This window comes from Delphinapterus leucas, chromosome 7 (genome assembly GCF_059928025.1).
Source record: "Delphinapterus leucas isolate spDelLeu-1000000601 "Yukka" chromosome 7, BTC_Dleu_Yukka2, whole genome shotgun sequence".
In the NCBI taxonomy this organism is placed as follows: Eukaryota; Metazoa; Chordata; class Mammalia; order Artiodactyla; family Monodontidae; genus Delphinapterus; species Delphinapterus leucas.
In genome coordinates this window covers 15,403,411-15,544,845 of record NC_143135.1, presented here as the reverse complement: position 1 = coordinate 15,544,845, position 141,435 = coordinate 15,403,411, and the positions used below count along the sequence as shown (strand labels likewise).

General features: G+C 52.5%; 1 protein-coding gene, 1 long non-coding RNA gene and 1 other non-coding gene across 7 annotated transcripts; 1 reads left to right on the top strand and 2 right to left on the bottom strand.

Annotated features, from left to right (window-relative positions):
• Positions 1 to 64,117: 64,117 nt before the first annotated feature.
• Positions 64,118 to 75,860, bottom strand: LOC149748697 (uncharacterized). 2 transcript variants are annotated; one of them, XR_016393793.1, is made up of 2 exons: positions 75,285 to 75,860; positions 64,118 to 74,272 (listed from the first exon to the last, which is right to left on the bottom strand). It is a non-coding gene; the product is annotated as an uncharacterized LOC149748697 (long non-coding RNA). The 2 variants fall into 2 exon arrangements; XR_016393792.1 differs by having other exon boundaries at positions 64,118 to 66,566.
• Positions 75,861 to 76,061: 201 nt separating this feature from the next.
• CD82 (CD82 molecule) lies at positions 76,062 to 128,202 on the top strand. 4 transcript variants are annotated; one of them, XM_089914900.1, is made up of 10 exons: positions 76,062 to 76,480; positions 103,219 to 103,301; positions 108,384 to 108,456; positions 113,292 to 113,416; positions 113,572 to 113,646; positions 122,619 to 122,762; positions 122,999 to 123,100; positions 126,461 to 126,670; positions 126,896 to 126,979; positions 127,276 to 128,202. In XM_089914900.1, the coding sequence occupies exons 2-10, from the start codon at positions 103,239 to 103,241 to the stop codon at positions 127,351 to 127,353; spliced, it is 954 nt and encodes a 317-aa protein (XP_089771026.1). In that variant the 5' UTR covers positions 76,062 to 76,480; positions 103,219 to 103,238; the 3' UTR covers positions 127,354 to 128,202. The 4 variants fall into 4 exon arrangements, with proteins under 4 accessions (XP_089771026.1, XP_089771025.1, XP_089771028.1 ...); XM_089914899.1 differs by having other exon boundaries at positions 76,067 to 76,480; positions 103,171 to 103,301; XM_089914902.1 differs by lacking the exon at positions 103,219 to 103,301 and having other exon boundaries at positions 76,068 to 76,480.
• Positions 78,717 to 78,830, bottom strand: LOC115804172 (small nucleolar RNA SNORA61). Its single transcript, XR_004025030.1, has one exon. It is a non-coding gene; the product is annotated as a small nucleolar RNA SNORA61 (small nucleolar RNA).
• Positions 128,203 to 141,435: the final 13,233 nt, after the last annotated feature.

Here is a 141,435-nt window from a genome sequence, read left to right as displayed (position 1 = left end):
TGCATTCCTCAGATTCCTCTCTCTCATCTTCCCCCTTTGGTTCCTGAGCCTTGGCACCTCCCTGCTGAGGAAGCTGGGAAGGTCCCGGCAGGGGGCCTCCAGCCCCTCCCCTGCTGCGGAGGCCACTGCTCCATCCCACCCCCCACTGGCTCCTTGTGTTTCTCCCTCAGCTCCTGGGATGGCCCCAGAGGGTCGGGCAGCCCCCCTTGTTCAACCCCTCTTGGACTAACTCAAGGGTACCCGGATGCCCACAGCTCCCTGCTCCTTGGCCGGTATATGGAGCTATTTTTTCCACTGGACACAGAGTTTGCTCCCCTTCTCCATTGTTCTGGTAACAAGTGCCCTTCCCCCTAGCCTCAGAGGTGGGCACAGGCAGATTCTGACTGGACCAATCATCCCAGCATCCTCCTGGCCCTAGTGATTGGGTCAGGGGTGGCCATGTGACCCCCACAGGTAAAGTCACTAGGATCAGGACCTGGCTTCATTCCCACTGGAGCTGAGAGGTTGGGAAGCTGTAGATTTGGAGATTTTCTTTACCTGCAGGAGGCAAGAATGAGGCATACAGAGTCGGGGTGGGTGGGAGGGAGAAAACCATTATTAGCATTTTTGAACTCTGGATTCAGTCCTGTCCCCATCCCCACAGCCCCCAGTTATATTAGCCAATGATTCTATTCTATTCCATTCTGTTTTGCTTTCAGTACATTCAACTGGATTTCTGTCACTTGCAATCAAAAGAGACCTGATTGAATAGCTGCAGAGCTGGAGCTTGGGTGTCCTGGGAGGTGTTGATGGGCAAGTTGGTCGGACTGAGGAGGGTCCAGTGCCAGCGAGGATGGTAGCCACCTGCTGGCCGGGAGGGGCTTGGTGGGGGCAGTGTGCATGGTAGAAATTTGCTAAGGAGGAAGTAGGCACAAAGGAACTTGAAACCCCAGCACAGAAGCAAACGGACGGCTTAAGTCCAGCTGCAGCTCCTGCAAGAATGCTTGTCTGGGGGAGGGAGAAATACTCCACCCCCCAGGAAGAAAGGACATCTGATGGAAAGGGTCCTTCCAGGCAAAACTCAGACCGGAAGGAGTGTTTCTACTGCCCAGCCAGGAGTGGTCACTGGGACAGTGCAGCCGCTGTCAAGGACATCTCTGTACAGGGAAGGGAAGGGCTGAGAACACTCCAGAGAAGGTCAGAGCAGAGTGTAGCCCAGCGTCATAGCTGCCCAACCTGGAACCAAGCCGGAGCAAACCGGTATTAGCCCAAGTGTGGGAAACGCCACCGATGGAGGATGTGTCCTGGGCCCGAACCCCCTTCCCTTAAGTCTGGGTTCTGAGGAACTGCAGTCAGAGATCTCTTGGCAGGTGGGACTCCAGTTCTCAGAAACGATGAATGATGTGAGATACAGGACGGGGGCCAGCAGGGCCTGAGCAGGACCGCATGGGTTTCTGGCTGCCATGGCTAACTGTTCCCAAACCCCCAGTGAGGAGGGATTGGGATAACCTCGGCTCTGCAGTTCTTTACTCTCAAGGAGGCTGTTGAGAATCCTTCACGTCATTTGGCGGGGAAAATTCCATTCCCCAGACGGAGTGTGGTATGGGAGGAAGAATCAGAGTTTAGAGACAAACACAGATTTGAGTCTGAGCCCTGGATCTGCCACTTTCTAGCTCAGAGACCTTGAGCAAGTTACTTAAGCCCTCTGAACCTCAGTTTTTTAATTTATGAAATGGGAATAATAACATCTCCCCCATGAGGTTGTTGTGGGATTAAATGAGATCACAGATCTAATGTGAATTAAATGAAGCAAAGGTATGTCGATGTGCCTGGTGCGTTCCAGGCACTCCCCAAACACTCTCCTTTCCCCTTATTTGCTGTGGTTTAAGCAAAGCCCTTGAGTTATAAGAACCACCTCAGGTATCGTTAAGGCAAGGTACTGAACTAGAGAAACGCTTACATCACTCCTTGGTACTCAGCTTCGGCTGATGGAGCAAGGAGCTCCCCACCCCTTCCCACCACTTACCAAGAAGCGTTCAAGGCAGAATTCTTCTTGGGAAAGCCAGGCTTACCAAAAAGGCACAGGACATGGCACCTTAAATGAAGTAAGATGGTCTCACTGAGTTTTGAGCTATTCGATGTCAATTATTAGTAGCATCAGCAGGCTGTGGGGTGGTGAATGTTGTGGTGGCGAGAGCCTACCCTGCCTTGCTTCTCCCTGCTCCAGTTCCTCAAACACCTCAGCCCCAAGCATACCACACTCCTGTCCTGCAACCTTCAATGGCTCCCTCTTCCCTTGGAATTAAGTACAATTTCTTTGACCTGGCATTTGGTGATACCCACGGTCTGATCCCAACCTACCTTCTAGCCTTATCTCCTACTACCCTGCTTCTTCCTCCTTATCCTCTGGTCAAATCCAACTTCTCTTTTCCAATCGCACCCTGTGCTTTCCCGCCTCTATGCCTTTGCTCAGCCTGTGCCCACTGCCAGGTTTGCCCTTCTCCCCTCGGTCTGGGGAAATACGATTCCTTCTTCACAGCATCAGGCGAATCCCAGCTCCTTCCTGAAGTTCCTCTTTACCCTGAACTGGACGTGATTCTTTCCACCTCCGTTCCCCCCTGAATCTCATCTTGCGAACCTCAGCTTCAATACAAGCTCCTGTGAAAACATCCCTCCCCCAAGAAGGATTAATCTCTCCCACTCTGGGCCTGCAATATGCTGTCCTCAGTATGTGCCTGGGATGAGCTGTTTAAGTTTTCTCTGCCGGCCACAGAGACTGGGATGCCTGGCCCTTGCCCATACATCTCTGTGCCCTCCCTGGGCATTGCAACATGCTCGACCTGTGTTTTCCAGAATGATGGTTCATGGCCTCAGGACTCTGGCTACTTCTGTTCCCTGCCTGTATCTAACACGCCTGGGAATAGTGTCCCGGGAGTAGCTATAAGCATAAGATCAAGTCCACCCCTCTGCTCCAGGTAGCCAGGGGCCTTCATGTTCTCTTTCCCCTCCTTGCCGTCAAAACTCCTCTACCACCAAGTAGTTAGACCTTGGGTGAGTCACGACCCCCATCTGAGCACTGATTTCCTCCACAGGAAGATGGAGTTTGGCCAAAATCATCCTTAACATCTCCCTCAGCCTAACAATTCTCCCGCAGTCTCTCATGGAGGGAAACCAATGCATAATGACAGATATATAATTAATAATACTGTGTCATATACTTGCAAGTTGCTAAGACACTAGACTGTAAATGTCTCACTACAGAAAAGAAATGGCAATTGTGTGATAGGATGGAGGTGTCGGCTAAGGCTATAGGGGTCATCATTTTGCAATATGTGAGTGTATCAAATCAACACGATCTCCACCTTAAACTTATACAATGTTATATGTCAATCGTATCTCAAGAAAACTGGGAAAAATAATGGCGGATGAATGCTTCAGTGACGGAATTCTCAGGACCCCGACAGACACTTGAAGCGGACGAGGTTAACCAGGCTGATGAGGGTGTAGACGGCGTTCGCAAGACTTATTGGTATCATTTATCGGGCGTTGCTGTGTGCGACGCACTTTGTAGAAGCTATCTTGAGTTCTCCCAATAAACCTTTGAGAGAATATTAAAACCCACTTTATAGATGAGGAAACTGAGGTTCCGAGAGGTGATGTGACTTTCGTTATTCCACCAGCAAGCGGCCAAGGCAGAACTTGGAGCCGGGCCCACTGGGCTCCCTCCCATACTCCTCTGGTACATTCCAGGCAGGCCCAAGTGGCCGGAGCAGACCCCGCCTGCCTCCCCTCCTGCCCTCTGCGGCTGTTTCGCATCCTGCTGGATTCCTGAGGTGTCAGGCCTCATTAGAGCCCGCACCCCAGCGAGCGCCGAGAGGCAGTTGACAGGTATACAATCTGACCGCGACTCCCTTCACATTATCAAGCTGTCTTCAGGCAGGAACGTGCCGGGAAGCTGGACAGAGGCCCCTGGCTTGGCTGTATAATCCGAGGCACATTAAAAACATCTTTCAGACGCCTCCCCCTTGCTGCACACTCGTTCTCGCTCTCCCGGTTTCCCTTTTCCTCCATCCAACAAAAGCTGATGAAGTTAGCCAGCAATGTGGGCTCTCCAGCCCAAGCAGGGTCTTGTTGACCGAATGGCCACCCAGGAACGGCTGACATTCTTGGTGTTTGGCTGGCATCTGGGTGAGAGCGCCTGTGACATCGGGCCACATCCAAGCGAGTTTTGACAGGGACCAGCAGCTCTGCCTCCCTCTCCAGCTCCGGGGAATGGGTGCAGCTTTACCACAACCATCAGTAGAAAGCCTGGACTAATACTAGCCATGAGTGGCATCGGATAAGTGCTTGATTTGGGGGCTGAATCTCTTTTTGTGCTTGGGGAGTTCCCCATCGCATGAGCCATGTTGGGGGAGGACAGCCAGCCTTCCACCAAGAACCCAAGAAAACCAGATCCTTGCTTTCCCAGGGACCCTTGCAACCAGGAAGTGGGCATGTGGCCAGAGCCAGCCAATCTGACGCTCCTGCCTCTCGTTGGATTCAGCCCAGGGGCAGGAGAGAGTCTGACCCCATACCCGCCACTGTCCTGGGGTGGCGAGGCCACAGGCAGTAGGCGTCGGCTGCACAGAGCTGGGGGTGGTACACAGAAAGCTTCACTGGGCGTAGCCTGGTTTGGGCTGTGGTTCTGGCTGTGCCAGTTCTGGGATTTTCTGACCCTAGATTTGCAGCCCTCCCGATGACTTTTTTGCTTCAAGAAGCACAAAGGCAACTCCTGTTGTTTCTAATTAAGGTTCTCTGGCTAGAACTCACGTGGTGGCTTCTTTAATCCTTACAACAACCCTTGAGATAGATGCGCTGATTAACCTCATTTTACAGGTGAGGAAACTGAGGCACGGAGTGATTCACTAACACAAGGTGACACAGTAGGAAATGGCAGGACATGGATTCAAACCCAGGTCCGAGAGCCTGGGCTGTCAAACACTTCGAGAAAGAGCCTGTGGTAGGCTGAACAGTGGCCTACAAAGATGTTGGTTGTAATTAGGTTAAGGATCTTGAGATGAGGAGATCATCCTGGATTATCTGAGTGGGCCTATTGTAATTACAAGAGTCCTGTAAGGGAGAAAGATGTAAGGACAGAGCGGAAGTCAGAGAGGAGAGACGCCGCTACACTGCTGGTTTGAGGATGGAGGGAGGGGCCATGAGCTCGGGAATGTAGGCAGCCTCTGGAAACTGGCAAAGCCGAGGCAACAGATCCCTCCCCAGAAGGAAGCCGCCCTTCCAACACCTTGATTCTGGCCCGGTGAGACTGATTTGGGACTTCTGAACTCTAAAGCTGTAAGATAATACATTTATGTTGTTTTAAGACACTAAGTTTGTGGTCATTTGTTATGGTAGCAGTAGGAAACTCCCCGGAGCTATAAAAAGGTTTACACCATTTGTAATTTTTGTTGAAGATAGGCTATTGACAAGATGGAGCTCCGTGAGAAGCACCCCCATTGTACCCTCAGGGCCTATCACAGTGCCTGGCTCAGGGCGGCTGTTCAGTATATCTGTGTCACACAAAAGGACAAATGAACTCAGGCACCATGATCCCTGCCCTGGGGAGAGATGAGGCCAGTCATAGGAGATCGTAGCTGTGGCCTTGGCCCCAAGACCAAGGAGGAGGCCCCGGAAGCCCAAGTGGGTCACACACACGGAGGCTGGGGCAGACCTGGACCCAGAGCTGATTGAGCCAGCCCCGTTACCGTTTGCTGCCAAACCCATGCCCTCAGTGGCTTCCCACTCCCAGGGTGAGGAACAGCCTCATTCCAACAGCGCAGAAGCCAGAGGGCTCCGTCCTAGCCTGAAAGGCTGTGCTGTGCTTCCTGTTTGAGCTTGCCTGTAAAATCCCTCATTCAGGCCCTCCGTGCAGGAGACAGGCCTGAGGAGGCAGGCTTGGCCTGAATCCGTACTTACCTCTTCCTATATTCCTTCCATGAACTCATGGTTGAAGGGAGTGTGCCTGGGAATGGCTGACACGAGGAACATCTTTTGTGGTCTCACTTCCTCTATCTTATTTCCGGGAAAATAGCATGGTCTTCAGACATATGTTATAAAGTCCGGGTGGTCCTCCCATCTCTGTCACGCTCAGAAGCTCCAACGCCTAGAGCTGTGCCCTGGTGAACTCCTATTCATCCTTCAAAACTAAGCTGACTAAATGCCATATGGTATCCTGGATTGGATGCTGGATTGCAAAAACTGCTGAAATCCCAACAAAGACTGTAGTCTAGTTAATAGGATTGTACCAACATGCATCTCTTCATTTTGACAAATGTATCGTGGTTATAGAAGATGTTGACATTAGGGGAAGCTGTGGGAAGAATATATGGGAACTCTCTGTACGACCTTTGCAACTTTTCTACAAATCTAAAATTATCCCCAAATAAAAAGTTTGTTAAAAAAAAAAAAAGAAACAACTATCTTGGCCCAGGGATGGCCAGGAGTGGAAGCCCTCGTGGCCAGTTGGTATCCCTGCCATGTATGTCTGTGTGCCCTGTTCTTTTCCCTGTTGCGGCTTAGATCATCCCAAGATGTGGTGACCTTTCCCCTTCAACTAGAAGCTCACGAGGGCAGGGGCTGTGTCTTATTGCACCTTCTGCAATGGTCAGGGAGCACTTACCAGGTACACTGTACGTATTTTCCATGTATTAACTCGTTTAGTCCTTACAGGACTTGGAGGCAGGCACTGTCGTTATCCGCGTGTCACAGGTGAGCATATTGAGGCACAGAGAAGTCAGATAACGACAAAAGTCACAAAGCTAGCGAATGGCAAGACCAGCACCGGGATTTGAATAGCTCCAGCAGTCTGCTTTCGGAAGTCACGTCCTGCGCCCTCTGCCGCAGGAAGCCACGTGGCCTGGGGGCTGAGCAGACCTCGGGCGTCAGGTTAGCATCCCAGTTTGCCACTCACCAGCTGTGTGACCCTAGACAAGTGAATCAACCTCTCTGAGTTCAGTTTCCTCATCCGTGAAATGAAGAGAAGAATCAAAACCGTTTCACCAGGAGTAGATGAGACATGCAGGGTGCTTAGCCTGGTGCCAGACACATGGCAACCATGATGATGATGGTAGGTGGATAACTGTGGGGATGATGCTAAAGGTAGTAAGTGGTGAGCGTGATGATAGAATGAGTGCGTGATGGTAGAGAGGTGATGATAGCGAGGATGATTTCATGCTTGCTCACTGAGGCAACAGTGCAGGAGCGAAAGGGGACTAGTATCAGCTTCTGGAAGGGTCCAGTCACGATGAACTGGGTGTCGGAGGAAAAGCAACAGGCAATGACCATCAATCCAGAGGCCGGAGAGGAGAGAGTGAGGGAGGAGGCCAGCTGCAAGGGAGCACAGCCAGCAGAAAGTGGTGGTAGAGAGAATGGGCCCAGCCCCAGGCCAGATGCACAGTCCTCTGACTCTGCCAGAAGGTAAATGTTTCCACCACGGCCTCCTGTACTGCTCCGAGCCTGGGAAAAAGCAAGCAGATCAGGCCTGGGCCCCAGGCAGCCCTGCTGCTCTCCCTGCTGGAAAAGGCTTGGTCTCCTGATTGTTGCACAATTACAGACGGGCTCTTGTCCCTGCCTGGGCAGGAACCTTTCGTCTGGCAGGGGGAGGAAGAGACAAGGGGACACGGGAGAGGAGCTCCCGGATGCCACACGCTCTGCGCTCCTCCTACAGTGCCTGCCAGGGCCCAGGTGGGTGTGTGGGCTGAGGAAGCCCTTGCCACCCAGCGAGCGAGGCTCCAGAGGCCTGGCACCAGAAGGAGAGGTGGCAGATGTCAGCACCGAGAAGAGCATTCTGAGACACAAGAATAGGCCAACCACAAAACAGGGAGGCGCTGTCTCTGAAACATCGCCTCCCTCCCTGGAGCAGAAAAGACCACATGTTGGGAGGCCACGAGGTTTCCTGGAACTGCTAGGAGCAGAGGCTGATCCCCAGTGGACCAGTTTCCCTTGCGGAGTCCCAGAGCCCTGGGCATGGGGTGGGCACCCTCACGGAAAGGGTCCATATCTGTGCTTGTCCATGTTCTGAAAGATATCCTCCCAGCCGCTGATGTCCCTGATGAGAAAGTGACACTCCTGCAACCACCCAGCAGAAGATGGTCCACGCTTTTATTGTTTATGGGAGACCCTCCATGGAAAGTGTTGGCAGAGCCTGGATCCCGCTACGAACCACAGAAAACCTGTGCAGACTTCAGCTCTACCCCTGATCACAAACCCGTATGCGTTTAATTGCGTTAATTTTAAATAGCAGTTGAGTGCCTTTGTGCCAGGCCTTGTTCTAGGAACAGGGAGGTGGGGGACGGGCGGAATGGCAAACAAGACCAGCCCCAGAATTAACGTCTACAAGGGAGAAAAGGGACAGTGAACAAAAAATAAAGCCAGCTGATTCTTTTGGATAGCGATGAATGGTGCAAAGACCCTAAGTGCGGTTAGGAGAGGGAGATGTCCAGGCCTGGGGGCACCGAGCAGCTGCTTCAGTCTGGTGGTCAGGGAGGCTTCTCGGAGGAGGTGACATCCGAGTGGATCCCTCGGAGGTGAGAAGCAGCTAACTGTGCAAAGATCCGTGTGAGGAGGGTTTCGAGCAGAAAAAGGATCAAACTGCAGAAGCCCCATCCAAGGAAGGAGCAAGCAGGGAAGGGCAGAGTGGCTGGAATGGAATGTGAACAGGGGAAGTGGCACAGATGGACTTGGTGGAAGAGCAGTGACTGGGGTGTGTAGATGCGGAGCCTTATAAGTCAGAGGAGGGAAACTGGACTCAATTCTACGGGAAATGGGAAGTCAGTAGAGAGCTGTAAACAGAGGTGTGGCGTGATCTGGCTGTTGTCAAAGCCCGCTCTAGCAGTGGGAGGAAAGTGGATTGTAGAGGGGCAGTGGAAGGAAGCAGGGAGACCTAGCAGGTCTATTTCAGTTGTAGGCAGAGAGGATGATGGCCCGGACTAGTGAGGGAGAGCAGTGGACAGAATGAGGCTATACAGTATTTTGGAAGGTTGAGCTGATGGGAGCTGCTGATGGAATAGATATAAGCGGTGGTAGAAAGTAGAGGATTAAGATTTGGCACTAGAGCTGATGGCTGGGTGACAGTGCCCGTTTGCTGCTGTGGGAAAGAACAGGTTTTGGGGTAGGGGTAGGGATCAAGAGAGTGCCACCTTCCACAGGAAGCTGGACATCGAGGGGTTTGGGCTGGACTCAGGTTTTCATGAGGTGTTTGGGAAGGTGGCTCAGGTCTACGGAGCTGCTGCAGGGTGTAGGGAGATTGTGGGTGGAATCAAATCTCAGTTAAAACACAGTGACTCCCCTTTAAACTACTTTGTAGATAAAAATGTTTTTTTTACTGATTCAGGAAAAAAAAAAGACACCTTCATCACAACGTTGTTCACAATAGCCGAAAGGTGGAAACAACCCAAGTGCCCATTAAAAATAGATGAACGGATAAACAAAATGTGGCATGTAGACACAATGGAATATTTTTCAGCCATAAAAAGGAATGAAACTATGACACTTGTTACAACACAGGTGAACCATAGAAACATTACAATAAGTGAAATAAGCCAGATACAGAAGGACAAATATTGTATGATTCCACTTACATGAAGTATCAAGAATAGGCAAACTTACAGAGACAGAAAGTTGAATAGATGCTACCAGGGGCTGGCGAGAGGTGAGAAGCGGGATTTATTATTTAATGGGTCCAGAGTTTTGTTCAAGATGGTGAAGAAGATTTAGAAACAGATAGTGGTGATGGTTAACACCTGATCCTCTAGATACCTGGCTGCAGGTCCAGGCAGATCTGCATCCCCAAGAAGAGTGCCTCCAGGTGGAGCTTCACCCAAATTCACCTGTCTCCACCCACCCACAGGATGTCCCCAGTCTGGTGTCCCACGTGGTCTTGTCTCAGTCAGCTCAGGCTGCCATAACAGAGCACCACAGCCTGGGTGGCTTAAACAACAGACACATATTTCTCACAGTTCTGGAGGCTGAGAAGTCCAAGATCAAGGGGCTGGTCAGTTTGATTCCTGATGAGAGCTGTCTTTTTGGCTTGCAGACCTTTTCATTGTATCTTCACATGGGAGAGAGAGAGAGAGAGAGATAACTCTCTGGTATCTCCTCCTGTAAAGACACTAATCCTATCGGATCAGGGCTCCACCATTATGACCTCATTTAGCCTTAATTACTTCCTTACTACAAATACAGCCACACTGGAAGTTAAGTCTCCAACATATGAATTATTAGGGTGAGGGGGTCACAAGGTAGTCCATAGCAAGTTTCAACCTCAGTGTGGCCTAATCCAATCTGCCCTCCTGCCCCCACATCAGCGTCTCCTGCTCATTTCTCTGTTCCACTGGTGGCAGCTCTGTGCTCCAAGTCATTCAGTGGTCCATCCTCCCTCTAGCTGCCCATGTGCCTGCTGTCACGGAGGTCTTCCCAAAACACCAAAGGGACCATATCATCCCTTCTATATCTCCACCATGTATGTTCAGACACCTTCAGTGGCTCCCCATTGCCAACCAGATAACATTTAAACCTTTCACCCTGGTATTCAAGGCCATCCCACAGAATGGTCCAAACCTGTCTTCCCAGTTACTCCCCTGTTCTCTTATCAACTGTTACACTTTTCCACTCCTATGTCTTTGCTCACCCCATCCCCTTTGTCTGCAATGCTCTACCACCTCCTACCTAGAGGGTTTACATCCTCCCAAGTCAAGTTCAAGCTTATCATCCTGCAAGATACCTTCTCTGACTATTCTAGCTGGAAGAAACATCTCCCTCCTTGAGCTCCTTTGTTTCTTGCATTAGTCAATGACACCTTTGATAAAAAAGAAAAAAAAAAAAAAACACCCCAACAGAAACTCAGCTCTTACTAGCATCTTAAGGGGAAATTAATTGGCTCATGTATCTGGCAAGTCCAAGCTTGGAGAAAGTCCCAGAAATGAATATCAGGGCTCTTATGCCTTTCATCACTCAACCCTTCATTTCTCTAGGGCTGCCCTCACTCTTTCCTACTACAGATGTAGTACCTCCATGCAGTGGGGGGCAGAAAGAGAATATGGTCATGGGCAGTTGCAGGCTCCCACCATCCCAATTTAGTGGCTCTGTGTGAATGAGAGCATCCGCCTACAATCCTAAGGAATGATTCTGATTGGTCAGGTTTGGACCATGTGCCATCCCAGATCCGTCACTGAGACCAGGAGAATAAGGTGCAGTGATTGGCCTGGCAAAGGTCACATCACCACTTGGTGGGCCAGAAACATGGACTACTGTGATTGGCACCTTGCCAGTGATGGAGTAGGGGAAGGGCAGCTTCCCAAAGGGGTGTGTGGCAGATGAAAACAATGGTCCATCATACCACTTGTTTTTATTACGTAACTATTTGTAACCCCCTTTGCCTGTGTCTATGTGCATCTCACATGCCAGATTTAAACTCCTTGGGGACAAGGGGATGGGTCTTATTTTTGTCTAAAGCCCCACACCTGGCATAGGATCTGACCCATACATTTTCAATAAATGCTACTAGCTGTGCATGGAGTTGTCCTCTTCCCCCTACGCTGACCTTTCAAATGGTCCTCGGTGGGGGAGAAGAGGCAGAGCTGAGTGTATCCTTCAAATGGTGTCACGTGGCTCCCTAGGAGTTCTGAACACCTTTCCAGGGACCCCACTGGGAAGAACAGTGAATCATCATGCTTCTGTGTGGTCCCATCCCTGCTTTTATCTGTTTCATATAAATTTAGATTTCTTACAGAAAATAATTTGCAGAAATCATTTTTATAAAACTTTTTAAAAAGTTTGAAAACCACTGTGCCGGGGAAGGGCATAGATGGACTCTGGATTCTTTGAGCTGCTGCTCAGCAAAGGATCCTGTGGTCAAATGAGCCTGGGAAACTTGATTCACTATAGCCCCTTCTTGGTGAAAAATAATGCACATTAATATATTAAACTCTCTGAGAAGTCCTGCAGCAGAGAATATCTTCTTGGATTTGTTTAACTCACTGATTCCCAAGATGATTCAATCCTAAATTCTATTGTCTATGAGCACCAACTAACATCCTGAAGAACCAGTGTCCCATGGGACCCAAATTGGAAACTCCTGGGCTGGGGATCTCTAAGGCCCCTTCTGAGCCGGCTGTTCTTGGATCCCTGTGAGAAATGGCTGAAAGAGCTGGAGACAAGGAGACTAAATCTTATCTGAAAGATCTGTCCCTGGAAGAGGTAGCTGGTCATACGATGGGTCCCCCACAGGAAGCCTGCCTTAAAAACTGAGCTCTCCTTGGGCTTCCCTGGTGGCGCAGTGGTTGAGAGTCCGCCTGCCGATGCAGGGGACACGGGTTCGTGCCCCGGTCCGGGAAGATCCCACATGCCGCGGAGCGGCTGGGCCCGTGAGCCATAGCCGCTGAGCCTGCGCGTCCAGAGCCTGTGCTCCGCAACGGGAAAGGCCACAACAGTGAGTAGGCTCGCGTACCGCAAAAAAAAAAAAAAAAAAAAAAAAGTCTGGGAGGAAATGCAATACTAGGTCAAGAATGATTTTTCTCTAAATAGTGAGTTTGGAGTAATCACTCTTTTTCTTTTTGAAAACTCTGTATTTCAGCTTTGCTATCATGAAAGTGCATTTTTTGAGTAATAAAAAAGTGTCCGAGGTGAGGCTGGATGCGCGTTTCATAAGGAGGTTGTACAGGCTGTCTGGCACGGGGTGGGAAGCCGGGAACAGGTGGCCATGGCGCCTTTCAGTTCCCAGATGAGACCTGTGGCTGCCTTTGTAGGGGGAGACATTTGTGGGTCAGCAGCTTCCTGCAGGCAGAGCCGGGAAGAGGCAGGAGGGTTTGGTTCTCTTCTGAGTCTGGAGCGTCGTCCCTGGCCCTCATCGCTGCTGTCCCCACCACTCCATCCCCATCCCTGGGCACTGAACTCTCTGGCCATCCTTCCCCTTCCCCAGCCTCACCTGGGGGGATACAGAGCATCACTAGTGTCACCTGCACAGCGCAGTGCCATCGCAGGCCACCACTGAGCCACCAGACACCACATCAGGGCATCCTGAGTCCAGGCCCCTGCCAAGACCCCGGGCAACGTCTGTTGGCTCCTAGGCTCCTCCAGGGAGTTTTCCCGGGGACCTCCACCCTGCCAGCCCGCCAGCCAGAGGAGGAGGGAGGGAAGACAGGGGCAGCACAGTTGTGGTTAGCCTAGGGGGAGGGGTGGAAAAAGGCCTCCCCACTGCCATTCCTGCGGGGTGGGGGCAGCGCTGTCCCCCAGGACAGGAGCCTGGCTTTGTTGTTGTTGTTTCCTAAAGAGAAGAAACGGCAGAGATGAGTTTCCAGACGCCAAGAAGGGGGAAGAATGTGAACCCCTGCTGGGATGACAAGGCCTCCGCCTCTGTGGTACCCAGACCCAGTGGATGCGTGGGGGCCAGGGGACCGACTGTGCCAAACACAGCCGGCTTCCCAGAGCCGTCACTCATTCTGGACCCAGAGGGAGGGTGGGGTGACCTTGGGTGACTATAGATCTCTTGTGCATACCTAAGTTCGGGCAAATCATGGTTGTCAAAGCACAGATCTGAGGATTCAGACTGTTCCAGAGTTTACACCAACCCAATGAGACAGCTTTTAGTGTTATTCCTGTTTTACAAATGGGGAAACTGAGGCTCAGAGCAATAAAGTGACTTAATTGCCTAAAGCCACAGAATTGGGAAGTGGCAGAGCTTGGACTCAAGCCTGTGCCAAGCTTACTCTAAGACATATGCTCTCTCTGCCAGGACATTCTGTCTCCTAAGAAGGTAAAGAAGGTGTGGTCTAATTCTGGTTTGTACACACACTCCCTTCCGGAGAGCCTTGCCACATCAAAGGCTCCTAATGCACGGTATGTAGACTTTGCTTCTTCCTAGCCTCCATCCCTGTTGGAAGGTGCCAAGAAGCCAGTTGTTGTCGATGTGCAGTGGGCGAAGGGCTGGAGCTTGGATGGAACTGGAGCTCTGCACTGGGGACTCCAGGCTGGATCTTTGCTCCAGGGCTGGCCAAGTCCAGAAGTCCATGTGGGCTGGAGCCTGGGTGGGGCCATTGTTTCAACCCACATTGTCCGGGGCAGCTCCAAATCCCCAACCCTGTGCCGCAGCTCTAGTCAGGGGCACCTGCTATCCCAGGCTCTGGAGGGTTTGCCATGGGTCTGGGTCTCTCTGCCCAAACTTAGCCCTGCTAAGCCAACCTGGTCCTCCTTCAGAGGTGCTTCTGGATGATGTCAGAGACAAGGGCCAGGCGTGGGACTGGGAGCCAGATAAGGGTGAGATGCTGAGTTTGGCCATCCCAAATTTGGGAAAACAAGTGGAATTCTAGAATTCTGGCTGAGTTACTGGACTAACCAGGAATTCAGATCAAATCCTTGGAAAGACATCAGCAACAACAGTCAAGTGAAAGAAAAATCTTTTAAATGGGATTTATAGAGCTATCCCATCTTTGCAAGTACATGCATTTCAATGGGTGTATATGTATAAATCTACATCTATTTCCATAAGAGCCCAGAGATAGGTCAAACTTTACAGATTAAGAACATGGTCCTCCACAAGACTGCCCTCCCTTCAGACACAAGGGCTACCTGCACTTCAGACCAGCTGGCTACAGACTCTGAGATCCCCATGGACTCCCTCAGGTTCCATAATTCCTTAGAAAGACAGAACTCAAAAAAGCACTATAATTATGATTATTGTTTTATTATAGCAAAAAGGACACAAATTAGAAGATATGCATGGGGCTAAGTCTGGGAGGGTTCCGAACACAATGCTTCCATCACCCTCAGGACCGTGTTACCCTCCTGGCATCGATGTATGACAAAGAGTACTGCCAACCAGGAACCTCGCCAGAGCTTCAGAGTCAAGAGTTTTTAATGAGTCTTCATTGCACAGGTATGACTGGCTGATCTGCAGCCCTTTCCCTTCCCCAGATGTTGGGCTGATATCACGCAGCTCAAAGCCCTAACCCTCAAATCTAATCAGGCATGGTCAGCCCCTATCCTGAGCCACCCTGTTAGTATGAACTCTTAGGTGTGGTCCCAGGAGCCCACCAGGAATAATAATGCACTCTTATTACCCAGCAAATTCCAAGGGCTTAGAGGTTGCATCCCAGAACTGGAGACAAAAACCCAGCCAAATGCTTTATTACACAAAATGTTCATGACATACAAAAAAGAATGGAAGGAGGCCCCTCAAAACGTGAATAGTGGTTCTGTCAGGGTGCACAAGTTTGGGTTATGGCAGACACAGTGATATGTTCACCAGACCCAATTTCTCTTCTTCCTGACACACAGTTAGACTACATGTCCCAGCTTCCCTTGCAGTCAGATGCAGCCATGTGACTGAATTCTGGCCAATGAAATGTGAGCAGAAAATAACCAAGCCTAACCCATAAAACCTGCTGCACAGTCTTTACTCTCTTTTTTCCCACCTACTGGCTAGAGACATAGAGCTCAGGGCCCTAGAGGATGATGGAGCCATAAGATATGAGGGTTCCGGCTACCAGAATCATCAAGAGAAAGGCCATGGATCAAATACTGTCATTGGACTTTTGCATGAGCAAAAACAATCTATTATTTTAAGCAACTGAGATTTGGAAGTTGTTTATTAACATCAGATGGCCTACTGTAATTAGTGCATGGCAAATTTCTTCCCCCCACGCTTATGTTAATTTTCTTAACATGCTATAATAAAAACTTACCATGCTTGTAAGACCAAAAGCAAACACCAAGGTTATTTTTTAATGACAACATACAAAAAATTAAATTAGATGGTTAGATTTGAGTAGAGTGTGCCTGAATAATTTTTACATGTTTTTGAAGAAAAAATTAAATTTGTTGGCACAGGAAAAAATCTTTGTTCTTCTTGAATCCCTGAACCTGGAGGAGCTCCTCTCCTTTCTCAGTGACCCACTCAGCAGGCGTTGAAGTAGCTTTTTAACTTGAACACCCCCCGAGTTAAAATCATGGTTCCCCTACAGGACTTCTTCCCAGCCTGCTGCTTGGGTTGCATTCCAGGAGCTGCTTCTGCTCCTACCCAGTTCCCTTGGCCTGAGACTGAGGCCCAGGGATATGGAAGGGGACTCAGGCTAGGACCCCAGACTTCTCTCCGTTCACAGGGTTTCTCCCCAAGGTGGGTCCTTATAGAGAACAGTCTGGGCTCCATAAGGATATCTCATCAACCTCACTACCTTGACATTTTCACCAAGAAGGAGCTTTTTTTCCTTCTGCTGAATCTGCTGTGGCTTCACAGAGTAACCAGACCCAGGTCACTCAGGGCTTGCCCAGGGCCTGGGGCCCCAAGAGTCTACTTCCTGAGGATATACTTCCAGTTCAATTCCAAAGTAGCCCGCTGAGAACTTCCCTTGTCCCACTTCTCATCCATGAGGTGGCTGGTGCTGCATGGGCGTGCTTTTCATTATCAATAAATATAGGATTTAAATGAGTCAGGGTTCTCCAGAGAGACAGAACCAGTAGGATGTGTGTTTACATGTAATGTGTGTGTACACATATAATGTATAATGTGTATACATATAATGTGTATGTGTACATACGTGTATGTGTGTGTGTGTGTGCATACATATATATACACATATTTAGAGACATTTATTTTAAAGAATTGGCTCATGTGCTTACAGAGGCTGACCAATCCAAAATCTGTAGGGTTGCTCAGCAGGCTAGAGACCCAAAGACTAGTCCTTGTTGCAGTTCAGATCCAAAGGCCATCTTCTGGCAGAATTTTCTCTTGCTCGGGGGGTTCAGTCTTTTGTTCTATTCAGGACTTCAACTGTTTGGACAAGGCCCACCCACATTATGGAGGACAATCTGCTTTACTCAAAGTCCACTGATTTAAATGTTAATTTCATCTAAAAACACCCTCACAGAAACATCCAGAATAACATTTGACCAAATATCTGGTCACTATGGCCCACTGAAGTTGACACATACAATTAACCATCATGGGATCCTTGAAAACCCAGCCTTTAGGTCAGTTTTTCTTGAGAGCTAAGACTTCATACTCCAGGAGCATCTCAGCTCATGGTAATCTAATGACACAGCTACCTGCTGAGTGCTACTAGCCCCTCACATCCATCGTCATCGTCATCGTTATTATTCCCACTTGACCAAGCAGGTGCCCAAAATTCAGAGAGGCTCAGTGACTCATCCAGGATTACATAGATGGGAAAGAGAGGAAACTGGATTTGAACTGAGATATTGGAACCAAACTCATACACTTTCCATCTTGCCAGGCTGTCTCTTTTCAAGCAAACACAAAAAAACATTTACAACAAGGCCTGGCACCACTCTGGGCATTGATAGGTATTCACCCATCAAATGCCTACCATAGTCCTACGACGTCAGCACCTCTAATAGCCCCATTTAACAAATGAGGGGGAAAAATACAGGCACAGAGAGGCGGGCTAGCTGGCACCACAGCAGAGCTGAGATTTGATCCCGGAAGCCTGACCCCTGAGCCCATAGCTAACCACTGCCTCACACTGCCTCCCTCTCCACCCCACACCTACTTGTATTTTTAAAGGAGCTTCATAGGAAAGAAGAATCTAAAAATTATTAGGCTCCTGATCTTTGCGACCCTCTAAACTGAGCCTCTGAAACGTATGTGCCGTGTTGTAACCACGGCTGCCAGCCATCTGGGGCTCTGCCTTCTGCCCTGTCACCTCCCCATTTCCGCCATCCACAGAGCCCACATGCTGCCACTTCCGTGGACCAGTGTCTCCCACTCTGCTGATTTCCCCCAGCTCCTTGCCCAGATGGTTGGGGGTTACTAAGAGAGAGCATTACCATAGAGCCAACTCTGGGCCAAGCGTAGGGCTAGATTTATCCACATGGACTCCGGGGCACCCTGGCAACCCTGTGAGGCAGGTACTATATCATCCCCATTACACAGATGAGGCGACTGAGGCACAGAGCCGTTAGGTGACTTGGCTAAGGCTGTGCAGCTGCTAGGTGTGGCCCAATCCAGGTCTGACTGACGTGACAGCTAGAGCTGGCCCAGGGACTAGCCAGTCTTTTGGGAGACATGGACTGGGTCCCACGGCATACCTGACTTCAGCACGTGCTGGCAACCCAGATACGAGTGAGACGCAGGCCCTGCCCTTCTCTGGCTCACTGTCTAGCCAGGCGGCATAAAAATATCCTCCCTCTCTAACATGAAACCAGCTTTCCAGGACCCCACGTTGCAATCCCTGGCCAGCCTCCACCTTATAACTCTACAGCTAGGCCTCCCAGCCTCCAGCCTGCCGTCCAGTGCCAGGGTCTGGCCTCCACTGGAGGAGGTGGCATCTGATTCTGCTTTGCTTGGGAAAACAGCTCCATTTACATATATTTGGACTGTGCAGCTTGCCTCCCCACTCAGCCTCGGCTTGGGCCTCAAAATGAAGCCTTCCTGTAAGGCACCGGAGACAGGTCTACCGGCTGGGAAAGGGGGAGGTCTCTGTTGAAGTCATCATTTTCCCTAATGGAAACTGCACTCCCAACCCCCCGACAGGGCAGGGCTGCTGGTGGTCTGGAGCCCCTGGGTGGGCAGTATTTCCAGATAACTGGGCTGAGCTTGTGGGAGCTCACTGACTGCCTGTCACACTGAGACTCTGGACCCCTCCCCATAACACCACAACAAAAGGCCTTCAACTCCCCTTTCCCATAACATCCCTCCTAGGGTTCCCCCTCCTGCCCTCCTAGTTCTGGCAGCCATGTTGGCCCCCCCTGGAGCACTGTGGCCTGGAAAGCAGGTGACCTGGGAGCAAGGGTCTGGCCATATGGAGACCAGGATGGTTCTTCCACAGGGGAATGCCAGGTATTGCTGTGGCAGAGCTGCATCTCAGCCAGGAGTCTCCCCTGAGGACTCACAGGCAAAAGGCAAAGCCGTTCAAAGTTGCCAAGAGACACGATTCATTCACTTGCCAATTACTGAGTTCCCACTCGGTGTCAGCTCAAAGTTAAGACCTGGGGTTCCCCGGTGAACAAAAGCAGACACAGTCCCTTCATTCCTAGTGGGGAGGTGGTGAGAAATCACAGTGATGAATGAGAATTAAAACTAAGGGAAGGTGCTGAGGAGAAGAGGAGCTTGATTCTATGAGGCCTGACACAAAGAACCAGATGAGAGTCTGGGAAGACTTCCTGGAGGAAGTGAGGCTTGCCTTGTGTTCTGTCCTATCAGTAGGAGTTAACCAAGGGAGAGGGCAGAAGAATGAGGATCCCAGGTTTGGATGAGCAGGGAGTTTTTCAGGAAGTGAACGTAAGTCCCGGTCAGCAGGAGGACAGAAATGAGCAGAAAGTCATAGGGGATGGGCTGAAATTCATGGAGGAGAGATGGGAGAGGCAGACCAGGCAGGGCCTTGACACTATGTTAAGAATCTGTATCCCCACACTTGAGGGACAATCCATGTCTTCACCTGGGTTTGTGTGCCTGTGGGGCAACTTGCCCAACGACAAGAGTGTCTAACGTCCATCCCTCACTGGAGGATTTTGACATCCATATAGATATTATTACTTATTTCTTTTTAAAGAAAAGCCAAATAATTTATCCAAGTGATTAAAAGTTGTTCAAAACTTTAAAAATGTTTCCACAATAATTTAAAAAAATTCTATTATCGTATCCACAGGGGATTGGTTCCAGGAGCCCCCTCTTATACCAAAATCCATGGATGTTCAAGTCCCTTATACAAAATGGCCTAATACAATGAAAGGATGGTCCCTCCATATCCATGCATGTGAAACCCACAAATACGGAGGGCTGACTATACATTTATTGAAAAAAATCTGAGTATAAGTGGACCTGCGCAGTTCGAGCCCATGTTGTTCAAGGGTCAGCTGTGTTTATAAAAGTTTAATTTTAAAGTCACTATTGAGTCTGACACTTAGGAGTAGGCAGGCGTGTCCTTTATGAGCTGAGGGTCACTTCCCCTCTCCAAAACGCTTTTCTCATTTGGAAAATGGCAAAGTATCTAGTTCACAGAACTACTGATAAATTAAGGAATGAATGTAAGCCAACAGCAGGCACTTTGCGTTCAATTAACTATTCATGAGTTTTAAATATCCTCCCACCCAAAACCTGTTCCATCCTCTGTCTTTCTCACTTTGAAAAACAGCCTCACCCTGTATCCAGCAACGTTGAAGCCTCAAATCCAGGAGTCACCTTTATAACACACTTCCTTTACCCCCAAAGGCTGATCCACGGGCAGTAGGCGCCACATCCTGAATCTGCCCATGTTGGCCACGTCTTTGCATGTCCCCCCCCCCCTTTCTCTCCTTCCAACTCTCTATCATGGCCCCCTCGCTCACTCTACTGCTTCTCAAGTGGCCTCCCGTTTGCCCCTGCCCCCCACGGCCCATTCTCCACACAGTGGCCGGAGTGACCCTCGGTTCCCCACAGCTCTGAATCCTTCTTAACATTCGGGTACAAGTTAAGTTGCAGCTCCTCAGCGAAGCCTCTCCTGACTACCTGTCTTAAGTCATTCCTCCCCACCCCTCACTTTCTATCCCTTTATTTTATCAACTTATCTACAGCACTTCCACCTATTTGAGATTATCTTAGTTATTTGCTTACTTGTTAGTGCCTAGAATGTAACTTCCTGGAGGGCAAGGACCCCTCAGTCTGGTTTATCACTCTATCCCCAGCACATAATAAAAGCTTGGTAAGTATTTGTTACGTGTAGGGATTAATAGCAATACTGTTCATATAAAATTAATTTGGAAATGCCTCAAATGTCACCTCCTCTCTGAAGCCATCTCTGATTTCTGGAGCATTTTGTGCCTATGTCTACTGGCCAGCTGACCTGGGGTTGAGCTGCTTTAAGGTAAGGTGGTCCAGGGCTGATGAGGGTTGCTGTAGGGTTTTTCTGAGAGAATAGCTCAGCCTTGTCGCCCTGGAGGCCTGGAACCCCCACCAAGCAACAGGCTGGCACAGGCAAGGAGACTTCATCCCCATCGTGCAACTGATGGGCCAGAGAAGAAGAGGTCAGGACTAAAAACTAGAAACAATTTTCAAAAGAGGGAGAAAACTTCAACCATCGACCACAATGTAATGAAATGAGAGAGCCACCCAGGGGAAATTTGCATTTTAAAAACTGAGATCTTCCAGGGCCCAGCCATACCAAATCAGCATCTGGTTTTTGCCATATAATTCATCTCCTCACCCGACACTTGGAGCCTCCCCAAATGGCTCTGCTTGTCTGGTCTGATATCCTGGGACTGCCTGGAAAGCTGGGAGTCCCTGACCTCCCCGGGGTGGCTGAGTCGAAGAAGATGCAAAAAAGAGAAGGCAAGCTCTGTGGTCAACCTGGATTTGGGTTTCAGAGGTTATTCTGGAGCTCTGAATAAAGAGCAGATTTCTACTGGGTTAACTCATGTTACTGCAGTGACTATCGGGCTCCAGAGTCATTGGATTCAAATCTTGGCTCTACAAACTATAAACTAAATGACTGTGGGAAAGTCACTCAGTCTTTCTGGGCCTCAGTTTCTTCACCTGTAAAATGGGTACCCACCTCAAAGGGAGATTAAATGAGAGAATTTATATAAATTGCTTAGAAGAGTATTTCACACACAGCTAGTGCTGCTTTGGTGTTTGCTTTTATTATTATCCTTTATCTACACAGACTGGCTTCCTATAATATAATATTAGAGTAAATCATGACAAAATTACAGTTCAAAGATTGAAGATTCATTCTACCTCATCACCAATTCAATAGGTAGAACTTCTGGATTCTTGTCTACTAACCTTGAAGTTTTCAGTCTTAACATAGATTAGAAGAAAGAAATCATACTTAGCATGATGGGCCATTTAGGGCTAAGACCCCACTCTGAGCCTCCAGCTTCTACCACCCCAGTGTTTTCCTAGAGAATAATCATTCTGAAGCATAGACCTGGGAAGTAAGAAGATTATTTTCATCTCTCTGGAAAGGCCAAGATAATTAATGGAAAACAATGATAAACAGTAAAAGCTTGGTATAATGTATAGTTATAAAATAAATATACAAAAGTCAGTAACCTTGTTATATAGCAACAATAACCAGTATAGTGGAAATAAAGAATTCATTCACAAAAGCAACAATACTAACAACAACAGATAGAATATTAGGAATAGATTTGGTAAGAATTGGCAGGTTCATATGAAAAAACTATATATATGAAAGATATATATATAAACCCCAAAAGTATAGAAAGGAGGACTTGAGTAAATAGATATGTATCTTTTTCTTGTCTAGAAGGCCTCAAAATTATACAACCGTCAATTCTCCTAAAACATATTGAAAAATCCAACCCAATCTCAACCTAAATTCCAGTGCGGTTATCTTTGGAGCTTGAAAGCATGGAAGAATAAGTAGGAGAAAATAAATATCTGGGGCAAAAATGAGAAAAGATGGAAAAGTTGCACTAGCCGATATGAAAATACTTTATAAAAATAGAATACTATAGATGCTGTGATATGGGATCAAAGATAAGGACATCAATAGAGTAGATTAGAAAGTGCAACTTAATATGAGAACTTAGTGCACTAGAAGAGACACTTCTAATCAGAGGGGAGAAATATATTATTTAATAGATGAGGTAGGCAACTGGCTGGCCATTTGGAAAATAATAAAGACAGATGCATACTTCTCTCACCAGAATAAATTCCAGATGGAATAAAATTTAAATGTAAAAACCCAAACCATAAAAATATTAGAGAAAACGATGGAAGAATATTTTATAAGGAAAAGCCTTTATAAGTGGCAAATGAGACCCAGAGCCATAATGGAAAAAGATAGGCAGTTTGAGGTTTTACAGATTTTACAGTAAAACACATTGCAAATAAAGTTGAAAGACAAGCTTCGCTTGGGAAAAAAATATGACAGAGATATGTTTACTATCTGTAAGATAGAAAGAGTTTCTACAAATCAATGAGTAAAAAAAGCAAAGAGCCTGAACAACATTCAGAAAGATGACCAACCTCTCTAACGATAAAAGAAATGAAAAATTAGAACAATGAAATATATTCTCCACCCCCCACACCCCCCATTGACAGTTTTCAAAGATCAGATACTCAAAGTTGGCTAAGAGGTTCGGAAATAGGCATTTTCATACATTGCTGGTAGAAGTATAAATTGGTTCAAGCTTTCTGGAGAGAAATTTGGCCATATCAATCAACATTTTAAATGTGCAAAATACGGAGAATAAATCTCTGTCTTTCTGGTGGTTCTTACACATGTTTTCATGTGAGAAAAACTGTGGTGTAGTGGATGCTGTGGTATTTCGCCCAGATCCTCCTTCAGCTACTAAGAGGGTGGGCAGCTGACAGCTGAGAACCACCCTCACTCCAGCCACCCCAGGGATTGCTCTCCGCTGAAAAGAAACATCTTGCCCAAGGTCATAGCCTGAATCCAATGACTGGTTAATGGAGGTGTATAAAGACTTAACCTTCTCAGCCCAATGTGGGGTAACTCTAGCTCCAGAACTCCCTGTGGGATTGGCTGAGGCTTTTGTTGCGTCTGCGTTGCAACCTAACTCCTCCTTGTGCCCAAGAAATGCTTCCTTTGCTCCCTTGAAAATGTTCATGCTGAGAACATCTTCCAATAAACCTCCCACAAGCAAATCTCTGTCTCAGAGTCTGATTCCCAGGAAACCTGACCTGTGCTGTTTGGTGCCATGAGTGGCAAATTTTAAAATGGGATTTTTGAGCTGGATTATCTGCTGCCCGGCTGGCAATGAGGGCCTCATCGCTGTTGGCACGTGGAGCACTGATCATCACTAGAGCACTGTAGCAATGAAATTATTAGTCTTTGACTAGTAGTGGACTGGGGTGGTTTGAAGTAGAAAGGAACAGAAGGTTTGGACAATGTAACAGGAGTGACAGGTATGGGGGAAATAGTAATTCTAAGGACAGTAGAATTGAATGACTGTTGCTAAGGGCAATAGATGTTTTGGAGCTAGACAAGGAAAAGCTGAAGGAGTTTAGAATGGATTTGAGGACATGGGGTGGGGGGAGGGGGAAGCTGGGGTGAGGTGAGAGTAGCATCGACATATATACACTACTGAATGTAAACTAGTCAGCTAGTGAGAAGCAGCAGCATGGCACAGGGAGGTCAGCTCGGTGCTTTGTGACCACCTAGAGGGGTGGGATAGGGAGGGTGGGAGGGAGACGCAAGAGGGAGGGGATATGGGGACATATGTATGCATATGGCTGATTCACTTTGTTATACAACAGAAACTAACACAGTACTGTGAAGCAATTATACTCCAATAAAGATCTGTTAAAAGAAAAAAGCTAATTGTTTTTCCTTCTCTGATTGCCATAGCTAGGGCTTCCAAAACTATGTTGGATAAAATTGGTGAGAGTGGACATCCTTGTGTTTTTCCTGATCTTAGAGGAAATGCTTTCAGCTTTTCACCATTGAGTATGATGTTAGCTGTAGGTTTGTCGTATATGGTCTTTATTATGTTGAAGTATGTTCCCTCTATGCCCACTTTCTGCAGAGTTTTTATCATAAATGGGTCTTGAATTTTGTCAAAAGCTTTTTCTGCATCTATTGAGATGCTCATATGGTTTTTATTCTTCAATTTGCTGATGTGGTGCATCACGCTGACTAATTTGTGGATATTGAAAAATCCTTGCATCCCTGGGGTAAATCCCACTTGATCATGGTGTGTGATCCTTTTAATCTATTGTTGGATTCGGATTGTTCGTATTTTGTTGAGGATTTTTGCGTCTATGTTCATCAATGATATTGGCTTGTAATTTCCTTTTTTTGTGATATCTTTGTCTGGTTTTTGTATCAGGGTGATGGTGACCTCATAGAATGAGTTTAGGAGTTTTCCTTTCTCTGCATTATTTTGGAACAGTTTCAGAAGGATAGTTATTAGCTCTTCTCTAAATGTTTAATAGAATTCGCTTGCGAGGCCATCTGGTCATAGACTTTTGTTTGTTGGGAGTTTTTAAATCACAGCTTCAATTTCAGTACTTGTGATTGGTCTGTTCATATTTTCCATTTCTTCCTGGTTTAGTATTGGGAGATTGTACCTTTCTAAGAATTTGCTGATTTATTCCAGGTTGTCCATTTTATTGGCATACAGTTGCTTGTAGTATTCTCTTATGATCCTTTGTATTTCTGTGGTGTCTGTTGTAACTTCTTTTTCATTTCTAATTTTATTGATTTGAGTTCTTTCCATTTTTTTCTTGATGAGTCTGGTTAAAGCTGTATCAACTTTGTTATCTTTTCAGAGAACCAGCTTTCAGTTTCATTGATCTTTGTTATTGTTTTCTTCATCTGTTTCATTTATTTCTGCTCTGATCACTATGATTTCTTTCCTTCTACTAACTTTAGGTTTTATTTGTTCTTCTTCCTCTAGTTGCTTTAGGTATAAGGTTAGGTTGTTTATTTGAGATTTTTCTTTTTTCCTGAGGTAAGATTGTATTGCTATAAACTTCCCTCTTAGAACTGCTTTTGCTGCATCCCATAGGTTTTGGATCATTGTGCTTTCATTTTCATTTCCAGCAGTATTTATAATAGTGAAGACATGGAAGCAACCTGAATGTTCATCGACAGATGACTGGATAAAGATGTGCTACATATATACAATGGAATATTATTCAGCCATTAAAAAGAATGAAATAACGCCATTTGCAGCAACATGGATGGAACTAGAGACTGTCATACTGAGTGAAGTAAGTCAGAGAAAGACAAATATCATATGATATAGCTTATATGTGGAATCTAAAAAACAAAACATACAAGTGAACTTATTTACAAAACAGACTCACAGACAGAAAATGAATTTATGGTTACTAGGGGGAAGGGTGGCGGGGAGGGATGTTTAGGGAGTTTGGGATTGACTTCTACTCTTTAGGGTAGAAGAGCTTCAGGAAAGGAGTTTCTATGAAAGGTCAGACCTTTAGGAAGGAGTAGGACCCTGAGATAAGAGCTGGGGACATCTGGACTGATACACTTGAAAATCTTCTGTCTCCAGATAACCTTGAATCTTCTGACCATTTCTTTTTTTTTTTTTTTTTTTGCGGTATGCGGGCCTCTCACTGTTGTGGCCTCTCCCGTTGTGGAGCACAGGCTCCGGATGCGCAGACTCAGCGACCATGGCTCACAGGCCCAGCCGCTCCGTGTCATGGGGGATCTTCCCTGACCGGGCCACGAACCCGTGTCCCCTGCATCGGCAGGGAGACTCTCAACCACTGCGCCACCAGGGAAGCCCTCTTCTGACCATTTCTTGATGGCAATGCAGAGGCCTCTGACTTACAGGCAATATATGCCTCCCTTAGAATGTGCTCCTACCTCCCCTCCTGACCATCAGACGAATAATTAGGATTAATTCACAACATAACTCAGGCAGGGATATGCTGGACCTTCTAAGAGGGGAAAGGGACAGTATTCTGAAGGAATAGAGCCAACCGGAGTTGGTTAAGAGAAAATGGCATCCTCGGGTTGGACGGGCGACCAACGAGGGTTTTTCTTAATCTATGCAATTAAATTTAAGAATGAACAATTGGGAGTCTGAGAGCAGCCACCCAATAAAAAGCCATGATTCCTTGACCAGTTTCTGATCCTGAGGTCAGTTTTCAGACTTAAACCCACTGGCTGAAGAAGAGGCTGGGTCTCCAGGAGGAAGGAGCCTGCGACATCATGGCAAGTGTATATGATAAAGATTTCCCCAGCCCTTCCACCAAAGGGACCTATAGCCATTTACTTGGGTAACTGAACACTGGGGAAAGAGGTATTCCTAAACATTTTGAGGACTATTAGACACAGGGCATGAGCTGACTCTGATACTCAGGGACTCAAAGCATCATCGTGGGCCTTCTGTTGGAGTGAGTGCATATGGGATCCAGCCCCAGGCTACAGTGCGTCCACTGGGCCTATGGTCTTACTCAGCTCATTTGCCTTGTCCCCAAATTTATCACTGTAATGTCTACACTTAGAAGTTGGCAGAATACATTGGTTCCTTGGCATGTGAAGGAAGATCCAAGTGTCAGCTTTTGAAATTGGCCCCCTCATCCCAACCAAGATAGTAAATTAAAAAAAATATTGTAGGGCTTCCCTGGTGGCACAGTGGTTGGGAGTCCGCCTGCCGATGCAGGGGACACGGGTTCGTGCCCCGGTCCGGGAGGATCCCACATGCCAAGGAGCGGCTGGGCCCGTGAGCCATGGCCGCTGGGCCTGCGCTTCCGGAGGCTGTGCTCCGCAACGGGAGAGGCCGCAACAGTGAGAGGCCCGCGTACCGCAAAAAAAAATAATAATAGAAAAAATATTGTACCCAGAGTTGGCGGAGGGTGTAGGGGAAATAGCAGCAATTACAGGCACTCAAAAGTTCTAAAGGATGCATGGATGGCGGTCCCATCCTCTTTCCATTTAATTCAGCCTGGCCCCTATAAAAGTCAGACAGATCCTGAATGATGACCATAGACTACTGCAAACTTAACCAGTTAGTAGCCCCTATTGCAGCTACTGTGCCAGCTGTGGTTTCTCTGCTAGAACAGATCAATGTGGGCTCTAGGAAATGACCTGACCACTGATCTGGTGAATGTGTTATTTTCCATCTATTGGACAGGAGGGTCAGGAACAGTTTGCGTTCAGTTGGAAGGAGCAACAGTATATCTTTACCGTCTTGCCCCTGGGGCTATGTTAATTATTTCACCCTCTGTCATAATATAATCTGAAGGAACTGCACCATCTGGATAGCCTGCAGAGCATCACACTACTCTTCTAGGTTGATGACATCAAGTTAACAGGACTAGATGAACCAAAAGTAGCAAATACATTGGAAGCCTTGGTATAACTCCTCCAGGGAGTGGGAGGTAGTCCTAGAAGATTTAGGAGCCACTTTAGTGAAGTTAAGGGCCCAATCTGGTCCTGGTCTAGAGCATACCAGGACATTCCCTCTAAAGTAAAGGGCAATTTATTGCATCCTGGTAGACCTCTTCGGGTTCTAGACGCAGAACATTTTACATGTGTTCCACCTATACATCGAAATACATGAGAAGCAGCCAGCTTTCAGTGGAGACCAGAGCAGGGTCTGTCTACGACAGACCCAGACTGTAGTGTAAGAAGTGCAGCTGCTTGGGCCATATGACCCAACAAATTCTATGGTACTGGAGCTCTCCAAGGTGGGAAAAAGTGCTATGTAGATTTTATGGCGAGCCCCAGTAGGAGACTCTCAGTGTAGACCTCTGAAGCTCTGGAGCAAGTTCATGCCATCTGCAGTGGAAAAATAGACATCGTTCAAAAACAGCTCCTGGAATGATACTGATACTGATAGAGTACCCAACCGTGGGCAGCAAGCCTCCAGGTAGCCAGAGCTGTCCATCATTAGCTGAGTCCAGACAGCACTGCAAAACCATAAGTTTGGCCCAACAGGACCAGAGGGTACAAATAAGTTGACACGCAAATAACCCAAATCCCCACATCATTGGCCACTGTTCCACTCACCCCATGTCCATATGCAGGGTCCTTATAAATAACTGACAGAGGAGGGGAAAGTTCACAGATGACATTTAGAATGGATAAGTAACAAGGTCCTACTGCATAGCACAGGGAACTATATCCAATCTCCTGGGATAAACCATAATGCAAAAGGATATTTAAAAAAAAAGAGAATGTCTGCATGTGTGTAACTGAGTCACTTTGCTGTACAGCAGAGATTGGCACAGCACTGTAAACCAACTCTACTTCAATTTAAAAAAAACAGTTAAAAAAAATTCACAGATGGGTTAGTTTGACTTGTGGATGCAAGCAGTGCCTGAAAAACAGTGATGGCGGGAGATTCTAGCCCTGGGTGGAGTTTTGGGCAGTGACCTGGTCATCCACTTAGTGTAGAAAGAGAATTGGCCTGAGGTTAGAATATGGACAGATTCATAGGCAGAGGTGAATGGCTTGATTGGCTGTTCAGGAAACTGGAAAGAGAAAATTTGGAAGAAATGGGTGGATGGATTTAAGGGAACAGGCATAAAATGTGAAGATTTTTCCATTGCATGTTAATGTCTGCAAGGGAGCGTCCACCTCAGAAGAGCCATAAACCAACTAAACAGACAGAACAACTCAGCCAGATGATGTCAGCCAAAGAGATATCGGCCACCCCAGTGCCTGTACAACTGGCACTGAATGGAGTAGGCATGGTGGCTGGGATGGAGGCTACGCATGCGAGGGGTCCCAGTCCTCAAGGCTGATCTAGCTATTGCCACTGCTGGAACAGTTGGTGCCAGGAGTGGGACCAACGCTGAGCCCCCCACATGGCAGTTTCCCTTAAGGAGAACAAACAGCTTCTCAGTGGCAAGTGACTGTGTTGGATTCTGTCCACCCAGGAAGGAGCAGATTTATCTTGACTTAAAGTGACACATACTCAAGGTATGAGTTTGTCTTTTCTGTCCACAAGGCTTTAGCCCATACCTACCAGTATTCAAGGTCTAGCCAGGTGTTCGTCCACCCACCCAGTTAGTGCACAGTATTGCATTGGACCAAAGGATCCACGTTAGAGCAAAGAAGGCACAACCCCCTTCCTCCGTCTTCGAAACACATCATTTCAATCTCGGCTTCCATCGTCACTTCTCCTCCCTGATCCTCTTGACTTCCTCTTATATGATGCTTGTGATTATACTGAGCCCACCTTGATAACCCAGGATCATCCGCCCCTCTCAAAATCCTAAAGTTAACCGCATCTTCAAACTCCCCTTTGCTATGTAAAATGACATATTCACAGTTGCGGGGGATTAAGATGTGGACAACTTGGGCGGGTGTGCATCATACTGTCCACCACAAATGGTAATCCCAGCAGCCACACTGATAAGACAGCCAAGGACGAAATCCTACCTATAGTTCTTTCACACACTGCGCTTTGAAGTCTAGGGAGCTGGTCTACCTGATCTTAGCTAGGACAGAGAGCAGAGCAAGGCATGTTAATTTAGAGCCATAGAAAGGCTAATGGCTTGGTGAGAGCTGAGGGTTGGCAATGGCAGTGATGCTGAGCAGGGAGATTAGCCCAGGATACTCTGCACAGGTGGTGATGGAGAGTGTGCAACGCAGAGCCTGAGAGGACAGCAGTGCTGTGTTGGTAAGACAGTGCCAACAGTCAGCCTTCAAGCCAGAGTTCAGAAATGCGAACCCAGCCACCTTGCCAGCACAATTAGAAAACAAGAGAAACCGCTGTTTCTGAGAGACAGTGCTGCCGCAAGGGGTCATCCCTCAGGCCCTCATTCCTCGGCTGGAAGATGAAGGTGATACTAAGGGTCCTCCCCTATGGAGCTGCCATGAGCCTCCATGAATGATGGGTGTAAAGGGTATCACGTGGGACCAGGCACATAACCAGGGAGTGCTAGCCAGGCACAGAGCCAGCGGTGGTTGTCTATCCACCAAGAATTATGCTCTCCTCCCAGAGTACAGAGTCATTACTGGCAAACAGCCGTCCAGCCGAGGACGACAGTTGCCAGCCCCCTCATCCGTGTGTGGTCACATGACTGGTTCTGCTTGATGGACCGTGGATAGCGTGATGAGTTCCTTCAGGCTGGGCCCACAGAATCTCTCCTGGTGGCCTCCACATCCTGCCTCTCATGTCTCTGGCTGAATGTTGATGCCCAGTATGACCTTTGAACCTAGGAGATGAAGATGGCATAGCCTCCATCAACCTGGGTCCCTGAGAACACGGGGCTAACACCTCCCTGGTATCCCACGGCCATTTAGACTTTACATGGATGAGAAATAAGCTTCTATTATGTTAAACCACTAAGATCTTGGGATTTACTCTATTTTTAGTATCAACTAACAACTGATCCAGTTGTCAATGATTACTTAGCCATTTGGTCATCCTGAATATCTAACCCAAGATTATAAAATTGACATGAGGCTCAGAGAAAAGCCTCAACAAATCTGGAAATAGCAGGATGGAGCAGTGCATCAGTTATAGCCCTTAGGTCCCATGACTGACCCTGTTGTGACAGTTTGAGACACACAGGCTCAATGTTGTACCTGGACTAAATGAATATATCCATCATGACAGATCTAAATCATGAAGCACTTCCTATGTGCTGACCCTTCCCTTGCTTTATCCCCCTGAATCCCATTAAACCAAGTTTATATCCATTTTACAGAGAAGGAGCCTCTGTAAAAACTGCACAGAGAAGTTCTGTGATTTGCTGAAGGCTGCACAGCTGGAAAGTAGGGGAGCTGGGATTCAAGGCCAGGGCTCCTGAAGCCAAGCCAGACTCACAGGTTCTGTGCTGGCCTTCCTTCCTGGGCTGGTGGGAGCTAGATGGATTGCCAGACTCATAAGGAGAGTTTTCGTTACAACAGTGAACGATTGCCCAGGAGGTGGCTAAAGCCATCACATTAAGATGCTTAGAATCAGATTTGTATAATTAACAGGGAAGGTCCTGAAGAGAGGGCTCTAATTTATGATGCTGGAGCCAAGGTGGCTACAAGGTTTGGGTTAGAAGACGTAGAAAGAGAGAGTGACGTGGCCTGTTTTCTCCTCTCACTTCGTCTGTCTGGCCAACATCATTAATGTTTCTGCTATTGGCTCTTTACCTCAAACAGAACAAAGCAAAACAAAATAACGAAGCTTTTTGAAAATTCTATTTCAGATTTGGAGATTTATGGGTTCACAGTTAAATAGTCTTATGGGAATTAGGGCGGGGGTGAACGCTCATTACAAATGTCAAGATCTTTGGGTTCTAAATGCCTGAAGAGCCATCTAAAGGAGTCTCGATTTCGTAAGCAAGCATCACTAATATGGCATATTAAGATCTGTGTCTATTATCTGTTGCCACAGTAGTGTTGATTCACAACCACGAAGACTTGGATGCCTACAACAGTAAACATGTATTTGGCTCAAGAGTCTGTAGGGTTCCACTGATGGGGGTGGGCTTGGCTGACTTCAGCTGGACTTGCTCATGCTTCTGCTGCCAGCTGCGGGTTGTCTGGGCAGCTTTAACTCGGCTGAGTCTGTGCACATGCCTGGAGTTGGTTGGCTTCTGGCTGATCTAGGTTGGCCTCGTCTGAGATGACTGGGCTGACCCAGCTCTGCTGCATGTGTCACATCCTCTGGCAGGAATGCCCAGACCTATATGAAGGTGCTTCTTGAAGTACAGTTGACCCTTGAACAGCACGGGTTTGAACTGCGCAGGGTCCGCTCATACACTAGTTTTTTCAATAACAAATACTATAGAACTAAAGATCCGTGGTTTGTGGAATCTGTGGATGTGGAACCATGGATATGGAGGATCCACAGGTAGAAGGGACCTGTCTATACAAAGGGACAACCCTAAGTTATACTTGGATTTTCGACTGCAGAGAGGGTTGGTGCCTCTAAACCCCATGTTGTTCAAGGGTCAACTGTATAAGCTAACATTCCATTGTTTAAAGCCGGTCACATGTCCAAGCCACAGTCAGAGAGGCATGACACTAAAAATGTACATAACAGAGAGTGAGGACCTGTGATGGGGTAAAGAATTAGGCAGAGGGTGGGGAGGAGGGGAGGGGGCAGAGGTATTAACACCATCTACCACAAAACTCATCATTTACTGTGTATTTACCATGAGCCATTTCCTGGGCCAGATCCTTTATATATGATCTTTAATACTCACAAGTATTATCATTCTGTCCCTGATTTAGAGCCTCAGTAACTTGCCCAGGGTCACACAGTTCGCAAACAGCGAGCTGAGATTAGAATTCCAGGCCTGCTTCTACAGTAGGTGATCTTTCCACATCAGCACATGGCTTGGATATAAATATTTTTATTACTAATTTTGAGGCTCTATCATACTATAAGTGCTTAAATTTCTACCTTAAGTAGAAGATCTATCTAGAATGTTTGAGCCTTTGTTGGTTTGTAAGGGTGAACATTTGAAGTATACAATTTTGATATAAAATGATTACTCCCAAACAGCAAGAATAATGGCGATAGTAATAATAACAGGAACTTACCATGCGACAAGCACTTAGGTTTCATAATTACCTTATGATGTAGGTATCCTTTCTCCCTCTGCTTTACAGATGCTGATAAGAGGCAGATCTAGGCTCTAAAACAGGCACGATGATGCCAGAGCATGATGGCTCCCTTCCTTGGTTATTAAGTAGAATTTCACGCATTTTGGGAACCACTTTGGGGACAGTCAGATATGTCCCATGAGCCTCTCCCTCTCTGCCTTCACAGCTCCCTTTTATCTCATGTGATTGATCTTGGGCAGGGATGAACCAATCCTGGGTGGGGGTGGGAGGGTGTTGGGTGGAGGGGAAGTTTCCAAAGCCGCAGCCAGGAGATTGTGCTGGAAAGGGGGAGAGGGTCCTCCTCACGGAGAGAACGGGCGCTGGCCACGGGGACCTGGCTTCTTGGCGGTGTAGCCTCCAAGATGGATGGTCATGGCCTTCAGGGCTGGACAACCTCTTCTCAGGCCTTTGATGCTGAAAGAAGAACAAATGTGAGCCGCCTGGCCACAGCTGCCTCTCATTAGGGCCGGCTTCTTCCAGCCCAGGACAAGGTGGACCCGAGAGGTAAGCCAGGGCAAACGCCAGATGTGTCCGCCACAGCTGGCTGCAAAACCTTGCTCCTGACTTCTCGCCCCCAGACCTACTTCCCAGCCCCCACCCGACATCCCCCTGGCTCCTCAAGCCAGAATCTGAAGTCCAAGTGGGTCCTCCCGCCCACCACCACCACTTCCCCCACATACCTAATCCATCAGCAGATCCCATCAGCACTGCTCTCAAAACATGTCTTCTGTCTGACCGCTCTCTCCGCCTCCACTGACATCACCTGGTCCAGGCCACGTGTTCTATCTCTCCTGGACTTATTGCACTAGCCTCCTGGTATGGATTGAAAAATTCAAAAAATTTGAATTCATATGTTGAAGTCCTAGACCCCCAAACCTCAGAATATGACCTTAGTGGGGAATAGGGTCCTTATAGATGTAATTTGTTATGATAAGGTCATACTGGAGTAGGATGCGCCGCTAATCCAACATGACTGGCGTCCTCATATAAAGGGGAAATTGGGACACAGATGTGCACACAGGGAGAATGCCACGTGAAGATGGAGGCCGAGATGAGGGTGATGCTTCTATAAGCTAAGGAATGCCAAAGATCGTCGGCAAGCCATCAGAAGCTAGGGGAGGGGCACAAATAGATTCTCCCTTCCAGCCCTCAGAAGGAACCAACCCTGCCAACACATTGATCTCAGACTTCCAGCCTCCAGAATTGTGAGGCGAGACATTTCTGTAGTTTAAGCTGCCCAGCCAGTGGTTTTCTCTTGCGGCAGCCCTAGCAAATGAATACACCTCTGAACTGGAGTCTCTGCTTTCTCTCTTGCTTCTTTCGCCAACCCACATGCACATTATACTCCACAGAAAGTGGATATTTTAGAATTCTAACTGGGACCATGTAATTCTCTTGCACTCGCCATGGCCTGCAAGGCCCTGGGAGACCTGGTCATGCCGAGTTCTCCAATGTCCCCTCTTCCTTTTTCTCCCAGGGCCACTACACACCATTCACACCAGCCTCCGTATCAGTCTTTTTTTGTTTTTTGCTTTTTTGGCCGTGCCGCACAGCTTGCGGGATCTTAGTTCCCCGACCAGGGATCAAACCTTGGGCCCTGGCAGCGAGAGCGCCAAGTCCTAACCACTGGACTACCAGGGAATTCCCCCTCCATGTCAGTCTTGAACATGCCAAGCTCCTTCCAGCTAAGGGTCTTTGCACTTGCTGTACCCTCTCCTCTCTTCCAAGTCTTTGCATGGTCACATTGTCTAGAGAGCCAGGGAAATATGAACACCAGTGACATCCCTGGTCTGGGGAGCAGGATGCCACTGGAGAAAGGGGAGGGGAGGGAAGGATGCTGATGGAAGGGTGAGGGGCCTGTGCCTAGCTCAGAGCCTCTGAGAGGAGAGGTTTGTTTGCCAGGGATTTTCACGTTTTGAGGTGAAGACCCAGATTCTTACCCCCAATTCTTCTCTAGGGACTTGTGTAGCCTCAGATGAGTCTCTGGGATAGTGATGCGGGCCTCAGTTTACCCATCTGGAAAATGGATCTGTACATGACCTCATTCAGTTCTCTGGACAACAGTATAAGGTAGGTGTCATCTCAACAATAGGTGCTATAGTGTCTTTATTTGTTAGAGGGGGAAACTTAGGCTGGGGTTGATGAAGTCACTTGCCCAGATCACCCAGCATGAGGAATGGCAGAGCAGGGGTTTAAGCCCAGGTCTCTCTGGCTCCAGAATTCACATCCTTGGCCACTGAGCTATAGTGCCTCCAAGAAGCTGGGCCCAGGACTGTCCACATCTGCAAAATGGGCAGGTGTCTGTGGAGGTGGGGTTACAAGGCACTGGGTGAATTCATCCAGTATGATTCCACGGAGCCTTTCTGAAATGAGAAGTCCATCTAGATATAAAGCCAGATGAAAAGCTCCCCACAAGCACACATGCAATAGATACTGTACACACCCTGTGTGCCCTCTGCTCTGTGGCTTAAGCAGGAGAGAAATCCCCATACCCACAGGCCACACTCTGTGGACTCTCCCCGCATAGTCAGCGGTCGCTGCTCTTGGGGAGAGGGAGAAAGAGTTGGGGTAACCTCTTAGACTTTGTCAAGATGGAGATGTTTGCAATGGATATGGGGCCCCATGTTTTCAACTTTATACCAGCTCTGAGTTTAAAAACAAGCAATATAGGGGCTTCCCTGGTAGCACAGTGGTTGAGAGTCCGCCTGCCAATGCAGGGGACACGGGTTCGTGCCCCGGTCCAGGAGGATCCCACATGCCGCGGAGCGGCTGGGCCTGTGAGCCATGGCCGCTGAGCTTGCGTGTCCGGAGCCTGTGCTCCGCAGCGGGAGAGGCCACAACAGTGAGAGGCCCGTGTACCGCTAAAAAAAAAAAAAAACAAACAAGCGATATATGCAAGATTACAAAATCAATATTCTTGGAGCAAAGTTTGAAGCTACTGTAAACAAACGACTTTTAAGCATTCCTAATGCAGATTGCATATTATCCATGGGAAGTCGCCCGATACAGCTTACCTGCCACCTGAAAAGAGCAGCTACTGCCCGATATCCTGCCTGTGGAGGGTGCCAGCCTCTGGGTTAAGACCCTCACATACAGTCCCATGTAGCCCTCAAACAATCTTCCGATGTGGATAGCAGCCTCCCTGTACCCATTTTACAGAAAAGGGAACTGGACTTCAGCGATGGTGGACCATCATGCTGGGATCACGGCAGGCTGATAAGCGACGCATAATTCATATGCTTTTCTACAACTTTCTTAACCCTTTGACACTCCCCACCTCTCACCTCTGTGTACTGTACCTTTTAGCTTTAACTAGCCTTTAGATGTGGTCCCCAGGGAGATGTCACAAGCAACTGAGAAAGGCCAAAGTTTCCAACATTCTATAATTTAGATAAAAAGCTAAGCAATTTGGGAAGAGGGTTTGTTTCAGGAACGGCAGCGTTTGGGGAAGGTAGCAGGAAGCTTTGCATTGGAATGGGGACTCTACCAGTGTTGGGGCACAATCCGGAGAAGGTGGGAAGAACAGCCCCTGTTACGCTGGGAGATGGGCAGGCACAAGGAGGTGGTGCCTTGCGGCCCAGGGGGTTGTCCAGGCAAGCCTGGAGCACAGCCCTTCATCCCGCAAGAAGTGACAATGACCGCACGAGGGGACTGTGCCAGTGTCCCCCAAGCAAGCAGGGCTTGGAGAGAGAGTGGCTCCACAGTGTGGCAAGCGCCTCTGGGTGGGTGTCCAGGGACACCTCCCCACGGCTTCTGTGGGACTCAAGTTGGCTAAATGACAGAAAGGCAGGGGCCAAAAGCGGAGGAGAACCCCGAGCCCTGGGGAGCTGGCAAGGAGAGGCCCAACGGAGCCTGAGCTGCCTCCACGGGCACCAGCCTGAGGGGCCAGCAGCTGAGAACTGCCTCCAAAGGATGAAGGATGGGGCAGTGGCCCCCCACTGAGTAATGCCTGCCTCCCATGCTGGCCTAGCGAAAGCCTGAGAAACTCACTGCTGTCGGTGCATCCGCCTGGATGTGACCAAATTTCATTGCATCAGCACAATGAGGGCTCCGGAGAGAAATGAAGGTTTGTCACAGGAAAAGAAGTCACGTTTATTTGCACACCTGCCTGTAAAACGTGTACCTGCCTTATTGTTCTACCTCACACTATGAGTTTGTTCCTGCTAGAAGGTTCAGTTCTCTTACACACACACACACACACACACACACACACACACACACTCAGGAGGGTCTCTCTCTGAACCTGTGTGATTGGCAGAAAATGTCACCCCCCAAATATGTCCTAATTCCCAGAACCTGTGATAAGTTACATGATGGGAGAATTAAGGTTTGCCTCAGTTGAGGCTGCTGGAAATGGGAAGCTCCTGAATTCCGGGTCCTGTGGGACAGGAACAAGCCGTCACTTTCCTGGGCCTCTTTAGTCTTTTCCAAGGGGGGGCCACCCCGTCCCGCACACCACCCTTCCCCCGCCTCCCCCGCCAAGGCCAAGGGTGGGAGTGCAGACCGGGGGCTCCTGCCTGTAAAGGCTCTAATGTGGGCTGGGAGCAGGAAAGGGGGCGGGTAGGGCCTGCTGAAGTTACTGGAGAGCATCACACCTCGTAAAGCAATGCGAGCTGGCGCGCAGAGAGGGATAGCTCTCCCGACTTTCATCTCCTGTCAATAAAGCGTTATCGGCACTGAGCTGGGTTTTTGGCTCTTAATTCCAGATGTGGCCCAAGGCCCATCCCCAGCAGGCTTCTTTCCCCCCTGCCCTCTTCCCATGCAGGCCCCTCAGGGCGATGCTGCACTAGAGGAGAGGGACAAAAGGCCTTTAGGGACTGTGTCTTGGGGTCGCAGGAGCCAGGCCAGCCCAGCCAGGCTGGTGGAAGGTCATGGATGCAGAAATCCCTGCCCCTGAGACAGAGAGGGGATGGTGGTGCCTCCACCAAGGGTCTGCCTGTCCCTGCTGAGGTGTGGGAGGGGCACACCCTGGACCAGGACTGTCCTTGACCTGAACGGTGACCTTGGACAAGTTAATTTCCTTTTCTGACCTCAACAGTCTTGGTAAAATGAGGCGCTCGCTCTAGTTTCTTTTGTTAATTAGTCAATAGCTATGTACTAAGCCCGTAGTCCTTGCTGGTTTCTGCTTAGTCTTGGGAGATGCCGGGTAGACAAAGAGCAGAGTTCCTGTCCTTATAAAGCGCCCATTCTCATGGGAAGAAGCAGTGAGTCCCAAGAAAACACACACAGAAGCCAAATACCCAGACTGTGAAAAAATGCTGTGCAAGAAAGGAAGTAGGATGCCAGCTAGAGGAAAGCTCAGGGGAAGGAACCTCGTTAGGAAGGCGGTCGGGGACGCCCTCTCTGAAGAGGGAATGTTTGAGCAGAGCCAGATGGGAAGATGAAGAAGAAAAGCATTCCAGAAAGATAGAACAGAGAGTATAAAGTCTCCAGGTGGGAATAAGCTTGGAGCATTATAGGAACAGGAAAGCCACTGTAGCTGGCATGGAGTGAGTAAGAGGCAGAGGGGTAGGAAGTGAGGACCATCTGATAGCCAGGGGTCACATTTCCTCGTGTTAACCAGGACCAGGTCAGGCGCATGGCAAAGAAGTCCAGAAGTATGTAGTTTGCGGCCGGTGTGACACTGTGCAGTGTCACATCCCCAGCTCCTTCCGTGTTGCTCTTCCACATTCTCAGCATGTGACTTACTCCTCGTGATCCAAGATGGATGCTTGAGCTCCAGATATCAAGTCCACTTTCCAGTTATCCAGAAGGAGGAAGAACGGCTTCCCTGGTGGCGCAGTGTTTGAGAGTCCGCCTGCCGATGCAGGGGACACAGGTTCGTGCCCCGGTCCAGGAATATCCCACATGCCGCGGAGCGGCTGGGCCCGTGAGCCATGGCCGCTGAGCCTGCGCGTCTGGAGCCTGTGCTCCGCAACGGGAGAGGCCACAACAGTGAGAGGTCCGCGTACCGCAAAAAAAACAAAAACAAAAACAAAACAAAACAGAAGGAGGAAGAAGAAACAAAGGAAGGTGGCCTACTGGGGCACTGTTCAGTAGTTGAACACAGCATTTCTGCTTGCATCTTGATAGTAGGAATGCTGGGAAGTGGCTCTTTATTCCAGGTGGCTACATGCCCAGCTAAGAATCAGGGGTTATATTATATACTAAAGAGGAAAGGGAGAATATGTAGAGGTAGACACCTGACAGCTCTACCACTGCCTATAAGGTAGGGAGTTCTCAATCAGAGCCTACCTCCTGGCTCCACCACTCAAATCCACATCCAGTGCTAAACTGATCACTTACCCCATAAACCTAGCCTTCTCCATCTCAGGAATTGGCACCACTGTCCTCCAGTCAGTTGCCCAAGACAGAAATCTGACAACTCTTCTCCCACCTCCAGCAAAGACCCACATCAAACATATCACCAAGGCCTGCCCATTAGACGCCCCAAATATTCCCGAATCTATCATTTTCTCTCCATTTCCCCTGTCACCATCTTAATTAAAGGCCCATCTCTTCCCTGGTCCACTGCAGTGGCCTCCAAATTGGTCTTCCTGCTTCCCTACTGTCAGTTCACCACAAAGCAGCCATCATCATCGCTCTAAGGTCCTTCAGTGGCTTTCTGGATAAAAATAATAAAGTCCCAGATCTATGATGTGGTCTTGTGATGACCAGGCTCTTATCTTCCCTTGTTTCATCTCCTCTCTCTCCCTCCCTCCCTCCTTCCCTCTGTCCATCTGACTGTCTTTCTCTCTCCTCCTGTCACATCAGCCTTCTTTCAAGCCATCAAACATTCCAAACTCCTTCCTGTCACAGGGCCTTTGCACATGCAGATCCTGCTGTCAGGAGTGCTTCCCCCATCTCCTTTCTCACCTGATTAAATCCTATCATAGAGGGCCTTCCTACCACCTATCCTAGATGATGTTATTTGCTCCCACATTGCCCTGTGTATCTCACACATGGCACTTAACACAATTGCAATTAATTAATTGTTTTATGTCTGCTCTCCCGCCAGAACATCCGCTCCTGGGTGCGGGCAATGTATCATGTTCAAAAGGAGGGTGTATAGTAAACGGTCCAGTGCATACAGTGAACTACCCTGTCAATCCCTGTAGCCAGCCTTGCACCAGGTGATGCCTCTCGATCCTGAAGAGGGACACACAGACATCTGGGAGTGGAGAGACTGTTCATGTTAATGGTGGGGCTCGTCTTGTACAGGCTGCTCATTACATGGTAAAGCCTGTGGCTTCTCGAAGGGAACTTAATAGCTTCACGAAGGGCTGGATTCTCAGCCACACACATGTGGTGGAGCCCATCTCTGGGCGTCAGCGACGAGCTTAAATCTCACTTGAGATGTCCAGCAGGCGGAATTCCAGAAGGTGAGAGACGGAGGGGCAGTGAGGGGCCGGGGAAGGGGAAAGAGGGGTCTTTGAAGGGTTGAAGGAAGCCAGGGTGGTTTACAGTGAGCTGCCCAGAGGCAAGCAGCATCTGGGACACCAGTAGCCTGCCCCACAGACAAAATGTCTTTTTAGGCTTCTTTGGAGGAGCCAGTCTTTTGAACTTTTAGAGTATATTTCATTGAAACTTTGATCAGAGTGGCCATGATGGGCTGCGGGCCAGGAGACCCCAGATGGGGACTCACCCAGGCCACCCTGGTGCCTCACCGGTGCTGTTGCTCCTCCTCTCTGGGCCTGCCTCAGTTTCTCCATCTGTGAAAAGGGGGTGGTTGAACCAGAAGACTGAGAGTCCTTAAAATGAACTCTCGTGTTGATAAAACTACGAGATCTTGCCTATCTCTGAAACATGCAGGAGACTTGCTTAGATGTGAATCCAGCTACTAGTTAGGACAGACCAGGCTGTGCTATGGTAACTGATAGACCCACACAGCTCAGCGGCTTGGGGACATTACCATTGTATTTCTCGCTCTCATCAACTCTGCTGTGTGTTAGCAGCAGACTCTGGAACAGGTGGCCGCCTAGGTCCCGAGGCAGAGGAGAGAAAGACGAGGAAGGGACGCCAGCTCTAACTGCCTATGCCTGGCAGGGGCACCCAGAGTCTCCATTCGGAGGCTACTATCCCAGGGAGTCCTGGGGCCCCGGTCCCTGCTGCAAGGGATTCTGGGAGATGAAAGGAGCACTTGGAATGTTTGGTGGATTCCAACCATCTCTGACATACTCCATGACGTGATGTTGGGGTGAGACAAACCTCTACACTCGTGAGCCTGTGTCGCAACACACAAGCATCGAGGACTTCCCTGGTGTGTGTCCCAGAGCTGGGCTTCCTGCCGCGCCCTCTCCTGACACGCAGAGACCCCGATCTCTCCTCTACGACACCACCTGTCGGTTGAGCAGCCAGTTCCTCAGAATCATCCGGAATCCCTCTTTCCCAGTGGGAGACATGGAGCTGGCCCCAGATGGTGTCTCGCCAATTCTGGGGCATCCGTGGTATGACTAAGGGGACATCTGTTCTCCCTTTGTCTCGAGTATGGTTAAAGAGAAGGAAAAAGGAGAGTGGTCTTTCAACTGAAGAAAATACTTGAAATATTGAACTGGTTACGTTTGTCCTTCCTTCTTCTGCTACACAACCCACCCACCTATGCATTCAGTTATTCAAGAGTCATTTCACACCAGGCACGGGATGACACTTCAGAGTGTAGAGCCCCTAAAATGTGCAGACTATTGTTGAGGGCACCAGAGTACTGTGTAGGGGCCTTGCCTCGGGAGCCAGTCTAACTGGCTTGCTGAGATGAATAATAAAAAAGTCACCACAGTGATGACTTTCTGACTTCTCTTTCATAAGCAGAAGAGTTGCCACTGCCTCCCTCCCGGACCCAACTCTGACAATAATCCCATTGGTTAGAGCTGAATGGTGGCCACTTCTTACAAACAGGGCAAATGTTCTCCTTTTTCCTATAGCTTCTACCTAGCTCACTTCTCCCATTTACGCAAAATCTGTCCTGGCCTCCCATAAGCACTGACATTTTCGGTCCCTGATTTATTTAAAGCCTTATTTTACAGGTGGACATGCATGCCCTGCTAGGGGGTTGTCCAAGGTTGCATTTAGTGACAAAGTTTGGCCCAAGGCCGGGGCTAAAGTCCCTGGGTCCTCACCCCACGCCTCCATCTGCCCCGGGTTCTCCACGCATCCTTCCCATACAGTGAAATCAGCCTGCGTGCACCCCACACGTGCTTGGAATCTCCGTTTTGGATTTGCCTTAAGCTCCTTTCGCTACAAGGTTCGGATGTTTTAGAGCCTCCTAAGTCTCCATCAGCTCCTCCCATTACCACCCCCAACGAGATCCTCGGTGCCCCGAGCGCGGCGTCCAGAGCCACATCCATCACGGACACTGGGCTGTCAGCAGGGCCACGTGCCCCTCTCAAAGGCCCGAATCCAGAATGGATTTATCCCAGGGGGAACCTTGTTATGCTTCCATGTCTTCAATTCATTAGATTTTCTGTCAGCAGCATAAATCAGCGCCGGACCCTCTTCTCACACACTCGGGAATGGGGAGGACACGCAGAGAACAGATAGAAAACTCATGGAGGGCTGGACGTGGTGGAAAGTGATTTTACCACCCCTATATTTATTCCTGTTTTTATATAAAAAAGGCACAGGGAGAGAGGATGGATGGGGAGACTGAGGCCCCATAATTTTATCAGATTGCCCCTAATTTCCCCCAATTCCATAGTCAAAAAATCTCCCCTTTTATTCTGTCATAGCATACCCAGGGGAGTTATCTTTACAAAATATAAACCAAATCACGTTAGATTCTTCAGTATCTCCCTATTTCAGTTAGTACAAACTCCAAACTTCCTGCCAGGGTCTCCTAGTCTCTTGTGGTCCATCTCCTTCCTTCTCTCCCATCTCCTTCTGCTTGACAAGTTGCAAAGAAGCTTTCTATTCATTTGCTTATTAATTCAGTCATTTGACAAATGTTTCATAAGCACCTGCTGGGGGCCAGATAATTTTATAAGCCCTCAGAATGCAGTAAGGAACAGACACACATTCCTGTTCTCCTAGAGCTTACATTTTAGTGGGAGAGAGGCAATATTACAAATCAACAAACATATATAATATGTCAGATTGTGCTAAGTGCTATTAAAAAAAGAAGAAGAAGGAATGGGGTGGCCCCAGAAGACCTCTTTGAAGCAATGTCATTTGGGTAGAGACCAGAGTGAAGTGTGAGGGAGTGAGACACTGGGATAAAAGGAGAGAGAGTGATCCAGGGAGAGGTAGCAGCGAGTGCAAAGGCCCTGGGGTGGGAGTGTTCAGTGTGTTCAAGCATGTGCAAGAAGGCCCATGTGGCAGCCGAAGGTGGGATAGGAGTGAATGTGGAAGAGGTGACCAGAAGCCAGCTCACGCAGTCCATGCCTCCGGGCTACGGTAGGGACTGAGATGTGTTCTGAGTGTGGCAGAAGCTCTGAGGGTTTAAGCCTGTGAGTGGCATGCTTATCCGCTTTAACAGGATCCCTCTGCATCCTGTCCTCCCGTGGGATAGACCTCGGGAAGGCCCGAGTGGGTGCTGGGAGCAGTGCAGGTGGGGGCCTGCTCTGGGGCAAGGAGAGACTGGAGAGGGAGAGTGGGTAGGGGAGTCTTGGCATCAGGACAGCAGAGAATGAAGCTTTACGTCCTAGGTGTTGGCCTGGATCGCACACTGTGACATTACATCCACACTACATCTTTATATTATGACCACCTCCATTGAGCCATCCCGCTGTCCAGAAGCCTCCCTGGGCTTGGAATCTCAGATCATCCTCCGATTCTACCTCCCACTTTGTTTTGCGCATCTAAATGAGTACTAGGTTCACGTCAGCACAAAGCGTGCCTAGAGGGAAGAAATACTTTCCTAAGGATGGCTAATGGAAAGGTGGGAATTTTATTCCTCTTGGCCCCAAACTCATCCCCATGTCAGGGCTTCTGAAACAGGCACTGCTTCTAGAAGGTGGGTCCCCTTCCCCCAGCACCTTCACCCTTCATCCAGGACCTCACCTGTCCATTCTTTAGGGCAGAGGTATGCCCCCCAGACTCATAATGTTGAAGCCCTAACCTCCAACGTGATTACATTTGGAGATAAGTCTTGTAGCAGGGAATTAAGGTTCAGTAAGGTCATAGGATGGGAGCCTAGTCCGATAGGCTAGGTGGCCTTATAAGAAGAGGAAGAAAGAGGAGCCTCTCTCTCCACCCACGTGCACACAAGCTGTGTGAGGACGCAGGGAAAAGGTAGTCAGCTGCAAGCCAGGAAGAGAGCTCTCACCAGGAAACAAATTGGCCAACACCTTGATCTTGGACTTCCCAGCCTCTAGAAACATGAGAAATAAATTTCTGTTGTTTAAACCATGCAGTGTATGGTATTTCGTGAGGGCAGCCTGAGCTAAGACGAGGGGTCTCCCAACTCTTGATCACACGCCTCTCCCCAGCAGTAAAAACACGGAGCACACCCCACTGCACGTAGAGCTATTTGTGAACTTCATGTATGTACCACATAGTCTATCATCGGTCTGTATATATAATCAGAGAAAATGTTAGTTTCTTATTTTAAAATTGAGAAATAAAAATAAATAGAATTTCTACTCTTTTCTTCATGTATTCCACTGGACTCTCCATTTGGGAGACATTATTTTAAAACTCAACTTCTGTCCTTCAGGAAAGCCTTTTCTGATCTACAGCTCACTCATTCATTCATTCATTCATTCACTGGACAAATATTCATAAAGGACCTCCTAGGGACCCAGTATACATGGAGGCATCAAATAGACACAGTTCTGCTCTTGAAGGTGACAATCCAGTCTTGGTTGGCCTTCCTGTAAGGCCATCTCCTCTGTAATTAACTGTAATTAATTAAGGGTTTAATTACCTGCTTATAAGACATCTATCTTTCCTACCAGAGGACCGAGGAGGACAGAGGTGAGGCTGTCCTCCTTTACTGTTGCATCTTCAGTGCCTGGCATACACTATGCATTCAATAAAAAGTGAATGGATGAGAGATGAGTGATGAATGAATGAATGAATGAATGAACAAATGAACGAAAAGTGAATGACAGCGTTCACTCCCCCTTTTCTCCCTTTTCCTCAGGTCAATCTTGCCATGAAAAAGTGTTGAAGTAGCTCACGGGCAGGCGAGCTGGCCGCAGGGTGGAGGCAAGAGGGAGAGATTTGTGAGCAGGGCCAGGTTAGCGGTGGTTTTATTACATCCCATTAACCATCTGGTCATGATTATAATAAGCGCATGAGTTATGGCGAATGACATGTGTTTCTTGAAAAAAAAAAAAGGAGAGAGGAAGAGGAGGAAAAGAAACACAGCAAAGCCCCCAGAGGTGGCCTGGCTGGCCGGCCGGGGATCGGGCTGTGAGTGGGCCTGTCCTGCCCTGTGCTTTTTAACCCCCTCACATCCTGGGCATGGCGTGTGGGGAGAGAGGGACTCCTGGGGGCCCGTCAGGGTCAGGAGGCTCCCAGGAGGATCTTTCTTGCCCACTTGTCTAAGAGCTATCAGAGGACAGGGATGTGGTCGGCTTAGCTTGGAGGCCCCACTATCTGGGACAAAGCCTGGCCCAGAACAGACATTTGGAGTGTGGAGGAGGGAAGGAGGAGGGAGGAGGGAAAGAAAGGAGAAGAGAAAGGCAAGAATGAAGGGAGGGAGGAGGAAGAGAGGGAGGGAGGGAGGGAGGAGGTTGGGGCTTCTCACTGAACTTTCATTCATTCATTCATTCATTCATTCAACAACCAGGATCTTTCTATTGTACACAGCGTGGTGTAGCAGGTGAGGCCTGGGCTGAGGTCAGAACACCTGGTTGCTCCCTGGGCTTTGCCACGTACATCCTGTGTGGCTTTGGGTGAGTTCCTTTCCTTCTCTGTGCTCATTTGCAAAAGGAGGTGGTCACTCAAGTCTCTCCCAGCTCTGACTTCATGGGGGCTGCAGATCTCTGGGGGCAAGGGGCACAGAGATGCTGCCTCCTGCCCCAGCACTGGGGAGGTCCACACCCAGCCCTCAGCTGGAAGTGTCCTAAGAGATCATCTAATCTCATTCCTGCTCACCCATTTCACAGGGGTGGAAACGGAGGCCTGGGTGTCTATGTTGCCTAATGAGGAACTCTCCAGTTCTCTTCCACCCCCTTTCTCTCCACCTCATCCTAAGGTCAAAGGGGGTTACAACCACTCAAAGACACGATCTTCTGTGACCAAGGAGGTCTCCACATCTGAGTGGCAGCAGAAGACAAGAGCCCCTGTTTTGGGAAGTTCCACCTCACCCTGGCAGCCAGGCCATGGCTCTTGGCTCCAGGAACAGACCTCGGGGGCTGCAGATGGAGGGTGTGGGAACTGGGGACCTTGGCCACCAGACCTGTGGGTGTCAGGAAGTGTGAGGCCTCATCTCTGAAAATGTGCCCACGAGTCAGATCACCTAGAGAATTAGTCCTTAACTCCCTCAAGTGGTTTCACACCCTCTTTCCAGATGAGGAAATGAGGTTTGCTCACAATCTCACAGCAGTGGGTGGCAGACCCGGGCTGGGATCCAGGCCTGCCTAACTCCAAAGCCCGTGCTGTGTCTTCCTCCCTAAGGCCTCTACCTCTGCAGCGTGGAGGCCTGACCTGGCCTCCGCCAGTGTGACAATGGGCAAGTCAGGTCACCTCCCTAAATCTCAGTGTCCTCACCTGGAGAATGGGACCACCCTCAGGGGGCCGACAGGAGGGGTCATCAAAGCAGCATCAAGCCCAGAGCTGGGGTAGGGGGGCAGGGATGGTGCTGGACCAAATTAGAGCTTCCCGGTCTTTTTTCCAAGCTTTCATTATCCTGTGTTTTGAAAGATCTTATCTCTTGAACAAACTTTGTTTTAAAGTAATAATTTATTCCTCCCTCCTTCTATCCCTCCAACATGCCTGTGGTCATCCTCTGAGATGACTGCTGTGTCCACGCTGGGCTGTTGGAATTCTAATCACCCCTAAGAGAGAACATTCTCTGTCCAGGCAGGATTCTCCAAGCTGGGGGTGTAAGGGCCTTGGAATTGCCAGAATAATGGGATGATACCTATTCTGTTACCTCTCTGAAGACCCCAGGTCAAGAGCCCCTGGGAGGGTGATGGTGATAAGAAATGCAGTCGTGGGCCTTCATTGAGCTCACCTCCTATGACCTGCATGGTTCCAAGAAGTTTCCACGTGTTACCTCACAGGTTCTATTACTTGTCCTCAGTCTGCACGGGAGGAACAAAGACTCGGAGAACTTACCAGCTCCCAAGGTCACGAGCTGGGATGTGGAGAGTCAGGGCTCCAGCCCTGTCTGATTCCAGAACCCCACTTCTGAATCCCAGCACTAAGTTTCCTTCCCGTGCCTGAGTCTAGAATCCTGTGATTGGGGTGGGAGATCTGGGGCAGCGTGGGCCTTGCCTGGAGGACTTCCCAGTCTAGCAGAGGACACTGGACACGAATTGGTCTGCCCAGACCTGCAGGACGTCAAGGCAAAGGCCCCACAAGGCCTTGCGCGATTTGGCCAAAGATTGGCCACTGGTGCCCGCAGCAGAGCCAGGCAACCAGGAGACCCCTGAGCCGAGCAGCTCCCCACTCTGTGCCTCCGTCTCCCCCGGTAAAGTGCACAGACACTAATGCTTCAAAGGCCTGCCAAGAGATAGCAGAGGCCCAAACGCCCAGTTATAAGGGCCTGTGACTAAGACGAATCGCCCTCGGGCCGCAAGCCTTCTCTGTGCATTGCCAGGTGGGGAGCTGGAAAGTAAGCCGGAGGAGGAGGACCGGATTCTGGAGGCCTGTCCCGAGCACTGCGGCTGCCCCGCAGAGTGACGGCCGCTGGGGGATGAACCTGAAGATAAATAAGAACAGTCCGCGTGAGCCCAGGCTCACCTTAACACTGAGCAGAGAGGCCTGGGGCTGGACTTGAAAGCGTCCGGCTGAGATGGATGGGCTGCCGCCAAGGTGGGGGCAGCTGGGCGTGCGGGATGAGTGATGGGGTGTCGGGGAGCTCAGTCACCGCCAGCCAGAGATGCCGGCCTCTGTCCAGCCGCCGGGACATGTGCGGGGGCCTGCCCCTCCCACCGCCCTGCCCGGGGATTTATGGCTTCGCTGAGGCCTGGAGAGGGGCTGAGGCCAGGCCTGTGGTGGGAGGGTTTGATGTCAGCCTGGCTGCCCCTGCTGGATTTCCGCCCTGCGCAATCCAGGGAAAAGTAGGCCGGGCCCTGAGGGGCAGCGGTGACTCAGGGTCACGCACAGAGGGGTGTGGGGTTTGGCCCCCTTCCTTATGTTGACTGGCCCTGGGGAGCTCTGGTAGGGAGCCTCCGGGTGCCCTGTCCTCAGCCAATTTACGCCTCTGTGCTTTTCCAGCCCCTTGCCTTTACCCACGCAGTTCCCTCTGCCTGGAGTGCCGGGTGCCCTGGAGAAGTGCCACCTGCCCTCGCAGCCTTGGCGTCTGTGCCACCTGCTGTTGGCAGGCTTGCTTTGACACCCCTGCTCCATCCAGGACCCTCCTGGCCCTTACTAACCTCTCCCACAGTCATTAGGTATCTGTCCCCAAGTGACCGTGAGCTTGAGGGCAGGGAGCCCACCTTTCTTCATCTTGAGCCCCTGACATTTACTCCGTGATATAAACTGCTGTTTATATCTTCCCATGCGCCAGAAGCTGTGCTGTGTTTTTCTATTTTACTATTTACCGTGTTCATCCATTTTACAGGCACGGAAACTGAGGCTCAGAGAATCATTAGACAGGATTCAAAGTCTGATTCCAAAACACAAGTGCTGGCCTGTTGAGCTAAGCGCCAGCTTGCGGGGGAAAATCAGCAAACATGGAACAAGTTTTCTTCTTCCTCTGAGTCCATCACCCAGTGCCTACGCTTTGCATTTGCGCAATAATGTGGCTTCACCTATTGATCCCCATAGCAGTCCTGTGAGGTCGGTGTTGTTGTGATCATCCCATTTTACAGAGTGAGAAGACTGAGGTCCAGAGAGGGGACACGCCTGCCAGGGCCACAGCCAGCTGGTGGCTGGGCCAGCGCTTTTGAGGTGGACGTCCCGCCCTCTCCCCACAGCCCCTCAGCTATTCCCACACCTCCTCCCTCTCAGGCCAATCTCAGCTCAGGAGGGCCCACCTGAGGGACACTGAGACTCTGCAGGTGGACTCTTGGCCCTTGCACTGGGGAGCAGAAGAGCCTTCCCGAAGCCCAGGCCCTCGCTAACCCCACCCTGGAAGGGATCTTTCCCTTTGGTAGAATAAAGCCCCTAGCCGCCAGCCAGCCTTGACTCTCCTGAGCCTGGGATGCTCCCAGATGGCCCTGACCTCCTGCCCACTTACAGCCCCCCTGTGCTGGGGGTGGAGGTGCCCTCCCCATCCCCCTTCCTGTCCAGCCCTGCAGCTCCAGAGTCGACACAGCTGTGAGGAAGCAGCCTTCTCCCACCACCTTGGCCTCCCTGGCGGGGGCCCTGCTTCTAACAGGGGTGTGGATGACGGCGCACCGGGGCTGTCTGGAGAACAGCAAGAGCACTGTGAGCTGGTCCCGTCTCCAGCCCTCCCTCTTCTCACTCCACGTCCCCGTAGCCCCGCTACGTGCTGGCTTTCCTTAATCACCTGTTTTGGGCCCAGATGTTTGAGTCGGGATTCTCAACACCTGTCCCAAAGGATCAGTCTAGTGAGCACAAAAAGTTGACATTGCCACATGTGACTAGTGTCTGCCAAACTGGACAATGCAGAGACATCTTGGAGAAGGTAGCAGTTGAGACCAGCCGTAAAGGACCAGCCTTCCAACTGCAGGTTGCAATTGGTGGGTTAAGAAATCGATATGGTAGCTCACGATTGGTATTTTGTAATGAATGAAGACAGTAGCATAGGACACAGCAGAATGAAACTGAATAGAATAGAATGCAATAAGAATAAAGTATCAGAAGGCAGGGTATTATTCTGAGAGATGTTTATTTCAGTTATATGGGTATGTGTATGTGTATGCACCCTGGATCAAAAGTAAAATGTACTTTTCATCTCTAAAAAAAAAGGATCAGTCAAGCTCCCTGTTCACTCGCTTTTTGGGAGGGAAGGGAGGTTTGAGGAGGAAACTGACAAGTCTGCATCCTCTTTGGGGCAGGAGCGCAGTTAGAGCTTGAGCCTGCAAAGATTTTCTGCCTCATTCATTCATTCATTCACCCATTCACCTACAGTGTGCAAGGCACTGTTCGTTGAGCACCTACTATGTGTGAGGCACTGTTCTAAGCATTGAGATGCCATATGGACAAGACAGGCAAGTGTTTTGTTTTCATGGAGCGACAGTCTGGTGGGAAAGACAGACATTAGATAGACTTTCAGGGAATAATCCATGACCCCTGACCCCTGTTTCTAAAATACCACCCTGCCAATCTTCATCCCCTTTCTTGATTATTAGCAGTATGAGTATTTGGTATTATGTTATATATTTCTTTATTTTCCATCTTTCCCGCTAGAATGTAAACACCATGACACTGGAGATGGTGATGATTTTGTGCTCAATCTCCAGCACCTGGCATGTAGTAGATACTCAATAAGTTCCTGTAGGATGAGGAACGAATGAATGGATGAATGAATGAAAGCAAAGGAACCACAGTGTGTGCAGAGCCCAGGATGCCTGAGATAGCTGATAAGGCCCCTGCTGAAGTTCCCATAGAGGACAGTCATGGGCTGCTGCCGTGAGGGCACACAGTGGGGAGGAGGGCATTTTCCTGCAAGTCTTTGGTGGCACCGCAGGGGCTCTGGATCCTTGGATTAAATCCTGGATCCCCCACTGCCTATTTGAGTGATCTCGGGCAAGTATTAACCTTCCTTATCCTCAGTTTCTTCATCCGTAAAATGGGGATGAGTATAGCATCCACCTAGTTGGGTTACTGTGAAGACACATGGAATGACAGTTGTGAGTTTATTTCGACAGATTCTGACTCATAGTGAGAGTTTAATAAATGCTGGCTGGACTTCCCTAGCGGTCCAGTGGTTAAGACTCTGCACTTCCACTGCAGGGGGCACGGGTTCGATCCCTGGTCGGGGAACTAAAATCCCACATGCCACGCGGTGCAGCCCCAAAATAAAATAAAATAAAATAAAATACAATGATGAAGTCTAATAAATGCTGGCTATTGTAGCCCAGTGCTACCTCCGGTCTCCCACAGAAACTTAGGCTAAGGTGGCTGGGATTTTAAAGCAGTGGCTCCTGGCTGGCATGGATATAGGAATGATGGGGTGGGAAGTCGGAAGTACTGAAAGTTAGGTCATTTCCAGCCTCTTCCTTGAACGTATCATCCACCTCTCAGTCTCAGTGTCCCCATCTGCTCGAGGAGGCATCAGCCAGCTTCTCTCTGTGGCTGGTTCCCTCCCCCAGCCCTTTCCCAGCCAAGCTCCCTGTTCCCCGAGGCCTTAACTTCCCGTCAGAGACCTCAGGGCCATGCAGAGCCAGGCCTTTACCTCCTGCATGAATAATTTTCACCTTCCCCCAGCCCAGATGTCCTGGAGTCTTGCCTCTCCCGCTGTCCCTGGGCCAGCTCTCTGTCCCCACCGGCTCCCAGGCAGAAAGCCCTGGGTCCCTCCCTGTGACCCCAGAGCCTGTGGCAGGGGCTGCTCTGCCCTGAAAAGCCCCCAGGACCCCCACCTCCCCACATTCCCCCACTCTCACCTATCTACGCCCCTGCAGCAGGAGGTCGTGCCCACACCTAGGCATGACTTTTAGGGGGGTTGACTCACAGCGAAGGCTGGTTGGAAGGGTCCCCCACCTCCTACCACAGGGGAGATGTGCCCTAGGTAAGCGTGAGTGCACGCGTGCGTGCACACAGACTCACTCGCATACACATGGCCTCAAGAGGGCTGCAGAAGCTTTCTTTCCCCTGAGACAGAGAGCAAGTTTCAGGAACTCAGGACAGTGGGAAAGGGGTCGCCGAAGGGGCAGGCTCTGGCGCTGGGCCCAGAACCGTGGGCCTCAGCCTTGGGGTTGGAGGGAAGCTGGGGGAGGGGGGAAGGGGAGGAAGCACTGAGTCTGCAGCTGAGCCGTGACTGAAGAAGTTCACAGGGCAGAGGTGGCCCTGGGATCTGTTATGGAACGAGGTGACCCAGCTTCTCCTGGTTTGGGGACCCTGGGGAAGTCACTGTCCTTCTCCAGGCCTATTCTTTCCTCTGCAAAATTTCAGTTCCAGACAGTAGGCAGCATGGAGCCAGGCAAAGGTTAGGCAGGTCCCCGGTCCCCATCACAGCCCGGGCCCCCCAGGATTGTGTGGCTGTAGTAGAAGGTTGTATCTTGCTGGACCTTCCCCTCTTTATCCATGAAATGCGGATAATAACCCTTACCTTGTAGTATTGCCATGAGGTCAACTGGTGTATGGAAAGCATCTCATGCAGTGCCTGGAAAACAGGTCCATTCCTCGGGGAAACCTGACCTCAAGGTGAGATCCAGGTCCCATTGATAGGACCTTTCTTTATAGACTCTGTCCTTGACGGCCCTGATTGCTGTCTGTAATTATATATGTATTTATGTGATGATTGGATGAACACCCTTCTTCCCTACTGGATTATAAACTTCTTGAAGGCAGACACCTGAGCGTGGCACATAGTTGGGGATTTTATTAGATCTGGTCAGGAAACCAGAACTGCAGTTATTTCAACAGAAGGAATTTAATATAGGGCACTCATTTTGAAGGGGTTAGAAGAGCTGAAAGGCTTTATGGGAGGAGAGGGCAACTCAGGGGCAAGTAGCAGCAGGAAGCTGCAACATCCCCGGGACAAGAGGGACACGAGAGACCAGGAGCCAGGATCGGGGAGGGACACTGGAACCACAGTTAGGTGGGGGCTGACCACAGAAGCTGGGACACAGAGGGAGGGCCTGTCCCCAGGGCCTGGTACCACAGGGGTGGCTCAGACACTGCCCAGGATGACAGCAGAAGATCAGGGTGGGGAGGGGGAGAAGAACCCTGGCTCCCACCCTCTAATCTCTAAGCAGCTCTTCCCATTGGCCAAGGATAACAGGAAGCCGGTTGGCAAGAGAGCCTGGGAGAAGTCGTTTGGCCAGAGTCAACCCTAAGACACAGAGAAGGATAAAGAAAGAGCAGGGGACAGATCTGAGTTGAACAGGCAAATGGCAGACTTTATTCATTTAGGAATGCATATATATGATTATATATATATGCATATGCATATATGCATATATACGCACTGGGCACTATTCTAAGATTTTTACAAAGATGAACTCATTTAATAAGCATATGTAAAGAATAAACAGTAGGCACTCGGTAAATGCTGCCTGCCCATGTTCACGGGGCTGCTGTTGGCAAACGCGCTTGAAAGGGCTCAGTCTTGCAGTGATTCTGGGATTTTTCTGTCTCAGACTCCAAGACCTCCACCCTCACCCTGGCCTTTTTGGGCCCAGGGAGCCGGAACCCAGGCCCCCAGGCTCTCCCCGGCAGAGAGCAGGGAGGAAGGGCAGAGGAAGAGGGCCCTGGAGCCCCAGCCCCCTCGGAGCCGCTCCATCTCTGCCCCGGGCTCCACGGGGAGCCTGGGCTCCCTTTCCGCGCCTGTCAGTCAAAGCCGGCTGCTTGGAAGTTCAACCGTGGCCAAAAGGAAGCAGATTTCAAAACACACCTCTGCTTGCCCCGCTTCCCTTCCCCACCCCCTCATAGCTGTTGCTCCAGGCTCCCCGGGGGCTCCCTTGCCCCTGGCCTGTCCCAGGCAGAGCTGAAACCAGAAGGGTCTGGGGCAGAGGCCGGGGGTGGGCTGTGGGGAGGGAGTGGGAGGCACCAGCCTTGGTCTCACGCCCGTCTTGGGGCTGCTCCCGGTGGGTGGAGAAGAAATCTAAGGCAGATCGGGGCCAAAGCTGCCCCTTCTTCAGTGAGGAGGGGGTGGCAGGAGAAAGGGGCCTGACCCTGAAAATCAGTGAGTCTGGGGTTTGCTGTTTTTATTTATTACTCCATCCCTGCACTAGCACAAGCCTTGGCTTCTAGAAGATTCTCCATAAGTATCCGTTGAATAAATGAATGAATGAGTGAATTCCCACTAAGGAGAAGTTGGCTCAACTTTGACACTGAAGGTAAAGTAGGGTGTCAGGCTGGAGGGCCTCCATCCCCACTGCCCTCCAAGAACCAAAGTCTTCCTCTCAGCAGGGGTGTCTGGGTCAGAGCGCTTGGGCACCACCCTGACTGTCGCCTTCTAGCTGTGTGACATTGAACAAGCCTCAGCTTTCCTCACCTCTAAAGTGGGGAGAGACAGTCTCCGCTCCAGAGCGCGCTGGGAGGCCGGAACTGAAAGAGTCCCTGAAAATAAATCCTATCACAGGCTTCTGTGTGCAATAAGAGACTTCACAGACACCCGTGACCACTGGAAATTAGAGAATGAGCTTGAATGTCTTCCTGGGAGGGTGTCAATAGCGTTAATATCATGGCCAGGGGCACTAAAACATAGCTTCTGCTTCTTGTAATTTCTCTGCTACAGCAGATGCAAGTGAAGTGAAGCAATGCCCAGTCACAGAGGCCAATTCTGGAACGAACGCCTTGATGCGATGGTGGGAGTTTGCCTTTCCTGGTTGGTTTGTTAGGGTTTTTATTCGTTTTCTCCCCTCACACACCCTCCCCTGCTTAAAGCCCAACCATAAACGCAGTGACAGCCGGGACCACACTGTTCCCTTTATTGCAGTGTTGTTTTCCATTTGGAAAATCTCTCTCCAGAATGTGCTTGAAATTTTGAAGTGAGTTAATATATCGATGATGTCTTTATTGTCAGGACACTTCCTGAATTAGAAATAAAAGGGTCTGCTGAATTCAATAAAACGACATGGGGGAAAAATGTTCCTTTCCCAGGATGACAGCCCTCCTTTTGTGGCTAGCTTGGGGGTAGGGGCCAGGGGTGGGGACAAACGTTCTGAAGCCCGGAGCTTCCCCTGAAAGCAAAGGAGAAATCCCTGCCGTCCCAGGAACAAAGAGCAGGACCAGTGGGTGCCCAAGGTCTGAGCCCATCTCTGGCCCTCTCCTGGCCTTCTCAGTCCCCCAACAGCCCCAGCCTGACCCTCCCCTGGGCCCCCCAGTCCTGTGAGTCACCCAACAGCATGGGGCAGGCCCTCCCCTCTGCAAAACTGTGAAGAGACAAACGCTGCCCTCGAGCCCTCTTCTCTTTTCCAGACCCCACCAGGCTGTGCCCTCATCCCCATGGCCCGAATGTCGTCCCCCCACACACACCTTATTGATCTTTTGAGTCTGAAGCCTGTCTATGATTCATTAGAAGAGGCAGACAGAAAGGCGGACTGGAAAGGCAAAGCCTTGGGCTCCCACAGATCTGGACTTTTGTCTCCTTGGTCTCTCAGTTGCTGTGTGACTTTGAGCAAGTGACCTCACCTCTCTGTGCTTCAGTTCCCCAGCAGTGATGGAAACACCCAGCACAGGACCTGGTAGCTAAGGCTGCTATTTATTCACTTCCCTACAGTCCTGTTCTCACTAAGGAAGAAGTAAGTTGGAGGAGAAGGAGCCTATGGGGTATTGGCAATAGGAGGGGTGGGGCAACAGAAGTTTCCTCTCAAGGGGAAACAAAAGAAGAGGGATGGCCATTTTAATGTACACCTACTATGGGTCAGGCAGACAGCAACCCTTATTCTATGAGGCTCAGAGAAGTTAAGTTACTTGCCCAAGGTCACACAGCTAACAAAAGAGACTCAGATTCATACCTGGGTCCATCAGACCCCCAGCTCATGCTTAGCTTATTCCACCCTTGAGAATACCTCCCCAGAAGCCATGTACAACTTCCAAGGGGATCCATGAGTGGGTGGAGAAGAGGAAGGCCCTCAGGTCAGAACCCTGCTGTGAAGGAGGGAGGGGCAGGGGGAGGGGCGGAGCAGAGGCCCTGCAGCCGTCACCGTCCCTCTGGCAGCCCTTGTTGTACGTGACGGGAACGTCTGCTTTCGCTTGTACTGGTTATGTTCTGGGCAGTGCCACTTTTCCCTGAGAAAAACCCCAGCTGTCCCGGGAACATCTTGTTGACTCAGACACCTGAGTAGACTCTGCTTCCCAGGGCCCCGGCACTTCCGATTTCATTTCGCATTTCCTATTGATGGATTTGCCCGTACATCCTGTTGCCTGCCACTTTGAGTCTCTGATGTCCTGCTTCCCCGCTGCCATCTTGGGCCAAGTGCCTGGGGGTCCAGGACCTAGAAACAGGAAGCCGGGGAGAGTGACCCATCTCCTCTGCACTGGGTAGGACTCCCATAGTTTGGTACTCCTGCTGGGGAGGAGGCCATTGGCTGGATGGGGTGGGAGCCCCAGGCACCCCTGACCTGCCTTATCCTCAGGACCAGCCATGGGTCAGACTGAGGTGCCTGGGCTGGGGGCAGGGAGGGGATGCTTGGGCCCCTCAGCCAAGGACAAGGGAAGGTTCTGGTCTCAGAACTCAGCACCGCTTTCTTTCACCCCAGGCACCCTGAGAAGGAACCCAAGACATCAAATCCATTTGCTATGAGTCCACCCAAATGCTGTGTTCCTTGAAGGAATGACTGGCCCTCTCTGTGCCTTGTCTCCCCTATGGGAAAAGGTGGGAGGGATGACACCCTTCCCCATACCCACTTTGGGACTGTGGGACCCTCCAGCTTCACGCTCCTCATATTTCACCTAATATACAGCTACATCCTGACTCCACTGCCCTCCAGCAACCCAGCTTTGTTGTCCAGGAAACTTCCAGCTAATCTAAGGAAGCCATCCTATGTTCACTGAGGCCCCTTCCTCCCCGAAGCCTCCCTCCCCAGCCCTGGGACAAACCCAGCTCTACTGCCTCCAGCTGGGCACCTCGGGCAGTGTGTCTCCTGTTCCTCATGTGTGTGACAGCAGTGACCACCCCTCATGCCCTGGGTTGTTTGGGATATGATCTGAGCTGCTACGGGCTGAGTCACCCCTCTTCCTGCCCAGTCATGACCAAGAGTCAAGAGACCTGCCTTTGGTTTCAAACCTGGTCACCAAGTTGCTGTGTGACCTGGGGGACATAACCCCACATCTCTGTGCCTTGATTTCCCCATCTGAGCAGTGAATATGTCCCTTCTCTCCATCCCCCCCCCCCACCTCTCCCATTGTCCAGCTGCTCAGGGACCTAACACCCAGAGGCCTTCAGTGGCTGCGGCCTTGGGGGGAACAGCTCAGCTGGTCTGGCCTGGAAGCCCATGGAGGGCCAGGAGGTGGGGTGAGGCCACGATGCTGCAGCCCCCCCCAGCCCGCCCCCGTCCCGAGCGCTCCCACAGGCACATCTGCAGCCCCATCTGGAGCAGCCAGGCCACCAACACGCCCCCCACCCCACCCGGCCGCCTCTCCTGCCACCTCCGGATTTGTACCCATAATCTGCATAGTTAACAGTTCGCCACATTGCAGGCCAAACCATAAATCCTTCTCAGGCAGGGCCCTGGGAAAGAGTCCCCACGCCTCCGTAGAGCCCCAAGGCCTGGCTTCTGAGACCCCGTTCCCCAAGTCTTCAGGCCCGGAGGGGGTGTGAGCTCTGTCCTCAGGTGTCCCTGGGCCTCCAGAGGCTGAGCCAGGCAGCTAAGAAATCAGAATCATCAAAATAATTGGAGGAGGAATCAAAGGGAAATAAGAACAATTTCATTCAACTTTCAGGTTGCTGAGTGAGACAGACTAGTCAGTACCTTTCTCCCCATTCTGCAGAGGGATAAACTGAGGCTCAGGTTCTGTCCTGAGTCATTCAGGGCCAACTCAGCTACAATGCCAGGATGACCTGTCATATCTCACTTGGCCAACGCAAGTGAATTTCCAACTCTTGAGTCTGGAAGCTGCTAGGAGCTAGGGGCAGAACATAGAGTATGGGACCCACGCACTTGGCCTCCAATCCCCACTCAGTTGTGTGGTCATGGCAATGGCCTTGAGCCCCCTGAGACTCTTTCCACCACCCTGTTACTCCTGAGCTCTCTCCAGCCTCCCGATTCAGCCTCCCAGCCTCTCACTTCTCCAGCCCCAACCCCAAAGGGGCAGGACCTTTTAGCGTCACTGATTCTCCTCAAATAAATAGGAATGGACAGCCTTAGAAAGTTGTTACCAAGAAATGTGCATAGCAGGCATCCTGGTGCTCTTAACCCATCAATGAACCTGACCCCTGCCCTAAAGTATCAGGCATTAGCATTTTCTGAGCTCCATCTATGGACCCGATGCTACAGTGAGCATTCTAGGAGGACTTTCTCATGTAGTCCTGATGTCAGCCCTCTGGAGAAGGAGGAAGGAGATGAAGTTGATAAAGAAGATGGTGCTGGTGAGTGGCAGGGGCCAGGCTCCAAGCTAGAGCTGTCCCACGTAGGGCTTGAGCCGTCGTCTCCACACTAGAGCCCACGGCTGTGGGCGTCCTTGGGAAGAAGGAATCACCCACATTCTGCTCTTTGCTGCTCCCTGCAACCCAGGCTGCCCCGCGCAGCACACATCTCTCTCCAGATCCCAAAGGGTGCACTCCCCTCCCTATTTTCAGCACCAGCATCCCCACTGCTCCTCTGTACTGGGGCATCTACCTGCAGAGATTTACGTCAACAGGTGATCTCCACAGGCCTGCCTCTGCTGCCCTGGGCCTGGTACCTCTCCCCAGCAACACCGGGTGCTCATCAGGGAAGGATTTGGGGTTCAAGGTCTTCTAGTCTCTTTTCTATTCATGCATCTAACATGTGCCTCCTGCCAGGCACTGTTCTGGTGATGGAGATAAAGTCATTTAAAAAATGTCCTCAGTCCTATTATCTTCACCACAATCTTCCCCCAGCCCCACCTCCCCTTAAGTGTCCACTGACAGATGAAACAGAGAATTTAGAAGGAAAAGGCACACCTGGAAGCAGAAGACCAGGGTATAAGTGCTCACCTTGCCATTAACTCATTCTGTGACCTTGAATGAGTAACTCAGGCTCTGGGCCTCAGCTTCCCCATCTGTCAAATGGGAGGCCTGGACTCCAGCAATCACACAGCCTCGGTCGCTCCTGTCTCTCCTTCCCAGCTTTTGCCGCGTCCGCCTACCACCCGTAACTCTATTAACTGAATATTATTCTTGAAATAAACGTACTTTTTTAATTAAGTGGATTTATTTTAGAAGGGAAATTTAAATCACTTCTGCAAATGGAAAAACTCAGTATCGTTTGCCGTAAGAAAAAAAAGGTAACCAGAAAAATAAATTCAATGAAGGGAAAATAGTGTTATTAGCCTCACTGGAAACTGTTCCCTGCCGAGGGCTGTGGTCCCAACGCCCTGCTCTCTCCCCTACCCATTCAGCTGATGACTGTTCCAGAAGCTCCTTCCATGCGCCAGGCAATGTTCTGGTGCTGGCATAAAGCAATTAAAAAGAAATAGATAAAGTCCCTGCTTGCATGGAGCTCATGTCCTAGTGGAGGGAAACAGGAAATAAGTAAAAAATGCAGTATGGTAGAGGCACGTGCTGTGGAAGAAAAGAAAGCAGATGAAGGACAGGTCACTACCTCACTGAGGGTTGGGGAGGGTCTCAATGTGAATTTGAGCAAAGCTCTGAAGGGAGCGAAGACAGAGCCACGTGGGTCTTTAAGAAAAGAGCATACAGGGCTTCCCTCGTGGCGCAGTGGTTGATAATCCACCTGCCAGTGCAGGGGACACGGGTTCGATCCCTGATCCGGGAAGATCCTGCATGCTGCAGAGCAGCTAAGCCCGTGCGCCACAACTCCTGAGCCCATGAGCCACAACTACTGAGCCCACGTGCCACAAAGACTGAAGCCCGCACGCTTAGAGCCCGTGCTCTACAACAAGAGAAGCCACCACGGTGAGAAGCCTGGAAACTGCAGTGAAGAGTAGCCCCCACTCGCCGCAACTGGAGAAAAGCCCACGTGCAGCAACGAAGACCAAACACAGCCAGAAACAATAAATAAATAAAACAAATAAATTTAGTTTTTAAAAAAAGAGCATCCAGGTTAGAGAGAACGGCAAGTGCAAAGGCCCTGAGGCAGGAGTGTTCCCCTGTATCTGAGGAACCTTGTAGCCGAGTGAGCTGGGGGAAGGGTCAGAAAGGTAGCAGGGAGGCTGCTGTTAGCTGGGGAAGTTGGGAATATCGAAGGGGTGTTAAAGATGGAGAAGCAGCAAACTGAGACCTCCTCATGGGTTTCCTCAGAAGGAGGAAAAGAAGTAAAGAGAACAAACAGCTCTCTGGTTCTGCGACTCAATGCTATGTACTGTTGGGTATTTGTAGCCTTTTAAAGTTATCCTCCGGAACTCCAGGGATGGCCCACCAGGGCACACATCCCAACTGCCCAGGGAGCTCACCTCAGGGCAATCTGGGTTCTTTCCTGCTCACACGGTCCATTATTCTTCATGTTTCCAGGCTGGACACCAAGCTCAGGAGGTGGTCTACAGATGCCCAGCAGGCTTCCCTTCCAACTCGTATTTTTATGTCTGCACTTTGTATCTCCTACGTTCCTGGACAGCCTGCTCCCAGACTTCCTCATTCCAAGCAAGGCATCTGGAGATGCTCTCTGTCCCAGAGACATGTGGCCAGGCCACCAAGCCGAGCACTCAGATGATAACATGGATAGCCCTGGACCAGGGAGGCCCTTCCTTGGCTAATCCTAGCCGCAAACCCAGAAGGACATATGTTACTTTCCCTGACTGCAGAGGCTCCTGGGTGAGAAGAGAGGCTCAAGGGTATGAGGCGCGGGGTTTCTGAGGGTGAGCCGAACCCGCAGTTATGGCTGGGCACCGGGCCCTTGCTCAGTGGGGCTGCCAGGGCTGGAAAAGTCAAAGAAATCAAAGTCCAGAGCCAGGAAAAGGAGGCAGACACAGTTCTGCATCACGGGCGTACACGCTGATGGGGCGGTGAGAGGCAAGAGACAGGGCGCAATGATTTTAGACGGTAAGAGCTGTGAGGAAAAGACATGGCGGCATGAGCTTTGGGGAGTGGCAGGGCCACCTTTGTGTCTGTAAATATGACTCTCTGAGAAGGGACATTTGAGCTGGCACCTGGATGATGTGACTCTCTGGAGGAAGGGTACTCCAGGCAGTGGGAAGAGCCAGTGCAAGGGTCCTGGGGCAGGTGCAAATCTCCCACTAGAGTGAAGGCCAGTGCAGCTGGAACATGGCGAGCTATGTGGGGAAGAACCAGTTGACAAGGGGGTGAGGAGAGCAGGGCCAGGGCGTGCTGGGTGAGTCTGGGTAAGGAGTTCGGCAGGTTGTAGCAGGATGGGATCTTCCTCTTCAACAGATGGCTCCAGATGCTGGCTGAGAACGGACTGGACGGCACACTACAGGAAGCAGGGTGGCAACTGCAGTTGTCCGGGTCAGACGTCTGGTGTCTGGGCTGAAGGCAGGGCAGATGGGATGCAGGGTCCGATCAGGCATCCATTTGCTGGGAGGGTGGATAGAAGTTTTGAATGGACCTGCCTGTGCTTTGTGGACAGATGTCCTGGGGAGCAACTCGAGGGCGGGGCCCGGTCTTACAGGGCTTTGTGCCCCTTCGGAGGCCAGGCCCCGTGGGTGTGGTAAGCAAATAACCTGCAGAGCGTGGGTAACTCCTAAAATGTCCTCAAGATGGCACAATGTGGCGAGAGATGGGCCAGGAGGAGCAGTGAGGGCGGGGGTGGGGCTGGGCCGTGACCTCAGCAGGCCCTGGAAGCTGGGCTCACCCCAGCTCTGGGGAGTCAGGAGCGTCCAGGGCGCTGCGGCGGGCCAGGCCCGGCCTGGACTTGATTAGCCGCCGAGAGGGGAGGGCGAGGATGTTGACCTTCGGAGGCAGGCTGGCGTCCCAGTGGCCCCGACACCAGGCCTGGCACCCACAGACATACGGCCCCTCTCAAGCAGACCTGGAAGAAGCTCTAGGGTGAGGGGCAGAGGTGGGGTGCAGGTTGGTGGGGAGGATCCGGCTCAGACCTGGGAGTCCGGGGACCTGGCTTCCAGCCCCAGCTCTGTCCCCAGGCCCTGGTGACCTTGGACTAGTCCCTACTCACTTCTCGATCACTTCCCCCATCTACAAAAAGTGGTGGATGAAGCTGGTGGCCCCCTTCCAGGGGCTCCCTTCCAAACCTCCCACTCCCTAGGCCTGAGACTGTGGGGAAAGTTCAGGGGGGATGAGAAGTCTCAGGGGTGGGGGAGGCCTGGCTGTGGGAGGACAGCGAGGTGTCTGGGAGAGGAGGACCTGCAGAGTCATCAAGCTGCACTTGGAGGGGACCTTAGGGGATGCTCAGGGTGACTGCAGGGGAGGGGTCAGAGGGCTCACAGCTCCTCTCCTGGCCCCTCCAGACCCTGACGGTGTTGCTTTATCTTCTTCCACAGGGGATGTGGCTTGAAGCAGCTTCTACTGCTAAAGATCAGCTTGCAAACTCCTGACCTAAGCCCATCCCATTTCACAGATAGAACGGCCCAGAGAGGGAAAGGGACTGGCTTGAGTCACACAGCAAAGAAGGCTGAAGGGACAGAGAGGAGCATCCATGCCACCTCCCTTATCCCCTTAACACTAGCATGGTTACCTCTCAAGAAAGATCTTTAGTCTACCCAGGTGGGCTCATGAAGGCACAGAAGAGTCACCCAGAGGTGTACCCAGGCCATTGGCTCTTCTGACATCTTTGGGCAACCCAATCTCATTTATTCTTCGTTATTTGTCCCTTCCTCCTCAGAACTCCAGGCTGGTAAATTTTTCACTTCATTCCACTCAGAGAGGTGGGATAAGGTGGGAAGGTCTGCAAATGCCCCCGGCTTCCCTGGCAAATGCAGGGGAAACCTAAAAACAAGCAAGGAAACAAGGAAGCAAATCAAATCCTTATCGACTATGCAGTAGGGCCCGGATAGGATACCTATGTCCAGACGTAGCACTATTGCCCCCACTTGGCAGATGAGGAAACTGAGGCTTAGAGGGGTGAAGGGACTGTCCTGGTGTTCCCAGGTGGGACCAGAACCCAGGCCTCGGGACTCTACAGTGCATGAGGCTTGCTATGGTGAGGCTTTTCACGCCTCTCCCAGTGTCTTCCCTTGGGTGCTGAACAACTCCCCTCCTGCCCATCCACTGGGCTAGCAACATCTTCGGGTGTCACTTGCCCTTGCATGAACCTGGACCACAGTGGCAAGGCCCAGAAGACCCCATTTCAGAGACAAGGGCGACTCTTTGTGGCAGTTCATGAGTATGACATGCTGCTAAATGCTTTGGGAGTAGCCTGGGAAGACGCCAGGGAACTTTAACTCTCTCCTTTCCTCAGACCCTCAGTGTGCCTGTATAGAAGGCCTGCGCTGTGCCAGGCATAGTCCAAGGTGTTAGGGACACAAAGCCAAATGTGATCTTTTCCTTCAATAAACCTCCAGCATGCGAGAAGTTTTCCTCAAGAAACTTCAAGCATATAATATTGTTATATAATAATAATTGCAATGCAAAGCATGAAAACCAAATTTTCACATATTTTTTCCTCTTAATCAGGGCAAATTAAATCCTATACGGAAGTGTAATTTTACAGTAATATCCAACACTACTGGACATTTACTACAGCCCAGGAACTGTCCTAAGTGCTTTACCTGGACAAACTCATTTAATCCTCTCAACAAGCTTAGGAGGCAGGCGCTGCCATCAGCTCCATTTTCAGATAGTAAGTATATTACCAGCAACATGTGATATCAGGTACATGGTAAGAATATTAACTCCATTTGCAAACGAGTGATCAGAGAAGCTGAGTAACCTGGCCAGGGTCACACAGCTTGTGAGATGCAGAGTCAGGGTTTGAACTCAGGCAGGATGGCTCTAGAAGCCTTGCCCTTCATCTCAATGTCACACTGCCTCTGTGTACAGGTTATACAAGTGAGGCTTCTCTGGCTGAAAGGAAGGGGGGTGGCTGAGGAGTCATGCTTGTTCAGCCCATCCCTCACCTCCTCTGGACACCCAAGGGGTCATCAACAGCTGTTGACCTCAGTGTGGAAATCAGTGCACACCTGACATGGAGATGTTGACAGATTTTAAGCACAGAAGAGGAACAATTAGATTTGCATGTTGCAATGATTACTCCAAGGTGGGCTGTGGACAAAAAATACTGCCTGCCATTCCGGTAAACAACGAATGTTGCCTGCCATCAAGCCACCAGCCACTGCAGCCTCCCCCAGTGGTGTGCCCTGAGGGGAATTCAAGATGAAGAAAAACAGGATACTGGCCCTAGATGGTTCAGATGCATATCTAAGGAATAATTTCATTGAACTCAGACTCTTGCATCTTCCCATACATAGAAAAGCACTAAAATCATTAACTTTAGATGTCTGTTTTTTTATGATTAGCAGTAATCTTTTAGTATTTGACTACATTTTTTTTTTTTTCAGCAAAAACTCCTATATATCCTGGCTTCTCCCTTACCTTTTGGGAACAGTTCCTCAGAGCTAGTCGAGAGGCTCTTTCCCAGGCTATAGTCCTCAGTAAGGTCTCCGAATACAACCTAACTTGCAACTTTTAGGTTGTGCATTTTTCTTCAGTTGACAGGACCAAGGGGCTCAGGACTGGAGACTGTGATCAGAGTTAAGGGGCTGAACTGGGCCAGCAGCCACGGAAGCAGAGGGCAGGAGGGGACAGGTGAAAAAGTGATTGGTCTTCACCATGGAGAACGTATGGCCACAAGCCTAGTTTTTTGTTTGTTTGTTTGTTTGTTTTTTGCGGTACGTGGGCCTCTCACTGTTGTGGCCTCTCCCGTTGCAGAGCACAGGCTCCGGACACGCAGGCCCAGCGGCCATGGCGCACGGGCCCAGCCACTCCGTGGCATGCGGGATCCTCCCGGACCGGGGAACGAACCCGCATCCCCTGCATCGGCAGGTGGACTCTCAACCACTGCGCCACCAGGGAAGCCCTAGTTTTTAATTTACTTGGAGGTTGGGGGTGGGATATGTTTCTAGTTTGCCTCAGGAGCCAATCAATTCGTTCAAAAGTATTTATAGAATCACTGCTATGTGTCAGCCATTGTTCTAGACGCTGAGGATAGAGTGGGAAACCAGAATGCATTGTTGGCTTTGATTTGCTAATATTTCGTTGATAATTTTTGCATCTATGCTCGTGAGAGATGTTGGTCTGTAGTCTTCCTTTCTTGTAACGTCTTTGTTTTTGGTGTTAAGGTAATGCTGGCTTCATAGAGTGAGTTGGGGATTAGTCCCTTTACTTCTATTAATATCTTCTTTTATTTATGATGAAACTTAGAACGTAAGTGTATATGAAAATGTGCCTACTACAAGGACAATGTTAAAATCAAATGTTTGTCTACCCAAGCCAGGAAGTGTGACCTTGGGATGGTTCCTCTGTTTCTCTCTTCTCTTTCCTCATTTGTAAACTAGCATTGATCATAATAAACATATCTTACTGATAGGCCTGTTTTAAGTGTCAAATAATTTACAGCATGTTAAAGGCTTAAGCACAGCCCCAGGACATGGGGAAGACTCATTAATATTAGATATCCTTATGACCAGGTCTTTAATTTTACATATAGAAGTGTGCCTCAGTATAAAAATCTCATCCATGCCTGAAGTATCAGATTGTAAATTTTGCATGAGGGACTACATTCTTCTTTTTCTCAGTGCAAAAAATAAGAATGCAAATAATGCACTCTTAACCCATTCAAAATACCCAACTGATTCCCCAAATATCACATAAACATATATAATAATCGACTAAGGATTTCTGCATAAAATGAAACAGCTAAAACACCAACTGCCTAAATACTCAACCTCTGTTGGACTCACGAGCAAGTCTGTTTGTCCTCAGGGTGCACGCTGTGTGGATACGAAGCTCGGGCTCCTTGGTGGATGAAGGTTGCAGGCCGCCACGCAACCATGTCTCTAGGTTTTTCAAAAGCACCCCATCACGCTTCAGGAAATGCGGTAATGCATTCCAGAACCAATAACGTCTTTATAATTATCTTTACTTTCTTACACATGAAAAAAAAAAATGCTACTGCTGGAGGCACACGTATGTGCAAATGCACCGTCTCATACCCTCATTTCCTCCGTTGCCAAGCTTTTCTAGTAAGTAGATTAGATATTCCAGGTCTCCGGACTCACCTTCTTTCTTCTCAGGCTTTTTCCCTTTCATAGGAAACATTTACACTTCATAACGTGGGGAAGACGACAGTGTCGGCTCATGGCCCGTTACACAGTGTAGACACTGGACGTGGATCTCCGGGAAGAACCGCTGAGATGCTGCCGCCGCTCACACAGTCTTTGTACCGGATCCCCCCGCGGTGTAAATGTCTTTACGCCGTGTTCCCGCAGAATCATTAGACCAGGGTTTCGTTCTTTACTCAGAGAGTGAATTTGGGGTAAATATTTTTTTCAGGTCCTTTTGAGAGTGTGTGTGTGTGTGTGTGTGTGTGTCACCCTTTCTTCAGAAGAAGTCTTATTGCGATATATACAAAACAGTTGAGCGCAGAGCTGCCTGAGGAACGGGGTAGTGGAGCCCGAAGCCCCGCCCCTGGAACCACCCTGGTGGACTCCACGCACGTCCACAAAGATATGAAGATATACATCACCGCAAAGCTTGAAGAGCACTGAACCAGATTATTTTCATATTTACAGCACTGCAGTGGCTCGATTTTGTGCTCACTTGTTAGAGCTTTTCTCGACTGGGCTTTTTATAGATGTAATTTCTCTTTTCCTTTATATCATGACCTCCATCATTTTTGCGTTTGTTGATAATGTCTGCTCTCTGATTGCCGGTTGCTCCTGGGGATATAAGTAAATCGATAAATGTACTTCTGAATGCTTGCTGGGCCCCCTTGGTCCAGGTCAACATCTCCTGCCTGGACTATTGCAGTAGCCTCCTCCTTGGTCTCCCCTCTTCTAGCCTTGCCTCCCTAAGGTCTGTTTACAACCCAGCAGCCTAAGGGATCCTATTAAAACATGAGCCAGATGATGCCATTTCCCAGCTCAAATGCTTCCCTCTGAGTAAAAGCCCAAGCTGGCAAGGCCCCCCATCATCTGGCCCTGACACCTCTCCGGCCTCACTTCCTATTACTTGCCCCTCACACACCCTATTCCAGTATAGCTTCAACCTCAGGGCCTTTGCACGTGTACCTGCTCTGCCTGGGATGCTCTTCCTCTAGGTAGTCTCACTCCCTCACTTCATTCAGGTCTCCGCTCACATGTTACCTCCTCAGATGGGCTTCTTTGATCTGTTATATGAAACAACTTCCCTCTTCCAGAAACTCCCTACCCTCTGCCCTGCTTCAATATCTCCAATCCACTTGTTGCCACCTGCCATATTATATATAATTTTCTGTCCTTCACTGGGAGGTAAGAAGCTCCAAGAGGCAGGGCCTTGACTGTTCTGTTTGTTGCTGTCCTCTCAGTGCTAGAATATTGCCCAGCACACACTAGACACTCAACAAACATTTATGGGATGAAGGAATGAAGGATCATTAAATGTGAGTTAGTGTTAAGCACGATTTTTTGCATTCGGTTGCTTTGCAACTAGTTCATATGGTAACTCGGCTACCTAGAATGCAGCTAGGGGTGCTAGAAGAGCTGGTGGTAGAGTGCACTTTGGTTCCCAATTAACCACTCCCCATCCCTAGAAGAGGATTAGACAGCCCCGCACATTGTCACACGACTAGAGGCCCCTCCCTGAGGGAGGATAGGTCTCTGCCCACTGACGTGGAGCTTTAACCGACGGAATGTGGGCAGAAGGGACAGATGCCACGTCCGAGCAGATGCTTTGAGAGCCATCATGTGGCTTGGCCATTGCTCTTTTTCCTTCTCCCATGAGAGCAGCATATCCCAAAGAGGGGCCAAATTTTCCTCCTGAATGTAGGAGTGGCAAAGACACAAGGAGCAGAGCCTCACCTGACACATGGCAATCTTCAGCAATCACTTAACATCAATGAGAACTAAAACTTGGTTGTTATTAAGTTGACAAGATTTTCAGGGCTCTTTGTTACTGCAGCATAACCTCACAAAAGCTGACTGATACAGGGCTAAGGAGTAGCACTAGAGAAGTAGTTAGGTTAAGCGACCTCTGAATTCCCTTCTAGGTCCTCATTCTAGACTCCCTGGCTCGTTCTCAGTAAATGGGACATGAGTCACTTTAGGAAAAAAGAGACACTTTAGGAAAACAATATAGCATATCTTTTAGGGTCTAGAGTCAGGCAGTCCTGACTTGCTCCTGGCTTTGCCACTCACCAGCCACGAGATCTTATTCAAATTGTTTAAACTCACCAAGCCTTAGTTGCCTTCTCCACAAAATGGGGATGGTAATTTTTCTGCCTCTGAGGGTCAGTATGAGGATTAGATGAGATAATGCCCAGTGCTTGTCATGTGGTACACCCTCCATCAGCAGGAGTTGCGGTGGACATCTGTCATAGTCATAGCTGCCCTGCGTCTTTGGAATAGTCTCTATGTTTGAGGAAATTCCCACATTACAAGTTCAACCTCCCAGAGCAGGAGTCAGAACTCTAACTCCCAGCCTCGCTGGCAGCCAGCCTGCAGGCCAGTGGCCTCAGTGCCTGAGGTCTGACACTTGGCTGCAAGGCTTGGATTCAGAGGCAGTAGGCTTTGTGAGGAGCTTCCGTGTTTTGCTGTCGTGATGGACGTTACCTCCTGGTGGTAGGATCCCAGGGGTCTGCAAAGTTGACTTCCTGGGGTAGAGGGGCATCGGATGGAGGATGTGACAGTGATAGTTGTCTTATTAGGCTGGTGCTTCAGCGTAGTCTGAGGTCTTATTTCTGGAAACTGAGCTCGAGCCTGACTCTCCAGCCAACCCCAGTCCCCCACTCAACAATTCAGGGGGCTTTGCAAGTACCTTGTAGTAAATTTTTCTGCATGAACAACTAGACTGTATTTCGTATGCTTACAATGCTTACCAGAATTAATATTATTTCATTACCATTATTGAACAAGAGTCATCGGTCTTCGAGGCCTCCAGATACCCAGGGGGACTGCAGGCCAACTAGCATTGGCTGGTAAATCCCACACCAAGTTCCCTGTCTGGGCTGGGTGGGGAATCTGCAGTTGGAACCTGTTAAGGAGACCTAGTTCCATGTCTGCCCTCGCCTGGCTCTCAAGCGGGGCCTACACTCTGCTCCTGGGAGCCTGAATTGACCTGAGGCCCAGAGTGGGAGGTGGGGACCCTCCCCTGTCCCTCCCGTCCCTCCAGGCTTTCTTCTCCTGGTCTCACTCCAGGTTTCTCTTGATTGGCTGCACTGGGTGGTATGGACACCAGAGGGCGCTAAATGCTCATTTTGGAGGGAAGCGTGTGGAATTTTTTTTTTTTTTTTTTTTTTTTTTTTGGTGTGCGTATGTTTTAATCTCTACATTTCTGTTAGGGAAAGAAATGACTTGGAGACAACTAACCAGTCTGTCTTATAACCCTAATGTAGCAAATGTTGTATGTGCATTGCCTGCAACTTACAGGTGAGGAAACGGACCCAGACAGGTGAAGATGCAAGCTTAAGGTCACATGGCTAGAAAGTTATCAGGGCAGGAACTTGAACATAAACCATCTCTCAGAGAGGAGGACTGTGCCAACACCGTAGTTTTCTTAGGGAGGGTCATGGAGAGAAGGGAAGGAAAGACTGTGGTGTTTTCCTACAGAGGTCTCTGTGGCAGCGCTGACACTCAGAGAGCTTTCAGTACAAATGCCAATTCAGCCAGCATCTGTTGAGCCCCGGACTGCAAACTCAGTTGCCCATGGGGACTAGGCAGGTCACAAAAATGAGGAAAGCAGGTCGGGTGGGCAATGGCGAGTGGTGGGGACTGTGGCCAGCTGGCGTGTGTATGTTACAAATGAAGGGGACACCACACTCAGGTCCACCAGCTCTTGCCCTGTCAGGATGCACGTCAGGGTGTTTGGGTTTTTCTGTTTTTTATCAGAAGCTGTATGTCTAAATGTTATGAAATCCCCCAGTGTTGAAATACCTGTGACAAATGCAAAACTTTTTCAACTCAACTCTCTGAGCCTTGGCGTTCTCAACCTTACAATGAGGAGGCTGTCTACACCATTGGCTCCTTGGGCCAAGGAGTGTCCTTTTTAGCCTTGTGTCTGTTTCAGGGAAGGATCTCACGCCGGTTTTGCGCAGCTCCACCCAATGGCAGGAGTGAGAGCTGCCATTTCTAGTCCCCTTTTGGTAGCAGCTCCCCATCCATCTCAGGGACTTAGGGGTATCTGGAGACACCAAAACAGGGTTGTCCAGAGAAGTCTTTTCTGTTTTCTGCTTTTCTGCTCCAACAACTCTTCCCTGTGGGCACAGAGGTCACAGAGGTCACAAGAAATGGTCTCTAACAGGATCTACTGGGGTTCAAGGAGAAAATGATTAAGATTGCTTTATATTTGTTGATTTTTAGTTTTGTACATCTTGAATATTTTAAATAACTTTTTATCTTGTCTTTTCAAATTTTGTTTTGTGTATGGCTCGGAATATGCCAAATGGTAGCAAATTAGTGCATACATCTCGATTATAAATAAATAAACTAACATACATTGGCATGGGGGCTCATGACTGCTTGGGGTACCCAACTCCTGCCGTGGGGGTGACCTGATGCCTGAAAGGGGAAAACAACAGGGAATTGTGGATGCAGAGACATCACTCAATAGTTTCAAAGTTACCCAAGTGCCACAGTTGTTAAAAAAAAAAAAAAAAGCTTCATAGTATGTAAAACACTACACAAATGCTTGTTATCAAATTAGTTAAATATACCCAAAGTCATTTTTAAATTGTCTGGAGCATGGTAAGAGTTTGCTTTAAAAATGGAGGCTCTGTTATTATTTTTGCCGTTGCTTTTGGTATTGTAACACCATGGGGCACCACTGCACTGGTTTCTGGGTCAGCTTGCCCACTGTGCTGAAAGCCCCATTGAGGCCAGGGCTGCGTGAGATTAACCCCTGGAACTTCAGATGTAGCAGGGGGCAGGGTGGGATTTGAGCAGGGGTCTAAATGATCTTTGTTAAACGGCTGAGATGGAAAAAAATCAACGGCTCAGCCTCTTTGGTGGGAACTTGGATCCTGTCCCAGCTACAGCCCAGCTATAAGGGGCTCAGAGTTTAGATCCTCATCCAGCTCTTTGGAGAAGAAAGGCCCTGGCCCTGTTGAACCCATTCAAATGCAGGAGTTACTGTGCTTAGCAATAGACTCAGGCTTGATAAATTGCTATTAACCATTTCCTGGCCCAAGACCCGGCGAGAGGACAGAGTATGGAGCAGATTTATGTCAAGCGCCCGGGACCAGCATTCTTTCTGCTTCTCAGGCAGGAAGCAGGGTCCTTTCAAGGCCCTGGGGGGTGCTCTTTGATGCAGTGTGTGCCTTTAGGAGTAGACCACATGGCTTAGTGTTGGTGGTCAGAATCTGGGTACCTAGGTCCTATGCAACTTGGGCTTTTCCTGTTATGGTCAATTTCTGCAACCGAAAACTAAGTTGGCTATAAACTATCACTTCTCTTTCCTCTGTCACTTACTAGTTGTATGACCTTGAGCTGGTTACTTACCTTCTCAATGCCTCCATTCCCACATCTTGGAAATGGGCATCGTAATAGTATGTACCTCCTAGGGTCGTTGTTATGAGGATCCAGGGGTGCTATTTAAGTTTATAATTTTAAGGAAACCATGCAGGTCGAAGGGAGGGAGGTGCTAAATCTGTTCTGAGTACTCTCTGAAGAAGGATGATCCTAAGTAACCTAAACACTCAGGACTAAGTGCCTGCTGCCAGACTTCTGATTCATTTGTGCACAAATGGTTGTGTAAGAAAAGATTGGGCACCTTTTGCTTTAAATCAGCTGAATTCAGACTCTCAGTTCCCACCAGAGGAATATCTACTCCAGTCATTCTGAGGTCCCACTTGGGACAGACTGTGTTTTCCAGATTGAGTTTCCCACCAACTAGAATATCTGCAACTATATCTTCTGCCCTGCAAGCGCTTCTAGAACTTTCCCACCCCTCGAGAGAGAAGGAGACTATGTCCCCTCCCCTTGAACCAGGTGGGTTTTTGTAATTGCCTCCGCTCATAGAATACAAAGGAAGTGATACTACATGATTTCTGAGGCTAGGTCATAAAACGCCATAAAACGCCATATGCTTCTATCTTGTTCTCTGTTAGCTCTTGAAACCCAGCCATCTTGCTGTGAAGAGGCCCCAGCAGCCTGCCGAGAGGCCTCATCGAGAGGAACTGAGGCCTTGGGCGCCAGCTCTAGCTGAGCTCCCAGCTGACAGCCAGCACCAACTTGCTAGCCAGCTGAGTGAGTGCACCATCTTGAAAATGGATCCTCGGGCTTCCCTGGTGGCGCAGTGGTTGAGAGTCCGCCTGCCGATGCAGGGGATGGGGGTTCATGCCCCAGTCCGGGAAGATCCCACATGCCGCAGAGCGGCTGGGCCCGTGAGCCATGGCCGCTGAGCCTGCGTGTCCGGAGCCTGTGCTCTGCAACGGGAGGGGCCACAACAGTGAGAGGCCCGCGTATCGCAAAATAAAAAAAAAAAAAAGAAAATGGATCCTCAACCTCCAGCTGAATCAGCTGGTATTGTCTAGAGCAGAGATAGGCCTTCCCCGCTGAACGTACCCCAAATGACAGATCTATGGGCTAAATAAATGACTGGGTGGTTTGTTACATAACGATAGGAAACAGATGCACCACTCTCCCCCATCCCTCTCCTCCTCTTTCCTCCCAGAGCTGTACAAGAACCTTGGGGCTTTTCCTAGGCCCAGGCACCAATGAGACCCTGACACCCATGTTCTTGTCCACAAGGACCTTCAGATCTCCTGCTTTGCCACCTTTGGGGTGGAGAATCTTTGGGAGGCTGGGAACTCCATGGCCATACCCTTTTGAGGTCTTATAACCACCATCTCCCCTACCTCCAAGTTGGCCATTTGATATTTTTTGGCCATGCCATGTGGCTTGAGGGATGTCAGTTCCCCGACCAGCGATTGAACCCAGGCCACAACAGTGAAAGCCTGTAACCCTAACCACTAGGCCACCAGGGAACTCCCTAGAGTGGTTCTTCTTGCCCCTTTTCCTGCCTCCAAAACTCCTGGTTTCACCTCTGGAATGGACTGGAGAATTTCTCAAAAGATGGAAGTAATCTCTCACTAGAGGTGGCTGTGCTCTCTGCCTAGAAAAATGACCGAGGTAAGTCATGGTGAAGCCTGACTCCCGCTGGAAGAGAGGAAATGCTGAAAAACCAACCCAATTTGACATTTCAGTAAATAACTGAGACACACATCTACTCATTGACTGTCCGTTAAGCTCCCAATGTGTGCCCAGCATTACTCTGGGTGCTGGGAAGACAAAGCTGAATGGCAGTGCCACCCACAGACCTGGACAGGAAATCCACCTGTGTCCACCCAAAGCCTGCACCCCACCCTCCTCCTCCATCATGCTTCAGGTATCTAAAAGCCTAGAAATCTCTGCCTAAATGGCCCAAGCCCAGTTTTAGGGCTTACACAAGCGACTTTTCCAGGTCCATCCATCTGGGGGTACAACATGGCCCCGTGTGCACCCCTAGAGGGGTGACTTGAGTGGTAGCTATAGGCAAGGTGTGTGGACAGAGTTTGGGCATGTGAGCTGAGGTGTTCACAGGCCTGAGTCCTAGCCTACTTGTGACACAGGACACAGATGGTGCTAGGAAGAGAATTAGGGCGGGTGTGCTGAAGGCTAGTGTCAGGGCTGACTCACCCCTACACCCACCATATCCCTGCATAGAATTACAAAGAGTACAAGGATTCTAAATTTCAACATGGCTTCCTTGGTCATTATAAAGAATATTTCTCAAGGCAGGAGAATAGACATATTTTATTTTACAGTCTGTTAAATGTTTAGATATATATGTGGGGCTCGGTTTTCGCTATCAACATGTCAGAGTAGCTCTGTGGTACAGGACCAGTGCCCCAGGCTGTAACTCCTATAGGAGACCCTCTTCTATAGGCTGCAAAGGATGGTGGGAGAGTCTGGCAGAGATTCCAGAAGCTGCCTGCAGACTGCCCTCCATGTTGCCCCAGCTGCCTCTATCTCTAATCTGGAGTGACAGAGACAGGAAGGGGTGGCAGAAGGGACTCATGTGATCTAATGCCTGCCTGGGGGAAGGGGGGCATTGCTGATGGAATCCAGCTGTTTTGCCACCTGCCAATCACCATCACTAACACCCCCAGCTTGAGGGGAGGGTATCCGGAGCAAGGTAGGAGAGGAAGGTATTTCATGCCCATTTTGCACGGATTGGCTAGGGTGGGAGATGGAGTCCAGGCCAAGACAGAATAGCACTGTGGTTCCCGAAGTATGGTCTCTGGACCCGTAGCATCGACATCATCTAGAGCTTTTTAGGCTCTTGGCCCCTTGCAGGAAAGATGGTGTCCTTCTGTGGGAAGGGCAACAGTATGGGACACTTCTGGGCTTAAAGAACTCCCCAGCCCCACTCCTCCGGCTTGGTGTGGAGATTCTATGAAAGGGACTTTTTACTGGAAAGAAAACATTTATTTATTGAGCATGCACAGCGTCCAAGAGTGGAGAAACACTTCACGAGCACTTCCACATTTAAGCCTCAACAGCCACCCTCGAGATTGCTATTATTTTTATTATCATGATATCCTTTTTTTTTTTTTTTTTTTTTTGTGGTACGCGGGCCTCTCACCGCCGCGGCCTCTCCTGTTGCGGAGCACAGGCTCCAGACGTGCAGGCTCAGCGGCCATGGCTCACGGGCCCAGCCGCTCCGTGGCATGTGGGACCTTCCCGGACCGGGGCACGAACCCGTGTCTCCTGCATCGGCAGGCGGACTCTCAACCACTGCGCCACCAGGGAAGCCCCATGATATCCCTTTTAAGGGCTCAGTCTAGAGGGGTTAAGTACCTTCCTTGGGTCACAAGGCTCCCAGGAGGCTACTTGGTCTGTGTGATTCTCAGAGCACCCTGACTTCTTCACCTTTATGCTAAACAGTGGTTCTCAAACTGAAGTGTGATTCAGAATCACCTTGAAGCCTTGACAAAGCGAACTGCTAGGCTCATCCCCCAGAGTTTCTTACTCAGTAGATCTGGGATGGGGCCCCCAACACACATTCCTAACAAGTTTCCAGATGCTGCTGCTGCTGCGGTTCCAAGGACCTGCTTCGGGAACCACCGTGCTGGGCGGGGATCCAGCTCCCCGCCCTACTCCACCCATGCAAAACTGGCACAATCATACCTTCCCCACAATGACGTCCTTGTGAAATGCCAGTGAGATAATGGGAGTGAAAGAGCTTTGTCAGCTGCACAGATCAATGGTTCTGGTCATAACCCAGGGACCTGACGTTGGTCCCTGGGGTCTGGGTGTGTGGAGGGCTGGGATGCAGGTGGGGGTACCACAGCCATCCGGAGATCTTTTGCAGCCCATCTTAATTCTGAGCCACTTCCTCTCAAGGGAGAAAGCCAGCTTCTCAGGGATGGAACAGCAGCCCCTGCTGCCCCCCAGCTCATCAACCCATGCCTTCTCCTTTACCTCTGGCAGCCTGCTAGCACTGCCTCGGCAGACGGCTGGTCCGGGCTACTCCTCCAGGGGCCAGTCCAGGCAAGCTGGTGCAGCATCAAGCCTTGTGATTCACGGCCTGGGACTGGGTCCTGCTCACCAGCCTTGTGAGACTCAGAGGCCGTGACTTCCCTTCTCTAAGCCTCAGGTTGCTCGTTGGTAACATGGGTGCAACATCTGCACAGAGCTGTGCAGACTCAACGGCCAGGACTTTTAAAGTACGTTTCTAAGCCACAGCTTGGCGCACAGCCTGGCCCCTGGCACAAGTCCAATCAGTGGTAGCTGTTAGTATTTTCAAAAAGTGCCTGGGCCCAAGCCACCTCCTGGTAGAGGCCCGGACTTGGAACGCAAACCGCTCCCACGCCGTTCCCCGGTTGCACCCGGATACACCCGCCCCGGAATGCCAGCGTGGGGATCCGGAGGCCTGCCTGCCTCGGGTAGGGTTGTCAGTGTAGGGCAGGGCAAGATTAGGGAGGCGGTGAAGCGAGGAAGGGGCGTTCCTGGGGAGAGGCCTCCTGCTAGGAGGGCCGGGGGCGGGGATAAGCCCGGAGGAGAGGGAGTCGGAGGCGGGGGTGGTGGGAGGGCCTAGGGAAGTGGCCAGCGGCCTGGGAGGAGCGTGGGAAGGCTGAGGAAGGCCGAGGAGGGGCGGGACCGTTAGGAAGCGCTGGGAGTGAGGTTTCCCACCCGGCAGGGCTGAGGCTCATGCCCACCCAGACAAGGCTTTATCCGGGCAGGGCCCGGGGCCTGGAGGGGCGCAGAAGACCCGGCCGAGGAGGCAGGCCCAGGGAGGGCCCCATCCACAGGGTGAAGTTGGGCCGTAGCGGGGCGGGGCTAGGGGCGTAGCTCCATCCCCCGCAGGACCCGGGCCGGGGCTGGCCGGTTAGAGCAGGGAGGCCGTAGCGGACAGAGCCCGATCCGGCTGGAAGCCAGTCAACATTCCTGCAGGGTCTGGGGGCGGGGCTGGCGGGCCCAAGTCAGGAGGCCGAGGGGGTGTGTCTGGGGCGTGGCCTCCGGAGGGCGGGGCCTGGCCGAAGCCTCTGCGTTCCCAGACGACTGCCGGGAGGGCGACGATCGAGCTACTGAACCCAGGGCTGCGCAGTCGGACGCTGACTGGGACGCGAGCGGGTGACGCCAGGCTTGCAGCGCGGAGCAAAAAACAGAGCCAGCAGGTGAGAAGGGGGTGGGGGGAGGCCTGCCGGCAACCACGAGCAAAGTTAGTTTTCGTCTCCACTTCCAGAGGCCGCTCGGGCAGTTTTCTCGCAACAAGTGACAGGTCGGGCCAAGAAGGCAGCTGGTGGGTGAGAAGGAGCTTAATTAAGTTCCCAAGTCCTGACCCCCAGTTCTCCGGCTCCTCCGTGCTCCAGCTGTGTGACCCCGGGCGCGTCCCCCCACCTTACCCTGGACCTCTCGGGTTCCAGTAAAAGGAGGAGGTTGGACTAGGTGGACTCCGTGTTCTTACTGCCCTTTCTCACTGAAACCCCGGAAGGTGAGGCTGGCAGGTGAGAGCGGACTCAACAGGTATTCGGATTGCGTCGCCCAGACTACAGTTTGTCTCCCTGCAGAGTGACACTGAGCAAAGTGAACTCTGCGAGCGTGAAGCGAATTGCTTTAAAGGTCACACTAGTTCCTCGCGTGGGACTTGAACCCACAGGCCTGGGAACCGGGGGCAGAGCCGGGGGGGTGGGTGTGGGGTGGGTGTCCAAGTCAGGGAGGTTTCAGCCTCCCCTTCCCCCCAGCTCTGAGAGCCTAGTAAGACTTGGGGTGGGAAACTCAGCAGGGCATTTGTCCCCCTCCCAGGGCTTTTCCAAGTGAGCTGGCTTGGGAGGCCCCTGGCGGAAACTAGGGGACAAGTTCTTATCCGGGTGAGTGGGGAAGACAAGGGCCGCAAACATTGGGCCCAGAGTCAAGCCCAGAGCCGGGGTTCTTGCTGCATGCCCAGGGTCCCTTCCTTGGGCTGGAGGTTTCTGTCCCTGGTGGCGGTAGGTGCTCTGTGCCAGGGCCATAGTAGTTGGGCAGCCTAGTTCAGTGGTCAAGGACTTGGGACCAAATTTGGATTCCACTCCCCCTTCAAGCTTCAGCTTCCTCGTCTGTTAAATGGGGGTGGAGATGGTACTCAACGGTAGCAGTGAGGACTTAATAGGATAATGTGTATATAGTGCTTAGCAAGGCGCCAGGCACCCAGTGAGGCCTCATTGTATGACAGCTGCTCTGATGTGGATGGGCAGGTGATAGACTGGCTTCCTGCCTGGGAATGAGACTGTTTTTGGAGGGCTGGCTGCAGCTCCTCTTGACCTTGTGAGAGCCAAAACTTGCCACCTGCCACCAGCATCACTTTGTCCATTTTGGGGTTGGGGAATGTGTCATCTGGACCAAAGAGTAGCTGAGTTTTCAGTAATATTGCTTGCAGTTGTTAGGTGACCCGTTAAATAAACCCCCAAATGTTTACTTAGCACCTACTATATATTAGATGGAGCTAGGTGATACAGAGGTGAACTAGCCTCTGGGTTCTGCCCTCATTTTGAGTTGCTGACAGTGAAGTCCCCATCCCCACCATGCCTCTGCTGGAGAGGATAACTCACACCCAGAGCTCAAGGCCAGATGAGGTCTCATGGGTTTGTACTGCTCTGGTGGCCAGAATCCAGCTCTTCCATTGCATGCTTGGCTCAGGGTGGAGGTGAGGGCCAGTGTGGGCACCTTTTATCTGTTTGATCAGGGTTGGGCACTGAAGGTGGCTGGCTCCCTGCATCTCCTGGGGAGATGAGCCCTACACTGTGGAACCAGCTGGAAAACACTGTGGGACAGAGTTTGACTGAGGGCTGTGCTATGTGGAGGAAACAGCGTGTGTATGTATGGGAGGGTGGTGCTCAGGGCAGGTGAGACACGGGAGAAAGGGAGGTGGTGAGACTTGAACAGGACTTTCTGCCTGGGATCCCAAGTCCTGGTTGGGCTTGGATCAACTTGGGGCCCCAGACTCCCCTCTCCAAGCATTTGAGTGGCTTAAGGTTAGAGTTTGGTCTGGTGGGGAGGGAGAGGGGTCAGTAGGTGTTGCCTGTGAGGGGGGCAGGGAGGAGATGTTCATTTCCAACAGTGCTTAGTAAACATCTACTGGAAAGTCCTCCTAGCACCCCTCCACCCCACGTGATGAATGACGGACGATGACACACTGACCCCATCCTTAGTTGCTTACCATCTGGTGAGGAACTTAGACAAGGGGACTCTGATAGGAGATAGATGAAGGGTCAGAGGGATCTTTAGGAAAGCTTCATGGAGGAAGTGGAGTTTTGGGTGGGCCCTAAAGATTGCAAAGGTTTCAGTAGCCACAGCAAATATAGTGTTTTGGGAAGAGGAGGATGCCGAGGGGAAGGCAAGGAGGTCAGTGTGTTCAGGGGATTTTTTTTTTTTCAACCTTGTTTGAAAGTAGCCCACATACTATATAGCAGACACTATGAGCACAGCTTCGGTACTTTTACAACCACCAAGACCAGGGTTCAGATCCGATGGGAAAGGGAACCAGAGGGTTCAGGGGATTTTTAGGAAACTGCTAGATTGATCAGTCTGGCTGAAGAGCTGGGACTGTGCAGGGATGCGAAGGGGGAATGGTCGGTTGGATCAACTTGTAGAGGACCTTGAATGCCACGGTGAGATGTTTGGATTTGATTTGTAGAAAGTGAGGGCCGCTGAAGGTTTCCGAGCAGGGGAATGACATAGTCAGGGTGGCACTTTTGGAAAGATAGTCTTGCCAGATGTGCTGGGGTGCAGGACCCAGTGGTCAAGGGATAACGAACCGATGGCTGTGATGATGGGGAAGCAGGGGCCTGGGGGACTTTGGGGATGTCTGCAGCTGGGGGATAGGAAAGGCGCTGTTGGAGGGGAGGGGGAGCAAGTGTCCCAGTGGGTGCCCTTTGTTTCTTTCGATCCCCCATGGAGCCTAGACCCTGGTGCATAGCAGGTGCTCAGGAAGGTGGCTGGATTGGGTGGGTAAAGGCACTGGGGAGGGTGACAAGTGCTACAGAGTGATAGAGAGGGAGCCGCCCAAGAAGGCTGTGTGTTTGCCCATGAAGGGGAGGCCTCTGGGCCGAGTGGAGGGAACTTGAGCCAGTCAGCAGGGCCTGGGGGGGCGGGAGAGCAGGGCAGCTGGAAAGAAGTGCCTGCAGCTCTTCCCTCTCAGTCCCAGCCCAGGGAAGGCCAGGGTGAGAGGTTAGCCAGCGGGGGCACAAAGTTCCCACATGCGGCAGGGGGGTGGATTTGGGGTTCCTCCAGGGCTCCTCTGAAGTTCCTGCAATGTGGGGCAGTCCCCTCTCTCTATGGCCTCAGACTTTTGAACCACTTCCTGGAAGCGCCTCACCCCCTTCTCTTACCCTCCAACCCTGGGGATGCAGCCCCTGTTCACCCTGAGGACCAGACAGCCCCTCCTGGCCCAGGGCAGAGCAGCCCCAAGCCCCGAGCATTCCTTTCGATTTGGAACATCTGGGGCCAGCTGACACCCCCTGGTTTTGGCTCAGCTTTGACCCCCCGCTCCAAATCTTTAAACCCACTTCCTCCACCCCACGGGAAACTCAGGGGGCGGTTATGATTGCACGGAAGAATCAAACAGTCAGGAGCTGGCTGTGTGAGAGGCGGGCGGGAGGGAAGAGCCTGGGCCCCTGTGTGCGACAGGCCGGGGCCAGGGTTGGGGGTCCGGTTTAATCTCAGCAGGAACTGCCCTGCCCACCGGCTTCCCCTCCTCTAAGCCTGGATCTGAGGGGCCAGGAGGGAAGCCTGGAGGTAAACATTGGCCAAGCTTCATGCTACACTTGCTTCCCTCTTCCCTTCGGCCCCTGATGCTGCCTGTGAGGAGGCCAGCCACAGGCCCAGGGCCTCTGTGACGGCCCCGCTGGTGTCTGGGGGCTGTCTGGCTCCTGACTCAGCCCTGGGGCTCCCCCTACACCGTGGTTTTCCTGTCAGCAGCTGATTCACTCTGTACTCACACGGAGACGCAGCTGAGGTGAGGGAAGAGGCCTGTCTTCTGGTTCTTAGGGTTAGTGCCAGCTCTTCCGTTTACAGGCTGTGTGACCTTTCATGAGTTCCTTCTCCTCTCTGGGCTTTCCTTCCCTCCTCTGCTAATGGCCTATTCTTTACGTGGCTCTCAGGGGATTCTGTAACCTGGACTCTGTCGTTTGTAAAGTAGGGCACATGTGAGTGCACACACACACACACCACACACACACACACACACACACACACACACACAACACAGGGTCTCAATACAGAGTGGAACTGGACAATTCCACCTCCTAACCTTGCCTGCCCCCCACCTGAAGCACCCTTGTCTACCTTCTGTCTGTCCACAGCTTAGGGAGATGGTACAGCATGGTGGTGAAGAGTTGGGGACTTGGAGCAAAATCTTGGCCCTGACCATTCCTAGCTATTTGACCCTTTCTGAGCCTCAGTTTCTGAATCTCTAAATTGGGGATAATAATGGTAACTACTTCATAGGGTGACGTGAGGATAAAACAAAGAAGTGCATGTGTTGGGGCTTCCCTGGTGGCGCAGTGGTTGAGAGTCCGCCTGCCGATGCAGGGGACACGGGTTCGTGCCCCGGTCCGGGAGGATCCCAGATGCCGCGGAGCGGCTGGGCCCATGAGCCATGGCCGCTGAGCCTGCATGTCCGGAGCCTGTGCTCCGCAACGGGAGAGGCCACAACAGTGAGAGGCCTGCGTACCGCAAAAAAAAAAAAAAGTGCATGTGAAACGCTTAGCAATTTTCTACCTACACATGGTGTATCCTCCATGAATGAGAGCTGCTGCTGCCCTTATTTTCTGCACCTGGCCAGTCTTCAAGGCTTATACTAGGCTGCTTCTCAGGCTCCCAGAGACATTCTCCAGAGCGCCAGCCTTCCGTATGGGCCCTCTGTGCCTCTCCAGCGTGTGTGTACGTGCTCCAAGACACCAGTCATTTCCACCTGCGTGGTGCTCTTCCTGGGGGTGGCTGGGTCTCCCCACCGTGACTCTGAGCTTCCTGAGGGGAAGTAGGTCTGAACGTCAGTGGCAGACTTTCTCCAAAACCCCTCCTTTCCCTTCCCCTCTTTCCTCTGCGCTTGCCTACACTGAGTACTTGCCTCTTTGCTGCTGTTTGGTGGCATATGGAGTATCTCTGTGAACCCTCCCAGCCAGGGACTGCCCCATCCATCTCTGTGTCCCGACTCCTGGTACAAGGCCTGGCCCACAGTGGGCACTTAGGAAATGTTGGTTGAATGAATAAGTGATTCTCCTCAGGGTGGCCCAGTAGGACCCAGTTCAGAGCCAGATCCTCGGTGGCTCCTTTTGGCAAAGGCGGAGCTGGGAAGCAGGGTCTGGATGCCCCTGCCTTGCCCTTCAGGCCTGCCCGTCCCGCGCCTGCAACCGGGGTCCAGGGAGGTGGGAATGGTGTGGCTGGCCTGGGATTTCTTCAGCCCGGGCTCCGGCTTCCCTCATGAGGCCCAGCCTTTCCCCTCCTGAGAGGGGAAGAGCCCAACTTCCTCCAGCCCCAGCCTGTGGGAGCCACTCTGGCCCTTAGTGAAGCCCGACTCAGCCAGAAAAGGCACGTTCAGGTCGGCAGTTATTTGTGGAAGGTGTTCCTGCCCCGTAAGGCGTGGGCACGGGGCTGGGGGATGGGAGGATGCCCTCCAGGAGGCCCACCCCTGACATTATCCCTGGAGACCACCAGGTGGGCAGCTCTGGGGGGCCCCGCCACTCTCTCCTCTGGCTTCTTTCCTGGAAGTGGGAGCTTCTGCCTTTCTTTGGGCCCCACCCCTGACTTTCCCTTCTGTGTCAAGAGGTGATCTGGGGTGGGAGTTCCTGAAGATTCTGGATCTAGGCTCATAGGACCCATGCAGGAAAGTGGACGAAGTGCCAGAAGCTGGGCATTAGGAAGCCTGGGTTCGGCTCCTGGCTCTGCTGTGACGTTGCAGAGTGAGCTGCTCCAGGGGAGTGACCTCCTAGGACAGTTTGCTTACTCCTCAGGCAGAAATGCTCCAGAAGCCTGCCTGGGGTCCAGCTGGCCCTGGCCCAGGAGAGTGGAGGACGAACCATAGGCGATGTCGTGGACTCTGGAATCAAACTGCCCAGGGATGCTCATTTCTGCCTCTGCTCTTTACCTGCTGGGTGAGACCTTAGGCAAGTGTCTTAACCCCTCTGTACATCAGTTTCAGCATCTAACATGGAGTTGGTTATAACACTTACTTCATAGGGTTGTTTGAAAATGATACGAATCAATGTACGTGAAGCGTTTGTGAGACGTGCCTGGCACATAGTGAGTGCTTTATATGGACCAGATGTTTTGGATAGCATTGCTATTATTAATAGGAAGCAGGATTTAAGTCTTTGGGGGCAGTCTTTGGTGAATGGCTTGAGTCTGGGAATTTGGAGACCTGGGTTCTGATCCCAGCTCATCCTTTACTTGCCATGTGACCTTGGGCAAGTTGCATCCCCTTTTGGGCTGCAAAACTCTATTATCCTGCATTTGCTGCACTTGGCTATTGTAAGACAGGCACATGTGATATCACAGTGCGGAGCTGCAGGGTTTTATTCAGGGAAAGGACTTCTGGGTGCCCAGCCTGTTCTCCTGCCCTGAGACAGCCACAGTTAGGTGGGCAGGTTCCCACACTGTCACAGAGGTACTGCAGACACAGAACGACAGGGCAGCCCCCCCGCAATGGCACTCAACAAGGCTAAAAAGTAGGTGAAACATTTAAATATACACATAATGGTATTATCTAGATCACATTACAGACTTTTTTTTTTTACTTTTCCCCATTTTCTGAATCTTCAGCAGTAAGCCCATATTATTTTTATGCTCAAGAAAGAAAGAAAGAACACACTTACACAATAAAGCTATCAAAAAACGTACTATATATATTTAAACAAAAATGCATTATATGAACGTGGGATCATATTGAAGTTCTTGTTGTTGTTAATAAATCATATTTATTTCAAAAGGGGGTCGGGTGTTGCTTTGAAGTGAATGTCAATTTGTCAAGCCTCAGAAGACTGAGTGTCTTTGGAGGGAGACAAGAGTCAGATTCTGAATGGGATCATAATCCAGCTTCCATTGTGGTGGACACACCCCAAGTGCCGCCTGGTGTTTAGAAAGCTTTTCAACAATCCTTGACGCCGACGGGCTTACTTTCTTCACGTGTAAAATGGGGATAATAATAAGACATAATTCAGAGCGGTGCCGTGAAGGTTAAAGGACTTGTTTAAGTTGCGAGGGAAGCCCTCTTCTTCTGAATTTGGAACCAAGTGAAAAGAACAGTTGACAAAGATGGAGCTCCAAAGGAAGCCCCGAGAACGTGGCTTTAGATCCAGTCCCCAGAGGGCTGGCTAACCGTCTGCCCTGGAACTGGCAGAGTTACGGTCTGGTCACAGGCAACTCTGAACAGGGGCCAGCCTCCCTGCAGGGCCTGGTATTATGCAGAGGAGCAGCCCGGAATGAACACTGCCTGCGGGCAGCCGCCGAGCGTGCCCAGTACGTCTCCCAGATGAACCAATCAGATAACCCACTGCTGGGGTCCTGGCCTGAAGTGAAGAAGTGGGTGGAGCGAGGCCAGAGGTGTTCTCCCTGTAGAGGTCCCTCCTCAGGGAAACAAGTGGAGAGAGAAATATGTGTTCCTCCTCATAAGTACAGGGCGCTTCCGGTGATGCCTGGTAGGCCAACACTCAATGTTAATTTGACGTTGCTAACAACAATGATAGCAATGAGGAATTCTACTACTGAAGTTGGAAAATTACTCTCCCACCCACTGTCTTAGGATATGGAACATTAGAATGTTGTAGCAACGGGACATGATGAGACGTCCTCATTAATAAAGGAAATAGAAACTCGGTGGGGCTGGGCTATGACTGATTTGTCTGAGATCCCACCGCAAATGAGTGGGTGGCTAGCTAGGCCCTGGGTCACTGACGGTCACGTAGGCAAGTCCCCTCCCTGACCCTTTGACCTCTCTGAACTCACAGCAGAGGAGTAACTGCGGCAGGAGGCTGTGTCATTCAGGGGCTCTCAAATGCCCCTCTGATCCCCTCTCTCACCAGTTTCGGTGAGGATTCAATGAGATAATGGCTATGGGTAAAATGCTTAGCGGTGGGCCCAGCACGTAAAACTCCTTCCATGCAAGCCAGAGGTTGACGGGGTGATAGTGATGAATGAAGCTGCGCCTTCCACCCCTGTGAGGAAATGACAGAGTCCTCCTCCCCAAAGACCGAGGTCCCCGGTCTGGAGTGAAGGAGCTTTCCAGGGCTGTTTGGAGATCTGGGGGTCAGGAGGGCCTTAGGCCCCTATGGGCCTGGTCCTCTATAAGACAGTCTGAGCCCAGCCTCAACCTGGGTGCTTTTGGCTTAGCATGAGGGCAAAGATGGAGGCTCGTGACTAGATTCACAAGATCGTAGTCTTGTGAGCAGCATTATAGTTCATTGAGTCAACCTACCTACTCAGTCCGATCCCATGGACAACATTCAGCCTTTGCTCGCACACCTCAAGGCTTGGAGAGCTCACTACCTTTCATGTCTGGACATATCTGACTCTTAAAAAATATGGTGTAGAATTTGAACAAACCCACTCTCCCTTGACTTGTTGGTCCTGATCATGCTTTGGGGATCACTTGGGGACCATGTGGAGTATGAAGGCTCTCTGGGTGTGGGGGAGGGTAACCAGACCTCCCTCGTAGCGCCCCGCCCCACCCTCAGGCCAGAAAGAGACATTTCTGTCAACGTTTTGTTGTTGTTTATTTTGCTAATTTTTATTGGAGCATAGTTGATTTACAGTGTTGTGTTAGTGAATCAGTTATACATATACCCACTCTTTTTTAGATTCTTTCCCCATTTTGGTCATTACAGAGTGTTGAGCACTGTTCCCTGTGCAATACAGTAGGTTCCTGTGAGTTATCTATTTTATACATTGTAGTGTGTGTATGTCAATCCCAATCCATTTCTGTCAACTTTTTTAAAAAGCCTTCGTCTCTACCTGAACCAATGGACCCTTTAAAAAAAGGCCCATTGAAGACATAGTTTTGTGGGAAAAGTTGGAGGGTGAAGAACAGATGCAAAGGAGGAAATAACCGCTCAGAGATGTCCTGTGAACAGTTTGGTGTTCACACACACACACACACACTCACACACACACACACACACGATTGGGATCATACCCTATGAACCACTTCCTGTGCTGCCGTTTTTAGGTTAACATTGTAGCGGGAGGATTTTTCCACGTTATTCAATATTCTTCCACAGCGTGTTTCCCGGCTCCCTAGTATCATACCACGTGGATCTGCCGTGACCCAGTTAAGCATTCCCCTGCTGTTGCACACTTAGGCTGTTTAGAATTTTTCATTAGTACCCACATTGCTATAGTGACCAGCTGGTCCATACGTCTGTTTTGTTCTCAACTTTAATGATCTTCACAGACTGCATTCTTCGAAGTGGCTGTCTCGTCAGATGGTTTTTAAACTCAAGGTCCAAGGACCAGATTCCTGCGGGAAAGCCCTTTCCCTGATACGCACCAGCGCGTACCCGCACATGTGGCTCCAGCTCTCCTGGGGCGAGAGGCACTGTCTGTCCCTCTGTGCTGATGAGCAAGCTCACGGAGGGAAGGGGCCAGGCTCGTGGGGCGTGTGTGGGTGCACAGGAGTCAGACAGAAAGAGAAGACAGATATGGAGGAGCTTTTCCTCCTCCACTGTAGTCTGACTTTGGACCCTCCTCCTCTCCGGGAGCCTGCGGTGTCATTAACTAATTATGGGATCTTTACTCTTTAATGACCTCTCTCCATAGTGACTCCTTCCTCCCCAACAGCCTTCTGGGAGCCAGGGAAAGTGAGATGAGTCGGTAGGAGGAGGTTTCTCTGGAGTAGGGCTGGGGGGGTCATGGGCTGGCGCAGTGGTTCTCAAACCCTGATATACCTCAGAGTCTCCTGGAGGGTTTGTTAAAGCACAGATCATACCCCCAGAGTTTCTGGTTCCATTGGTCTGGGGCGCAGCCTAGGAATGTGTGTTGCTAACATGTTCCCAGGAGATGCTGCTGCTCTGGGTGTGGGACCACACTTTGAGAACCAATGGAGTAGTGGATTGGGGCAGGGGAGGCTGTGTAGTGAATTTCAGCTCCTGGGGCTGCTGCCCGTAGGAACCTTGCCTTGTTTAATAAAGGCTTGTGTGAGATCTGAACTCACCTTCCCCCTACCCCCACTTCATCACCCCTTCTCCAGTATGCACTCTCCAGTAGCCATGTGCAAGAGGATAAGATGATTACCCCCATCCCCATTTTACAGAAAGGAAAACTGAGGCTCTGACAGGCGATCTGATAGATCCAGGGATGCTCTGAAAGCCGGCAGGAGCGCTAATACAGGACCCCTGGCCTTGTCACCTCTCCCTGCTCCTCCTGAATCTCATTCCCCACCTCCTGACCCCCCCCCCCCACAACCAACACACGCACACACTCTCTGGGCTTACCTCATGCAGGTGTGATGTAGGAGCAGAGGTGCCTTCCCTGAACCCTGTGCCTGCCCTGGGGGACTCCAAGTGAAGGGGCTGGGAAGGAAGGTTCCCCATCATCTCTGAGCCAGGGTCTTGCTCTACTTTTTACCCCCACTAACCATTCAGCAACGTGATCTTCTTCTGAGATCCAGTGTTCTCCAGCCAGTTCATGTTCCCAGTTATTGTTCTGGGTCACTTTTCCGGGAGGCTAGAAACTTTCTCTGGTTGAGCCTGGGCACTGTGTGGCGGGCACAGCAGAGGGAGGGGAGAGAACCCTCACCTGTTGAGCATCTGATGTGTGCCAGGCCCGGCCCTGGGCACTTTGCAGCCGTGATGTCAGGTCATCCTCCCAGCAGCACCCTCCCCCCAGCAGAGGTTATCATCAGCCCCCATTTACAGATGAGGGAACTGAGGCTCCCAGGGCTGAAATGACTTGCCCAACGTCACAGCTGAAGGAGGCAGAGCTGGGCTTTCAGTTCCAAACTCCAAGGCTGGGCCCCCTGGTCTCGAGTGGCAGCGGATCCTGGACAGAAGGAGCTGGGATGTGGGGGACTCAGCCTGTGCTCCACCACCATCCATGCAAAGAGGGTCAGCCCGAGGGGCAGGGCTCCCCTGGGACTCAGGGTCTTGCAGTGGGAGGACCCTGGCCCAGCCACCAGGAGACCCGTTCAAATCATGCTTCATTCACCTCAGAATGATACCTTATGCTTTATAGCTTTTAGCAGTGGACATTTTCTCACGTACTTACTCCTGCAAGCCTCCCAGCACCTTATGAAATAGGCAGGGAGGGTATTATTACTGAGCCCATTTTACAGATCACGACAGAGGCTGTGAGTGAGATGCCCAGGATCCTACAGCTAAGGAGGGGATAGAGCCAGGACTTGAACCTGTGTTGTCTTTGCTCCCCGTCCTGAGGCTGGTCCCTCACCCCAAGCTGCATCCTTAGTAAAGAGGGAGAACTCTGAGCTCCTCTATTCTCAGCTCAGGACTGTGGATCCCAGGGCTCTTAGTTGGGGTGGTGGCTCTTGGGTGCCAGGGGCCCAGGACCCCGGGAAACGCTGGCCGGAGATCCTCACTCTGGGCCAGAAACCGTGGGGAAGGAAGATAGGGTGGTCCAGGCTGCCCCTGTTACCGGTTCCTGCCCAGACCCGGACATTTGAGGTCCCTGGTGGGAAGGGGGGTCTGGCCATGGTCCCCCTCCCACCTCAGCTCCTGGTTGCTCTGAGGACTGTGCCTGCCCTCCAGATACACGATACAGTATTTTCCAGCCTCTCAGGCCTCAGTGCCCCTGCCCTGTGGTTCAGCCTGAATGCCCTCAGCTCATCCCTTATCTCCTGATCTGCATCTTCCTTGTCCCTCCAGACCCAGTTCTAGCCGCCTTCTTCCCTGTGGCCAAGCCAACTCAACTGTCTTGTGTTCTGTCCAATGAGTAAACTGGCTAACAGGGTTAGATAACTCACCAGGGTGGCCATGAGAGCAGGGACTGTGGTTCCATTGGGCCCAAGCCCTGGGGGGTCTGCCAGGCTGGCAGGGCTCAGGGCGCTGGGTCTGCATGGGCTGGGGACAGCTGAGTCCCTCAGGGTCAGCCTCAGACCTGTGACTCATACTTTGGCCCCCCTCCCCCCCGCCCCACCCGAGCAAGCCACTTCTCTAACCACTGGCTTCTTTATAAAAATAAGAAAGCTATCTTCCTCACCAACCACTGTGAGGCTGGCGTGAGATGCAATATGCAAAACACCTGCCGCTGATGTCTCTTGGGTTCCAGGTGCTCGGGAAGTGCAGATCCCTCCCCCTGCCTGCAATCAGCTTGGGTTTCATTCCTCCTCCACCCACCCGATCCCCTGGGATGGGTGTCTGGTTGGGCATTGGTGTCAGGCCTGAACTCTATCTTCTCTAGCTGGGAGATATTCTAGGCAGATAACAGGGGAAGGATTGGGCAGAGGGACAGAATTAGCTCCAAACAGGCTCTGCCAGCCTCACGTTGTGAGCCTGGGCACAGTACCTCCTGAGCCTCAGTTTCCAGGTCTGTGGAGGGGGCATACGCCTGTGACCTGTGTTCTCAGGGTCACACAGGGCTTCCTGGGAGAGCTGGAGGAGTGGGGGTGGGAATCCAGGTGACCTGAAGTGCTGCGTGCTCCCTCGCAGGAGCCTGGAGTCCGGCCAGTCCCAGTTCATTTCCATGTCAGCTTTCCTGCTGCGACACAGACAGCCCCCTTTCCCTCTGGCCACCTGGAGGCTCACCAGGCTGCTGTGCTCTTGGCTCTGGGCATGGCGTACGGGGTCACCATCCGTCTGGACTTGTTTCTTCCTGTGCAGCTCAGGGAGCCCGCCCAGGCCTGAAGCCCTGCCTGACTCAAGGTCCCTGCGCTGAGAACTCTCAGAACCCCACCCCTGGCCCCTGGGGCTCACTGGGGGCACAGACCCCTTCCAGTAGGACCAAGCCCCTTTCCTTTCCGTTTCTGTCTGTCTGCACACACCCCTCCTACCTCTCTATGGCCTGGAACCTTCTCACGGTGATAATAATCACCATGCTTCCCTTTGTTGTGCTAGAGCATTCTGATTCCTCAAGCCTGTCTCCTCCCTGTAAGGTAGGAGTGAATTGCTGTCATCCCAGAGAGGGGAAAGGACTTTTCAAAGCCCGCAGTGGGGACTCACGACCTCTCTGCCCAGCCCCGTACCCCAGCCCTCAGTGGGTGCTCATATTCTTGGCTGAATTTTGCTGTAGGCACGCCCCTGGAGTTGGGAGTGGGAAGTGGGTTGAGAGAAGGCGAGGGTGGCGGAGTCCTAGGTCTCCAGGATTGCAGGGGCAGTATCCCTGCTTCTGGGGCTGGCGTAGGGACTGTCCCCATTGCTGAGGGGGGGAAGCTGAGGTTTCAGGGAGAGGAATGAGATAGTGAGGACCTGGCTGGGCTTTGCTCTTTCCTCCCCAGGGCTTGATTGGGGGGATTCCATGGGGCTGTGTGGGACCTGGGTACTCATTGTGCCTTAGGCGCTGCGGGCTGAGGTCAAGTCCCTCACCCTGCCTCAGCTCCCGTAGGGCCTGGGAGTGGCTCCAGCACCTTTCTGGTGATAAAGACCCAGCCTGCTCACAAGTCTCCGGAGGGGTGCGTGCGTGCGTGCGTGCGTGCGTGCGTGGGTGCGTGCGTGTGTGTGTGTGTGTGTGTGTGTGTGTGTGTGTGTGACGGGGTGGGTGTGTTTGTCCAAGCACCGCTTGGCACTCCCAGAATCTGGGGGAGGCCAAGGCTAAGAAGAATGGTCTGGGGAAGGGATGGGCCATTGTTGAAGACTGGGGGCGGGAAGGTGGTGAACACCCCGGGTGGGCTGCAGGGCAGAGCTGGGCTGGGTCCCAGGGTGGGGTCCTGCCTGGGCCAGCAAGGCCTGCACGCCAGGTGAGTTTTTGCTTCAGGCCCCCCCTGGGGGCTTCCCGTGGAGATCAGAGAGGCCCTGAGGTCTGTGGGCTGGAGCCCTGGCTGCACAGGAGGCTCTCTTCACCTGGGATCTGTCTGTCCTTCTCTGCCTGCCATTCTCTGTCTCTCTTCCCTCATCTCTACCTCTGCCTCTCTCACTCTCCCCTGCCTCTCTTTTTACCTGCCCCACAGCCAATGCCCCCTTCAGTCTCCCATGCCTCTGAAGCCAGAGCATCTCTGGAGGGTGTAGCAGGTGTTGAGGCCCAAGGCCACCCTGGCTGAGCCCAGTCTAGGGGAGCTGGAACTGTCCCAGCCCTGCTCCTTAGCAATCCCTGAGGACCCAAGAGGCCCAGGGAGCCCTGGACAGGGATCCCTGACAGGCTGTGCTGGCCTCCTCTGTGACCCGCTTTCCTGCCCCAACTACCAGGTGTCCGGGTGGGTTAAATGGCCGCCGCCCTGCCTGGGAACTTGGGGCTTGGGCTCTGCCTGCCATGTGGGAGGTGCAGCCCTTCCTCCCAGCCCCGGAGGGCCTGGACCCCTGCAGCTGACTGTGGAACTGGGGCCCCCGGGCCACCCCTTCCTGGAGCCAGGTGCCCGCCACGGGGAGGACTGGCTGTGCTGGAGTCCGGGCCCTGTGTCTGGAGTGAGTGCCCTGGGTGCTCTGAGGCCCTCAGGATATGAGAGGGAGAGGCCTGAGAGCTGGTCTCAGAAACAGGGAGGGACGGACAGAGGGGAAGGCTGGAGGAAGCCACCAACGGAGAGAGGGACAGGTACAGAGGGGAAGAGACTGGTGAGGTGGAGGGACTGAAGGACAGAGTGGGGAGGGCCCAGAGGCCCTGCAGTGCCCCCTCCTCCCCTGGCCGAGTGGCCTCTAGCTGGGTCTCAGGTGGAAGACCCCCTCTACCCCCTACGCTGCACCTCCAAATTCTTGGAGTTACAGACCTGCCCTTGCCCTCCTCACTCTCCATCTTTTCTGTGTTTTCCCCCCAGGACCCATGAGAGAAAACATACCTGTGTATACCTGTGTGTGCAGCACTTTGCCTTTACTGTGTCTCACTCACCTCCCTCTCTGTCTGTCTCTCTCTCATCAAATGTCCCCAAAGCCAAAATAGCTCTTAAGCCTAGAAAGGTGCTGAGAAGCACAGCTTGGGAAGTAGGAAGTATTAGCCCATTTTATAGATGAGGGAACTGAGGCTCAGAAAAGTTAAGTGACAGTGATGGGTAGACAGAGCCAGGGTTTGAACCCACATTCGTCCGATGCCCACCCTAACTACTCATGCCAAGATGATTGGGGCTGCCAGATGGTGCTCCATGAGCGTCTGTGCAGGAGGATGCTCTGGGAAGGCTGCTCAGAGGAGGTGGCATCTCAGGGGCCCCATCTCTTCCTTCCTGAACCCAGGGTCTGGAGGGTGTGTGCTGTGACTGCTGCCATGTAAGGTCCCTGATTAGAGCCCCCCTCCTTCTCCCTAATCACCCTGCCACCCTGCGGAGGGCCCACACCCAGCTCCCAGCCTCCCCACACCCAGCTCCCAGCCTCCATCTCCGCTGCCCTGACCCAGAGGGTAACCCTTTGTTACCCACCTGTGCCCAGCTGGCCAGGCCCCGGGATGGGTGTGTGAGCTGATCCCTGATGCCTAGTGCCTTCCCAGAGCGTCTTCAGTTGGCTGGGGTCTGGAGGCTGTGTTGTGAAGCCCAGTTAATGTAGGTTGGGCCTTGGTGAGGTTATTTTAATTACGTATCATTTATAACTTCATTTCTGCAGGCAGTGCAGCATGACAGTAATGCTCAGGGGCTCTGGGTCAGGTTTTGGGGTTCAACTCCCAGCCCTATGGTCTGTGTAACCATGGGCAAGTCCCTTCACCCTGAGTCTCAGTTTCTTCAACTGTGAAATGGGGTTAAAAGCAGTGCTTACCTCATAGGGTCATTGCAAGGATAAAGTAAGCCATGTGAAGCGCTTAGCACAATTTCTCAAATAGTAACTGCAAAAACATTAGCTTTTGTTGTTATCGAATACTGAGGGCTGTGTTCTAAAGAGCCCATCCTGTCCCACAGAGGAAGAGCTGGAGGCTGGGTAGAATCACGTACTGCTTTATGATGATGCTGGTGTGTAATTGCTTAGTTTCCTGTCTCTGCCTTCTCCAGACTGAGCACTCCCTGAGGGCAGGGATGGGTTTCATCCATCCACTTCCTGTGTCCATCTCCGGCCCAGCCAGAGTTGGGGGGTGGGTCAAAGAACTGCATTGATTCAGGATGGAAACTGAGCAGAGATGGCCTCTTGGGAGCCCTCTGGGAGGGCAGCCCCTCAGGCCTTCTGACCCATGAGCGGTTCTGGGGGGAGGCTTGCTGCCCCCTTGAGGTCGCCTCTGAGGGTTAGGCCTGGGTTCACTCACATCCTGGTGGTTCAGCCTGGCCCTCTGCACCCACCACTGCCATAGCTGGCTGGTGTAGGGTAAGAGTTCCACAGCCCCTGTGTGCTTGTTACACCTGCAGACACCTGGCCCCACTTCTGGGTACTCTGATTCCACGGGCTTTGATGCTGGGTGACCCCATGTGAGAAGGCTTGGCAGTAAGGAGCAGTATCACAAAGCAGGTAGGACATTGGACTCCAGAGTCAGAGGGTCTGGAGGACAAAGTTCAGCTCGGCCACTGTCCTCCATGTGACTGGAGCAAGTGCCACCACCTTCCTGAGCCCCAGACACCCTGCTTGTAAAACAGAGATGATGAAGCCATGCTCTCCACATGGCAGGGGGATGTGGGGTTAAATAAGATAAGATCTGTGAAGCACCGCTCACATGGGGATGCTTTCATTAACATTCATTTCATCAGTCCTCCCTCTGCCTGACATCTATTTCAAGTTCTTGGGTGACGATAACTTTCCAGGGTCAGTTTGTAGGAATCTTTGTGTGTCCCACATCTCAAGGGAGAGTCTCTATGCATACCCTCCTCCTGCCATGTAAGGAAGGGACTCTTTGCCTAACATGACCTCTTCTCAGAGACTCCTGCCTCTGTCATGCTTACTTTCTAGGCTTTGGCAAGCTGATTCCACCATCTTCCTGGACAAGCCTTGATATCCCTATTTTACAGATAAAGACACTGAGGCTCAGTGGGGTAGGCAGCTTGCCAAAGATTACACAGCTCTGTGAAATGGGATTAGAATTTAGGTCTCTCTCAATTCAAAGTCCATACTATGAACTGGTTCATTATTCTCCATCCCACCATGGGGCTGGGGAGGGGTCCTCAGAAGGTAGTTGACCCCTGAGAGCCCATCTGGGAATCTGGGTCTTCTTGTTAGGGCCCCTAGACTGTGGGGCTCCTGGGCAGCCTCTCATATAGTCCTAACTATCTCTCTAACTTAGGGCTTCCCAACTGATGTACCCAAATGGCTGGTTATCTCCTCAGCCCTGGGAACAGAGCTCTGGGTGGGTCACCTCAGACCAGGCCCAGTGTTGTCTGTCCACATCAGGGTGCTGAACAAATATGTGTACTTCTCTACATGTATCATGTTGTGAAACACATTGGGAAGTACTGACGGCTCTAACCAGTCCCCTCCCTGCCCTGTACAAATACACTCCCCAGAAGGGTGGGGATTCGTGGTCCTCTCTGGGCCTCAGTCTCTTCATCTTACAAATGGAGACTGAAGTAGGTGATGTCCAAGGCTTTTCTAGCACTGTGAATCTGAGTGTACAAGCCTTAGAACCCGGGGTTGAGAGGGAGCAGGGTTTGCATGGGGCCCAAGCAGCCTGCAAAAAATAGGAAGGGGAGCCACGGAGAGGGAGAGGTCAGAGACTATGGCTCAACCTCAACTTGAACCTTTGGCTGCGTTGGGCCAGGTGGGGAAGCTGCAAGTTTCAAAGTGTCTGCTCTCCCCAAAACTGCACCCTCTGTCAGAGTGGCCCCTTCTTCATGCTGAAAGCCCTCTGGTCTCATTGCTTGGGTTTCAGAGAAAAGCAAGGAAGGACCACATCTGTTGGCCTCATCAGCCAGTGAAGGAACAGTGTGGCCAGGATTGGTGGGGCTGATCTTTTCCTTCCTGACGGAAGCCAAGAGTCAGGCCTCAGAACTGGGGTAAGATGAGGTGTCAGGCAAGCAGACTGAGGTGTGGCAGGGTGGAGCAGGCGGGCTCCACCATTGACCTAATTCACTTTGGCAGCAGGTGAAGAGAAAGGAGCTCTTGTCTCAGGTCAGACCTGAAGTTCAATCAGGGCTTAGCCACTTACTTGTGTGACCTTAGGCAAGTCACTGAACCTGAGTCTCAGTTTCTTCATCTTCTAAATAGGGGTAGTAATATCTCAGGGGGTTGTTACAGAGATTAAACGAGAGACAGTGGGAATGGCATTATACAAATGAAAAAGTGCTGTCACTCTACTGCCATAGTCTGGCCAGGGTGGCTGGTGGCCTGCATTCCTCTGCTACCCCTGGCCTCCTTCCCCCAAATGTCAGGGGTCAGTCCCAGCTTCAGGCTGTTAAGGTCCTCAGGAGAACAGGAGCCTGTCACACCGGCTCCTGGGATCATTGCTCCTTGGGTTCAGCCTCTATAAGACAAACAGGAGGCCTTGGGCTCTAAAATCCTGGGATTCCTGGGGAGGTCTGATCTGGATGTGTTTCTTCCACCCCATGGTGTTGGTGGTGGTAGGGTTTGCTCACTTGCGTTGTGAGCAGCTGACAGTGCCCCCAGAGCTCTTTATTTGCCCCATCTCAGTCCCCCAACAACCCTACGAGACAGGGGGTCCTGCTAGTATCCCCATGTTAGAGATGAGACGTTGGCCTCAGAGAGAGGTTCAGTAACTCCCTTGCTTAAGGTCACACAGGAGGAAGCAGAGCTGGGATTCAAACCTAAGTCTTGAAGGAAATGTGAGATCCTAATCATGCTTTATGGCCTCCTGATTTTCTGGTTGCCAGGGTAAGAGCTTTTTTTTTTTTTTTTTTAAATTTATGTTTGGCTGCGTTGGGTCTTTCATTGCTGCACGCGCGGGCTTTCTCTAGTTGCGGCGAGCAGGGGCTACTCTTTGTTGTGGTGCGTGGGCTTCTCATTGCGGTGGCTTCTCTTGTTGCGGAGCACGGGCTCTAGGTGCACAGGCTTCAGTAGTTGTGGCACACAGGCTCAGTAGTTGTAGCTTGTGGACTCTAGAGAGCAGGCTTAGTAGTTGTGGCGTACGGGCTTAGTTGCTCCACGGCATGTGGGACCTTCCCGGACCAGGGCTCGAACCCATGGCCCCTGCATTGGCAGGCAGATTCTTAACCACTGTGCCACCAGGGAGGTCCCGGGTAACAGCTTTTTATTTTTATTTTTCTGTTTTAACAACAAGGGGAAAAGGTAAGACCCAAGATGGAAAAATAAGGTAGTAGGAAGGTCAAAAAGCCAGCCCCTGGAGTCAGCGTGGGTTTCAGGAAACACATCACTTGTCACACATGAAAACAAACACAGCCACCTGTGACCAGTCTCTTTTCACGGGCAGTCGGGACAAAGTCCAGAGAACTGCAGAGCTGGGTGGCCAAGAACCAGCTTGCAGGTGGAGTGTCTGCTGACAGGCAGGTTTCCAGAGTAGAGCAGCCAGGCCAGGCTTTCTCACTCCACTTTCTCTCCAAGCTGACTGAGCTCCCACGGGATCAGTTGTCTGACTCACCAAACTGGCTGGACGCCCTGAGGCACAGCCCGGAGGCTTAGGGACAGAGGCCCCCCCCACCCTGTGGAGGGCAGAGGCCTCCTTCCTCAGGTGGCCCAGCCCTGCCCTGTTTCACCCCACCCCCCTTGCCTGAGAGCAGCAGTAGTTACTCTCTGGCACAGAAGCCTCCAGGCTGGGCATGTATCTGGAGGCTGGATCTAGGCCCCCAGAGGGCTTCAGACTGTTGATCATGAAATCAACAACTTCCGGATAATCATCGTCATCATCGTAATTGGCGGCTTTTACTTGACACTTACTAGGTGCCAGGCATTTTATGGACACTAACTCATGTAAGCCTCACCGTAGCCCATTATTAAGTCCATTTTACAAGTGGGAAAGTTGAGGCAGAGGGGTGAAGTGATTGCCCAAAGCCACACAGCTGGTAAGATGTGGCAGAGTTGGCATCTTCAGGCAGAGAGAGTGGGAGGGAGGAGGGGGCCAGGGTGCCAGCATGGATCGAGCCCTACTAGGTGCTAGCCTGGTTACAGTTCACCTTCACACCTGTGAGGGGTGGGTGGGCTTAGTCTCCCCATTCACTGATAAGGAGGCAGCTCTGTAGGTTACGTGGCCCGTATGTAGCAGATCCAGGGGTGGGAACCAAGGGCTGCTGTGTGACTCTGAGTCCAGTTCTCCTTCAATCTCTATGCGGAAGGCCCGGTGAGCTGGGGCAGGACAGCAGATGGAAAGAGAAAAGCCTGGACCAGGAATCTGCAGGTCCTCCACTGTGTGTGCAGCCCTGATTTTGCTCTGTGACCTGTGGTCTCCTGCTTTCTCTGGCCCCTCTGAGAAAGGCAATGATCTCAAAAGTCTTCTGCACAGTGGATATCGCTCTCTGGTGAATGATGCGGGGAATGTGCCTTCAGGAAGTGGAGGATGGAGCAGAGGTCCAGGAAGCTTCATGTGAGATTCTCCCCGGCCAGGACCTGCTGCACCCGGGACCCCAGGCCTTCCTGCATCCCACTCAGAGCAGAGGGACCAGGCCATGCTGGGTCTCAATACATGAGAATCCCCTGGGAAGCTTAAAAAAAAAAAAACCCAATGCCCAGGCTGCACCCCAGGCCAATTAAAGCAGGATCTCAGGGGCTTGGGGGAGGGGATTGGCGGGGCAGGCACCAGCACGTTTTAGAGCTCTCCGGATAATTCTAATGTATGGCCAAGACTGGGGGCCACTGCTCTCAAGCAACTGGGAGACGGAGAAAGTAAGTCCTGGCTTTCCAGGGTTAGTGGGCCCCTGAAACCGGATGAAAGCGTGTGCCTGCCTGTCTTCATGCATCTTTATAGAGAGAGGGTTCACGGCTTCTATCAGGCTTTTCTGACCCAAAGGAGATTAAAATCCAGTCCTGGGAGGAAGCAACCCCCTCCCCACAAGCCAATGATGTCATTTTTAAGGCCCAGAAACCTCCAGTTGCAGGATCAAAGTTGGTTTTTCTTATCTCCTCTAAGAAACCTTTCCTGACCTGCCCAGACTCTCCTTTCTGTTCCTTCTTCCTGCAAATACACATCCAGGGGTTACTACGTGCTAGGCACTGTCCTAGGCTCTGGGGTACGGGGCAAGTGAGACAGACACAGCCCCTCCCCTGAAGGAACCATATTCTAATGGGGGCTCCGGATACCCCAGTGGACCAGTAGGATGACTGCAATGAGCAGGGTCATGTGACAGGCTCAGGTGTCAAAGCTGCTGTTCCTTAGAGTTCTCAGGGAAGCCCCCATACCCAAGAGTCTGAAGACTTGCGTAGGGCAAGGACAGGCGGCTGTGCATGGGCATATTTTGGTTCTAACGCGCAGCTAGAGTTGAGGCCTGCTGTATAGATCAGGTGTTCGGGTAGGGCCTCTGGGAGGAGTAGCTCAGTCTACTTATAGGAAGGGAAGGAGCCAGCCAGGGGCTTTGGGGGAAGATGCTCCTGGCAGAGGAGCCGTGAGGGCAAAGACGCTTAGGTGGGCAGGGGCCTGGTGTACAGAACAATAAGAAAGAGCGGCCTTAGGGATGAAGGTGGGATGGGGAGGACGGAGGTGCTGAGGACCAAGGAGGGGCAGGGCCAACCAGGCAGGGCCCCGCTGGCCACATAAGAGTCTGGATTTTATAGCAAAGTGTCAGCTACATCACCATTGGAGGGCTGCAGGCAAGGGAGTGACAAGATCTAGTTAGCATTTTTCCAAGAGCCCTCCCTGCAGTGTGCCTAACAGCTTGACAAGGGCAGGAGTGGAGCCTGTGACCAGTCAGGGAGCTGCACTGGTCCAGGGGGGAGGTGAGGCATGGGGCCGGAAGAGGTGGTGGATTGGAGGAGACGCATGTGGGCTGTGGGATGAGGGGAATGGGGAAGAGACCCGAGCATGGCTCTCAGGTGCTGGGTCTGAGCCAGCTAGTGGGTCAAAGGGCCGTGCATCTCCTCGCCTCCTTTGAATCCTGCAGCACATAGAGTCCAGGAGCCCTGGCCCCCAAGGGACCCTCAAGGGCCTAATATGTATTCCACGTGATGTTAGGCTGTTGAGTGAAAGATGGTTTTAAGTCAGCAGTGTTTACTGCCAGGTGTCTTGGAGACACTAAGTGTCTAATGTACAGTGACTCGGGGAGAATTGGTGCTCCACAAACTTGGTGACAGCAAAGACTCTTGTTCTTAAGGGCGTGTCTTCTAGGACTTGTGTTTGGAAGAACTACTGTGGAAAATGCTGCTGCCCTGGTCCCAGCCTGTTGTTTGACCGTTGAGGAGGCAGGTCCGGGGCGGGGGGCGGGGAGGTCCGGGGACAGTCACCTGTGCTGGGTCTCAAACAGCACGTGCCATCAGAGCAGGCGCCGAGCACGAACCTCTGGACTTGAGGGGCTGCACCACCGCACCACTTGGTTTCCCCAAGGCTATTCAGGGACACCCAGGTTCTGGGGTAAGGCTGGAGGGCTCCTCCCCCAACCTCAAGTGAAGGATAAACCAACCTCCTACTCTGCAGGGGTGGACTCACAGAGCCCCAACACAGACAAGAGGTTCCCTTAAAGAAGGGGATCTTCCCCAGGGGCTCCGGGGAAGGCGAGGGAGCCTTGCTTGTGGGTCCTGGCATGCAGAGGTGGCTCAGGGTGCTCACCCTGCACATCTCCCACCCCACCCCTTGGGGGAAGACAGAAGAAGGCTGAAAAGAGAGTCTCAGCTGATTTAGGGGCAGTGGAGCTCAGACTCCCTTTGTGTGACTGAGTACTTGAAAGCCCTGGTGTTCCCCTCCCCTTCACCTCTCCATCTATCCACCCAACCATCCCTCCACTCATCCCTCCTTCCATCCACCCATCCCTCCATCCCCCATCTATCCCTTGATCCATGTACTCATCCCTCCTTCTCTCCCTCCATCCCTTCCTCCATCCATGCATCTAGTCTTTCATTCAGCAAATTTGTTGGGAGCCTACTTTGACCTCGTAAATAATACATAGTCTCTCCCCTCAAGCTATCACAGTCCATGGGGGAGATGGGCAAGTAAGTAGAAAATTACTGTACAGCATCATGAGTTATAATAGTAACCTCCACTTATTGAAAACCTACTCCATGCCAGGCATTTTACCCACATTATCTAATTTAATCTCTGGGCAAATCTGCCAAAAAGGTTTTATTTTCCTCTTCTCACAGATGAGTTAGTTGGGATTCAGAGAGGTTAAGTCACTTGTCCAAGGTCACACAGCTAGAAGGTGATAGAACATCATTCAAACCCAGGCAGTTTGATGCCAGAGCCCATCGCAGGAACTGCTCTAGTATCCAGTGCTATTGGAAGGAAGCAGAGGGGGAGGGCTCCTAACCAGCATATGTGTTGGTGGGGAGCGTGTGGCCCTGATGGTGGTGACAAGGGTGGCTGGAGTAGGAGGTGTCCTGGAGGAGGTGGATGTCTGAGGTCTGTATTAAAGGATGAGCAGGAGTTAGTAAAATATTGGTAGCATAATAATTCCATTGTATAAACTGATTTGGCATAAAATTATATATTTGGTCAATTTAAATTGGAGTTGCTTAGAAATGGTCAGTTTACCTGCTATAGAGTATAACATAAAATCAGCACCTCCTTCCTACTGCTCACAGAGCTGTCAGTGCCTGTTCCAGAATTTTCCAAATAAGATGTACTTGCATCTCATTCCCTTGTTTTGTGACTTTCCAGACATCCTCACAGGAAAGCATGGGCAGACCTTCTAGGGTTTCTGTAAAGCACAATATTGGGAGACTCTCTCTTTGTTTAGTTTCATGAGCAAGTGAAACGCTCACCCTTCACTCCTTCCACAAGTGCCCATAAAGACACTTACCCAGCTCCAGCTCATCCAGCCCCGACTGTGCGAGGCGCTGATCTCACTTTTCTTTATAACAGGGGGTTCAGTTGGGAAACGAGGCCCTGTGAGTCCTTTCTCTGTGGCTGTGCATTGGCAGAGCTAGGATTCGAACCCTTGTCTATTCGATTCCTGCCGCCCAGCTCGTTCTCCCCCAAGATCCCGAGCTAATGGCAGTCCTAATCCTTGCCACCTTTCACAGACACTTGTGTGTGTGCCATCTGATCCCCTGCCCCAGGGGCCTGCAAACTTCTTCCATAATGGGGCAGGCAGTAAATGTTTTAGGCTTTGCGGGGCAGTGGCCTCTTGTCATAACCAGCCCACTCTGCTGTTGCCTGTGACAGCAGCCGTGGACAATACAGCTGGGTGCCAATACAACTGAACTTATTTAATTTTCCGTGTTACAAAATAGTCTTTTTATTTTTTCCCAGCTATTTAAAAATGAAAAATCTGTTCTTAGCTTGCAAGACGCACAGAATAGAGGCGGTGGGTTGGATTTGATCCACAGGCCCCACCTGGCTAATCCCTGCCCTATACCAACCCTTATTCTTATTGTTGTGGATGAGAAAACTGAGGTTCAGGCCTCTCAGGGTGGGCGGGCAGAGCTAGAGCGTAACCCCAAGCCCTCTGAATCCGACTTTGGGGTCTCCTCGGGGCTTGGTGGTGGTTATGGGCTCCCTGAGGTTGATGCCAGACCCCATCATGGGGCAACCTGGATACGTCCCCAGACTGAGCTGACTCCTAGCCCTTCGTGGAACCGCCCAGCTTCTGCCCAGTATGGAGAACGTGTTCAACTCCTGCTCCCTGTTTCTGTGAGCGGGGAATGTCAACACTTGCGGGGCAGAAACACTTTGTATCCTGGATCTTGGCCAACAGACCCTGGAGCCACCCACCCCGGGCTCTGATTCTCAGCCCCTTCTCTTCCCTCAGGCGATTCCCAGGTAGTCTCTGGGCCTGCCCTGATTGGCCAACCCACCTGCCAGTCATGGGGCTGCCTGGCTCCTGTTTTAGTGTCTGAACCCACCCAGCTGCCTCCTGGAGAGGAGGAGGCGGCCTAAGGGGCCAGGAGGACTGGGTTCTGTCCTTGCTGGTCCATGTGGCCTTGGGCAAGCTGCTTCACCGCTCTGAGCTTTAGTTTGCTTGTAGGATGCTGAAGGGCTTTCTTTGCCCTACGCCTACTTCAGTTTGTGTGAGTGACAAGAGGCCAGCGGGGGTGCCCGGAGAATCGGGGGATACCAGCCGAGCAGCCTCTGCCTCCTTGCCCACGCACCAGAGCTCCTTTGAGCAGTGACCTTGGTGCTCACCACCTACCTGGACAATGGGATCCCAGCCATCCCCAGAGACTCCTTTATACAGCCTTGGCCGCTCCCCGGAAGGCAGCCCTTCACAGATCTTGACCTCGGGAGTTACCACTGCCTAACGAGCTATGTTTCTCGGGCAAGTTACCTCATCTCTCTGAGGCTGTCCCCCCACCCCCATGCTCCCCAGGACAGGAAGACCTTCCTCACCTTCTGGGCAGGTCGTGAGTATTAAAGGGATGACACATGCCAATGGCTGTCCAGAGCAGATGCTGTTCGGGGGGAGGCCAGGTGTTCACTGTTGTCTAAGAACTGCCCCTTTCTGAACACCCGCCGCCCAGCAAGGCTGCCCTGGACACCCAGCCTGAGCGGAGGATGTGGGAGCCGGAGAGTGGAGAAACTCCCTTGCCTGTGCAACACGGCTGGCGGACATCAGTTGCCAAAGGACTGTTTCAACACTTCTCCAGTTTCACAAGAATGCAGCCAGCGTCCCGTTCCCGCTGCTGCCTGCTCAAATGCTGTGCTGGAGTTCTTCTGGGGAAATGATGATTTATCTATAAGCTGCTTGGGGCTGAGAGACTCAAGCAGGTCCCTGATAGGAAAGAAAAGCAGGCCTCCTTCGGTGAGAGACTCCTTCCTCTCTTGCTGTTTCACTCCGCACCCACTTACGAAGCGCCTGTGGTTGTCAGGCGCTGCGCTGGGAGGGGAGAGAGGAAACAAAGCTCTCCTTCATGTGGACCATCCCCAGCAGGCCTTCCTGGGGCCAGGCCTGGGTTCAGGATCTCAGATCTCTGGATCTCCTGACACGGGGCGGGGGTGGGGGGAGGGCACGGAGGGGAAGCCCTTGTTTTCTCCCCCTCTGGGCCTGGGGGAAGCCCCAGGTGGAGTTGCTGAGGCCAGACTTCCCTGGTTCTGAGTCACTGCTGTCCCCGCATTTCTCAGACCCAGGTCTTGGACCCTGGAGCCTGGAGGAGTGTTCAGTCTCATCTCCCCACGTAGCTCTTGAATTCCCCATAAGTCTTTAGTCAGATGTTGCTTCCATGCCACTTGTGACGGGCTGCTCGTTGCCAGGCAGTCTTTTGCTTCGTTGGAGGCCTTGCTTCATGCTGTGCCCGAATCTCCCCCTTAACTCCCCTACCCCGGTCACTGGAGGTGTAAAGTCGAAGCTGGGCTCCCACTTGGCAAAAATGATACGAGAAGGGCAAGGGGACCTCCGTGTGGACAGGGGAGAGTCACAAGGCTTAGGACTGCCTTGCACCCTTGCAGGAGGAAGAAGGGATAAAGCCCATGCCTTGGGCCCTCTGTTCCCTCTGCTCAGTGACCTGCTTCTCCCCACCCCCCAGCCCAGCTCTGCCCACACAGCTGTCCCAGTCCAGCTGTCTCGGCCCCAGCTGCCTGTGCTGGCTCCCTTAGCCCCATGGGGCCTGAGGGCCGTGGCCATTCCTGGGGTTTCTGGCCTCAGGGAGCCTGAGGGTCTCCTCCATAATTTTCCTCTAGGCTGAGCCCTGGTGAAGTGGCTGACCCAGACCCCAGCTGCCACCTACCCCCCACACCCTACTGCATGGCTTTGGGTCAGTCATCTAAGCTCTCTGGGCCTCCGGGTCCCCTGAAACAGGACCTGACCTTAGTACCTACCTCATGAGGTAGTTGGTGGGGAGGGGGTGAGCTGGGATGATCTGGGGCCGGTGGGTCTGGGGTACCCACCAGCATTGATTCCCTCTCCTCTCCCCAGCCCCCAGCCAGGTCCCGCCCCACGCTGACCGACCTGCCTTCTCCGCAGGGAGCTCCCGGACCAGCAGGATGGGGTCAGCCTGTATCAAAGTCACCAAATACTTCCTCTTCCTCTTCAACTTGCTCTTCTTTGTAAGTATGACCCGTGCTACCCAGATGCCTCCAATAGAGATGCTCCTCCCGGGTACGTCCCAGTCCAAGACCCTCCAGCCTGGGGATGGTGGTGGGGTGTGGCTGGGGTCAGGGGGCTGAGGCCAGACTGTTGGAAATGGAAGCAGGTGGGAGCAGTGAGGAGATTCCCAGCGTTCCCAGCTGGCTGGATGGCAGAGCACTGGATGGCTCCCCCAGCCTTCCCCCTTCCTGGAGCACCGAGGCCACCACACCCCGGGCTCTCAGGGCCGGAGGTGGGTGTGGGGAGAGGAGAACCCCCGGGGCATTCCCTGACTCCTCATCGGGAAGTTGTAGGGGAGCCTCTGGGATCTTTCTCGTCCTGTCCCGACTCTCCATCCTCCTCCACCCGCTCTGAAGAACTTGCCTGTTAACAGGTCTGGGTCTCAACTGCCCCCATCACACTCCCACCCACACGGTGGGGGGTGTCCCTGGAGCTCCCAGAGAGTGGGCAAGAGGAGGCTGGGCTCTGGGCTGGAGTGAGGACACAGTGGTCCTTCCCCAGACCCACCCTGGCAGGCGTCACCCGGTCATGAGCCCCGGGGCCGCCCAGATATAAGCTCTGTGCACATCTGGAGCTGCTTTTCCTGGGGCCCCAATTTTCCTCTCTGGTTTGGCAAGACAGACTCCTGCCTTGGAGTTGCCAGGATGATGGAATGAGTGTGTGTGTGTGTGTGTGTGTGCGCGCACGCGTGTGTGCGCACGCGTGTGTGAGATTATGTGTAAGTATATATGTGTGTGAGTATATGTGAGGTTATGTGTGTGTGTGAGTGTGTGAATGTGTGAGTATATATGGGTGTGAGGGTGTGGGTGTGTGAGTGTATGAGTGTGCATGTGTGAGTGTGTGTGATGGGGGTGGGGCTGTGGGGAGAGTGGCCTGGAGAGACCTTCGAAGGAGTGCTGCTGGGGACTGTGGCCTCTCATGGTGTTGGTTCACCCTATACTGTTAAAAACATCAGATTTTTTAATAGGATATTTATTATGATTCAATTTTAGTTTTTAAAATGTACACATACATGAATATTTTTGAGAGGAGAAGAAAATACCTCCAAATGTTAGTGTTGGGATTCCTGGGAATTTGGGTTTTATTCTTTTTGCTTCTCTGCAGTTTCCAAATTTTCTACAACAGACATGAATTTCTTGTAGAAAAAAAAAGTTTTACATTACAAGTTACATAGGATTATAGAAAGTTTGGAAAATAATCTTTCTAAACTCCCCTTCATAACTTTAACCCAACACACAGATACTTACAAATGTGTTCCTGGCACACACAAGTACACCCATGTGCACACACACACACACACACACACGCACATGCACGTGGACAGCCCTGGTGTTGCCTGCCCTACTGGTCGTCCACCTTGGCTCCGACACCAGCTCCCCTCTCAAGGACGGCACTGGGGCCCCACTGCAGCTCTGGCCCTCCACTGATGGCAGCCGGGCCTGGGCACCTGGGTTTCGCAGCTTGGCAGTCAGGTCCCTCCCAGCTGGGCCAGGCTTCTGGAAAAAAGTGGCTGCCCACACAGGCACGCCTTTCCTGGCAGGCACTTGGCTCCCAGGCTGAGGCCCAGCTTTAAGGGCCAGCTGGCCAGGGTGGGGTGGGGAGTGTGGGAGCCCTGTGGTTCTGTCCCTGGGGCTCTAGGGACTGGAGGGAGGAGTCTGGGCTATAGCCTAGGAGGTGGTGGGGCTTGGGGTTCAAGGGCACAGACACCCCCTCTCCCCCCATGCAGTGGGAGGGAGAGAGGTAGAGACTTCATGGAGAAAGGGAGAGGGGTTGATGGTTTGGGGCCAAGGCATCCCTTCCGCTCCCAGTCTCGCCTATGGAACCAGAGCCTAGAAGAGCTTCCCTTGGGCCCGAGCTCTGGGGACCGGTCTCGCTTGGCCTCCTCCCAGCCACTCCAGGGCCCTGGGGGGGCAGGTGTTCACTCCCTGTGTGCTGGGGCCCAGGACGGGGCCCATCAGGATGGTGGTGGAGGGGATGTAGTGGGGGAGAGGGGAAGCTTTTATCACAGGAGGGTGAGAGGGAAAGGAAAGAGTGAGAGGAGACTGTGTGTGTGTGTGTGTGTGTGTGTGTGTGTGTGTGTTCATTCACAAATACTTCTCCACCAAATGTGTCTTTGACACCCCTGTGTATTCAGACCCCGTCCTGGGTGCCGGCTGGACATTTGCCAGCAGGAGAGCCGCGACTTCTTCACTCACAGGGCTTATGTTCTGGGGGGTGATGGGCTTCGATCAAATGCTTACTCCAATGGATGATAAAATTGCAGTTGTAGGCGCTCCTGGGAAAGAAGGATATGGCCCCTAAGAGAGAGCAGATAACAAGGCACTTGACCTTGTCAGGGTGGTCAGTAAGAGCTGCCTGGAGTTCTGTGTGAGGCTGGGGAGAGCGGGGTCCCGGCAGCAGGTGCGGAAGTCCAGCACAGGGGGAGTGGGCCAGCGCGTGCCTCTCCGGGGCTTGGGCTGCGTAGCCCTTCCAGGAAGGATCTGGGTCTTTGTTTCATGCACAGTGGGAAGCGGTTACATGATTGAACTCGTGGTCTGGCAGAATCACTCTGGTTGCCGTGTGTGCTCATGCATGCACGCGGGTACACGTGTACCTCCTCGCCTTCACTCCCTCCGGACCCCAAACTCCCCAGAAAATTGCCCTGTCGTCAGCTTTTCTCAGATCCTAGGAGACCCTGAGGCCGCAGCTGCCGTGGCCGTTCTGGGGGTAGGAAGCTGGCTGTGAGACTCCTGGCTCCTGTCGGGAGATTCTGGTGGGTCTGGGTGGGGTGGGTTAATGTGGGGTGTGTCCCGTGGCCCCAGTCGTGGTTCACAGAGAAAGGGGGTTTTGTGGTTCCTCCCCCAGTCTGGTCGGCCCCCTGCCCTGGCCTCGTTTCTGGCTGTCCCGTGGGCTGGTGCTGATCCAGCCACACCTGGCGCTCAGGCCATAGTCATCAGACGTGCAGGGGAGCTGAAATGGCAGCGCCAGGTACTTCGCTCCCTGGGTTCCGGGAGGCGAGCCGAGGAGCTTGGCTGGGAAGTCTGGGATTTTACTCTCTTTGGGATTATATTTGCCCAGAGGGAAGTTTCTGCCCTGTCTTGAATTCTCTATTTGGGAGGACTGTTCCCCCTGCAGCCCTGCCCCGTGAGTGCAGGAGGTGAGCGGACAGGGGCTCCGCCACGTGGGTCTGAGGTGGCAGGGGCAGACCACGGGCCAGCTGTGCTGTGAGGTGTGAGGCTGGGGTGAGCAGGGCTTCAGGAGTCTTTGGGAACCTAACTGCCGGGTCCTGTAAAGCCCACCTTCCTCCCCGCAAGCTGTGCAGTCTGAGGTGCCCCCACTTTCGGGTGGGCACTTCCTCTCCCCAGGGACTGGCTTTCTAGGCTAAGGCCCGGGACGGACCCGAAGTATCCCTGCAGCTCATGTGCCACCATCTGGCGTAGCTGTATAGTCAGACCTGACTTGGAGCCCCTGATGAGTGAATTGGGTGACCTCGGGTGAGGTTAGGACCTCAGTTTCCCCATCTGTCAAGTGAGGACGATAACAGGGCCCATCTGACAAGGAGAGAGGAGGGGACAAGTGAGTGGCTGGGGACAAATGTGGGGAGGTCCTTGTGCTTTCCTCTTCCTGGTCGTCAGCTGCTGTTGTCTTTAAGGAACCTGGGCCAGGGCGAGACGAGTGAGGCACTCACTTTGGGATCAGAAACAGCACGGCACTGCATCACATCGGGGCCCCACTCCTTTTCAAAAGGAAAAATCAGGAACACCAAGCCTGTCTTTATTGAAAAGCTTGATATTTTGTTCATCATGATGGATTATTTTCCCCCCATTAATTTTCATTTCTTAAAAATGATTGCTATAAACTCATTTATCTTGGTTCCTGAGTGTTTCTGGTGTCCCCTGAATTTTCACATGTGAGGCAAATGCCCCATTCACCTTACCCAGCGTCCCAGCTCTGGTGGTTGAGATCTGTAGAGCAAGGCTGATAAACCCCTGGGACCGAGCGGCTCATCCCAGGCTGAGGGCGTTATCAGTAGCTACTGCTCTTGCACCAGAGGTTACGGGATGATGGCTGAGGCGGGGACCCAGGGCTGGTAGTAAAGGTGGGTGGTGACATGCTGGGACCCTGAAGGTGGGTTATCCCCCAGGTAGACCCAGGCCAGGCCCCAGGGAAAGGCCAAACTTATGGGGTGATGCAAGCCTCCCCACCTCCATCCCCTCAAGGGAACCTGTGCTTTTGCCCAGACTGCAGGCCCTTCCCAGACCTTGGCTGGCTTAATGGGATCTTGCTGGGCTGATCTTGGCTGGGGGAGGTGAGCTCCGGTTATGGGTCTGCCCCCTGGTGGAGGGAAGAGAGGCAGGGAATACCTGGGCCTATGCCAGCCACCCTACCCCGTCCCCACCACCATTCGTTTGCTTTTCTAATCCTGCCTTTACACAGTTTGGTTCATGAACTCACTCATCCGCGGGGGCCCTCAGCACCTGGTGCGCCCAGGCCCACAGAGCTGCATGCAACCCAGCCCTGCCCTCAGGGAGCTTACAGTCTAGCCAGAGAGACCAAGTGGCAGAGTTAAACCCAGAGGGAAAGGCTATTAGAGAAGGATCCCACGGTGGTTGCCACACAGTAGAGGCCCCTTAGTCTGCCCGGGGGTCAGGAAGCCTCCTGCGGAAGGTGGCCTTGGAGCCGAGAGATCTGGAAGACGGGTTGGGCTCTGAAGGTCATGTCCCCCGAGGGTTTCCCCACCCTGAGCCTGGCTTGTTGGGGAAGCTCCCAGCCCCCAGGCTGGGGCAGGGCCAGGAGATAAGTAGGAGGGTACCCGTGGCAGGAGGCTGCACCCCCAGAGCCGGTATGCTCAGGTTGACCACACGTGGGCGTAGGAGGGCCTCCCCACTCATGGCCCTGCTGTCTGGGTTGCTGGAGTTGGCTGGACTTGAGGTGCGGGGCCTGAGGCCACCCTGACATCTCTGGGCTGGACAAGGATGTAGGCAGCTCCCCTGTGTCCCCCCGGCCAGGCTGCAGGGGCAGCTGGGAGCGGCCCCCCACTAACTGCCCCTTTCTCCTTCCAGGTCCTGGGCGCGGTGATCCTGGGCTTCGGGGTGTGGATCCTGGCCGACAGGAGCAGCTTCGTCTCTGTCCTGCGTAAGGACCCCTCTGCTCCGCCTGCCCCAGCTGCCTCTGAAAGGGGGCCGGGGCAGCAGGCAGGGCTGCTCCCGCGAGTACTTGAACCTCAACGCCGGTCCCTTTTCCAGCTGCCCTCAGGGCCTCGCTTAGGTCCCGCATGCTGACCATTCCACCTTGGGCCTTGCCCAGGTCCTGCATGCTGACTGCTCCGCCTTGGGCCTCTCTGCAGGGGTTTCCAGAAGGAATTTTCTCTCCCTCCCCAAACAAAGCTGCCGTTGTCTGGAGAACACTGGGTGGGGGATGAGAGAGGCTTGTTCTCCATCCTGGCCCCCTCCCTCTGCCCTGACCTGAGAAAGCCTCTTACACCCTCAGTTCTTCCATTTGCCTGCTCAGCAAAACGTGGCCAACAGCCCCTCCCCTTCCTAGTTCAGAAAAAGGGCCAGGAGTGGCAGATCGTCAGATATGCGTGAAGCGCCTACTGTGTGCCTGGCACCAGCCAGGTGGGTCAGGCAAGTGTGCTGACGAGGAGGTGCCGGGCCCAGTGTCTATCGTTTGTGGTCATGATGTGCCAGGCGTGGGGCCAAGCATTTGGCATAGATAAACTGTCTTAATCTCACAACAGCCCTGTGCAGTAGCAACTTCCTGCCTTACAAATGAAGAAATGAGGCTCAGAGAAGTAACGTCCCTCGCTCGAGTTCACCCAGCCTCTGAGTGATAGGCGTGGGACTCGAACCCCCAGAGCTTTGGTCCTAAGTGCTGCACATGGTAGGGGAAGCCCCTTGTCTCACTCTTGAAGCTGGAGGAAAAGAAGCCCAATGATGATGATGAGCGCCCTTTCCGATCCACTCACGGTCACCACCAGGAAGTCTGCCAGGCTTGCTGCGCTAGCGTTAGTGGACGTCCTGAGGAGGGAGGGAAGCAGAGCAGAGCACAGAGATGCCACTCCCCTCAGCAAGTGCGACCTTGGCTCACTTCCCCTCCCAGCAGCTGCCCTGCCCGAGGCAGCAGGTTTGGACTCAGGCCCGTGACAGCTGCTTGATTTGAATGAAACGGAACCAGGCTAGGATGGGTGATGGAGGGGCCCTGGGGGCTAGGCCTCCCCTCACACATGAAGGGAAGCAAGGAAGATCCACCCTCCGGCCACTTCCGATGCCATCTGGGGCTGTCAGTCCTCACTTCTGCTGGGACTGCTCCCCATTCTGGGGCTAAGGTTTAGGTTTCCAGCCCCATGCCCTCCCCACATGGGACACATCCTCCTTGGCCCTGCTCAGCCCAGGCTCCCGCTTCCTGGGCTGTGGCCCACACCCAGTGGGCACTGCATCTCGGGGCAAAGTCTCAAGGCCCAGCCCGCCCACTGCGTTTGCGCCCTCTGCACCCCGACTGGGGCTCCGGGGATGTCCTGCTGCTCCTCCCTGTTCGGGGCTGAGTACCTCAGGCTGGCCAAGCTTTAGAGGCCCCCTGGATGCACCCGAGTGCTTTTACAAATACCAAGGCCTAGCCCCACCCTAAGGGATCTGACTTCAAATCAGCACTGAGGTTTTTAAGAATCTTCCCAGGGGTTCCCCAGGCAGCCAGGGTTCAAAAACACCAATCTGCTAGCCCGGTCACTATACCCTTGGGTAAACTGAGGCTCAGAGAAGAGGAGAAAAAGACTCGCTAAGAGTCACACAGCAAGTGAGGTCAGATCTGGGAACCCAGGGCCTATTGTGTGCCAGGCCTGCATGGCACGGCTTTTCCCTTACCAACTGAATCCTCTCCGTGAGTCCGTGGGGCTAGGCATTACTAACCCCATTTTACAATGGAGGAAATTGAAGGGAGGGGAAGGAACTTGTCCAAGGGCACACACACAGCTAGAGGGTGAGGGAACTGGGATGTGGACCAGGGGGCATGGCTCCTGAGACCCCATCCCCTCTACCACAGGGTTCTGCAGCACGCCACGCATTCACACCTTAACGAGCGGAATCAAGCACAGTGGTTAAGGGCACAAACCGTGGAGCCGGGCAGCCAGGGTTCCCATCCTGGCTCTGCTGTCTACGAGCTGTGTGATCCTGGGCAAGTTACTCCACGCTCTGTGTCTCCTCATCTGTGAAATGGAGACAATAACAGACAGTATGTCCTAAGGCTATCGTGAGAAATGAGGCGAGTTAATAACAGTTTCTAGCAAATAGTAAACCCTACATAAGTGATTGTTAAATTAGTTTATAATACCATCTGAACCTTAGAACATCTTTAAGAAGTAGGAACTAGTTTTATTTCACAGAGCCAAAAATAGAGGCCCAGAAAATGGCTTGCCCGGGGTCAGAGCCTGTTAGCAGCAAAGCTGGGATTAAGTGGCACCCTCTTCTCGTGCTCCTCAGTCACTTTCAGTTTGGGCCACTTCCTCCCCACCTCGCTGGTACCTCCGAGGCCCAATAAAACCAAGAAGATGCTGGCCTTGGTGCACAGTGGGCGGACTACCCCACTCCTTCCTAAGTCAGGTTGCTCAGATCAGGGCCAGCCTGAGACCCAGGAGGAAGACAGGGACTGGTATTGAAATCTTCTGAGAAAAGAGAGACGCCACACCGCAGCTTGGCTGGCCTCCCAAGAGAAGGACCCGAGTGGGGGTCTCAGCCTCCAGCCTTGCCCCTTGGGCCCCATCTGCGGCCTCTTGCCCGCTCTGGGCCCTTACAGACAGATCAAGGTGCCAATCTACCCTCATTGGGCCACGGCAGAAATTCAGCAAGATGGTTTGGATAAAGGGCCTTTTTCAGGGCTGGCACACAGTGGATTTCCAGGCAGTGCCACTTGCCTTTTGATGGGGGGAGTATTCGCTGGGAGGGCTTGTTGGAACCCAAACCCAGGAAGTTTAAGAAAAGCAAACTTTGATGGCCTTCCCCTGCTGTGGTTGATGGCTGAGAGCCAGGGCGGTGAGGGCCTGGAGTAAAAAGGAAGCCCCTCACTCAGCCCCTCGGGGCCTCTGTCCAGCTCCTGGGGGCTCCTGTGAGGAGCTGAGCGGGGGCCTCCCTCCCCTGGTGCCTGAGAGTGGAGTGGGCTGGCCAGGGCTTTTCCTGAGCTCCAGAACATTCTGTCTGTGCCCAGGAAGTGGATGGAGCTGGATCACACTTTCCTCCCCACCCACACTCCAGCTTTGTCGTTATTCCTTAAGGGCCCTAATGCTCCGTCTGTGGTCGAGGTGGGGATCTCAGCCCCTCTGAGGTGCCCCCAGGGAATGGTGGTCAGTCAGCCTATTGATGGGCAACTGTGGCAGCCCTGGCTGTGCCCGAGACATCGGGGAAGCACATTCACCATGCAGATTCCAGACGGTCTCCTGGAAAGTCTGCCTGGCTCTGACAGACCCGGGAGTCTGCATCCCTGAGAGGTCCTCCTGATCTGCTGAGGCTCTCCGGGATGTTCTGCCCCCTTCTGGAAACACCCCACACCCTGAGAGTGCCACGCCAGCCTCCCTGGAGTGCCTGGGCTGTCAGGGGAGAGAGCCCGCAGCGCCCTGCCTGCCGGGGGGGCGCGTCCACCCTGGTCCACCTAGCGCGTCACAGCCTCAGGGTAGAGGGGACCCCACACACCTCACACCGGGGAGCTGGAGAAGGACATGAGCTTCTCCCTGTGTGATCCGTTGGGATTCTTGGGAAATGCTGGTCAAGTGCCCCAACGAAACTTCTGACCTCCACCTACCCCGGGGGCTCTGTCATCGCCTTTAGGCCCCTGTCTCTCCGCCTCAGGCATGTCGCCTGTCAGACTCCTCTCTCACTCACACTGATCCGTTCTTTCTGACCTTTTTATTTTCCAAACACGCTGAGCTTACTCCTTCCTCAGGCCTTTGCACCTGCTGTTCCCACGGCCTGGAATGCTTTTCCTCAGCTCTTCACTCGGCTGACTGCTTCATTCTCAGCTGAGCGATCATGTCACCTGCTCAGACCAGCCTTCCCCCACCACCCCGGCCCCTCCCTGCCCATGTCCCTGACCTTAGCCGGCTTCAGTAGCTTCCCGACCCTTCACACAGCCAGAAGAGACACTCCTCACCCCATCAGCTTCATGGCGTGGGGACCTCGGCAGGCTGACGGCTGTATCCCCAGCAGGCGGCACAGAGCCTGGCATACGGTGGGCCCCGGGTAAATCTTTGGGGGCTGAACACATGAATGAACATCACGCCTGTGTCCGTACACGTGCCCGGTGCTTCAGCGCAAAGAGTGTGGCGCTGGGGGGGTTGCCTGTCTCCAAGTCCCAGCTCTGGCCCATGCTGGTGTGCCTCTCTGAGCCTCAGTTTTCTCATCTGTGAGATGGCCGTGCTGGTACCTACTGGGTAGAGTTCTGGCAGAGGGGAGATGGCACATGTGAAGCCCCTGAGGCCTAGGGAGTGGGCAAGGGAGGCCGGCATTTGGTCACGGACGAGGAGGGAGGCAGGCCCTCAGCGTCTGTGGCCTCAGCGGAACCTGCCAGTCTGTGGTTCTTTCATTCAACAGTTACCCATCCAGCACTTTGCTGTACCAGACACAGTTCTGGGGGCGGGGGGTTCAGCAGGGACTAGAGTCCCTGCCTTCGTGCAGCTCACAGGCTTGTGGAGGCCGCAGACAATGAGCGAGATAGGCCGGTAGAACGAGAGTCTTTTCAATCCTGGTAAGCGCTGAGGAGAAAAACGAAAGCCGGACGGTTGGGAGGTGGGGATAGGATAGATGCGGGGTGGGGCGCACATCTAGGGGAGGCAGCTTCTAAAGCTGGTGAAGGAACAGGCTTCCGGCTGGATGGCTGACCCCAGAGCCCTGACCCCAAGGCAGGGATTTGGTAGCAGCCCTGCCCCGTTTTGTACTTAATACGGGCGAGATAAGCAGGCTGAATCGGGTGCTCTTGTCCACCCGCAGAAACCTCCTCCACCTCGCTCAAGGCGGGGGCTTATGTCTTCATCGGCGTGGGCGGCTTCACCATGCTCATGGGCTTCCTGGGCTGCATTGGTGCTGTCAATGAGGTCCGCTGCCTGCTGGGGATGGTGAGTATGGTCCTCCACCACCGCCCGCCCAGCCCCCCTCATCCCGCCCAGAGGGGCCTGAGTAGAGCCCCAGCCCAGCCTGGGTGAGGGTGTCTGAGGCATGTAGGACTTGGTGGGAGCCCCCAGCTGACTCTGTGCCTGCTCTGTGTTCCCAGTACTTTGCCTTCCTCCTCCTGATTCTCATCGCCCAGGTGACTGCTGGGGTCTTATTCTACTTCAACATGGGCAAGGTAAGCACCCCCCTCGTCCCCACCCCCCGACCTGGGCTGGACCAGCCATGTGGGGTGGGGGGCAGGGTTGGCCTGGGACGGGGGCTAGACAAGAGGCCTCTTAGTTGTCACAGAGAAACCCATAGGTGGGGAATTTCCTGGCGGTGCAGTGGTTAGGACTCCGCACTTTCACGGCCAGGGGTGCGGGTTCAATCCCTGGTCAGGGAACTAGGATCCCGCAAGCCATGCGTTGCAGCCAAGAAAAGAAAAACCGGGAACCCATAGGTGCCAGGTCAGCCTCCCAGGCTTCCGGCCCCCTGTGGTCACATGGCAGAATGTTAGAGGAGAGGACAACACAGGTCGGTGGAGTCGCTGCTGGGCCCAGATCTTGGCTCGATCCCACCACTTTCTAGCTGTGTGGCCGTGGGCAAGCTGCTTTCCTCTCTGTGCCTGTTCCACCTTCTGTAAACTGGGGACATTAATAAATTTAACTCTCAGGGTTTCTGTGATGATTCAGTGAGATGATCTTTATCTTAGCAAAACACTTAGCACAGTTCTCGGCACCTCATCCACAGATGAGGCCCAGGGAGGAGACTGTCAATGAAAACATTATTCCCGTGTCAGCGGGAAGACACTCAACGTTGAGGAATAAAAAATCAGACATGCTGGGGCTTCAACTCTAAGGACATTTGTTGTTGACTGAACCAGAAGTCAGGTTTGGAAGCTCAGAGGCCCTGGTTCTGGCTGTCTGTTCAGCATCCTTATTGTGACGGCTTTCCTTCATCTTGCCACTCACCTCATGGCCGCGAGATGGCTGCCACAGCACCAGGTACAACATCTGTGCTGCTGTGGCCTGAAGAAAGGGAGTGGGCTAGTGCCAGCCATGGCCACCCCTTTTATCAGAAAAGCAAGCCTCCCAAAATTCTCCCCCAGTCTGGGTTATTAACACACCCCTAGCTTCAAGGGAGGCTGAGAAAGTGAGTATCCAGCCTACAGGCTCTAAAGACAGAGACGTAAGAGAGGAGGGAGCTGGCGATGGCTATTGGGCCTGCCAGTCGATTGTGGCTGTCACGGTTATTGTGGAGCACCTACTCCGTGCACGTGGTGTTTTCTAGAAGCTTTATACACATTGTCTCGTCCTCCCAGCAGCTCTGCCGTGTAAGTGTTACGTTGACGGGCAGAGAAGCAGATGCCCAGAGAGATGAATAACAACGACAGCATCGGTAGTAGTGACGATAACCCCTCATCCCTAATCCCTCTTCGGCACACACCAGATACTGGGCGCAGTGTTAGCCACTTTACGTTCCTTCTTTCCCTGAGCCTCACGTCCTCATCCTGCAGGTGAGGGGTGAGGGCACAGAGTGGTCAGTGGCCAGGCCAGGTGAGAGCCCAGGCTCCCTGAGGCCAGTCGGAGTTCACCCACGGCTCAGCTGAGGCTGGGACCCTGCCTTCCTCCAGGGCTACAGTTCTTGTCCACTGACTGGGCTGGCAGAGCCAGCGGCCAGGTGATCTCCTACATTTTACCACTTGAAGGTCAAGTTGCCACAGATCTCTCTTGGAAGGAAGCTGAGAAAACATTACAGCAACATCTCAACTAATGCTTAATAGAATTTAGAACAAGCCTGGCACTAAACGCTTTGCATGTACTGCATTTAATTATTCGTTCCTCACAGCAAGCCTTTGAGGTCATGGGTATGAATACCCTCATTTTCAGATGTGGAAGCTGAGGCACAGAGAGGTTAAGTCACTGGGCCAAAGGTCACACAGCTAGTAAGTGGCAAAGCCAGGATTTGAACCCTGGCAGCCTGGCTTCTGGGTTCATGCTGGTGAAACTTTCATTATAGTGGTTCCTACCTGAATCTGCTTTACTTATTTATAATCCGCCCAGCCTGTTTCCCAGGAGAACTGGAGCTGGCTTCCAACATAGGCATAGAGCAACTAAAATCAGTATGAGAAAGATCCGAATGCACACTGAGACAGAAGAAGGCCACTGTTCCTGAAGCTAGGGGACAGCATACTCAACAGCAGCTGAGAGCTAACTTGAACACTGAGCTTCCTGGCAGCCAAGGCAAAAGGGGAAATAGCAGTTTAGTAGATGAAAGGAAGTTCGCTTGGTGCCAGACAGAAAGCCAGTGTTTAGGGAAGGGAAACTACTTTTCCAGTGCAAGTACTATGGGGTTAGGTCTTCATTTCCACCCTGTGACCCCTGGGGCTTCTCTGGGACCCAGTCAGTGGTACATTACAGAGAGAGTGGTTAAGAACTGGGCCCCAGTGAGCAGGTTCCTGTGACTCAGAAGCTGGTCAACATGGCAGGGGTGTCAGGCAGTCCACCTTTTCACCCCTGTGTTTCCCCATCTCACAGTAATAAAGACGGTGCCCATCTGTGAGCGCCAACCACATCCCAGGGTCTGAGCTAGCCACTTGGCGCACGTTTTAGTTTCGAGAGCATTTTCAAGTTTAAGAAACTGAGGCCCAGAAAAACAGTGACTTTGGGCCACGGTCACACTCAGCTCAGATGCATCAGAGCAGAGATTTCCATCTCCATCCCTCCGACCCAAGGCCATGCCTTCCTCTACTCCATGCTCCTCCCCTCGAGCTGGTATAATCTGCCTGGCCGCTGACAGGGAGCCATGCCTTAGAGGCGCCCCCCGGCCCCAGGGCAGGGCTTGTTTGGAGAATCAGCTCTCCTGACTCCAGTCCAGGCTGTGTCTGTCGTGGTACCCCACCGTCCCGTCCTGTGCTTCCCCGCAACCCCCAGGCTCCACACCTCACACCTCCCGCCCACAGCCCCAGCTGGCCTCACCTTGGCCCACCTCCTTTTCTGGAAAGCAGGGGGAAATTTCCTGGCTTTGCTGGGGAAGTTCTGGCGCCACTCGATCGCCCGAGTTGGAATGAATGATTTATTTTTTCTTTCCTAGCGCATTGTAAATCCCAGTGGAAGACTAAACATGCCCTGGTGGTGTTTATTCCTGCAGATGAGGCCCAGTTGGGGAGGTGGGACTTGTGTGAGCCTGAAGGAAGCAGGCTTTCTGGAAGGCGATGGGTCCGATCTTCCTTCTCTCTCCAGGCCTCCTGGGCGGGTGGGAGGGACTGAGCCTCTGGGCTCTCCCTGAGGTGGTCTCCAGGGCCGTTATCTGTCCTTCCTCCCAGCAGCCACTGTTCCCAGGGCAGCAACAGGGGAGGCTGGGTGCCTTGGGCAAAGCACAGGCCTTCCAAGCCGTGGGTTCTGTGTCTGTCAATGGAGGAGAATAGACCTGGCTGGCCCCCACCCCTGCCAGGGTTGCAGGGAACCCAGACTGCAAGGCTTGTAGAAAATATAGAGTGGTGGCCCAGGGCCTGGACCCCGGAACCAAACTGCCCATGCTGGAGCCCTGCTCTGACACCCTCGGCAAGTTACTCAGCCTCTCTGTGCCTCAGTTCCCTCCTTTGTCAAATGGCAGTAATCCTACAGGTCTGCTCTATTTATCTGCGATTCCAAAGTCCAAAAAACACTTTGAAAAACAAAAATACCATTTGCAACTCATTTGGTGGCAAAATGGAACCGGAACGGAAATGAGCTTGTTGATGGCCATGGTTTACCCCCTTTAGGTGCCCCTTGGGAAATATGAATGAGAGAGATTGTGTGTGGGCAGGGGCGGGGGGTGACACATAGCTCCCAGCCCTTCCTAAAGTCTGAACGTTTCTCAGTGCCAGAGCCCACTGGCCCCAAAGGCCACCTGATAGCGTGGTGGCAAGGATGGAGAGCGTTGACAGATGGGAAGGGCATAGTGTCCGTCCGGTGCAGAGCAGATGTTTGCTGGCATCGTTGCAAGAGTTTATTATTACTGTCACCATTACTAACTTCACTAATGCCTAGTGAGGGCCCAGTAGATGGCAGCTGTTCCTGTTGTCGCCAGTATTAATGTCCGTATTAGCGAGGGCTGTGGGAACCAGGATGTAGGTGTGGAGTTAAGAGTCCTCTGGCTGTTTCCTCATCTGATCACTATCTAGCCCCCGTTTAGTGGGAAAAGGACAGGTCTGGGATTCAGGGCCCTGTGTTCGGGGTTTGGGGTTGGGGGGGGTGCCGCTCTTTGCTATGTGACCTTGAACATGTTACCCAGCCTCTCTGAGCCTCAGGTGACCTCTTGGGCCATTCCCAGCTCTGACACTCTGGGATTCTGACTTGTTCTCTCCAGGCAGTGAAGGGTGGGAGGTCAGTGAGGAAGGAGGTGAACTTGTAACTGGTTCCCAGCATGTGCTGGGAGCTGGGTTTGGTGCACTCACGCAGGCTGCACCACTGGCCTGCACGTGTGAGACCGCTGAGGCTCTGAAAGGTTATATCAGTGGCTTGTGCAGAAGGTCTGAGATCTGAGAGTGTGGAGGGAAGGGGCTCGCAGGGTCTGGGTGGGAGCCGGGGGTTGGGGGTGGTGACCTTGGCTGGGCTGGACTGCTGTGTGCTCCCCAGAGAGGGTGGCCAGCCAGGAGAACTGTGATTCCCTCCCTCCTCCTTCCCTCTCCCACCTAAGAAGCCCAAAGTAGCCAAATAGCCATGCGCATAGGACTGAGTGCACACGTGGTAAAACGTGTTCCTTGAGGACAGTGCCGCTCTGTGAGATGTCTGTTTCCCTGTGATGGAAGCTTCCTGATCCACTAGCTTGGGTTTCTACTGCCATAGGGAGGCAGCTGGAGCCGGGACAGGGGGAGGCGATGGTGACCTTTCTCTTCCCTTTTGGAAAGGGGGGAAGAAGGCGTCCAGGCTGTCCTTCTGGAAAGGAATGTGGAGAGCAATGGGCGGAGACTCTCAAGCACCTGCGTGCGTGGCTCCCATACCTGACTCAGGCCCCACCCTCAGGGAGCCTATGGGGGCGGGGCCGGGAGCATACGACGTGGTCCTCCTGCTGAAATCTGGGGTAACTGGTTATGTAGATTGCAGCCGGACTCTCAGAAAAGACTTGGATGGTCACTGAAAGTAAACATGCCACCCCCTCCACATTCACCAGGGCAAAGGGTCCTCATTTCTTGCCAGGATCCCAGGATGAAGCCTCAAAGCATTGGCAACACCTTCTGTGGGAAACCGGGGAGGGGACAGGAAGGTGTGGGTCCCTTACATTGCATGGGGGCACCTCATTGTAAGAGGCAATTTGACACATTAGAGCATGGAGAGAGGGCTGAACACCATCCCAAAGAGCCATCAAAGGAGCCTGGAGACTTACCCTGGGGAGGAGGGGGTAAAGGGGGACGTGGTTGAGTCTCAAATATCTGAATGATGTTTGTCCCGGGAGAGAACAATTTGATTTGTTTTCTGTGGTCCCAGCTGGGACTTGGGGGGGAGAGGGAGGATAAAAACTGATGGGTAGAAGTCATTTAGGCTCAACTTGAAATGAATTGCTTGTATCAAGAGCCTCCCCAACCTGCAAAGTGCTATTTTGTGTGATACTGAGGTCCCCATCACAGGGAGCATTTAAGCAGAGCGTGGAAAAGTATGGGGAGGATTCTTACATCTGGTTGATATGTTGGACTCAAAGGTGTCTTCTAATTCTACCTCTCTGAGAAAAGTCACACTACAAGGTGACATAAAAGCACAGCATGGGGTTGGGGGGGAAGAGAGTCATGCCAGAGGATGGAAGGGCCTCAGGCCAGGTGGAGATGGTGGGTGGCTTGCTGTGATTAGAATCTCAGGGTTCCAGAGCTGCATATGGCAGGTTATGGTCATATCCCGTCTGCTTGCCGGCTGTCTAATCTTGGGAAGTTGTTGCCACTATCTGAGCCTTGGTTTTCTCTTCTGGGAAGTGGGGAGGATGGTATTGGGCAGAACCAGGGCTGGCTTCCTGGGTGTGTACCCCGAGCAGCCACACAGTGTCCCACACTTAGAAGGGTGCCGTGCTTGGTTTGATGTCTTGAAATTCGTAATCACTTTGAAATAAGGAGTCCTGCATTTTCATTTTGCACTGGGTTGTAAATTATGCGGCCATTCCTGGGCAAGACTCTTTATTACATGTGAAAGTAACCCAGATCTGGCCAGATCTGGCTGCAGGCTCAGCTGGATCCAGCCTTCTAAAGGCTGCCACCAAGACTGTCCCTCTCCATGGTCGGCCCTGCTCTCCTCCATTGGCTCCCTCCTCAGGCCAGCTATCCCCAGTGGCTCTTGGGGTGGCCACCAACAGCTCAGGCCCTCATCCCACCAGATTAGCAGAAATAGAGGGCCCATGTGTGTGACCTCGGGTCACATGCCCATCCCTAGACCGCTTGCTGTGGTCAGGGTGTGGAAGGCACTAAGTGGCAGCCTGGGTCTTTGCCCATGGCAGCAAGGGGGCAGGGCTTCCCAGCCACATAGAGGGATTGAGGGGTGCTTACTGCTAAGCAAGGGAACTGCTGTTTCAAGAAGGGAGAGTAGCTGTGGGGCAGGCAGAAACCACAGAGAGGTTGCAGCAGGGATGAAGTGAGATGGTGAGTGTCTTCTCACTCTCCCTCGCTGCTCCTTCTTGTCTCAGGAATGGCCTGGTTGCCAGGGTAACTTCCCTGGGCTCCTGACACCGCCTCTTGGGCATTTGCTTCAGCTCCAGGCTGAACCAGCCCCTGCAGCCATGGTCCCCGTGGCCCGGTCGTGTCCCTCAGCCCCATTCTGGGCTGGAGGATGGTTGTGGTGTTTCCATGGAAACCACCCAGCCTCAGTGGAAACCACCCAGCTTCCATGACCTTCTCGTTTCTGGGGCCTGAAACAGGGAAGTCTGTGCTGCTGCGGCAACCATGCCGAGTATAAATAGAGCCCAGGTCGGTGGGTGGGGGATGTGGGGAGATGGCTGTCTATGCACATGCCTCTGGGGACCCCCTCCTTTCCACGCCTCAGGGATCATCTGCTCACCGGGGAGTCGAGGTGGAGCAGAGACAGTCGGGGCAAAAAGACTGAGATTCTGCAGGCAGACAACCCCCGCTGTGTGACATGGGCAAACCACTGAGCTTCTCTGGGCCCTCCTTAAAACTGCTCTGACCTGCTGCAAGGTACGGCCATGTGGTTTAAATGCCGATAGAGCTTAATGGGTAAAAACTTGGGTTCCGGAATCAGAAGAGCCTGGGTCCAAACCCCAGCTCTTCACATGTTGGCTGTGAGTCCTTGGGCAAGTTAATTAACCTCTCTGGGCCTCGTTTTCTGCACCCCCATAATGAGGGAACGAGGTCAGTACCTGGGCCATAGGTCTGCTCAGAGGATTCAAGTGAAACACTGCCTTAAAAGTCCTCAGCGTGGCGCTGGTAATAATAAGAGGATTCAAGTGAAACACTGCCTTAAAAGTCCTCAGCGTGGCGCTGGTAATAAGAGGATTCAAGTGAAACACTGCCTTAAAAGTCCTCAGCGTGGCGCTGGTAATAATAAGAGGATTCAAGTGAAACTCTGCATTAAAAGTCCTCAGCGTGGCGCTGGTAATAATAAGAGGATTCAAGTGAAACTCTGCCTTAAAAGTCCTCAGCGTGGCGCTGGTAATAATAAGCGTTAGATCAAAGTCAGCGGCTGCTGCCGTGATTCGTTACTGACAGGCAAGCTCTGCAAATTGTAGAGCTCCGTGTGCGTGATATCAAAGAAGTATTGATGCTTCGCTAAGAGTTTTATGGAAAGGGAGGGGGCAGAGAGCAGTTCCAGAGGGTGGGGCTGCCTGGGGGTGGGGCTGGTCTCACAGGGTTGGTGAAGGGAGTGGGGCGGGGAGCCAGGCCCGCAGCAGCTCGAAGGTCGGTCTGGAGGATGTGGGTTCTCTGAGCGCTGCATTCGGTGAGGAGCTGGCGGAAGCCCTGTTCACGGGCTTCTGAGCCAGGCTCTGTAAGCGCCCCCCTGGAGGCACCTGTCCCATCTCCCCAATTCCTCTTTCTCAGCAGCAGAGGACCAGGTGCGGGGCTGTCCCTTCGGTGCCCCTACCCCTCTCGGGCACCTTGCCCCAGGGTTCTGCAGGGACAGCAGGTGACCATGACCAGCCTGTCCCTGCTGGGGCACCCGGGGAGGCCCCTGGGCAAAGTCGGCAGGTGGGGCCCGGCCTCTGGGCCGAGGGAAACGTGTCCGCAGCTCTTAGGCTGGTTTCGGGTTTGCCTCCCTTGCACAGCTGACTTGCTCCTGAAAAGCTGCCGTGGTGAGATCCTCTATTCAGAGCCCCAGTAAGAGGCCTTGGGGGCTGAAGCCCTTTGATCTCTGCACCCCGTGCCTGCCTTCACTGTAAATGACTGTTTTCTCTGTGGGGTTAGTGAAAAGCAGGTGCTTCTCTCTTCCTCCATGGGGGGCCCTGGAGTCCCAGCACAGGCGGGATGCAAACTTTGTGGGGCCCTGGCGTGGGGCAGGTGGCGGGGTTACACACGCGTCCCTTATCCGTGCTCGCCACACACTTACTCTGGCCAGGCTGGGTCAGACCCAGTCCCTGCCCCCGCAGAGCTGATGTTCCAGTGGGGGAGAGAGACCATAAATCCTGGAAACAGGGGAGCAGGTAATGACGAGACTATGAAGAAAAATATATCATGCTTCCCCTTGTAGGATAAAGAGGGTCTTGGAGGAGACAGAGAAGGGCTGACATTTTCTGGGTGGTCCAGGAAGGTCTTTCTGAGGAGGTGCCATTTGAGTAGAGCTGTAAAGAAAATGGAAGAGTCAGCTACATTCATATTTGGGGAAACAGGATCCTAGGCGGAGGGGACAGCAAGTGCAAAGGCCCTGAGGCAGGAGTATGCCTCGCACAAAGACAGCAAGACCTGTGTAACTGAAATAGAGGGAGGACAATCAGAGGAAACGAAGTCTGGAAAGAGCAGGGCCAAATGGTGTAGGGCCTTGTGGGCTGTTGAGAAGACAGTGGTGTGTCTCCAGAGCGTGGTGAGAGGCCCCTGGATGGTTTTTAGCAGTGACGTGGACAGATTCCCATCTAAAGGGTCATGTGCTGCTGAGTGCTGAGGAGACGGTCAGGTAGGAGGTTTTTTTTTTGTTTTTTTGTTTTTTTGTGTGTGGTACGCGGGCCTCTCACTGTTGTGGCCTCTCCCGTTGCGGAGCACAGGCTCCGGACACGCAGGCTCAGCGGCCATGGCTCACGGGCCCAGCTGCTCCGTGGCATGTGGGATCTTCCCGGACCGGGGCACGAACCCGTGTCCCCTGCATCGGCAGGTGGACTGTCAACCACTGCGCCACCAGGGAAGCCCAGGTGGGAGTTTTTGACCCTGACCACACTGGGCTTAGCATGGTGACCGGGGGAGAAGGTACCCAGGAAGTACCAGGAAAGTGAAAATTGGTTGGAATGGGTGACGAAACGCTTTTGAGCTGTGAGCGTGTCCCCAGTGTTTGGGGGGAGTGGGGGAGAGGCAGCTTAAGCACATATGACCAGAGGTGGGGTGCGGGTTTCAGGGAATCTGACCTCGGTCCTCACTCTCCCCTCTGCAGCTGAAGCAGGAGATGGGCAGCATCGTGACCAAGCTCATTCAGAACTACACGGATGGTCACGAGGACAGCCTTCAGGAGGCCTGGGACTACGTGCAGGCTCAGGTGAGGCACATGGGAGACTGGCCTCTGTGTGTCTGTGGCTGGTCGTCTGTGGGCCTGGTTGTGCCCGACAGACAGACGATGTTAGCTGTTTGAGTGTCAGTGTGTATCTGTTGGGGGCAGGGCTCCTGAGCAGCCCCACTTCCTGCCATCCCCAGCATTTCCTTGCCCAGGGGCCCCGGGCGCTGGAGGCTGCTCCAGGGCTGTCCCCAAGTGGCCAGAAGCAGGGGTAGCCCTCGACCCTCTCCTCTGAAGCCGGACTGGGGCGTGCTGGCAGCTCCCCTTGGAGGTTAAGAAACCGGGTGCCGTGACATTCTGCAGAATGTCTTGAGCATTTTGTAACATAAGAGAGTTTGGTGGTAAGAGCTAAAGGATAACTTGTCTGGCTAACTAGTTCTCTGGAAAGTTATGTGGTTACCGGGCCAGCTGTTTGCTATCAGCTGGTTAGCAGGTTCAGAATCCTTGTATTTTATCATAAAGGTAAGAAAGCTTAAGTTTTTAAATAATGGTTGTCAGCTAAAATGCACAGCCCCAAGGAATCCCCTTGTTTCCATTTTACTTCTAGTTTAATTGGGAATGAAAGTTAACGTTTATTGAAAACTTCCATATCTATGAAAATGATTCTATGAGTTGCTGATATAATAAAGTATGTTGTCAGATTTCTTACTACCGATTAGCCTTAAATTCCTAAAATAAAAATATTTGATCAACAAAAAAAAGAAACTGGGTGCCAGAGCTGAGACGCTGACGCAGGTCCGAGTGGAGGCTGCCTTTGGGGAGGAGCCGCGGGAACCTTCAGGGGTGAAAGGAATGTTCTATTCAAATCTTGGTCCAGGTGGTGGTTATGCCAATATGGGTGGCAAAGTTCATCAAGCTGAATTTGTACACTTTGGGGTGTGTGTGTGTGTGTGTGTGTGTGTGTGTTCTCCACCTCAATTAAAGCGAGAGACTGGCTGGCTGACTGACTGACTGACTGACTGACTGACAAAATAACAGACTGACTGCTTGATAGAATGACTGACTGACTAACAGAATGACTGATTGGCTGACTGACTAACAAGCAGACTGACTGACAGAATGACTGACAAACCGGCTGAATGACTAACAGAATGACTGACCGATTGTCTAAATGAATGAATGACAGTCTGATGGATGAAACAACTGACGACTGACTGACTGACTGACTGGGTTCCCAGCCCGCCTCGATGATGAACCAATCAGCACACACGCAAAGCGCCCTCAGTGATGGGATCCCGACTGCCCCCCTTTGGTGGTCCCAGATGTTGTGTGCCCTTGGCCACGAGCCGCCCTCTCCATGCTGCAGCCTCCCCCTCTGTCACAAGAGGGCCCTGCACACAACAGTCGCTTAGGACCTGCCGGCACTGCCTTCCGGCTGCCTTTGGGGAGACCTGTAGGATGTGAGGGGCAGAGAGAGGAAGCACGAGAAAGCCTGACACCAGGAGAGCGTGGAGACTAGAGATGGGTCTCTGTCCCGGCAACATGGGCATGTCCATCATCTGAGCTGTGAAGAAGGGAGGGTGACACTTTCTGGCCTGTGTGCTTCACAGAGTTTTGGTGACACAGGGAGCCTGTGTCATCTGGAGGGCTCCAGGAGCACAGGAAGACTTTTTTCATGCCACCTTTGGTTTGATCCGCAGTGGCTGAGACCCTTTGCTAAGATTAAAGGGAGCGGGGTGTCCCAGGATGAACAAGTGTCACCCTTCAAGGAGCCGGGGGGAAGACCTGGGTCCCTGGGGAGGTGATGAGCGCCCCGTCATGGGAGGTGGTGGACTGACTTGGGGATTCCTGCAGTTCGCAGGGCCTCTAGGTGATTTGACGTCTGTCGGATGCTGCTTGGCATGGTGGTAAGAAAACAGACGGTGAGTCAGGCTCCCAGGGCTGAGATACAAAACTCAGCCACTTCCCGGCCAGGCCTTCTCTGAGCCTGTTTCCTCGTGTATAAAACGGGCCTGTTGACCCATGCTCACGTGAGATGAGTTTATAAAGCCCGAGGCACTTATCATGTGGCATGTGGGTGGTGATGTTTAATCATCACGCACAACCGCTGAGACACAGGGGGTGTCAGTGCAGGGGCTCCTGGTGAGCCGGGCTCTGCCTGGTGCAGTCGAAGGACCAAGGCAAGCTGCCTCATTTTGCTTGGGTGTGGGAGGGCCTGTGGGTGGCCCTCAGAGGTTTGAGGTGCCAGCCTTTCTTGCTGGAGAGGAGGCAGCCAGGCACCTGCAACATAAAAAATAAATCCTACACTAGAAACTGCCTGGAGCTGGAGAACGCCTGAGCGAGCCTGGCACGCCCTCTGCTGGCCATCGGGCTGCTGGTTAGGGACTTCCCACCCGAGATAGGAAGGAAGCAGGTGGGGAAGCGACCTCGCGCTGGGCAAGGTGTCACACAGCTCTCCCATGCTAGCCCTTCAGCCTCCCGGGGGCCCTAGCAGAGTGGCTGTCATCACCCCATTCTCCGGTGAGGAAATCGGGGCTCAGAGAAGTGCGGCGGCTTGCCTGTGCACAGGGTAGGGCCAGAAATGGAAAGGGCCCTCCCCCGGCTCTGCTCTGCCTTCCACGGGCATTTCTCGGCACAGGCTTAGTCCCTGAAGTCCCAGTCCTGTCGGGAATTCAAGCCCACATGTGATCTGAAGCCTCTCGGGGTCCTCTTCATGAGCCCCATGGAGCCCAGAAAGACTCTTTGCCTCAGGAACTAGAGCATTTTCTCTAAAAAGGTGGATGTACCATGTCTCCCCTTTCACTCTGGCAACCAGGACGCTCAGAGCCAAACCTCAGCTCCAGCATGTTCTCAGAGTCGAAAAGTGGAACTGGCCTTACCCGGGCGATTACCGTGCTCTCCAACCTGAGCTGGATGCCTTGCCTGCCTCGTCTCATTTAGTCCTTATAACAGACCGAGTTAGGAACCTTTGTTCCCTCCATTTTGCAGATGGGGAAGTTGAGGTCAGCACTTTGATCAGAGTTGAGTAGCTGGTAGGTGGCAGAAATGGGATTTGAACCCGGTAGCGTGACTCCAGCCCCCAAACTCTTAGCCGTGTGCCGTCTGCCCGCCTCACATCCCGTATACCTTGACCATCTTCTTCCAACTCGACCGTCCCTCCTGCTCTGCTTTATATTTTTGCTGATTTTGTTTCCTCCTGTTTTCATAGTTTATGGTATATCCTGAGAGCCCCTTTAAATCCCTTGTGGCTCACAAATGCCAAAGTGAAACCTAAACTCTAATCCTGGTGGTTTGGCTGAGACCGGGCTTGGGGGGAGCTGGAAGGGGCAGATCTGAGCTCCTGTCCAGGGAGACCCCAGTTGAGTGGGCGATGGACTCGAACAGCCTGTCCCCTTCTCTGCCCAGGTGAAGTGCTGCGGCTGGGTCAGCTACTACAACTGGACAGAAAACGCCGAGCTCATGAATCGCATCAACATCACCTACCCCTGTTCCTGCAAGAACAAGAGCAAGGAGGACGACAGCAGCATTTCGCCACAGACGGGCTTCTGCGAGGCCCCCGTTGGCAATGGGACCCAGAGCAGCAACAACCCCGACGAGTGGCCTGTGTACAAGGAGGTGTGTGGATGGCTGTCGGGTAGGGCTGGGCTCGGTGCACAGTGGGTTCAGACCCTCAGTCCCCCTGGCTCGCTCATCTATGTATTCATCAATGTATCCATTCAAGGAACACCCAGACCCCTCTCTGCCGGCCCTCCAGGCTGGGGGTGGCCCCCCCTGGTGATTCTGAGTGATGGGGTGAAGTGGCCCATCGTGGGGTGACGTGGCTGTGTTCTCCACTTGTAGGGCTGCATGGAGAAGGTGCAGGCCTGGCTGCAGGAGAACCTGGGCATCATCCTTGGCGTGTGTGTGGGCGTCGCTGTCATCGAGGTCTGGGTCCCATCCCCTCCAACCCTCCCCATGCTGCCCTCCCAGGTCGTCCCTGCTCTGCAGATGTCCGGTGCGGGGAGGGGCGGGTTGAGGCTTACCAGCTTCTAGAGGCCCTGCGGCTAGCGTGGCCCGACCACTGCCCCTCGCCGGCCCCTCTGCCGCCTGAATCACAGGCTGGTCCTGAGGCTCTAGTTGAGGATCAGCTTCATCCAGGTCGAGTCCCGTGTGTTGACCTGGGGCCTCTGGGGACCCGGGCAGCCCAGCCTGACTCTGACTCTCGCCTTCTCCCTCGACAGCTTCTGGGGATGCTCCTCTCCATATCCTTGTGCCGGCACGTCCATTCCGAAGACTACAGCAAGGTCCCCAAGTACTGAAGCGGCCGCTGTCCCCACCTCCCTGCCTGTCCCCCAACCTCAGGGCTCCTAGGGGTCTCCCTGGCTCCCCCTCCAGGCCTGCCTCCCACCTCACTGCCAAGACCCCTTGTCCGTCCTGTGCTGGCTGGAAGTGGGGGGCGTCCTGGGGCCTGGACCCCTCTCCTTTGCTTTTCTGCCGCCAGCCTTAAGCCCCAGCTCTTTTGTGGCTCCTCCGCTCACTGTCTGCCAGGGTTGTCTTGGCAACTCCGAGAAAACGCTCCCTGCACAGGTGGGCTGGGTTTCTACCTGCCTTGGGGGCTGTGTATATTGTACGGGAGGAAGTGTATTAAAAAGTTGGGGGTGGGGTGGATAAGGCACCCTGGGCTGTCGGGTGACTGCCCACTGCGTGGGTCAACTTTGTTTCCACTACGATGCTTCTGTCCTCGGTTTTCACATTTTCGTTGAGGTAGCGGGGTGGGGGGTGGGGCTTTACCTGACATGAGGAGAGCACCCCTTCCCCAGCCTGAGCCAGCCCCACCCGGGCAGCTCAGATCAGTCTGGGCCGTGCTGTGGGAGCGGTGCCTAGGTGAGCTGGGCTGGAGCGGGGCTGCCTGGGCCAGAGGGTCTGGACTGGCCCTGGGCCGCCTAGGGAGTCAGACGGGTGAACCCTCCGGGTGTGGTACAGAGCTGGCCCTGCATTCTCCAGGACCCTGAGCTGTCCAGGGAAGCTAGAGGATGCTTTTTCCTGTCCTCTGTCCCCCGGGGAATGGGTGGGTAAGGCTGTGCCTTGTAGGGGAGTGGGGAGGGGCCCTGTGTACAGTTCTGTAAAACATAGATGACTGATTATTAAAGAGGATTTGTAACAATCCAGCCTGCCATGGTGGGGATGCTGCTTCCCTGGGTTGGGGGAGGACCAAAGGGGAGATGTAATGTTAACAGAGTGGCTGGGTCTGCAGGAGAGAGTTGTGGCCGCCTGACTGCTGTCTCCAGGGCCGGGGGCCCTTTGGGGGCATCTCTGGTCCCCTGTTCAAGCTGGGACCATGAGAAGTGTGACGCCTGCCTCTTGTCCATTTGCATGGCTGCCGGCGTGGCTGGAGTTTGATTTGTGTGTTCAAACAGATGTAGATGGTACCCCTAGGTTCCGGCCTCCGAGACCAGGGTATAGGTGCCCCTGGGCTGGCCGCGGGGGTGCATCAGTGAAGCCACAGAATGAACTCCGCCTCTTTCTAGAGCATCTGTTTTTCACAAAGGAAGGAAACATTTTCATATTAAAGAAATGTGATGGAGTAAGATGTGCAGAGTTCAGGAGGTCTTTAAAGACGCAAGATGAGACATTAAAGGAAGCTCTTACTTGTGCACAGGGGTGAGCCCCAGCACACCCCCTGCCCAGCATCACAAAGCCCAGAGGAGGCGTTCAGATGCTCTGCCATCATGGTGGCTTTAGGACATATGATGGAGGAAGTTCCCTGGGGTGGAAGGGGGCGGTGTGGTGGGTAAGGAAGGCTGGGAGAACGGCCGGTCTAGGGTGGCACTTGCTCTGCCATCTCCTCCTCTCCAGCTTCTCCGGGGCCCTGGAGGCAGAGGAAGGAGCCGGTGGGGGACTTGCCTCCCTCAAGTGGGGCGAGAAGGGTAGTGGAGGTGTTTCAGCGGGACCCACCAGGTGGCGCTGCCGCCCCAGCCTTGGAGCTGGTGGGACCCAGAGTTGTTGTCAGGTCACTCCAGGTGCTTCACCAGCTCCAGGCCTGTGGGTCTCTCAGTCGGGTAGGTTGGTTAAAGTGCGGATCCCAGGGTTCAGCAGATCTGGGCTGGGGAGAAAGAAACTGCACCTTTAGCAGCCCTCCAAGGTAATTCCTGAATCAAGTTGCTTTAGTCTCTCAGGCTCTGAAAAGATGTAGCTACCGATGCTCCCCAAAGAGAGATGGGCTGGACGGTGGACCTGGGGAAGATAGCCCTTGTCTATACAGGAAGGAGGGAGGGGGTACACCTTAGAGATCTGAACCCAGTTAATTTCTTGCAAGAGGCTTTCTGCCACTAAAATCCAGGGCAAACCCGCTTTTGGGCCTGTGGGAGGTGCTGGGCACAGCCCTGGGCTGAAAAAACCTTAAACTCCAAGGGGCTGTTCACCGCAGTCAGGGACTCTCCCTGCAGCTCTTACCAAGCTCAGAGGGCTGAGGGCTCTGAGTGAAGCTGTTCCAGCTTATTTTATTTATAATCTGCCTCATTCCACAAAGGAAGTACATCTAATAAAATATAAAAACTTAGAGAAAAGTAAATTTATGAGGAAGTATAGACTTGGGTGAAATAAACACACGTTTATTTGATTTGCCCAACCTGTTGATGGCAAATGCACAGTGAGGGGCTGCAGGAGGTGGGCGCTGAGGAGCCGGGGCCCTGTAGGCAGTGGGGGGAGAGTCTAGGTGGCCACATGGCAGCGCTTCCCTGCCCTTCAGTGACGCCTGCGGATGGGGCCCCTAGTGGGACACCTGGAAAAGTAGGTGTGAGGGTGTTGGGTGTTGCAGACGGGGGTCTCTGCCCGGGCGCTTTCTCAGCATTCATCAGGACCCAGGAGTTGGGGACGACACCAGGCTGGGGCTAGTAATCAGCTGAGCACAACTCTCCTCCACCCTCCTCGTCCTGGGTGGAAGAATGGGGGAGCCAGGATGGTCCAGGAAGCCCAGAGCCCCTTCCCCAAAGAGCAACAGCAGATGTTAGCTGGCTGAGAACACAGCGTGAAATGCCTGGGGCTCTGGGGCTGAGGCTGGGAGTCTCAAGAAGGTGGGGGGCAAGCGAGACCTGAGGTAACTCCTGTCCCGGCCACCGGCTGACCTCCGACCTAAATGGGACCTTGGCTACCTCCCTCTCGAGTGGGTGAAGGGGAGGGATGGGGGAGTATAGAAGGTTCTACCTGGCCTCTCCTCATGGGCCCTGTGCCACAGAAAGTAGGAGTGGGTTCAAAACTGTGCCTGAAAATATTTTAGAGAAGACAGGGAAGATGTCGTAAGTGATTAGGGGGTGGGCTAAATGCCGCAGCCGGCTTCCTCTGGCATGCCCACCTCCTGAGGCACGTGCTGGCCTGGCAGCAGGACTGGAGCGGCATGGAGCGGACTCTAAGGACATCCTCCTGCCTCCACAGCCTCCCTCTGCCCCAGATTTCCTGGGATGACCCCAGGGTTGTGTTGTGAAACCTGGTCACCATCGCCCTGAGCCTGCTGGCCGCTCACTCCTACCTCCTGGGAGGACCGAGTTTCTCCCCCTGCTTCTGCCCCAGGCCCGTGAAATTCCACAGGGAGGTGCTGTGGACTGGCTTCTCTAATTCCCAGCTGGCCCCGAGAGCCAGTCATGTGTCCACAGGGGCCATGGGCTTCCAGCCTCTGACGTCCCTCCCTGGCGGCTGGGCCAGCTGAGCTGCTGCCAGGCCTTCTGTGGGGCGGGGCCACCCCCGGGCCGCTGTCTCTCCCACCAAGGTCCAGGCCAGGGCACATGCCAGTTCTGAGGACTGGCCAAGGGTCCCACGGTGCCTGGCTGCTGAGCCCCTGGGGCCAGGCAGGAGGCCTAGGTGGGCGCCAGCTTGCTCTCTGGGTTTTGGGGGGAGCCAATGGCAGTTCCCAGGAAGTGTCCAGGAGGCTGGACTTCAGGGGAGCTGTGTGGCACGGACACTGACCAATGGGAGTGGAAGCCCGACTTGAGCTGGAATAGGGTCCTTCTGTGTGGATTGGTGGGCGGTGCAGGGCCACCTAGGGGCTGGCCTGGGGGGATTGTCATCCCCCAGTAGAGAACTGTAGCAGTGTTTTAATAACTGGCATGGCTGTATGGGTGAGCACTGCTGGACGCCACCCCTGTGTGCGTGCACACACACACACACACACACACACACACACACACACACACGGGGCCCTGAAACCCCCTGAGCTCAGTCCATTCCCGGCTGGGAAGACTCCCAGCTCTTCTCTGCTCACGCTAAGCTGTGGGTGGCCAGCCAGTGTAGGCAGGAAAGGCCAAATGTCTGCCAGCCTGGAACATTCCAGGACAGGCAGAGCAACCCACCGCCGACCCCGATCCTGCCTGTTTCAGGGCAGAGCCTCCTCCAGCCCCTGCCCTGGGGTCTTCCAGGTAAGCAAGTCCCTCAGGCCAAGGAGCAGTGAAGGGGGTCACGGTGACACTGGAGTGGCCAGCCACCAGCACTTGTTGTGGGCCAGGACTGCCACCACCTCCTTCGCCTGCAGAGGGACAGAGACCGAAGTTACCACACTGCCTCAGGGAAAATATCCTGCTGCTCCCTGGGGTCTTTGGAACCTGTAGGCTAAGGCTCATTCATTCATTCATTTATTCATGCCAGGAATACTTAATGGCCACCTGCTGTGTGCCAGGCACTGTTCTAGGCTCTTGAGAACACGGCTGTGATGACACCTACATGGCACTTGTGTTCTGGTGAATGTAGGGAGTCTTGTGCACTCACCTGCACACACCTACACGTACATGCACACAACCGCCCGCTGCTGACAGCACGGTCCCTGCTGAGTGTTGCTTGGGACCCCTGGGGCCCATCCAAGGCCTCTGGCATCCTGTGGAAGGAAGTAGAATAATGAACAGCGAGTGGAACAAACAGGAAAGGGGGTGGAAGGCTCATCACTCAGCCCCCTCCGCTCCAGTCACACTCCACAGGAATCAGCCATTCCCCTGGCAACCCCCTTTCCAGCCGAAACCAAATAAAATCAAAACACCTCCTGGTCTTGGGGGCTGATGGGCCCAGTGACTTCACCTCTCTTAGTCTCATCTGTGAAATGGGGACTATAATTCCTAACTCCCAGGGTTATCGTGGGAATCAAATGATGTAAGGTACATAATGAGCTACTTCCCGTGCCGCCTATTCCCATGACTGTCCTTGGCCTCAGTGGAATTCCTCATCCCCTTGCGGTGGGCCTCCTTGGACCGGAACGGGCAGGTTGGAGCCTCCGGCCCAGGAACTGCTGGTTGGTCCGAGAGGCTGCTGCTGGAAGGAATCTGTGTCCAGCCCCCTGCCTGGTGGGGCGGAGCCTCCCAGCTTCTGGGGAAGGTGCAGCGGGTAGGAGGGGCCGCTAGAGGGCAGCGAGCTATGAGCACCCCCCACCCCAGCTGCCCCCTCTGAAGTCACTTCCCCAGCACCTGCCTTCTGGGCTGGGGGGATGTCAGGCCCAGAGCCAAGTTCCCTGCTCCCTCACTAACGTTACCTCGGATGCCTCAAGCAGCGCCCTCTGGGAACAGGAGTGGGCTTCCTGCAGGATGCTGGGGGTGTAGGGGCATCGGCAGGAACAGCTGCAAGTTCAGAGGGGCTGGCGCGAGGGAAGGATGCAAGGTGGGAGCTGGAGAGGCCCCAGCAGCCTCCGGGGGTCGGGTGGAGCGGGGGCGGGAAATTGCTGACAGCAGCTGACAGGAGTGGAGTGGTCTGGCCTCTGCCCTGCATCACACACCTGGGTGAGCCCACTCTGGGGCTTCCGGGGGGACAGCGACCCTCTTGGTGACGGCCCCTGGGGGACTCAGGGTCCCAGAGATGTCCCTGTCCTGGGGTCTGCTAGGATGAGAGGACAGGGGCGGGCTCACCCAGGGAGCCGCAGAGAGGAGGCCGGGAGGGCGAGGGTAAGAAGGGTGCTGTGAACAGGACCCTGGCCCGCGGCGGAGCTGGGAGTAGGGGCGGGGCCGACTCTGCAGGGCAAGGCATGACTTGACAGGGGGCAGGCGGGGAGGCAAGGCGTGTGGGCCAGGCGCATCTCCCTGGCACCTGCTTCCTCCCCAGTCATCCTCACCATCATCATCACCGGCACAGCAGCCGCCATGTACTTAGTGTCAACCTTTACCCTTCCCACCCCAGCACAGTAGACGCACGCTATGGTTGTGGAAACTGAGACGAGGAAAATCTAAGTCGCTTGCTGCAGGCCTGCCCCACTGCACGAACCCAGGAGGAGTCATTCACATCGTAGTCTAAATAAATGGCTCCCCCTGGAGGTGGCAGTGGACAACCAGTACCACGGCACGTGATCACCTCGTGTCCACGGTCACACAGTAAGCGGAGGAGCTGGGATTGGCCCCCAGGCCTGTGGCTCTGTGTTCATGGATCTTTCTACTAGGCCTCAAGGCCAATGGGAGTAAAGACCCCAGGTTCAGAAAAGGAGTAGAGGAGGTAAGCCTTCTGTGAGGAGGCTCAATGCAATTAAATCCAACTTTTCATCCATCCATCTGTGCAATAGCTATTGGGCACCCACTATGCGCCAGGCTCTGTGGAAGGAATCGGGGTTCGCCATCACCCCGACAAGGTGGAGCTTACAGTCTAGGGTGGGGCACAGGCCATAAATACAAACATAAACTGGAAAATGTGCCCCCTATCGGGGACATATGACCAAGACACTGTCTCTGCCTACCAGTAAATGCACAGAGGATGGAAGAAGCCTGTCCCCAGACTGCCCATCTGACCCGACGTCCTCATTGCCTGGAGCACTGCAGGGGTGCCACTCTACCAGGAGGCTGGCCGACCCGAGAGGATGCACAGGAACCGATCAAAATGTGAATGCAAGTGAGAACCAGGTACCCCCTACCCCCAAGGGGAACTGACATGCCCTCCTGTCCATGCAACGTGGGCAGAAGGAGCTATCTGTAGCTTACGATGGTCTAAAACACCTTGTCAGAGATAAGTTTAATGAGTTTCTTTAGCAGACAGCTGGGGCTGCCCTGTGGGGAGGGCAGAGGACACGTGCATGTCCAGCTGTGCTGTGTATATTTCCTTCCCCTGAGGACTGAGGGGACAGGGACTCCGTAGAGTTTCCATGCGGGAGGCAGGTCATCAGGTTCCCATGACTCCATGAATGAATGGGATGCATGTGGCTGGCCCTGTGCAGAGCCTGGGCTCCATCTCCTAAGGGTGCAGGCATTTGAAGGTGGCAACCTGGCTCTGACCGGGGTTGGGGCATGGAGCAGTGGAGCCATCTGAGAAAGCACCAGACTTTGTCGCAGGGCAGAGCAGGTAGCTGAGGTGGGGTCACTGCACTGCGAATCAAGAGACCTGGTTCCTGTCCCAGAGGTCCCCTCATAGGCTGCACTGTGGTCAGTTGTTTCCAGAAATGGCCACACTCTCCCCCTTCCTGTGTCAATGCCCTTTGCACCATGACTGTGCAGCTAGCTGCCCCTGCCCCGACCCCGAATCTTGACTAGCCTTGAGAATTGCTATGGTGAATGGGATGTTGGGGAAGGGGCAGCAGGTCAGATCTGAGCCCAAGCCTCAAGAAGCTTTGTTCATCCACTCTCCCTCTCTCCAAACCCTGCCACTGCCCAGTGAAGAAGCCCAGGTTGGCCTGCTGGAGGATGAGAAGCATCCTCTCAGTCACCTCATAACCCCAGCATCCCCTTGGAAGCAGAGATGCCCAGCTCACCTCTGGCCAGCCACAGACGCAAGAGGAGAGCCGAAGAATCACCCAGCTGAGCCCACCTAAATTGTTAATGTGCTCAACAGAATTGTGAGCTAACTAAATGGTGGTTGTTTTAAGCCCCTAAATTTAGGGGTAGTTATTTCATGGCAATAGCTAACTGATACAGTGATGAGCTTAGGTAATAATAATGATGGCTATCATTTGTTGAGCCTACTGTACACCAGGCCCAGTACCAAGCTCTCGACATAGATCACCTCATTTAATCCTCCTAGCAGCTCTGAGCATTGGTATTCAGATCTTTGCTTTACAGTCAAGAAAACTGAGACTCGGGGAAGACATGGGCCTCGTCCAAGCCTGCCTGAATGGCTGGTGGCAGAAGCAAGATTGGAACCTAAAGTCTGTTTTCATGGACTCAGTTCTGAATCTCCTTCCTAGACGAACCGCAGTGTCAGAGCAAGCCAGCAGCCCTTGAGATCATAATATATTCTGCACACAGGAGCTGACGTCATTAAGAATGTTCTCAGCCTTCCATTCCCCCAGAATTATGCCATGTCTCACCCTGCTCCTCTCTCACCCCAGCCAATACCTCTAATTCCCAAGTATTTTAGAAAGACAAAGGCACAGATGTTGGGGTCATTTATTTCTTTTTTATTCAACCTCCTATTTAATCAGAAAATATTTGAGGGTCTATCATGTGCCTATTTCCATCGCATTCTTTCTCTCATGACATTTCCTGAAGCCCTATTGTGTGGCAGGCCCTCACTTAGCATATGTTATCCTTACAGCAACACTGGGGTAGTTAAGATCATCCCCACTTTACAGATGGGAAAACTGAGGTTCCAGAGAAGTGAAGTGGCCACCTGAGGCCACCTAACTAGTAAGTGGCTGGGACATGATTTTATTCCAGATTTGGCTGAGTTCAGGATGGTCCTCTTCTTACTTTATCACCATAGCTGTGGCTTTTTTTAAAAAGACTTTTTTGAAATTTACCCTGGGCTCTGAGTATGGCAGATAGGGGACTGGGAGGCTGAGACGAGAAAGAAAGCATAGTGGGGTGCTGGAAAATGTTCCCTAACTCCAAGAGCTGTCAGGCACCCTGCCACAATGCTCAGGCCCAGGTAACCCTGTGAGCGGCATCAGGCCAGGAAGGAGGGAGCATGTGCTGGTGGGGTGGAGAGAAAACCACAGCCTCCGTCTTGTTCCCCTGTGTCCACAGCTGACAAGTCCCAGCCATCCTTCATCCCCTGCCCACCAGCCCCTCCCCTCTGCTTAGCTGCTGGACCGCAGCCATCTTCCAGCACCAGGCACCGGGCACAGTGCCCTGTTCCTCCTGGCTGAACTGTTTACAAACAGGGAATTCAGGGACGGTCCGGGCTGTCTCCTCCTCCCAGGGGGATTACACTCCCAGGCTGGGGGCTTAGCCGTAGGCCTTCAAAGTTTGCCAGAGCCCTGTTCTCACCAAGGCTGTCTCCCCCAGGCTGGCAGCAGGCCTCACCTAGCTGCCCTGGCCGATCAGAGTCTAGCTGCAAGGAGCCTTCGCGTGCCCAGGAGCAGCAGCAGGTGTGTCTGCAGGGCAGGAAGGGCGCAGAGAGACTAGGCTAGGAGGCCTGAGGGTCTTCTCAGCGATGGCAGGGATTTCACACCCCTCAACTGCACGTGGCTCTCTTCCCCTGGCTCAACTTGGGTGCCGGGAAGATCCCTACACTAGGGGCCCCCACTGGCTGGGAAACCTGCGACAAGTCACTCTGTCTCTCTGGTCCTCCATCTCTTCATCTTTAAACTGGACAGAGAGCACTCAGAGCCACATATGCACAGAAGCTAAAACCAACGTTTAGCAAGCGCTCAGAACTTCACCCACAGTATCTTAGTTATTTTTCCAAACAACCCTAAGACGGAAAAATTCTTAGCATCCTCCCCATTTACGGGTGAGAAAACTGAGGAGGATTGGCGAGGTTAGGTAGCTTGCCCAGAGTCACACAGCTGGCAAATGTGTGGCCACAGGGCATTTGAACTGAGCCACTCCAATTTCCAGCACAGGGGCTCGGCCTCAAGGCCGCTGGCCCCCCTCCTGGGGGAGGTACCATGTGCAAGTGCGTGGACACCCTGCCAGATTCATCAACTGCTGGGCAGGTAGCCCTCCCACACTCACTCACCTGGTGCTCCGGACTGTTGCTGACCCTCTACTCCCTGAGCGCCCTGAATTCCTCTGTTGTGCTAGCGCGCTCAGAAACGAGTCCGCTTCGCCTGAAACAATCTCCCTCTGGTCTCCTGTCGAGCCCTGCTCCGCCTTCAGGTCAGCCTTCAGGGAGCTTCCCTGACCACACCCCCTAACGACATTGGTGGCCTTGCTCTGCTCGCCCTCTCCTCCCAAGACAAGATAGCACGGCCTCCTGGCTGCCCGCACGTGGGCCACGGGTTCAAATCCAGACCCTGCCCTCCCAAGCTGTGTGACCCTCAGTGAGTGGGTTAACCTTCTGTTTCTTCCTCTGAAAAACGGGCATAATAATAGTCCCACCTCAAAGGGTTGCTGGAAGGACGGAGTGAGTTAGCACATGTGCAGGCATAGAACTGCTGCCCAACCAGGAGCAGACTCTCAGCGCCAGATACGGGCACTGTTTCCCCGTTGGAGCTCTGGTGACAGTAAATTGTAATTGCTGGTTAAAGTTTGTACCTTCTGTTGAACTCTAAGTTCTTAGAGGGCAGGGGGCTTCTGGCTTATTCTTTGCCATGCCCCCAGCTTGGAACACAATGCCTGGCACAGACAGACATTTGATGCATATTTGTTGAATGAATGAATATAATGTCATTTCCATGCCAGAATGAAATAGGGTGATGCAGAAAAGAACTCAGGCAACGATCCTTTGAGCAGTGCCCCATACTTGCCTGATTTAATGATCACCTGAGACTCTTCTTAGTGATGGAAATTTCTAGGCCCCACGGTTGGGGCAGAGGGTACAGAGCTAGGGAGAGGAGAGAGAGGAGGGAGGAGAGGTGAGTGAGGACCAAGTGATTGAGGGTTTGGGAGGCTGTCAGAGGAGGGAGCCATGATCCTATTTGTACCTTGAAGAATAACTCTGGCTGCTGTGTGGAAAGCAGGTTGGAAGGGCTTGAGTAGGGGCAGGGAGACCAGTAGTCCGAATAAGAGGTGTCGGCAGCCTGGACCATTTGGAGCAGGGGAGATGGAGGAGGGTAACCAGCCATCCTGGTCTGCCTGGGACTGAGGGATTCTCCGGGATGTGGGATTGTCAATGCTAAAACCTGGAAAGTCCCAGGCAAACGGGATGCGTTGGTCACTCCAGGATGGGTGAGTCCCCAGAACAAGGGGACCGATTGGGGTTATAGAGGAAGGGTCAGAGAAGGTTCCCAGGTTCCAGCTTGGGCAACTGAATATGATGAAGGGACATTTACAAGCTTGGAAACCTGGAGGAGGGGCATGACTGGGAACAGATAAGGGGCCATGACGAACAGGAACTTGGGCAGAAAACAGATTTTTGACATGCCATGTTGAGGGTGTAAATGGGTCAGGTGGCTGGAGAGGAGGAGAGAGATTTTGTCAAAAGGACTTCTTTAGAGGGAGATCTGGGGGTTCTTGAATTTCCGGCCCCTGTGAAGTGGGGAGAGGTGGGACTACTCACCCCTCCTTCCAGCTTGGTGAGAGTCTTCCCAGGGGACCATAAGAAGATGGTCACGTGTGTCTCCAGTAGGTTAGCACATAGTGGCCCAGACGTAGTTGGCTCCCACCAGGGAAATCTAAAAGGGCCAGAAAAGGGCTGCTACCTGCTAGGGATGAGCAGAATGGCCCAGGACCCCAGAGCTTGTACAGGACACATGTGTGTTTTCTGTGGTCCACACATGGGCCTGGTCTGCCGAGGTGTTTTACAAGACACAGAACATCATCACCGTCATCATCACCATTATGCGGTCTAGTAAATTCGAGAAACAATAAACAGAGAGTCTGTGTGGCCCTGGAGAGCCTGAGGTTGACTGGGGAGCAGCCACATGGAGAAGGCATATGCCCACGTCTTGAGAGTTGGAAACAGGGCCTGAGGACCCCCAGAGTCAGTCCTACCCTCTGCAGGGCCCCATGAGCAGAATCCAGCTCAGAAAGGGACCAGGGAAATAACACCTTTCCTTCCCTCGACTTCTGCCTCTTCCTCTCTAGACTCTGGCAGCCTCTGAAACTCAAAAACAAGGTGAGGGAAGAGGGTGGAAGAGCAAGGGCCCATGCAGGGGTGAAGGAGGGTCTAACAACCTTCTCCAGCTCGCAGGCAGTGGGGGACAGCAAGGGCAGGAGTATTCAATCTAAACCAAGTTCAAAGGTGTGACTCTTACCTGGGACCAGATGCTCTGAATTGTTAGCTTGACTTCATGTTTGCAGCTTAAAGTGACCTAAGGATTTTTGTCCCCTAACGGAAGACAGAAAACTAGAGGAACTGCCTGAGTTTTCATCCAGGAATGGGGGAAGAGCTTTCTCCCATGAAGAGATCGTAAACAGACATCAGGAGACAAGAGTAAAACTGCTTTCCATGTCCGCCCCATGAGTCCAGCTTGTCCCAAGTGCTCACTGGTTTCTGTCCTCATGGGTATGAATTTGTCTCCCCTCCCAGAATTGCAAGCTCCTTGTGGGCAGGCCCTTTGTCGGATTCACCTCTGTTCCTCTGGCACCTGGCCACCCTTGGATGTTAATTTCCTCCCTGCCTTCCACCTGACCCTGAGTGCTAAGAAAGGATGGCATGTGGCACCTGTGAGAGGCTAGCCCAAGGCTTCAGAAAAGTAGAGATTCAGCCCATCCCTGCCTCCATCTTCAAGTGTCAGTCACGTAAATCAGACAGTCCATCACACAGTGAAGAGAATGAATGGTTAGGCCATCAGATAGTAGAGCATCGATCAGGGGACGTCCGGCTGCCAGCCTTGCCAGACAGACAGACCACCGCTCCACACTCAATCCGATGTGGACACTCCCCTTCCAGAGTTCCCTCCCAAGACTCTGGGAATTCTCCTTTCCCGGAGACCCCCTGCCCAGGAGGCCTGGTCCTGGGTGCTCATGGCAGGGTACCCATTCTTGATCACCAGCTTGGCAGCCTCCTGGCCGCAGGCCCCAGTACTGGCCCTCCTCACCCCTCCCTCCCAAGGTGGGAGCTTCAGGTCTGCCAAAGCATTACTGAGAGGGCGGCAACGTCACCCTCCAGAGTCCCACCCCACCCCGGCCAGCTTACCCTTCACCCTTGGCTGCCCCTGAGAATCTAACACATCCTGGGTGGGGGGAGGGAGCTGTCCCCTGGGTCCTCAGCCCTGGGCTCAGCGTGCTCAGGCTGCCTTGCCTCCCCTCCGAGCTGGAGGCTTCTCTGTCTTTTTTTTTTTTTGCGGTATGCGGGCCTCTCACTGTTGTGGCCTCTTCCATTGCGGAGCACAGGCTCCGGACGCGCAGGCTCAGCGGCCATGGTTCACGGGCCCAGCCGCTCCGCGGCATGTGGGATCCTCTCGGACCGGAGCACGAACCCGTGTCCCCTGCATCGGCAGGCGGACTCTCAACCACTGCGCCACCAGGGAAGCCCAGCTTCTCTGTCTTGCTGGAGCAGTCACGGTCCTGTAGGCAGAGCCATCAGATACAAATACACACTCAGGCTTCTCCACTCACCAGCTGGGCGGCCCTGGACAAGTAACTTTATCTCCTTAAGCCTCGTCTCTAAAACGAGGATAGTAATCAGACTTGCCTCACAGGAAGGTTGTGAGGCTTAAATGAGGTCATGTCCATCAGGGTCCTGCCCGGGGGAAGGTGAACTTTGGGCCATCTTGGTTGCCCGTGGGATGTTTATTCCTAAGTCCTCAAGGTCCATTTCAAAGTTAAATGTCTGGCCCTTTGCTGTCATGGCCATCTGGGGGACAAGGACCTCCCACCCATGCTTTCAACACCCACCTCCTGGCACCACAGCAGCCGTCCCCAGTGTGAGGCACGGCCACGTGTGCAAATTCCCGGCACCGGACCCGCTTTGGTTGCAGGAGCTCCAGTTCCTCAATGGGAGCCAAGGCTACAATACCAGCACGGGCTGTTCATCCTTCCCATCAAGGGGATTGTGACTCCCGAGCAAATACCTGGATGGAGGTTTTATTCAGGAATGACGTTGAAACACAGTGAGGCTCTTAATCCCCACCCGCGGCCACCTGGGACCCAGAATTCGAATGCAGAGGGCGGCTGGCTTGGCAGGGAGAGGGGAGAACCTCCCTGTCCCTCCCGCTGGGAGATCGCTCTCCCGCATCGCATCCTCTGGCTGCCCCTGGAGTTCTCCAGGGAAGAGATCCCCCAGGCTGCCCCAGCAGGTGCCACCCAGCCAGCACCTCTCGGCTGTGTCCCCCAGGATGCCAGTCCTGCAAGACGCTTCATCAGATACACACCCACACACACCACTGCCACCAGTACCACCAGTAAATTAATGGTAGTGAGGGTATGTGGTTGAGAAAATTCGTCAAGCAAGGCAAAAAACCTCCCCCACCTCCCTCCATCTACCCAACCCCACCTTAGCTTTTCATGGTGAACACTTTAAGCTTCTGTTATAAAAATAACACATGGTTACAGTAAAAAGCTCACACGATGGAGACAAATATAAACTGAAGATAAAGTTCCTCCGCCCACTCAGGATTCAGCTCATGTCCCCTCTTTGGACACCTTCCCTGGCCGCCCTAATTAGATAGTCCCCCAACCCATGTTATG

What these genes read in the sequence shown, in the direction of transcription:
- CD82 (XM_089914900.1), top strand. Translation starts at nt 103,239, where the DNA reads ATGGGGTCAGCCTGTATCAAAGTCACCAAATACTTCCTCTTCCTCTTC. An exon ending in TCTACTTCAACATGGGCAAG is followed by an intron (nt 113,647 to 122,618) that starts GTAAGCACCCCC and finishes TGCGGAGCACAG; the next exon opens with GCTCCGGACACGCAGGCTCA. An exon ending in TGGGCGTCGCTGTCATCGAG is followed by an intron (nt 126,980 to 127,275) that starts GTCTGGGTCCCA and finishes CTCCCTCGACAG; the next exon opens with CTTCTGGGGATGCTCCTCTC.